At 40.0% G+C, this 119,655-nt stretch overlaps 2 protein-coding genes across 5 annotated transcripts in view; one reads left to right on the forward strand and one right to left on the reverse strand.

The window, feature by feature from the left end:
* Nucleotides 1-1,931: 1,931 nt before the first annotated feature.
* Nucleotides 1,932-65,837, forward strand: HAPLN1 (hyaluronan and proteoglycan link protein 1). Its single transcript, XM_049794534.1, has 5 exons — nt 1,932-2,006; nt 34,625-34,750; nt 47,414-47,785; nt 57,450-57,752; nt 65,508-65,837. Exons 2-5 carry the CDS (start codon nt 34,651-34,653, stop codon nt 65,795-65,797), a joined length of 1,065 nt encoding a protein of 354 aa, XP_049650491.1. The 5' UTR covers nt 1,932-2,006; nt 34,625-34,650; the 3' UTR covers nt 65,798-65,837.
* Nucleotides 65,838-110,636: 44,799 nt separating this feature from the next.
* Nucleotides 110,637-119,655, reverse strand: part of VCAN (versican) — a 108,714-nt gene continuing 99,695 nt past the window's right edge. For 3 of the 4 annotated variants that reach the window (XM_049794532.1, XM_049794533.1, XM_049794530.1), the window contains 3 exons: nt 113,665-113,809; nt 112,328-112,510; nt 110,637-111,852 (listed from right to left, as the gene is read on the reverse strand). In XM_049794532.1, the coding sequence (XP_049650489.1) occupies nt 111,722-111,852; nt 112,328-112,510; nt 113,665-113,809 (459 nt within the window). In that variant the 3' untranslated portion in view covers nt 110,637-111,721. Of the gene's footprint in view, nt 111,853-112,327; nt 112,511-112,800; nt 112,838-113,664; nt 113,810-119,655 lie in introns of those variants that run through there. The other variant, XM_049794531.1, reaches the window with a different exon arrangement.

Here is a 119,655-nt window from a genome sequence, read left to right on the forward strand (position 1 = left end):
AAGGGAGCGCGGGTACCGCCGTCCCCGGGTGCCGCCTCGGGCCGGGGGGGAGGGGGGGGCAGCGCTATCCGTGCACCCTTGGCACCCGAAATGCCTCGGTTGTGGCCACCAGTACCTAGTTATTTTACATCGGGGAAATGCGTCGCGCCTCTTTTGTCACTTTAGATAATAACCGCGAACCAATACCCTGGTATTTCTAGGCAGAGACCTGTTTATTTGTTTGGGTTGGGTTTGTGGGGTTGGGTTTGGTTGTTTTTTTCCTTTTTTCCTTCCAGTGAGACCTGCTGTGAAGTAGCCGATGAGACACAGCAGTGGCTGACCCCTGCTTGGTGACTGGTAAAACTGATGTCTTCAGATGTGCTTTTGCACCAGGACGTGTTAGGCTCTGGCATTTCCTGATCAAGTAGGATTGATGAGCTGCAGCCTCTTTTGATGATGCAGGCTGAGAGTTTGACACCCACAATGATAAAAGCTTCTCAGGGTCTGGGCTGAAAAATTATTTTGGAGAGTTGTAGTGGATGTGGCACAGTTACATTCTTCTGTTTAGCGTTGGAGAAAGGGGGAAGAAAAGGGGATAAAGTGAATCTGCAAGACCAAGTTGCCTGGGTTACCTGTGTTCTTTAATCTAGCAGAATTTAGAGATTGAGAATTCAGGCATACATTTCCTACTGCTGTTGAGAGATCAAGAACCGTATTTTTTTCAAGCGGAGGAAGAGCAACTACACCTGCTTTCAATTCAAATAATATTATTTGGGCCCCGATTTGCCAACCTGTAGTACCACATCAAGGCTTGGCCTTTTTTCTTTCTTTTTCCTGTCTTCTGTTGTTATTTGATTTGGGGGTTTGTTTTTGTTTGTTTGGCTGTTTTTTTTTAAATAACAGACACATTTAGAGATACAACAATGGCAGCACCTTTTGTCTGCAGTTGTAAGAGGGGAGGTTTAACATGTATGCTCTTCATTCCATGGGATTTAGGGGGTTAAAGCCACATATTGCACAGATTTTAGCAGGCTCCTTTGCCTGTGTGTCTGCTGATGTGAAATACACCATAATCCAGAGATTTTGGATGCTGGAGGATCACTTTGGCCCAAGGTGGTGTTTAGAAATTGCATAAAGACTTGGTGCCAACAGTTTCCTGAATTTAGGGTTTTGTGATGCTAGTGCCCTGAGCAAGGCATGTTCTGTATTTGGGGTGTAATAAGAGAAGCTGGGCTTGTTTCCTGGATTAATAATTCAATTGGAAGTTGGGGGTAAAACAAAAGCACCATGGGATCCTGTTAGGTCCAGCTGTTTCTACCCCACTACACCCCCCCCACCTTTCACGCATCACTTTCTCCCACTCTGAAGCCACAGTTCCCACCCTCAGAGTTAATGGTAAGGTGGGGGGTACATAAGGAGCGGGGGCTGGGAGCAAGCAGAGGCAAGTAATCACAAGTATCATGTTTCTCAGGGTGTCACACACCCTAAATTCCTAAATTCAATGATCCCTTCACGAGGAACACTACCAACTTTTTTTTTTTTTTTTTTTTTAATTTTTTTTTTTAGCCCTGTTTGGTTTTTAGCTCGGGACTTGTGTGCATTGCAAGAGGCTTTTTTAGGCGCGGATCTGGGAGGGCTGGACCTAAGGGGTGAGGACAGGGACCTAGAGGGGACAGGGCAGCGTGCTGGGACAGGGTGGGTGGGTGTGGGTGTGGGTGGGTTTATTTTTTCCTCTCATTCCTGGGGTCTGAATGGAGAGCACGTTGAGCTGTAATTAAGACATCTTGGAGGCGTACTTAACTCATGACGTGTTGCTTTTCTTTTCCTCTCGGTGAGAAAGTGGCTTTCTCTTCCCTGAATCAGGTCCTCTGCCACCCAGAGCCACAAAGAGACATTCGGGACATAGGCACACACACGCACACGCTGACTTAAGGTGAGCACCAAAAACTTCCTCCGCACTTCGCTGTCCTCTGTTTCAAACTGCTGGAGAGTTCTGAGACCATCTCAACTCAGGAGCTCTGCACAAGGTAAACAGAATAATCAAACTTTTGGGAAAGGTTTTTACTCCTTTATTTCTCTAAGTTGGATGGGGATCCAGTAAGCAATGTCTGTGGCATCAGCTCCAGGGCTGCACGGAAGGGATTTTCGAGCGATCTAGTTTGGCAGCTGAGGCGGGGGGCGAGTGCAAAAGACGGATTGAAACTGGCTAACTTCAATGTGTTTGACTTTAAGTGCTCTGTGTTACCAAAGGAGAGATCATATTGCAACTGCAGATTCCGTCTGAAAGACAAAAGTTGTATGCTTCTGCTCTGTGGCTTCCTCCTATCGGCTTGTATGTTTCACAGAGAATTGTCTTTCTGAAGGATTTCTCCATCCAGACAGATGCTTTTAGAAGTTTTTAGTATGTAGGAAAAGCAGGACAGTAGACTGAGGAAGAATTTCAAGGGCTGGAAGTAGATTTGCATAAAGTACTGACCATCCACTTAGAAGGAAAAGGATTTTGATAACGTGATAAATTACATACTGATGTCATATTTGGCTATTTATTATCAGAGAAAGCCTGAATAACATTTGGCACAGGTTTCTGTATTGTCTCCACTCACCAAAAAACTTAGGATGCCACAGCATTTTGAATGTGTAGCTGCACATTAGCTGGTCCATGCCTATGATAACTATCATTTTACTGGCTGTTTATTTGGTTCTTGGGGTCAACTAGATATAAATGTGTCATTCAGAATGTTTTTCATGGCAAAACTACTTGTGTGGTAGGTTTGGATATAAAGGGTTGGAAAGGATTTGCATGTTTGAATTAAGGAGGTTTATTGCTATTTGTATATCATTAGAAAGGGGATTCATTACCACTAGGATCTTTCAGGGCAGAAAATGTTGCCATCTATGTTGCTGTGTGATGTCAAGTAACTGATATAACACCTTCAGGAGACTCTGGGAACCTGGCAATGTGTACAAGAGAATCATGTAGCTTGTTAACAGCAATGAGTTTGTGTTAATGGCTAGCAAGACTGTTTTATTGCCTCAGTGTGGAAAGAAGCAATCTGGAAAGATTCCTCTTATTTTGTTAGAAAAATATTGTTAGGAATATGTATGATGTGGTGGCTGAAAACATAGATGTAGTGAGGCTATGTAACTATGGATACCCTCTCGATAAACACTGTTTTTATAGACAGGGCATTTTCAGCACGTGGAGAAATGTATCATAAACAGGAAAATTATTATCAGGTCTTGTGGAGAGGGAACCAGGAGTCAGTAGTCTCATGCCAAGGTGTGTCATGCAGAATGCCAAGTCCTTGTGCTACAGAGACAGTGCGTGCTTTCGTTTTTCACATCTAGTGGAGGCAGATCTTCAGCTCCTAAGCATAGCTAAGTGGAGTTGCTCTGACTGCATTATCTGAGACTCCAACCCCTATGTACTTACCTGTATTACATTTAGTGACAAGGGGAAAGGGAAGAAGTAAGAATGCAGGAAAGAACAGAGAGAAAGAAAAAAAGATTAATTTGTGGTACTTTTCAATATAATGCTTTGTTAAAGCAAAAATAGGAAAAACTATTTTATAGGGAGCAGCTTTTTCATGTCAAATTAAAAAAAAGTCAATGTAGTAATTAAGACACTGCTGGTCTGCACTGAAATTGTCCCAAAAGGCCCGTATTCCTAATAAGATTCCTGAATGTGTAAGCAGATTCCAATAAGAAAGAGAAAAAACACTGTGTCATTATGAAGAAAAGTATAATCCCCAGCAATGTCCTCTTCAGAGACGTGACTAACAGTGTAATTCACAGCGAAGCATCCTTTCATTATAAACATAGAGGGTTTGGTTTCCTTTCATTTTCAGTTAGCATGGTTAAAACAACTAGCAGCTACTAAAAAAACTCTGAAGTAGTACAAAGACTTGGGGCTCAGGGTGGGGGGGAGAGTTTGCAGGAAAGGGTGAAGGGTTTCTGTGGCATGCTGCAGTGCACCTTTGTTTTTACAGTTTGTAAAGGGATGAGAAGAGCATTTGCTACTGCAGGTCCCCAGCCTCTCTGATTTTATGCTGATACGTGACTAAAAGAAATATTTTTGTCCACTATTGGTCACAGTCTTGAGCCAAAAGAACTGTTATCAATACTTACTTAATCAAGTCACTTAACCTACTTGCCCCTCAGTAAAAATCTGGAAATAATATTGACCAACCTTTAAAAAGTGTGTTGAGATCTTCATGTGAAAAGTGAGTTTGCAACTGCTTATATTTAAATATATTCAAAGTTTCCCAATTCACTGCAAGGAACAAAGTGGGAGAACTGAAATTAGTATTTTCTGCTTTTCATTTGCCTTTTCATTGAAGCGGTAGTTAAACTATCCTTGGAAGTTGAAATACTTTGCATTTCTGTTTCTTTGTAAACCTGGCAGTGTATTTCACTACTTAAAATTCTCTGAAAATGAAAAGTTTTGGAAAAAAATTATTTTCATATGACAGGCTGCTTCTGTTGCTTGTGAGGAAGTATTAGACATTCTGTCTCCACTGTTAGTAACTGTAGCATACAGTACTGCACTTGAAAAGGTAGCTTGTAACTTGTGGGTAACAAAATGTTCTTTGGGGTAAAAAAAAAAGTCTGAATATACTTAGGATTTCAATCAATGGTGTTTAAGGAGGATTAGAGGAAACAGCTGGCTAAACAAATATTAGGTGTAGAGTGGATGCAGTGGTATAAATTAATAATGCAGTTCTTTATCTGCGGCATGAATGGGAGGTTTTGTGGAGATAAGACGACCGAAACATGGTCACTCTATGCCACCTAGTGGATATTGCAGAGTCTTTCAGAAGATTTTTCTTTTACTCAGAACATCTGCCACTAATCCAGGTGCAATTTAACTGTAAATGCTTAGGGTTTTTTGGTTTTACCATTAAAATCTATCAGCTAGCTTCTTTTTTTTTCTCATAGATTTTTAGGGGACGTTCTTTCTGCTTTTTAAATGCCTATTAGATCTGATAAAAATAAGTTTGTTTTTTATTTATTAATTTATTAACAGATATTTATTAATATCTATTTCTAAAGACTTGTTAAATCATTCTGTAACAAATAGCCAGAAATTAGCACTTAGTTTTACATACTGAGCTGTTACGGTAAGAGTGAAGAGAATTCTGTACAAATATTGTGGCAGGAGAAGCTATGTTCAGCAGTAAGAATTTCAAAGCTCCTTCCAAAACTCCTTTATCATGTAGGATGTGCTTTTGTTAAACCCTCTTCTGTTTTGTCCCTGAATATATTGTCAATGATAGTCATAGACAAAGAAAATGTCGAATTTTTTCTGATGTCTAATAAAAGGCCATAAACCCTCTCCATCTTCTTTTTCTGTGCATGTCATTTATCTCCACCTTCCTCAGACCTCACACACACTCATTGCTTGGATTGTCCCTTCTCTTTATGAGGGAAAGGAAAATCGCTTTTTGGACCACTGGATTGTTTATTCAGTAGTAGATGTTCAGGTGCTGTCAATTGTCATAGGTCTAAAGGATCCCATGAAACAACAAGGTTTTAAGCAGGCATACATCAGTCTGGATATACTTTGTGACTGTTTTTATGCTATGTGACCAGCTTACATGTTTCCACTTCCTATGCTTTTTAAAAATTCTTTACTTCTTTTCCCGATTCTCTCCCACATCCCACTGGATTTGGGGAGAAGTGAGTGAGCAGCTGCATGGTGCTTAGCTGCTGGCTGAGGTTAAACCACGACAACCATCATCACAGCTTCCACTGCAGTCATCTCCTAGGCACCTAAACCAAGTGGTGAATAATCTATGGTTCTGATCCTACGTTTTTCAAGTAAGTGCCACAATGGCTCCTGGAGCAAAGAAGTATTAAAATACTTGGCAAAGTCAAGCTCCCTGTGATTTACTTCCTCCTGATTTTCATCACTGTTTGAACAATAAATCAAATGGCAACATCACACTTAGCAGAACAAACAGTTTCCATGTCCTTGCCATTCACTTAGCTTTGAAAACACATTTTTTTGTTTCCTTTTAATTAATACAACAGAGTGGAAATCTTGAACATGATCAATGGCTCCAAAACCAAACATTTAAAATATGCAGTAAGAAGTCACAGACCAGTAATCTGCACCGACTACTTTGAAAACTTTTCTCAAGAGGTATATGAAATATTACCATAGGAGATTGTTAATATGATGCATAAGTTAATGGCTAAGTGAGAAGGAAATCTGCCTTTCTATTTTTGAGGCAAAGTTAAAGGTAAAATATCACAGCAGCAAATGGGCTAATTGATTTGATGTTGTGCTTCATAGGTAACTACCTTTCTTTTTAGCTCCACCTGACCTGGTACTGTGAATCACAAGAGCTGCTAATGGAATCAGACCAAACTGTATTAATGAGAGTCTTTGCAATGTCACAGAGTCTCTCCCGGGACAAAGATTTCCACTAGTGTCACTGGCAAGCAGAGTCACCACCATTTCCTAGAGCAGATATTACAGCAGAATCTACATCGTTAATTGTCTGGCATAATAGAAATAAAATCGTGAAACCAGAAGAATGTCCCTGGATATATGCCTCTTACTTCAAAAAATGTCATCTTGGCATTTGTCTAATAGCAGAAGACCATTATCTTGAGACGGCTTTCCATTAATAATATCTCCAAATTACTTTAAATACTTGCAGCCTACAAGGAACATATGGGCAATGGAGACCAGTTAGATTAGAAATGTGTTTGGCAGAAATCTAAGTATTAGAACACAAATGTTTCAAACTTCTCCAGGGGAAAAAGAAGGAAAAGTAACTTAGAGGTAGTTCAAATTTGGGTTTGATCAATTTTGGTCTGTACTTTTGCAAATGGATGTATTAAGTTCGGGGTTGCTTCAGGTTTTTATTATGTCATATCTCTTTAATTTACACTGCTTATGTCATGTTACCTGGTAACTCATCATCTGAAGTTTATCAATAAGTATTGGTTCATTACATCATGAGGTGTAATGACATCTTTTGTGATTAACACTTTTCTACATTCATAATTCCTTTCCTACAATAATGCCTATACACATAGAGAAGAGGCAGTCTGTGTACATCTGTGCATATGTGTATATAAATAAATAAATATATATATAACAAAAATATATGCTCACATACCCTATTAGAATGTGTAAATTTTTTTTTTTGGAGCCTGGCAATTGAAAATTGATTGTGTAAAATGGCACACTGCTGTTGATTTGTAGTTTTTAGGATACGGACTATTACCCTCCATTGTTTTAAAACTGGTGATTCATTCTTCTGCTTGTTAGTGGCTATCAGTGCTTGGCTTTTGCATTTTGAAAGATCATATACACAAAAGAGATGGTACAATACCACTGCACTGTGAGATTCTGATCCAGCAAAACAATATGTAAGAACTTTACTTACATTAGTAATTCAGTGAAATCAATAGAAACTCAGACAGGGCTCAGTGAATAAAACTATTAATCCTTTGCAGAATGGCATCCATAATATTGCACATGGCTGATCAAAAAGCAGTACATAAAGCTCCTGACCTGCAAATCTGTTTAGGTTTATAGACATAAGTACCTCAGTGATGTCAATAAAGTGTTAAGTAAAACTGTGCACATTTACAAAGAGTAGAGGAATCAAGACCTGCACCTATGGAATCTGTGTAGAAGTACAAGTTTAATGTAGGAAAAAAACTTTAATTGCTAAAATAACCTCAATACTCTCCAGTTGGAACTGAGTAACTACTCATCTATTTATTAATATTTGAGAAAATATGTGCTACACCCCAAAATATCTATGTGGTGGTTGTTCTTTTCCGTAAACATATTTTCAAGCAAAACACCTGCCCTGAGCCACATACAAAAATACTGCCTAGCAATGGGAAAAGCACATTGCAAATTTACCTGTTTTGTAATAGCTGTGAAAACATAGTGTTGGGTCCAACCAAGATGTTTATAAGAACCATATCAGAGAAGAATCATGTTAGATTAGGTGTGGTAGTTCTGTTACTGAGACTGCAGTGATACATGTGTGTTGCAAATGTTGCAGGCCATACCGGTGCTGCCACCTTCTGATACGTGCTGCTTATTGTCTAAGGTAGTTTGCTCCCATCTTCTAACACCCGGGATGCTGTACATGCAGTACTGAAGCTCTGCTTCTTTAATTTCATGCATAACCTGAAAGATTAATGAGCACGTTGTTATTTTCAGATAAACTATGTTTCCAGATTCCTAAATGTCTGAAGCAAAATGTCAAGTTTTGCTGCCTGTTTGTAACTTGTTTCTTTAATAGCTTTGATTATATAGATTTAAAATAGGTATACAAAGTGTAATTCAGCTTTTATTAGCAAGTCAAACAGGCAGGCAGATTTTTTTGTTTGTTTTGGGTTTTTGTTCAGAAGTTTCCGTATTTTTTCTTTGATTGGTTTATTAGAACACATTTTCACTGGTGTACTGAAATATACTATGATTGAACTTGATTAACTTAAAGGTCTTTTCCAATCTAAATGATTCTAAAAAATGTATTAATGCAGTGACTGTGTATTTGTCTGGTTGTACATGTGGTGGTGTGTCTGGTCACATAAATCATCATGTCGTGATGATGTACTTGTTTTGTACATGTACTTGTACATGTTTTTATGTACTTTGGGGACTTAATGGTTATCTCTGTTAGCCAAGAACCAATGAGAGACAATAAAGATGTTGATCTGAAACATTTTCTGGATTTTGCTCAGCTGAAACAGTAAACAAAGATCGTAATTCAGCTGTTATTATTGATAAAGATAACTACAGACTACAACCTTTTTACTCTTAAATATTGATTAAAAGGCTTGGTAAATCAGATTATAATCTGGCCACATTGTACTGCAGGTCTGTTCTCTCAAGTGTTGTTGTAAATGAGAAAAGACAGTAGGTTTCAGATAGTCAGATTTCACTAAAGGAGTAGGCTATCAACACATTTGAGTGCCAGGGTAAGAGGCACCATGTTCAGAGTCATTTACCCAGGGGCTGGTGCCTGATATGGCACACTGATCTGACTGTGCCCTGTGCTGGTTTGAAGTGACCTGGTCCCTTACACCCTGTGCGTAAGGGAGCACATAGTACAAGACAGATAGAATCACTTGGCTGCTGCAGGGGTTATATGTCTTTCAACACAGCTCCTTTGAGCCTGTAAACCATGAGCCAGAGAAAAAGCAGTTGCACTCCAGATGTGGGACATGCTGGTCTCAGTCTGACAATGTAAAATAAAAAAAAAGCTGAAAAGAGCAGGTAGAAGTAGAATGTCTGTACAGGAGCCAAAGGTGTTGTGCAATTAAATAAACAATGATATGTCCTGGGAAATCCATCAGGAAAAATATGCAACTTTTAACCAAGAATGTCTCAGAGTAGATCAAAAGAGTAATAAAACATTTGTTGATGTGTCTGAATGGTTCTCTTTAATACCAACATCTGGTCTTTTAGCCAATGAATGGATTGTTGCATCCAGTTTCCAGACATTTCATTCTGTTTTCCCCCATAAGCAGGCTAAGAGAAGCATGCAATTATTACATTTTTCCAAGGCAACCTCCATATCTGATTGCATCTGCATTTTAATGTGTGTTCCACTCTGATCAAATCAGAGAATAAGAAAAACTTTCAAATCTAGTAGGGCATTCCTCAGTAGGATAGGAGAATGGTAGTGGCATGTATAACATCTTCATAAGCAAGCTAGGAAGAGACTGTCTTGATAAAACTAGTGTGACATGTTTTCAAAACTGTTTAGGAAATCAATAGCTCACTGTGAAAATAGAAGCACATATCAAATGGGATTTTGCCAGGGCTAGTCAGCTTTGATACTCTTCAATATTTTCATTAGTAACTTGGATAATGGAATAGAAAATATGCTTAAGTTTTTAGAAAACACAGGATCGGGAGAGATTGAATTCTTTCCGAAGCTGTGCTTTGAAGTTAAAATGTTCTTGCCTAACTGGAGAAAAAACTGGAAAAAGTCTTTCCAACAAATAGAATCTGGTAAACTGAAGCAGAAACAAAACAATCTACAAAGATGAGTAAAGTTTAAGGTCTCATCTGAGCTTGCGCTGGTGCCAGGTACTCAATTTTGAGAGCTGTATAGACCAGTTAAAGAAAGTCATAAGGAAAATAATAAAAATGATAGTTTAGGAAGCATGAGTTGGAAGAACCAACTGAAAAACCTAATCTAGCCTAGCCTAGCCTACAGATGAATATACTGAAGGACAGGCATAGTAATAGTCTTTAAATTATAAAAAGGTGCTACAGAGATAAAGTAAATCATCTGTTCCCTATGTCTATAGCAGAGAAAAGGAGAAGTATTGGATACATATTGCAGGAAGAAAGACTGGAGAAAGAGATTTCTAAAAGATGAGAAAGCTCAGGCATAGGTTGCGTGGAAAGCCTGTGAAGTCCCATTGTTTCAGTTTTCAATACCACGTTAGACAAAATGCATAGTAGTATGAAGGTGGTGACTCCTTTTGGTTGTCTGTTGGACAACTTTCCTACAATTCTACTGAATTAGGTAGTTTTGTTTGGGAGAAAGACTTTCGAAAATTATGACTTGCTTTGGCATCTGAACAAGAAGAAGAGTATTTAACAGAAACTAAAGAGGTTAATGAGTTTTCACAGTTTGTGTCTCATGAAGGCAACTCTTTGTTCTTGAATGTAGTAATTCAAATACATGATCTTTGCAGACACAGTTGAGTCCAATCTGGCTTCAAATCTCATCTGGGTAAATGGAGCTTGAGAATTACTTATTTTTAATCATGTACTGCAAATCTGAGACAAAAGAAACATCCTCACCTATGCATATCACTGCACTGAGTGATTCATTTTAGGTGCCAAGTTGATAGAAACTTTAGATTTACTGTTTTTCAAGAAGTATCAAGCAGAAGAAAATAGCAGAGAATTATGAGATAATGTCACTTGAATAGAACATTGCCAAGGAATAATGGTCATCTATCAGAAAACTAAAGCTACCACATCTATGGAAAACACTCTTAAGTGTCAAGGGAAAGTACAAACATTTATTTCCAGACCAAGAGACATAGACCCTGTCAAGTCACACTGTGAGGGTGAGTTATTTTTGGTGCATCTGATGATTGATGCAGATTATATTGTTTTATCTGAGGAATGTTGTTTCAGGACTGCACCATTACTGTATTACTGCAATTTGTTTGTTTGGACTTCAGCCTCCTCCTGACATTATATTGGGGGTATGTGACTTTTTATTTCTAGCTGATTATGAGTTTCAGCAAATCTATATTTATTTCTGTGACTTGCAGCGTGCAAAATACTCATCTTGGAAAACAACCCTCCTTCTGCAGACAATGATATTCATTGATTCTTTTATTATTATTACTCCAGAAACTGCCGTGGAACTGCGATTTATAGGTTTTATCCTTTTATATATATATATTAGTACCAACTGTCCAGTTTATATTGAGTTTCTCACATAAAAGTTAAATAAAATCTTACAGATGTTGTATAATAATGGAGACCACGTGTCAGAGGGCAAGAGCTCACCCTAACAAATATATCTAAAAAGAAGGAGATGGGGGACTCCAATGTGGAAGCACACCATCTTTGAGTTCCTTTGACACCAAATAGCCAGTTTAGTATATTTCTTATATCAGGCTTGAATATGCCCTAAACTATGACACACAGTCATTAGAAATCCAGGACCTTCGTTCAATAGATTTTAACTTTCTGTCTTCTAAGTCCACAGAAATGCCACCTATAAGCAATGCCTTTTTTGGCAATGGAGTCACATTCCCATTGTGTCTACTTCACGGAAATTTATAGATAGTCTTTGTAGTCTGGAGGAAAACCAGAAGCAAGAATACACCTCTTCTTTAGCAATTAGAAGTTTGCAAGTTCAGTTCCTGCACAATGTGCAAATAAATATGAACAAAAGGACAAATTAAACAGTCTGCTGGTCAACAGCTGTAACTTTATCGCTGTGTTTTTAGGATGCATATTGTCATTTTAGGAAATCTTGCAGATCTGAACAAAATGTGAAAGGCAATTCTGGTTCTCTATAGGTACATAAGCTCTTCCCAGATTTTAGTAAGGACAATATAACACAAAGGAAACACATGTGGGCTTACCTCAAAGAGAATTTGGTTTGTATTTCTCTGTCATGGAAGCTTAAATATGGCAGATAGTCTAGAAAGCATAACAGTCTACTGTTGCAATTCTCATAACATTTTGTGAGTTTGTTTTATTAGGTCATTGGTTTCAAAGTCATAATATTAGATAAGAGTCTTGACTCACACTAAGAAAAGTCTTTTTGGCCTTTGTGCTTACAGTGGAAAGCTTGACTAGGTGAACTGCATAAGTAAATTTGAAAGTCCTAACCACATGATTTGGTCTAGCAATTCACTGTATCACTGGGTTCAGTGAGACTGAAGGGGGCATTCTCATCTCAGTGGTGCCCAATGACAGGAACAAGAGGCCAGGGGCCCACACAGAAATACCAGAAATTCTGTTTAAACATAAGAGAAAACTGTGAGGGTGGTTGAGCACTAGAACAGGTTGCCCTGAGATGGTGGCAGCATCTCCATTCCTGGAGACAGTCCAAACCCAACAGGGCACAGACCTGAGCTACTTGCTCTACCTGACCCTGCTGTGAGCAGGGGGTCTGGACTAGATGATCTCCAGAGGCCTCTTCCAACCTCAGCTAATCTCTGATTCTTTGTCTCCTACAGACAAATTCATAGTTGCTCATGTATGATCTAAACTCATGGTACTGAAGAGAAAAAGAGTCATTGATTTTAGCTAGAAAGGGCTATGGGTTTTTTCTTGGATGATTGCATATAGAAAAGCACAGGAATAAAGAAGGACAATATATTACAAAATTATGCCAAACTTCCACTCTAGCAGCATTTTCTGATGCCATTCAGGGAAAGAGGAAGAAGGGCAAAAGTAGTGGAAAAGAAAAAGTGAAAAATATCAAAATTCCAATATTGCTTTTCCTCAAACAAGAATAGAGAGGTGTGGGAGGAAGCTCACCCCTTCTGTGCATGGTAACTACTGCTGTCAAATGTTGAACTATCCTCTTAAAACCGTGTTTAGCTGAATCTATAGAAGGAAGCAAAGAAAGAAAGCGTACAGAAAACATGAGGCTTATTTACACTATGTTTCCCAATTGACTCTTCAATTTTCTGTCATGCAGCCTTTAATTGCTCTTGGCTTTGACCTTTAATGTAATTGTCTAGCACTAAACTGATCAGCATCTCTAGACTGACTCAGGAAGCTATGGGTATACTTCATGGTTGATTCAGTGCTAGAAAAGCCTTTTGAAGTGTTATCTTTCATCTCAAAATGACATCACATATATTCCATATAGCATATTGCTTGGACAGTGAGGAATAAGCCAACAGATTTGCCTATGACGCTGACCTTTTATTTCCTCCTTCTGAAATAAAATCACAGTAGAGGACAGCCAAAGGTCCATAGGCACAAAATAGACCATTAAGGATAAGTTAGTGCTTGCTGTATCCTTCTGATATAGTTTATCATTTCAGTGCTGCAGGAGTTCTAGTATGATTACAAGTCAGGCAACTTTATTGAAAAGATGAAGACCAGCACCTTACTGCTTATATTTCCTTGTCACTGAGACTGAGAATTTCTTGGTGCATAATGGAATGCCCACCAAGGACTTTTACAGGGAATCATTATTGCCATCTTAACTCCTTGCTGTTTGAAGGGAAGAACTGTGGTTGCTGTACTAACAGAGAGAATGTAACACAATATCAATTCAGGCATCTGAAAACTGTTATTAATTGTTATCTTTTAATTATGTATTACTTGCAATAGGGAAGAAAGTATTACTGACTAGTTAAGACATTTTACTGTAAAGATATTTTACTGTTGCTTGAGAAGCATAGGTTCAGTTCTCTGCTCAGACTTAGATCCCTGCATGACCTTGAATAAGTTGAGATCTCTTAGTCCTTCATTACTCCATCTATAAAATTGGGATGATAAAACTTCCCTTCCTCACAAGGATGGTATGAAGATACAGGTATTCATGTAGGCAACCTCATCAGTTTATCTAGTAGTGGTATAGAGCCACCTATAAAATGTGGCTATGCAACCAGTTCAGTTAAGCAAGGCATAACCTCCAGCTCAGTGCCATATATATTTCCTATTGTGACACTATCCCAGAAAGTGTATATCCATCTTCATGCAAGCCAATCTAATCCTGACCATCTCCAATGGCTTTGAGAGGGATCATAATGAAGGAAATTCAGAGGAACTGCATGGCGAGTACATCTATAGCATCAATCATTGCTCAGTTGATACCACATCATTGTTTTTATGCTAAACTCATGGTTCCAAAGGGGTTTATGAGCTTTCGTGTGACACTGAATCACGGCAAGCTAGCCACTGAGCCCAAAACAATTCCTCTAGAAGCTGGAATAGTTCTCAGTGCTCGTATTGCTTGGGGCTGTCAACCTTCTATAGTACTTCAGATAGTCATTATTCCAAATAAAGGAGAGATGCCTGCATGTTAAAGACAAGAAAGTAAGAAGATGAAAATGGGAGCATAGGTAAAGAAAAGCATTTAGATAGCCTGAGAGTACTGAGAATTTTATAGTTTAAAAAAAAGAGTCATCTTCTGCCCAGAAACTTTTCAATTTGATTCTAGAAAAAAATACAACAAACTACACAATGTGGAAATAACAATATAAAAAACTTACAAAAAATTCATATAGCTTGTCACATATTTATACACATTTTAGTGATCAAATTTAAAACTAGAAAAATGCATATAGTAATAGAAATTATATAGGGAAATTTGTGCACCTTTTTCAATGCAAGGGAACCCCATTCACCTTGTTTAAGATATCTTGTATGTGAATGCTATGCATTTACTTTAGGAAGATATAATTGTCTACATGAGTAGAAGGCAAATAAAAATCTGGTCAAAATTGAGCAATAAGGTTATTGTTCCATATGAAGAAGACAAAAAAGGCAATTCTGGCTCATGCTTTGTTGAAAATAGTCATGTAACTTTCCATAGTTTACCTTTCCAAATGTTAATACAGCAGCCTGAAAAATGTTAAATAATTACAGTAAAGATTGCATATGCTAATGTCTTCTGGCTCATTGACTCAGAGGACTATAATATTCCTTTTGATTTTCTGACTTCATGCTCCCTCTAAAGTATATATAGCTTCTGAAATCATTAATTTATAAATTTGTAGCATTAATGGGAATACATTTAGGTATTTCTTACTGCATATTCAAAGCAGGTAAAATTATTTTATATGCTGGCCAGCAACGTCATCTGTCATGTCAATATGTTTTATATTCCATCCTAGTTTAGACAGATTGCTGCTGTTGTAAAGGTTTTGTTCCTCCATGTGCTGAAGAAAGGATACAGTTATCAGAGTATGTGATCTTCTCTCTATCAAGGTATTGGAAGGTCACCAATTCAAGTTGGAGAAAGCTAAACTTGGGAAGCCAAGCTTCCCATTGCACTGGTAAGTCCTTGTCTAGTCATGCCACTTCTTAGGCAATAACAGGCTGCAAACCCCGCACAGAGCTCTAGCCTTGGGCAGGACTCTGCCATCAATATTCTCTCAAACAGTGTTCCCTTCACCAGACCTTTTTGGCAAACAGTGGCATCGATCTCACCAACTAACGTATGTCCAGGCCCTTGGGTTGGCTCTTAGCCAGCATGTCAATCCTTGCTCTGCTGATTTCCTGATTATATTTCTGTGGGTATGTGCTTGATAAAGATGTCACAAAGTTCACATTTTCGTTCCTGGCATCTTAGTCATGAAGGTTTACCACCACAAAGGAGACACTGAATTTTGTTGTTCCAAGGAGAACGGTTCAGACCTTTTCTTGGTCAAACATCTTTTGCCACAGGGAAAGGATGAGAGACAGGCAGAGCTGGAACAGAGAGCAGAGGGAGGGAGGTATGGAGACTTCTCCCCCAGCCACTGGATGGAAAGTGGCAATAGGGAGATCAACTGCTGTGCCTACGCAGATGCAGCTGCCCTTCTCGCTCCAGCAACATCTACTGTTCCACTCACCCTCCTAAGTGGAGGTAGCATCAGCCTTTCTCTTGGGTTCTGGCATAGGCGAACAACACAGTGAGACCATGTCTATTCCAATAGTCCTAGTAACCGCATGTTTGCACAGGCTGCCCTGAGCCACCACCTTTGATAGCATACATATCAACGAGGCTTGACTGTTGAACCACTGCATTAGAAATGCATCTCACACTGACTGTGTGAAATCTTCCTCTATTTTCCTCTTATTCAGCCCAGTCAGTGCAGCACATCTTGTGTGTATTTATTTCATGAGGAGCATTGGGCAAGGGCACCATGTTGCACACCATTAAGTGCACTCCCAAGATACTTTGATATTAAAAATGGTTTCTATACACCATGCTCGTGTTTTAAGCTTAGTATTTACTGCATAAAAAGATATCGGGGATTTTAGAGAATTTAGGGTATTCAGGATTCTAGCATGTGGGAGAGGACATTTATGACCTTGGAGTTCCAGGAAAGCCAACATGAACTTGGGCAAACTGTAGTAAAAGATGCTTTAAGAAGTGTGATGTCTAATCCTAGCCCCATTGTGAGTAGATATGATACACACCATAGCAATGTGGCAGAAGTGGCACGTGGAAGGACCAGAGGTTTAACTCCCTGTCTCTCACCAGTTTGCATGTGCCCATCCACCTGTTTGCAGTAGTTGACTTAGGCGAACTAGCTGATTATTTCTGCTAAAGCTATTACCCATGAAAGCATTAATTGTGTTGTATTTAAATAGTAATTTCTGACATTATACTTTTACTTCTTTGAAATAAGTAGGAGCTGTGGGCCCCTCTGAGAGATACTGTTCTAGGCAGAATACTACAGGTTCAGCTAGGAACCATGAAAATAATACGTAGTTCCTACAAATCACTTTTCATCCCTACATCTTAAATTGCATTACAAAGATGGCAACTACCATTAAGTCATTTGGTAAAAGTGGAGGTGAAGTTAATTTTTTTTATTTTTTTTTTTTTTTTACATGAAAACTTGTATTCTGGAACACATTTAGTAGTTTGAAGCAAAGAGAAATCTTATGGGTTTTGCTTGTTTGTATGCATCCATTATGCAGAGAATCCTAAATATGCCAATATATACAGATGGCGACAAACTCCATTTACAGTGGGTATGCAATGACTGCATCCTGTGCACTGCTCAGAAGTATTGTACAGAGTCACCATGAGACTCAAGTAACACAACAGCAAGAAAGACTTTGCCAGAAAACATTTTCAGATCAGGATATTGCCTCAGCTAGCTTGCACTGCTGAAAATATTTACTGAATTTGTAGCCTATCACTACAGTAAAAACTGTGGATGTCTCTTGTGAAATGTATAAACTTTGCCTCAGTGGCCAAGAACTATAGACAGTGTTGTTTATCGACTCCTCTTGCATGCTAAGAAACAAACAATATTTGTCTTTGACAGTACCCACTATGCTCTTTTGCCAGCCCCCAAAATTTAGATCACTTTTCCTTTTTTTTCTGATGGCCAGCAAAAGGGAAGCTGTGCCTACACAGTTATTACTGTCTTTTTCTTTATCCTTGGGAAACATCAAAACCCAGCAGTCTCAAATACCTTCATACAGTTTAGAAAGGCTTATCTTAGTGGTTTTTTATTTGGTTAGTCCATTTTTCATAGGTATTTCTCTTTTTTCCAGGTAATAGCATTATTCTAGGTGGTTTAGAACATCTAGAGGGTCTATATATAGATGTCCTAGGGAGAAGTAGGTAGTTAGATTTTATTCTCTTATTTTCTTACCATGTAAACACAAGAAAGGAGAATTTTTAAGCTGGAGGTGAACACGCAGGTGGAAGCATGGTGGGAAATGGTTAAGACTTTTCATGAAGAGAAAGAATCCTTCTGAGGAAAGGTAAAAAAAAATTACTTTGGATAAAATCACAATTGACTAACAAAGTAGAGGTGCCTGACAGCCACAGATGTTTGAAATGAGGACAGAGAGGCTGGATACTAAATTGAAGGTTACTGGACCATAGTCCTGGATTTTCTTTCTTCCTCGTATTTACTTCTTGTTATGCAGTGGCATAGCAAGGAACTGCACTGTATTGCTCACTGGGTAGCAAGTGTGAGGTCTTGCACTGCAAACACATCTTTTATTTCCTGTCTGAATAATAGTATGGAAAAAGTTTCTTACAAAATTTTATTAAAAGGTAAATAAGTAGTAAATAAATGGTGTAAGTGATGAAGAATTATAAAGAAAGAAATCAGCTAAAGTCCAAATATTGTTTCTGAATTCAGAGCACACAATGATAGTCTATGTTGTAGTCAAGGTGCTATTTATAGCTTGTACGTTCAGAGTTTACACTAGAAATGAGTTTATAGCGGAAAGTATGTCAGGTTATGAGTCTGCCAGTATCTTTTTTCAACAAAATCTAATTTGAGACATTTAAACAGAGGTGTTTGCAGTAGAGGACTAGCGTTAAAGGATTTTTTTCCTTTTCTTGTCACCAATTTGAAATCCTTCATAAAATATGTGTGCCAGTCCTTTTATAGTAAAAATGAAGGGAATTTCTCAGCTCTTAAATAGCATCTGGCTTTACAGGCTTTGATGTCCCAGTTGTGAAATAGAGGTCACCCACTAACTCACAAAGTAACTGTAAGGAACAGTGCACAACCACAGCACATTCTCAGTTCTTTCTCTGATTTTGGTTTTCTCCTTTTGCTCTCACTCTGCTCCCAAGAGATGCGATTTGTTGCAACCACCCTCTACTTTATGCAGAATGGTCTGTCAATTGGCGATTTGTGGGTATTAATGTTAGACTTGGCTCAGCATCCACTCCTGTTCCCCAACTTGTTTCAGCAGGGTACCTGCAGTCCCTCCTGAAGTCGTACTTTTGCCTTTACCGCCAAAGTCTAGACTACAGTCAGCTTTGCTTAGTATAGCATTTATGCATTTAGAGCTGCATTACAGCTGAGGAAGAGTGGTCTTCCTTTGGGTGATCCAACAAAAATCCCAATCAGATGCTCAGCCAAAGTGTGTTCCTTTACTCTCCCCCAGTTCCTCACCCACATTCTTGCTTTTGCTGCTGCGATTGCTCTCCCTTTCCCATAGAAGAGAAAGTATCACGTTTCTTTAATTGGTTCCTCACCCCCCCAACCGGCAGCACATCTTAGACACTGTGACTCCCTGAGAGTAAAATGCCTCTGGTATCTAATGGCAGGAATTGTTCCATCTTGACACCAACAAAGATCAAAGCTAAATGCTGCAAGATAGTCTAGAAGTGCAAGGAAAATGGTCCTTACTCTACATTTATGTAAAACAGATCCATGAGTATACTTCAAAAGATGTGTCATGTAAATTTCAGATGAAAATAGCAGGGTTCAAAGGCATTAATTTTATGTAGTGTAACCCTTTAGTGGCATGTTGGAGGTGTGAAATTGTTCTTCATTAAACACAGGCTTTATATGCATGGTTTTATGTCTATGTCTGATTTAATTAGAGCAATGACCTAATTTTTTAGAAATAAATTTCTACTGTCTACAGCATTTCCAGTGAGACTAGATTATTAGAAAGCTCATTTATTATATTTGTGCTTTTCAGATTATTTCATTTGGAGGCTCATGGAAGTACTTTTAAAATAGTATCCATTCCACAAATTGACCAAAACACAAAGGTATTTTATAAGATTATTGTCATGTGTCAGCCAATTAAACCATGTCTTTTAATCTTCTGCTAATTTCAGTGACATTTTCTTTACTACTTTTTGCTATAGTACTAGCTATGGCCCCTAAAATGACAAACTCTTCTCCCCTTGGATGTGCAGTCCCTGTGAGAATGTTAAAATAGCTGTTGTACATGAATAACCCATTTCAGAAACAGATTAACCATTACACAAGTATGAAGGAGGGGTGAGTGTGGAGGTTGCATGTGGGACCTGCTCAAGTCCATCCTGTGAGTTTCCAGTCCTAGAGAACATCAAGTTAATACGAGAATAAGTATTCACTTTCTGCCTGGAATCCACAATAACTGTGTAAGTAGTCATTCTTTTTTTCAGAGCAGATAATTACATGTCGTGATGCTTCAAGATTAAAAAAGAGAGACAAGTTATTTTATTGCAGATTTTGTGTTTGTTAATTTCTCTCCTTGTCTCAAGTAGACGTCTCTGGAAAGAGAATGACAAAATTCCTGCATGCTGGTTTGTCTTACCAGCTTTTATTGGTACAATCACATCAGCCAAAAGCATATCTTGCTTACTCAGAGTATGTTCAACAGCCAAAGTTTGAATGGTCATCCATAGATATGTAAATATGTATGTGTGTGTGTATGTGTGTATATATATATATATATATATAGGTAGCATTGTGTATGTACAATGGGGGACCTAAATGGGTTTCACCTTTTTTCCCATTATGGCTTGGGCAGAGCATCTGCCCTCTAGTTCACAGTAGCAGCAGATACCCACCCCATCATGGCCAAAAGAGGAGCAAGTTGCTGGGCTGGTTCAAGCATGCAAACCGTAGGCTTTCTGCAAGGCAGCCATGAGCACAGGAGAGCAGGACTCGGCGACGGTAGTTGCTCCACAGGTCACTCGTCCGCTGTGCCATGTACCATTGATGCAGTTGCACAAGTGTAAGAAACGGGTTCTTTCTATGATAGAGTTCACTTTGCAGACCAACTGCTTTCAATTATGCTCTTGGAGGCTTTTTTTCCTCTTAACAGCTATGCCTACATTAGGACTGACCTGTCAGCATGGCTCTACCTATCTGGCTAAATCAACAAACCTTCTCTAGTGTAGATTAAACTTAATTAGGGATTAGCACATCTCCCAGTCTCTTGCTTGGCAGCCCTCAGGCTGGGAGGTGGAGCTCTGCTAGGGTTAGTTTATGGAGGCCTTCAAGGGGATAGGTTTGGGTGTTTGGGACTTTTTTTTAACCCCTGCTATTTGACCCTTTAAAAAAGCTGCCCTGGCAAAACAGCCTAGAGAATGGCATTTAGACTGCGAACCCTGACATTTGGATATAACTGAATCTGTGCATTTAGCCTCTGAGAAAGAAATGAAACTGTGCTGACCCTTCAAGATTGAAACTACTGGGTAAGTGAGAGATCCTAGAACAGTGTCCCATACCCTGTGTGCTCTGTAGTTTATGTAGCTTAGGAAATTTCTACAAGTGACTGAGAGGAAAGCTGGTTTAAGTAGAAGCCAGTATCTCAGTTTATTTGATAATGTATGGTCCTAGTTGAAAATCACAACCCTAACTTCTAAAAGCAATAAGGAAATGGTAAACCTTGCTGATGCTTGGCACATATCTGTCATGGTCTGACAAATACTTAAGGTAGGTGATGTTACATGTTGCATGTGGTGTGGAGAAAAATGATGATTATTCCGTGGTACAGACTGCAGAGCATCTGAGAAGAAATGAGCAGAAATACCAATTTACCAGGGCAATCCTTAGTAGATCCTCTTGTTTTTTCCTCTTCCCTGTGGGGCAATGCAGGCTGGGGGCAACAGCCCCTGCCATTAGCATACCAAAGGGAAAACCAATCCTTTTTCCACTAGCAGCACTTTAGGGCAGGGAGTCTCCACTGAGACAATTTTGGAGAGGAATAATGCATTGTTGCCATTGCTTTTCAGTTCTTCACCCCAGGCCACAGTTTCAACACCCCTATTTGCATTGAGTGGAGGTTACTATGGAAATTTTCCTGTTGTCCTTACAAGCAGTTTGTCACTCTAGTCTCTGGGACAGGTACTTGGTGTGAAAGTATCAGTGAAGCTTTGGTAACCTAAAAAGAGCACCAGAAGGGCTATATTGTGTCAAGGCAAAAGTCAACCTTGCCCAGTGTCCAATGACCACATGCAGTAATTGCTTAGGGAAAGAATATATATTCCAAAAAAAAAAAAAAGGCAGGAATAGTGCAGACTTTCTCTGGCTTGTGTTTCCCACATATTTGTAAAAGATCCCTATCTGTAGCATATGACTGTTCCTAGGATTCCCACCATTCTTCACAGTGTGACAAACCCTGCCTAATAAGCACAGCTTCACTTCAGATGTGAGGATGTGTATTGGGTAACCCTGGTTGGAGGGTGTTCAAATGCTTGACAAGTGCTAGTCAAGAACTGGGAATCATGTCTAAATTGAAACAGCCTGCATAATCCTGAGGACATTAAAGCACAAACAAAAGTGTTGTATTTATTCTGGATGACTGTAAAAGTGCTGATCCCTGTAATTAACTTGGTTGAGTGGCACTTGCAAAATGTATGTGAATCCTACCTGTTTGCCTTTTATTTAAACTGGATGTTGTACTTATGTATCTTTGAAGGCCCGTTCATTTTCAGCCTACCAGTGTTGCAGGTATCCTTATTATTAACTAAGCAAGGATATGGCCTTGTTAACTGAGTTTTCCAATTCAGAGATTGTCAAGAAAACCTGTTGTTGAGTCTATGTCTTTTTTTCTGAAATCTGCACAGGTTTACTTTACCTGAAGGACTGACCAAATGCCAGCAGATATTTCTGGCATCCAAAATAAATGTCAAAACAGATCAATTAACAATTATATTGATTTTTTTAAAAAATGTCTGCTGTTTTGTGTCGTATCTCAACAAATTAAAACCCATCCCTAGGATTTTGTTTTCACAATCTCTATCTTTATGTGAACCAAACTAAACTCTGTGATGTCTGTGGCTTTCCACCTATTCTTTTTCTTAATATATGCTTATATGTTGCTTAATTTTGTAATGCAGAATGTAGGTGTTTCCTGGATATAGATTCTTCAGTCACATCTTCCTAAATCTGAATATATCTATCTAAAATATGATGTACTTTTGTTCTTGTACTAGGTGCACTAAACTGTATGCTCTGCAAGCTGTTTTGCTTACACAACCTTAGAGAGTTTTATTTACCATGATATGTTCTGCATTATGATTTTATCAAACAGTTGCAAATTATTCAGCTAATCTTAATCCCATATTTTACATGTTCTGAAATTTATGAAACCATTGTACTATTTCCTTATGAGGATGTTAAACCAGGATAGTATGTTTGGGGAGCTCCTCTATTCTTTTTCATGTTACATCTTTGATTTACAAGTGTATGTTGAAATTCTTTTTATTTTCTCAACTTAATACCCTGAGTCATTCTTCTTAGTGGTCCAGAGTGGAAATGGAACTGCCATTTTTCTATATTTTCATGTCATCCTAAATCTCAAAATCATCACAACTAAAAGTCGTTGTGGTAAGGTTGCATTGCCCTACTACACCTCTGGAACATAAAAGCTGTCTTCTTCATGTTTTGTACACAACCGCTGCAGCAGGCAAAGCCAAACCTTCCATATGACTAAGCATTGCAGAAATCAGGCCATTAAGCAGAGCCACATGTGCCTCCATTTCATTTGCAGATATTTAATGATCTGTATCAGGGACAACAACATTGTTACATAAAGCATAGAGTCTACTTAGGAAATTAGAGAAGTCAGATACCGAGTCAGAATATTAAAAGCTGCTTTGAGATATCTCTTATAAGAAGTCCCAATGATGACAAAGGTGCTTTGCTGCCAGTGCTGAGTATTACTGAGAGCATGTTTGGAGCTGTATGTGGAGCAATAGGAAGCCCCGTCTGAGTGTATTGGATCGTATCATTAATAGCAGTAGCCAGGAGAGTTTGGACCTGTCCTAAAAGAAAAGAAAAAATTTCTGCTTGAAATAAGTATTGATTAGCCTACCTAAATTGAGGCCTTTGCCAAAAATTAGGTATACAAAAACAAATAAAAGGGATGCTCTGTGCCATAACCTGGTCCTCTTCTATCCACATTCCCCTTCATCCCAGGCATTTTTTCACAGAGCAAGCAAGTTCTGATTTAAAACTAGCTCTGTTTCTTTAGTCCCTGCTAAAATGTCTTGAGGAAGACTGTGATGTTTTTCTACAACTTAAAATAATTTAATTCCCAGTTTAAATTTACTTATGGCCCTACTTGTTCTGTTCCTAAATTTTAACTGAAATGCTATTTTTCTTCTCTGGCATTTACTCTGTGATATATTTATAGAGAGCAATTATATCCTTGCTCAGCTGTGTTTTGCCACACTAACCAAAACAAGTTCTTTCAGTCTCCTTTTATAAAACAGATCTTCGTTTCCTCTGATTGCCCCAATAAACCCTTCCCTGCATGTGTCCCATTTTAAGTCACTCTACCTCCTAATCCCATAGGACCAGAGATGCAGGCAGTATGTCTGAAGGTGTTGCCAGCGGTATGGAGTTGGAATAGAGATTGCCAAGTGATGGTGATACAAAGTAGTCTGTCCACCTCTGCAGTGCTCCCTGGCAGCTCTGTTGCCAGAACTTCCCGTTTCTATTGCAGCAGTGATGGAGGCTGTCTGGCTAACCACCCACTTAATCCGGTGCCACATGCTGATTCCGCTCTGTACATACAATGCCTTTGACATTTTTTCATCCACAGATTAAATTGGTATGTAGCTACTTTCTGTGCCAGCTTATTAATTAAAATACATATAATAATACATAAAAGTACATACTATATACATACATACTATAATAATTCAGATAACAAATCTGGTCCTGAGATTGGTGCTTGAACTCATATGGTGACACCTTGCAGCAAAATTTGGGGTTTTAGCACAACTATAACATCATGTACCTTCTAAATTCTTTGCCTCCTTGTATTAGTCTCTTCCTTCTGTATCTTAAATAATAATTTCCCATGTTGAGTCATAGCCAATGTTTTGAGGCTTTCCTGGAAACCAAGTAGTGTAATGGAATCCCACTCTTACCTAGACACAGAACTAGTCCGGTGTGATCTACCTGTAGCAAAGCTTTTATCCATTCATCATGAAGAACTATTCCATCTTCCCAGATGTATTTCTTCAGGATTATCAGTTTTCAACTTTAGTTTTCAAATTATTATCTTTTCCTCTTGAATCTAATACATTCTTTTCCTATTTCTTTCTAGTGCTGCTGTTAACTTACTTAGTTCAAAGTGCAGAACTGAAGTCACTATTTGCCAATATCTGCAACTGGTAGATATATGGAGTCTGGACCTTTGAATAAAGACTAATTTTTGGCATCTTTCTCACATCTGAGTGACCAAGGATGTCTGTGCAAATCTCTGTTATTGCTGTAAACCAGCAAAGACTATTTTTTAATAAATAATTGAGTCATGTACTTCTTTGACTCAAAATAAAAAGTAGCTTTCAGACCCTAGTTTGAATATGTGGTATTCTCACTATTGTTGATTGTTTTGTAAACCAAAACAACCAAAAAAGTGTATGCATAATACTAAGGTGACAGTGTTTAGCAATAAAGTTTGAAAGTGTTGCCTCTATCTAGATAAGTTTGCTTACAAACATCCATGATCTTAAAAATTTCTATTATTTGTTTTCAATAGAATTTAACTAACAAGAAGTTAACTAAAAAATCATGACTCGTCTATTTCCAGTGCTTTCAGGCTTAAGATATTGCAATGAAAAGATATCTAAGAAAAGCACAGGGGAAACTTGGTACAAGTAGACATCTGCCTGCTTGTCTGCATGTATACATGTGGTCAATTATCACATTGTGCTTTGGCACATGAAGTGTGTATTGTTTGGAAGTGGCAAGAAGTCCCCTTCTGTTCTAGATACTGATATGTCTCATTGCAGCAATATGAGAGCTCCTTCTAACAGTAAATGTATTGACTTCCACAATACCCTCTGAGCAATAGAAATACTGTTATACTGTCACAGATAGTGAGTTAAGATAACAGAAACTAATCCTCACCACCACTTCCACACCCTCCAAGGTCCCACATGAAGGGTAGAGAGGGCAGAGTTGAACTCATGTCCCCCAGAGTCTGAACTCATGCCCTAACCTCTAGACCTTCCCTCTCTTTAGAATAACTGATCTCCGTAGAAAGTATGTTTTGCCACTGATTGCTGATTAATTAAATTAAAAAATTGTTGAAAGAATTGTGCTTTTACAAGTGATCCCCATATGGCTTTGATTGGGCTGCACCCACAGCTAATTCTTCATGACGAAATATCCAAAGAAAACTTATGTATCATTGCAGTAAGGAGTAGATGTTTGATGAAGACAGTGCTGTTGTAAAACTAAAGTATTTACCTTCTTAGAAGCAATGATTCAATGGGAACTTGCACTGGAAATGTGTAACAGCAATTTAAAAAATATGCAGAGCAGTATATCACTGTTATTATTTCTTTAGGAAACTGAGTAGCTTGTTAAAGTCATTCTCAATGACATTGAGAGTGCAGACAATGCAGTTCTCAGACCACAAAAAAGAGGGAAGACAGGAGTAAACAGTCATGGTTGGCTGGACAAGGAGTCCCATCTTATGCTTTGCAGCTGGATCCATGCCAAAAATGGTATACTGCTAGTAATTCCTTACAGCAGGCTGGCACCGGGCTCCTACTCAGTAAGTCTGGCAGCGCATCTGTTGTCTCACATAGTGGGATCCTTCAAGGATGTGAAAGCACTGTTAATGTTTTTAACTTTTATTTTTATTTTGCTGGTACAGTCAGCTTAGCTGGGGAAAAGGAATGAGAATTCCATTGAATTAAATGCAGGATGGTCAGAATAGAGATATTGCACCTCCCTTAGATAAAAGAGATAGTATCTGGCCTATTTGCATATCTCAAGTTATTATAATTACATGGACAAGTTTCCTAACTTTACCATTCCAATAGCTTTCACAGTACTTCCTAAGCAAAAAAGTGTAAGGCTAAGTTTTAAGTTGTGATTAGATCGTTTGGCTTGAGTGACTTATCAAAATGTTTGAATGAGTTTAGAAAGCCGCTGTCTACAATAACACAGAATTTCTACATGCAGTATCAGCATGCGATTTTTGTGGCTTCTCTTGAATTCATTCCTTTTTGCCATATTTCCAGAAAATAAACTTCCTTCTCTTCTTTGTCTTTATAGGGGGGGTGTGTTTGGGGTTTATTTTGTTTTTAATGTGCAATAACAGTTTTTTCACCAAGTGTACACTTGTACTTGGTGGAAACTGGAGAAGACTTCAGTCGTGTAAATGCATCTTCTAGGTCTGCTTCAAAACAGCAGATTTTAGGTGGCTAAGAACAAAGGAAGACTCTTGGGGGAGACATGGCATGGGTTGTAGGATGGATGAGCAACCATTCACCACAGAAAACTGTGAAATGAGACTAGTATTTAGAAAACCTGTTTCTTGTCATCCTGGGATCTGCACCTGTCAGACCTTAGAGGCCAGGCAGTAGTTAGTAGTGCTGCTGTGATGCTCAGTAACCTGAGCATTACCGATAGGAACTAATAGTCCTAGAGTCTCCCTACTCAAATGTCCCAATCTAATGCTAATTAAATAAATGTCAGAATGTCCACTCACTTGAACGGGCTTTGAGTAAAATTCTTTGCCTTATCACTGTACACAAAAACCTCCACAATTCTGTGCCACTGCTTAGAAATGGTCCGTGGACTGAACTAAACGTTCACTTTAAAGCACGAAATCTAGCACTGCAAGTTTACATACAGAAAGGCAGTTCAAATTCCCAAATACAGCAACTTTAATAATACTTAATAATATAATCACATTATTATTTACTATTATAAACAGGTCAAAAGAACAGTTTGTAAGAACCTGTCTAATAAGATATCATATGTGAGATCTTTTTAATGATCCAAAGAAGATAGGCATATATCTTTCATTCACCTTTGGCAGGGGAACAGAGCACTAGAAACTTAAGTCATTTATGCCTCTGTAAAAATCCAAGCATCCAAAAAAGAACTGGCAGAACTGCAAGCATCAACAGAGTGAAGGTTAGAGAAGCTGCAAAAACTCTGGCAGAACTTCCCAAAGTAAATGGCCTTGTAAAAGTTGTGCAGGTAACTGGGAAATATAGCTGCAACCAAGAAAGCATCTTGAAGAAGTGTAGGTAACAGGAGGGGACCTGGGAAGCAGTGAGGTCCTGATGAGAAGCTAGCTTTGTAAATATGACCAAGGGGCAAGAAAAATGAGGCAGAGAGATCAAGTTTTCTTACTGACCTCCAGTGACCTCCAGGCTTGCATGCTCAAGGCTAAAAGAGGCTTTTTGATGAAGAAGATGTCAGAACACAAGCACAACCTGACTGGAGAGCCAGCTCTTGAGCTGGATTGCAGAAATTCCTTGATGACCACTGATATGGGGAGATTGCAGTAAGTATTTTCTCTAAAGAAAGGGAATACAAACAAGTGGATCTGCTTTATAAAGAAAAAAGTGGAGTTACCTTACTATGGCATCACACTATGTGTTATCAAAGAACATCCCATTGCCATACTTCAAGCAAAATCATCCAGATTCCTGAACTAAAGGTATATCTGTATAGTCCATAATAAAGAACAAGAAAGAAAACTACACAAAACACTGAGTGACCAGTATTCCATCAATGATAGACCTTAACTGCAGCACATTTGCCTTATCCCTGTTTGCATTAAACATAGAGTACCAAATTTTCTAACTTCTAGTCAGAAAGCCAAACCGCATGACCTTGGCTATACTCCATGAATAATGTCAAAAGTATTGTTACCATTTTTACCCTGTGTATCTGGAATAAATTTCGTATCTAACACAAGGCAGATACTTCAAAGACTGTAAAGATATTGTCTTTCTCCCCGCAAGCAATTTATCAGCTTTCTTCCCAGGGAATTAATAGACTCCAGGGGATTCCAGATGTCTTTGAATGGTCATGCTGCTTTTCCACTGAACAGTTCTGCCTATGGTTAGGGAACTACTATGACAACCTGTTCTCCAGACATTGACCGTCTGGCACTTTAGATGGCCCCAAGACTCACACAGTCTCACAAATTTCCAAATTGCCTTAACTAATGAAGTGGCATGGGAGGAGGTCTTGGAAAGCTTGCTCTAAGTCATTCTAATAGAGCATGTAAACATTATAGTTCCTGTGCCATCAGTTGTTCTTTCTTTTTGCTATGGCATTGGCAAAATTTCCTTTGTGGGAACAATTTAGCTTGGGGACCAGTCTGCTGAATCTGTCTTGCCTTAATTCCATCAGCCTGGGGGGCTTGATCACTGAGAAGAACCTGTCTTCTCAGCAAAATAAGTGAAAAGCAGAATCAAGACTAGACAGTGTAAGGGCATTTCAGGGCAAGAAGTGTTTTTTCATTTGATTTTAATAACTGAGTTCTTAAGTCTGTAGCTGGAACTGAGTATTTTACTGTTGCCCTTGGAGAATGGAAGATCTTGAAGGAGACTGTAAATACTTATAAGAAGGTAGGTGCCCTTCAAGAGCAAGGTTGACTTTGCCGTTCCCTACTTTAGATGCCCACTTTCGGCATCAGGATATCTAAACTGAGCATGTCAGTGCTACCAGGATGAGTCAGAACACTCACTCTCCTTCTGCAGTCGGTAGAGATGAGTATTTTTTTCTTAAAGTGTTGCTTACCATGCTGAGTGGAAAGCTGTCTAGAGCTGGCCAAAAGAAATGCTAATTATGAGAGGGACTGAATCCCTGCTTGTAAGGAGCCCCTGAGTCAGATCTGCACTTCAGGCACCTTTGTCCATTGCTGTCACTCTGGTCCTGACTGATGAGTCCTTGACTAAACTAATTTGCCTCTGTACCTTGTTTGCAAAACAGCCACATCTTAGACCACTCAGCCAAAGAGGCCACACAAGGTTTCCTCCACGTCAGTGTGCAGGATTGAAGCCCACAATTCCCACTTCTCCGGAGAGGTAACACTGCAGATGGAGGAAGTTATTCAAAGACAAAAGTGAATAGACGAAAGGCATCCTAGGTCAACTAATCACACACCCACCTTCCACTGACCACATTGGTTAGGTTTAAACTGACTGTAACAATAGCTTGGGCTCCTAAGTGAAATGTAAACATTTTACATACAAAAACACTGAGTGTGTGAGTACTGCCTAGACTGATCTTCATCCTATTCTATTATCTACCAGCAGCATGTAGGGATGAGAGACTCTCAATTACTGCAGCTGACACCCTCTCTCTGAAAATACGTAAGTTTTGTTTCATTAATAGGTAATTCTCTAGCGCTTAGCACCAATTCCCAGATGGAACAGAGCTCCACAGAGAAGGGGCCTGTAAAGACTTATATTACACAGTAGTTTTGTGCATGGGTGTGAATAGTCCACAGATTTGGGGGGTATTTCAACCCTAAATTATTGGAACTGATTTAACGGATTCTGTTACCTGTTTTAGATATCAATTACTGCCTTTACTTGCTGGGTCTCACTGTATTAAATATAGGGAACTCCACAGAAAGACAGAACCTTTTATGGAAAAAGTCCCCTGTGCCTGCCCTAGTAGTTTGGTTTTCTCTCTGTCCCTGTGCACTGGTACCTCATTTTCTTCTTAGGTGTCTGCTTTTGGCCTTCTTTCCTCCTAAACCTTTTTTGCACCATGAAGTTACACACATGAGAAGATGGTATAGTATGTTGTTTCAATACCCTCTTCTCTGAGGGTCCTGTGGATACCTGGGTAGCTGTCAGAGAATCAGAGTCCTGCAAGATCCAAAAGCAGCAGAGGTGTTTCCACAAAAGCAGCCAGATTTTTGCATGTGTTAGGTAAAATCTAGTTTAAGCACTTATCTTACTAGGATGACAGTGTCAGCAGCTGGACTGTCGAGGTGGTGGTTGTAATACCATATGCTCTTGAGCCATTGTGATTTCAGGCTTCCGTAGGTCTTTCTTCTCAGGGAAACAAGCATTTGACATAGGACATCACCATGGCTTAATATAAGACAAAAATTAACTACAGTGAACAAAGGCATTCCCCAGGCTTTTAACTACTGCCAGACAGAATATTGAGCTAGGTGGACCTTTGTCCTCACACAGTGGATGTTCTCATGTTCTGTAGCAAGAAAATAGTTGCAGTAGTATATAAGAAATATGTTATTTTATTAAAAACAGAGATTGGTATGTAACATTATGTTTCAGTACTCTGTTCTTCATAGAAGTGCTTGTTACTTATGCAGTTGAATTACTTGAAGGCATTTTGTTAATTTTCAGAATATTATATTAAAATACAAACATTGGTGCTTTATAGCCTTTCAGATTTGCCAGTAGTAGATGAACTATGCCTGGGTAGGTATGACAAAATAGTGATTAATATCAGAATTTCAAATTGTATCTAATAATGAACAGTTCTTGAGAATTTAAAAACTGAATGTACAGTCACCTTGACCACTTCTCTGAGCCTTGAGGTCTCCCTGTAACAACCACTTTTCAGATTCTTTGTATCCCTGTCCAGGGAGATAGCAGATTCATAAACTGCGGTAATTGAAACCAGTGCAAATTTCTTGAGTATGACTGATCATTACCATTTCTTACCAAAAATTCACTTACTCCCAGCCAAGATTTTATTAATTTTAATATGAAAACATCCACACCTATCATTTCTCCCCTGAGGTCTTCCTAGGCTGCTGCAGAAATGGAGTCTGACTTCTGTTGCTTTGGATAGAGTTGAGGATGTGAATTCCTCTGCCTAATTGCTTTTTGGATAACCGACAAAACACCAGGGGTCAGATTCTTGGCCTGGTAACGTTGCTTCGCACAGCTCTGGCTCAATGCCACAGCTCCCATCACGGGGAATCCCAGGAGAAGAGTGATACAAGGTCGGGGTATTCCTGACTTCAGATACCCACATTTTCTCAGCTGCTGCTGTACATGGCAATAAAAGGGAGAAGCCTTAAAACTGCTCAGACTTAAATGGAGGGTTGAAATGGCCCCCAGTGGGACACTTCTGCCCAGCTAAAATTTTACTCTCACTTGATTGACCTCAAGTATGAAGCATCTGGTGACTTAAGCAAAGATTTGTGATGGATACAGTTTCTAAACCATTGACCGGGCATTTGCTCCCCTGGGAAACAGTCTTTAAGTTCTTGCTAGTTTTGTGCAGTCTGACAAACACACCTTAGCAGTGCAGATGAACATTACCAGAGTCAAAGAGCACAGATGTGCACACATATGCTATTTGTGTGTGTGCTCCTGCACAGACAACGAACACTTTACTATGCCCTTTCTGTTCATAGTAATTAGGGAAAACAAGAAACGCAGCCACTGTAAAATTTGCCTATTAACAAAGCTAAAGTACCACCATCTTGGGTATATATCCCTCCAAAAAACATGTCCATCTGTAACCGTAAGGTTGATTTTGTACCACATCTGTGGCATGTGACATATGAAATTGTTCAGTTGCATCCAGGAAATTGAGGAAAAGGAAGAGCAGATCTCCAAGTCATAGCTCACCTGCCTCTCATCCTGCTTGTGCGATGCTATCACATAAACTCTGTAGAGTAACATGATATTTGCCTGAAAGTACAGGCAAATATCTCTAAAAGGTATATCCTGCCCACTCAGTGCACCAGGCTTATCCTGAAACTAGTTGTTCTGGCCATCATCACCTGATGATGCTACGTGGAGGACTTTCCCCCATCCTACTAGGGAGACCTTGACAAAGAAGAGGGGCACATGTGGGGTTCTCCAGCCGTATAACCAGAAAGTAAATCTTTCTTATTCCACAGTAGAGGCCCAGTCCTTGTGCACATAGAGTTCGAGGGAGAAGGGGATGCTGTCCCAAAAAAGGGTAGTACTACCTGTCATCTCGTTATATGGCTGTTTCTTTTCCCTAGTGCCATGCAAAAGAACAGGTTTGTGACAAAAGGAAGAGGCAAAGTGTTAATGAGCAGATGAGTCACTCCAGAGCAGGTCTGTAGAACCCCTGCAGGCTTTACCCCCACCGACTGTGTCCAGGAGGTTTTGCATTGTGATCTGCAGATTAGATTAAGGTGGGAATACCCCCATAAACTTGCCTTCAGAATCAAAGCTTCCTTGTTAACCAGAGTATTTCTAAATCAATAACACTATCCCCCACCAATAAAAAAAAAAAAAAAAGGTTTGCCAATTGTTATTCAACAGCCAAAAAAACCCCCCAAATCCCAAACCTGAACCATTTTTCACTCTTTGAGGAAACACGCCGGGTGCCTGGTCTGGGATTTGTGAGAGAAAGAGCAGTGTGGTTTTACACAGGTGTGCCCTGCTCTCTCAAGCCGGTGGTCCCATCATGCAGGAGGAAGACCCGCCTGCACTTGCGTGACCCCTCCGGTCAGCCCAGGCTGGGGCTGATGTGCTCTAGGCGGAGCCACATCTGCCCTTGCTCTCCGGAATGGAGGTCATCAGCCTGCCAAGCTTTCCAGGAAAGAGGGAGTGGCCGGAGAGTCTTGAGTTACCGAGCGTGGACCACCTGGAAAACAGTGTGCAGCGAGCACTTGTCCTACCTCTAGACACTCCACAGTAAGGAGTAAGGGATGCTGAATTGGCTTTGAACTTCCACCCAAACTCACTTTGAAGAAATGGAAGGGCAGGCAAGTAAATGCATGTTCTGTTATGAAAAAATGGCAATAGCATTTCTGCATTTTAGTCTGTAATAGAGGTTGGTTCAGATTACAATATTTGGATCTAGGCTTGAAACACATAGGTGTCTAGGTCTATTTGGGGACAGTGACTGTTTGCAAAGCCCTTGACCCAGGTTCTGACCAACAGTACCCTGCAACTTTGATGTGTTTCTAGCTCTGATAAAGAAAAAGGGAAAAAAATAAATTGCTGTCTGCATTAGCGAGAAAGCATATTTATAATGCTGCCACTATTTGGTGACTGGGGAAAAAAATATAGTCTTTTGAAAGGCAAAGCTGGGAAATAGCTATCTTTTATTTCAAGAAATCAGGGTCGTAAAAGTTATAACTATAAAACACACAGCAGCCCGAACCCTGTACATAAAACCTCTTGTATTTTATGCCTCCTTTTCTATTTCAGGTCTTCATTTGCCTAATTACTACTCAGAGGCTGGCAGAGATTTTCCCTGCAGCGCTCAGCTCTGCTGACTGCAGAGACCCTACCTGGCACACTAAGTTAGTGCGTCAGCATTCTAGGTAGAAATGAATGAAAAATCAATCAGGGCAACTGCAGTGGTAGCATATACAACTCTAACCTACTTTGTGCATGGTTTTGAACATTTCATTGTGTATTTAGACATCTTTTAAAATGGTAAGTGGATCTGAAATAAAGTAGATCTTTCTAGTAAGCCTAAGAAATGTTTTGTCATCTTTACTGCCTAGCTCAAGCAAACTTACCACCCTGACTGCTAAGTTAACTTGCAGTCTTGATTGAAATGCCAAAACCTCTGAGAAGATTGTTTTAATCTCAAAAATCTATCACCAGTGGATTGCATCATGCAGTGGATGTAGATATAGTGATAGCTTTGATTCTTTTAACTGTATTTACAGACCAGATGTAGAGTAGGTCTAGAAAAGAAAAGTACACTAGAACCTTTTTTGAAACACAGGTATTGCTTACATACTCAAGGAGTTTGGTTTATGGGTATTTGTGTGTGTGCTTTTATTTTTTCATGTTGTAGTCTGCATATGCAGAGTTAAATATGGATTGCCAGTTTCATTTAATGTAAGTTCATGTTAAAAAGGTCTAGTCTTCATGCCTAAAAAATTAGTAGCTGTTGTAACTTTTTCAGCTGAGTGGGTTAAATGTGTTATAGATCCCTCATAAGATCATTGCTGTAACAAGTTGTGCAGTGCAACACTGTAAAGGTTTCCAAAAATTCACAAGCCTTTTTGTTTGTGATGCCCTTACAGTGAAGAAGATTCTTTTGACTATAAAGATGAAGAGTCTACTTTTTCTGGTGCTGATTTCTGTCTGCTGGGCTGAACCTCACCCTGACAACTCAAGTCTGGAGCATGAAAGAATTATTCACATTCAAGGTAAGGAAATACGTAAGAAAATGCCAGTATCTTCAGATTGCTGAAGGAAACAGAATAATGTGCTTAATGATCCTTAATTTTTTATTCTGCTGCACTGTTTTTTAAATACTATTATTACTGGTGATCAAACCTTTCCTTTTCTGGTTCTGTTGCATTATTATTACTCCTAAGGAAAGTAAAAAAAATGAAAGTTGCACTGTTTAATAACACTTAGTCACAACCTTGCAAAGATTAGTGAGTAAAGTAGAGCATGATTTAAGATAAAAGAAGCATGCATCCTAAAGTAATAAGCAACTGCAGTGGGTTGAAATACCTTTAGTTTATTGTAGAACATATTTGATTTTAAGAAGACTGTCATACATAGTTCTTAGCATTACAGAAATGTATTGCTGTTTATTATTTAAAAAGGCTCAGCACATCTGAGATAATAATTGGGCAATTTAAACCAGGAAAAAAAAAAAAAGGAGCTTACCCTGAAAGAAATGTGTCTTCCCTCATACCTTTAATTCGCACTAAGTATTATACTGGCCTTCTGCGTAATCCTGTTCGGTTCATGTTTGAATCCTAGAGCTTATAGCTGTAGCAGGATTTGAGTCTGCAGTACAATGCAGCTGTTTTTTCAGTCCCAGCTTCAGTCGTTGAGGGTCATCCTGTATAAGAAAAAACAGGGGATTTATGCAGTAAAGACAGGCAGAACGAACAGGATTTTCCTTCTTTCATTTATATGTTTCTTGAGGCTGGCTAGAATTAATCTTGCAAAATCAAGAAACACAGCATTATTGTTCTCTCTCTCTCTTTTTAAAGTTTGAATCCTTTCTCTCAACAGCTGGCAAATTGTGTTATTTGAGTGTTTGTGTAAATATGAATTATCAAGTTAGGGCAGGTTACTAAGAAAGCCTGAACATTTAGAAGTTCACAGGAAAGTCACAGAAGTTAAAGGTACCTTCACCTATTAAAGCTGGCACTTGGGTTGTCAAGGTCAAATAAGGAATAACAGATAGCTGGTTTCACTCTAAGGAAACTCACAGGATGAAGGTCAAATGAATGTGTTGTATCAAAATGAAGACATATCACTGTTGTGAGATGATGAACATGGGTTCCTGAGGGTAGATTTCAAATTTGACACCTATGTATAATAAACATACAGTTTGCCTTCTTTTTATAATGCAGTTTATTATCTCTGAACTTTATTTATCTTATCTTTTTGGAAGATTAAATTAGTGGAAATAATTAAACCAAATCAAAATTATTTTTCCTTAATCCATTATGTTAAACTTGCTTAGTCAGCAGTTTAGTGTCATTTGCAAGTCATACATGTTGCTTATTACTAGTCCTTCAGCATGTGTACAGTGCAGTCTGCAAGTGATAAATAGTTCAAAGCTGATAGAAGTTTCAGGATGGACCATTCTTCTTACCCATGAAAACTTGTCTGAACCTTGAGGTTTATTACTTCAAAGAAAGCTAGATAAAGCTTAAAATTGAGCTCTACCATGAGCTTTGTACCTCAACTGATTCAGGCTCTGAAATGCGCAGACCACAAACCAGAAAGAATAAAACTGCTTGGAACTGGGTATTTTTTTCTATTCATTTTCTTCATTCCTTTCTGCATTGTGGAATCCCATCAGGGTTGGGTTTCAGCTCTGCCCAGTGCTGCATAAACACATACAATGATCTACACCTGGAAGCGAGCTGGAAATCAGGGAAGCCTGTGGAACACATGTGTTATAGCTTCATACAAAAGGTATTTTATATTACATTAAGGACTGAAGCATCACTCTCCACAGCTGAAATCCAAGAGATGTGTAGCTAAACTCCTCCTGCATTGCATGCTTTGGAATGCCTTGGAATTATGAAAGGTGAGGATAGATGTTGTGTAGTCAAGTACACAGAGCTGAAAGGGATCTCCTGAGGCAATGAATTAAACTGCCTTCTATTCCCATTTCTTTACATCAGGTAATCTCTTGTATGTTTAGTTTCATTTTTAAAAAAGCTGGGTTTCAAATCTCATTACTGCAAGGTAGTTATTCTTCTGATATAGAAAACATTCTCCTAATTCTCCATGTTTATTCACAAACATTATATGGTCTTATCCTTCCCCTAGTGTTGTTCCTTAGCTTCAAGTAACAATTTTTCTTCTTTCACTTTAAAATATTAATAAGGTAACACCATATCCTCACAGCAATTATTTGAGTAAACTTTTTCAAATTCTTCTCTAAGTGAGAAGTTAGAATGTTAGTTGTTCATCTCTGCAGTGGTTCTTGTTTGAATTTGTACTTCTTGAGTGCACCCAGCCAGGATTTTATTGCGAGTAAGTTCTTAGGCTGGCATTAGTATTTTTGTTTTCCAGCTAACAATGCTTTTTTTTTTCAGACTTTGGATCAAATTTGTACTCTTCCCAGCCATGCTGCAGTGCTGATCGATAGTCTGTTGTGATAAACAATATTTAGCAGTCATTCTCCCTCAATATCACTTTCAATTAACAAGTACAAGGCTTATATCAATAATTCTTCATACTAGGCCTTAAGGATCTAGATTATGCATTCGGTATTAAAAGTTATCATACTTTTTCCATACTTCTTTCTTGAAACTTTCTAAATATCCATTCTCCTCCCTTCAGTGATGTTTAATGTGCCACGTGAAATTTTTATTAATTCAATAGTCATATTTACTTTATAACGTAAAATGAGTGGAAATGTTAAAGTCTCAGAAATTACACTAGAGGCAGCTCACTGGCCTTATTCTAGGCTAATCGTTTATGTTGTAGCCCAGCAAATTGCAGTTTCCTCTGTATCTATTTCTTAGACACTTAGCAAAGTTTCTACCAAAACCCATATTTTCTCCATCCTGTCTAATTTCATGTATGTCCCATATCACTTGCTTCCCTGAGCTCTGAGCAATTGATACACTACATTTCCTTGGCCTTATACATTTATTGATAGCAAATTACTCTCGCACCTTTTGGTAAGTATCTAATGCATTTTATCCTTCTTTCTAGTGACTTACTCTATTGCTGTTCTTCAACAATTTTTCTTCAAAAATTGTTCTAAGGTCCTGTTTGCTGTTGAGGTCAGACTAATCAACCTGTTAATAGTTAAATTACTTTCCTTACATATATTTGTTATTTTGCTGTTGTCCAGAAACACATGATACCATTCCTAAAGTAAGAGATGAGCTAATATCTCTGCCATCCGATTCGCCATACCAAGTGCCAGTAGTAACAACAGTACTTCAGGCTGTGAGGTTTTCTACCCTTTTATTTGATCAGGCTATATTTTTCTGAGTTCAGCTTTCATCTTTATGTTTTCATTTCATATCAATGCACTTGTGCTTTAAACAACATTATACTTTAGAGCATCAAAACCAACATTATTAAAAAGAGAGGATTTGGTAATATAGCACTTGGGTAATTTCTCTACTGTCTTCCACATTTATTTGTGTAGTGACTCACAATACAAAATGAACCCGTGCCTGTGTCCTGGTTTCAGCTGGGATAGGGTTAATTTTCTTCCTAGTAGCTGGTACAGTGTGTTTTGGATTTAGCGTGAGCATAATGTGGACAACACACTGATATTTTAGTTGTTGCTAAGGAGCGCTTGCCCTAAGTTAAGGATTTTTCAGTTTCCCGTGCTCTGTCAGCACGCAGGTGCACAAGGAGCTGGGAGGGAACACAGCCAGGACGGCTGACCCGAACTAGCCAAAGGGATATTCCATACCACGGAACGTCATCCTCAGTACATAATAAACTGGGGGCAGTTGGCTGGGAGGGGCGAATCGCTGGGAGGGCATCGGTCAGCGGGTGGTGGGCAATTGCCTTGTGCATCACTTGTCTTTTTCTTGGGTCCAATTTCTCTCTTTTTCTTATATTCCTTTTCATTACAATTATTATTATTGTTATTATATTTGTATTATTATTTTATTTTAGTTATTAAACTGTTCTTGTCTCAACCCAGAAGTTTTACTTTTTTTCTCTGATTCTCCTCCCCATCTCTCTGAGGGCGGGGAGGGGGAGTGAAAAAGCAGCTGCATGGTGCCTAGTTGCTGGATGGGCTTAAACCATGACAGACTGTTTAAAAGACATTTTCCACTGCTACAGTAAGATCTTTACAGTCCTTCCTGACATGCTTTTGATACACGCCCCATTTTGTCGTCACTATCATTTCTTATTCTTCACAACCTGCTAAAGCACTAATGTACAGTGCCACCTCATCACCTTTATCTTTCATTTGGCCTTCCTAAAAAGCAGCCACCTATTAATGCTGTATTATTGTCTGATGGCTATTTCAATGTGCTTCCGACTCCCTTAGCAACTCTGTGTCAGGAACCAGAAGATCTAGTTACCCCACTTTGATGCCGCTCCATTAGTATAAAGACTCCTGCCATGTCTCTCAGACTCAGCATTTGCTAACTAGAATGAACAGTATTTCATAAATTGTGTTGTCCTCTGATTATACTGACAGGTCATTGCTGTTATGAACACAGAGTTCTGTCTTTCAGATGTCCACTCTCTTGAAACTCTGGATTTCTTCAGCTTTACTAAACACTTGCCAACCTCTTTAGCATTGCAATAGACACAGATATGGTCTCTCTTAAATCTTTCAATTTTTCTTAGAAATGAGTTGCTGGCTTCATTAATATCTCTGTTCCTGCTGTCAGTGTCAGCTCTAGTTCCTGGTTCTTCCCTTGCTGGTTAATACAGTGAAACTGGACCTCAGCCAAATTTCTCATCTGCTAGACAGTTTTACCTCCCTGCCTTTACCAGTACTCCTTCCTGCTTCTTTCCTCTGGCCCATTTCCTTCGTTTATATCTTTTCTTCTTTGGTTCTATTCCAATATCTATGAAAAAAAATCATAAAATATCTAAAACTGCATTTTATCTCTTCTGTTACTTTATATCCTTTCCTGAAGCCTGTGGTGGCTTTCATGGGTTTGGTCAGGCTGCTCTATTATCCCAGACTGCTTGATGATATCACCTTCCTCTCTGGTAGTTTGTCTGCATACAAGTCATTCCAGTTTAACTTTGGCGGATAAAATCCAATGAGAGAACTATATTTAAATAAGATGTGTGGTCCCCCTCACTCCCCCACCCCGGTAAACTCCATGTGCATTAGGATACTGGTTTCACTCTTTAGGAAAAATCATATTTCTAAATGAAATCATCTGGTAAATGTGAAAATGGGACAAAAGTATACCCTAGCCACGTAAGTGTCCTCAACAAGAAAACAATGCTACTCTAAGCATATCAATGTAATTAAAGACTTGTAATTTTTCTCTGAAGTCAAGATCTGTGAAGGACTCTGTGACCCATGAGAGAGGAAGATGATTCTTTTCAGTGCTTAACTTTGTGTATCTCTGTGATCTATTCATGGTGCTAGTTGCTGACCAATTATTCAAGGAGGCAGAGTACCCTTCAGAGATAATAGATAATAGCATTCTTCTGTGTGTGGCTGTTCTGCAAAATAAATGAAGTTGACTAAGCCATTACAGTAATTGCTAAGTTAATTACTTAAGGGTAGCAGGAGCTTTTAACATATGCCTCCAGTTTGTTCAGGTTTTAGAAGTACAAGAAAGGCCAGCAAAGAGAACACAAATTTTGGTTTGTGAAAGATCAACCTTTAACTTTTTAGCTTTTCCTTGAATATAAGTGAATTTACATTATGCAGCATTTCTTTACCTTTCAGATACAAGAATGCACCCATTTGCCTGTCAAGATCTCTGCACCAATTTATACATACCAAGAAATATGTCAACATGGAATGAGCAGAAAACTTCCTAATATTGCCCTATTGGAAAAAAAAAAAAAAGAAAGTTAAATCAATTAATCAACAACAAAAACAGAAGAAATCTTTGCCCAATTTATTCTGCATGATAACAAGTTTTATTAGCAGTCCACTTCCTCTTTTTCAAAACAACCCAGAACCAACAGAGAGAAAGAAGCTTCATAGACTTGCTGGCCTAGCCAAAAACATGATAAGAGATTAGATGCACTACTGATTTGATCCCTAACAATGATTCTTGCCTTCCCACGTGTCATGCTTTTCCACTTTCCTTTTGACTTTCTTCCTTTGGTCCACCTTCCTGCATTTTTCCATTTTCAGTGATGTTACTTGTTATTTCTTTCCATTTTCTTGCATTTATCTTTTGTGCTTAAAATTTCTTACTAGTTTTGTTGCCATTCAGGACACTAGATTATGTCATGACCCATTTTGCAACCTTTTCTTATAATTGAGCTGCTTCTTTTACATCAACACAACTTGCTTTCCTCTTCAGAGCATGGCATGTTGCATCAGCATGTAATAGAAATGTCAGCAAAGAACAACCTCACCTCCTGTTGGCATGTTAGTTTCATTAAAGGCATTCAGGACTGCATATTCTGGAATAGATCTTAAATGATAGGTACCAGTATATTTGGGTTGTAAAAAATTATTACAGAAGAAAAGTATTCACATTAAGCATAAATTTAAATTGCTAATTTGCCTTTACTTGCTACATCAGTCTAATTCCATATATATATAGCATTTAAAGGTAAAGAAATGGAAAAGTTCCTCATTGGTTCTATGTGATGTTTTGGTTTTATCAAACAGTCTAAATGCCACCCATGAAGATTTCCTTCAGTGCAGAAGAGGTGCAGAGACATTGTCATGATTTCTGTTCTATTCTGCTCTGTGAGGCCTGATCGCCATGTAATTTCCTTATCTATACTGAAGTAAACACTTACTTAAAGTTTATTTAAGGCAAATCATGGCAATATTTTAGAAGAGCTGAAGTTTGTTATTTCCCTGTTGGTTTTAAGTGCTGTTAGATCTCCTAGAAACTTAAACTTGGTTAATATGGTCCCTTTAACCATTCTCCCCACCATGTTACTCAGGTGGAGTAGCTGGGATCAGCTGAAAAATGTTTTACCTCAGTCCTGTCATCTCTATGTTGGAGAGACAGATTTCTTCTTTGTCATTTATAAAATAGGTATTTTTAGCTGTACTGTTATTTCGAACCATGTACCTGAACTTTTTAACTGTGATTTATCTAGCATGTCTCTTACCAGTTGTATGTCAAAACTTAACAGTAATGTCTAGACAGTATTTTATCCTGTCAGTTTAGAGGTAGGAACACAGGAGTCTGATGCTTATATTTTCTTTCTTGTGACATAAACAAAATTGCATTAATGCTTGGGCCAAATAAGAACAGCTTTTCCTAGTCTTAGCAGCTGATATACAACAGTTTTCAGATTTTTTTCCAAAAGCAAACGTAAAAATGTAGTTAGTTAAAACATAGAAAAAAATGTAGTAGGAAAAATATGTGGAAAAAAGTCTGTGTGTAATTCTTCCTCATGTTTTCCCCTTCGGATTCTCTGAGTCATACTCATATATGTGTGTATATCAATAATACACTTCCCTACATATAATAGCAAGTGGGAATTATTGTTACCACAGAAATTCTTTTTGAGGTTTAAATAAGCATGGTAGGATAACATAACATGCCACTGCTATAGGAAGAGTAAGGGTATTTTAACAGAAAAGTTATGCTCAAGTCCCTGGTAACCCTACAGGAAAGCAAGAAACAACTCTGTGCTAATTTAAAGTAGGATGGCAATGCAGTGTTATTAACCTAATGGCTTGCTAACAATGTAGAACATTTAGGCAATACATGAGTTTATCTGACAAAACACATCTATGATGTGACCCCGACTTACAATTTTTTTCCCTCTAAAAATGCACATTTTTTGTCCTCCACTGTTTTTCTGTACATTGAAATGTGGGAATAATCAAGTTTCATAGACAGGTCAGCATAAGTTTCTGGGCAGTTCTGATGGATAAAGTGGATAAAGCTGTTTGCCAAGGGTCGTGGCATGACTCATCCTCTCTGCCACACACCATGTTCCTCACCTTCCAAACCTTGCTTGACATTACTCTTAAGTGCAGAAGCCCGTTAAGAGAGAGAAAAAAACCACAAACAAACAAAAAGAAAACTACACACACACAAAACTAAAAAGACAAACAAATCTGAATACGTGTCCAGCAGTAAAATTTGGAACTAAACCAATAAGCCATCAGGTGAGACTGAATTGAGAGCTCTAGCAGCATGAGAGCAAGTCCACTTACTGTCCTTGGAATGGGAATCCCACTAAAGTCAATGTTAGATGTGTACAAAATAATGACAACTAGAACAGCAGTGCTAATTGCATAGGATTCAGAGAAGGGAGAAAGAGATGTGGAGAATAAAACAGAGGCAGATAGCATGCTGCTGCCTGTGCCTTATTACTTAAGGTAGCAAGATACCCTTTCACCTGCAGTATATACCTGCTTGATTTGGCACTGCTAAGATACAGCAAGTGGACCCAAAAAGCAAGTTTCCAAGTGAGTTTTCATTTGTGGCAGGCAGTCTTTCCATCAGCTTGGAAAAGCAGCTCCCAGAGTTGTGTGTTATCCCACACAGCTGGATAGCTTCTGCAACTTGGACAAACTCATTTTTAGCTAACTTAGCTGGTTTTGCATTATGTTGCCTTTGTCATCCATTGAATTGCACCAAGAGGATTAACAAAAGGCCACAGCCTGTCAGGATCAATAGTAGGGAAGCAGGTGTGGAAAAAATACAGCAAATTAGTCACCAGTGGTGCCTGGTTCTGTGCTAACAGCTAAGCTGCTGCCTGTCTCAAAAGGCAAAATATGCCTGGAAGGATGAAAACCCCACCTAGAAAACCTTTCTCATCCCATCTCTGACCTTGGAGCTGAGACCAGAGCCAATAACCAGGCTGTTGCCGTCTCTGTTCCCAACAGAAAGAGCAGCTGGAGGTTGCCCAGCACACTCCTCACCATTTGTCCACCGTCTGAAGCTCTTGGTTGGCCATGCATGTGGTCTGTCTTGTCACCAGCAAGGATCCAAACTGTCCTGTTGCAGACAACTGTTTAGCGAGGGATTTTCTGGGGTTCACAGAGTGTATAGTTGTTTGGCCATTCACCTTACAAATTCTTTGATGGTACTTCTGAAGAAAGTAGTTCTGGGGGAAAAGAAGTATTGTCTTCTTCAAGTAACGTGCTGGACTCTGTGATAACGCTCTGGTGTCCCATCTTTTTCCTTCTTACACTCATCTTTTAGATACTTCTGCCATTTAGATACAAAGATAATTTTATTCAGAAGGAGCAGCTTTGTCAGAAACCCCATGAGGAAAGCAGCCAGGGAGCCAGTCTGATAAGCCTCAGTGTTTACCCTATCTTCCATGATCAGATCACTGTTTTGAAACAGATCGTTTCCCGTTGTATTAAGGAAGCCCAGGAAGCAGGATTCATTCCTCATTTAAGATTACTTTCACAGCAGTAAGCTAGAATGCTGCATCCAGAGTGCTAAACTTATTTTAAATGAAGGGATTCTGGTTTGCTCTGTGTTTAGGCATTTTTGGTTTGTTTGCTGGGGGGGGGGGGGGGGTGGGGGGGGGGTGTTAACTCTTTTGTCAACTCCAGAAAGACTAAGACCATTCATATTGCCATGCTACCCAAAATATGCAGTTAGGTGAATTTGGCCCTGCTTCTCTCCGGCTGCTGGGTAATAAAAGCCTCTTGGCCTCTTACCAAACCCCAGTCATCTCATTTTTAATCCAGAGTCCCTGCCTCCTGCATGTCTTCTGCATTTCTTCTAGACCAAAAAGAAATTATGCAGCATCCCCCAATCTGACATCTGCTTTTCCTCAAAAGCCAGATGTTCTTCCTTCTTCCTCCTAGGTCTGGGAGCAGCAGCAATGCAATTTTCTGCCCCACAGCCTTTCCAAAGAAAAGGGTGCATCATCTCTTTTTCTATAAAAAAGAACTGGATTTTAGGAAACTCGAGGGTGGGAGGCTTATTTCAAGTGTTGCATCTCCCTTGGAACCTCCAAGGACGTAGGAGATGTTCCAAGCTTAGAAAAGCCGTGCTTTTCTTTCCTTTCCCAGTTTACCATCCCCTCTGTTCTTTACACTTACTGAGATATAAACTCAGGCAATGGCTGCTGCAAGGGCCAGAGGAGGTGGGAAGCAGCCAGGGAGAGAGGTACACCACCGCATTAGGATGCTAATGCTGGAGTCAGAGGTGGCAGCGCTCCGGGCAAGTCTCCAGGCCTTGCTGGCACAAACTAGCTGTTGTTAGAAAGAGCGAGCATTAGCAGCCTGAGTCAGACTCTCCCTCCTGCCCCTGTCCTTTCTGCCAATATTTATTGACTTGACTGTTTCAGTATTAAAGACCCAACATAGTTGAGCTCTGATTCAGGTTTCTTGGTACTAACCACCCCAAAGCATAACATTTCTCCTCCCAAGGTGGACAGAAGTCTGTGGAACGTCTTTGTCCCTGAAGGAAACAGGGAAATTTGCAGAGCAACCATCCTGGCTGCCTTCACTTTCTTCTTTCTCCTCGTCTTGTGGAAACAGTGTTAGCAACACTTTCCATGGTGCCTTGCCTCAAATCACCTCTCTCCTTGGATGCTCTCCTCTGACAGGAGGAAGATGGGTTATCAGAGCAGCCCTGAGTCTCTGCTCACCTCTGGGAAGAAGTGAAAAAGAAAAGCAGTTGTATGGGACTGCTCTGCAGTAATGATTTTTCACTAGGTAGGAAGGTTTCTCGTCCTGGTGAAACAGCTTGCAGTGCTCAAGTTTGTTCATTCTTGAGGAAGCTGGTGCACTGGCTAGTCTGTGCTGTGCAGGTAATAGCAATGCTCCTGACACAGCACCTCCTGAGAAAGAACTACACATTTGAGATACCTGTTTTTTCTTAAGCAGATGCATGTTCACACTCAGCAAGCTTGTCTTTGCAATTACCACCCCCGAACGTGTTTGCATAATCATAAAATGCTGCATACCCTGGGTCTTTTGCTGCTTAGCGTAGCCAGTGTGGACAGAATAGTGAAGTCAAACTCGAAACTGCGGTTTAGGTGAACGTATCATTTAGCTGACAGACCTGTCAACAAGACTCAGAAGCCTAGGACTGTCTGGACACATTTATGAGCTACAGACCCTAACGTCTCCCTGCACCCGCCATGGCTGCAGACACACCACAGGTTTTCACAGTGCTGTGAGCAGGCAGCTGGCCAAGCAGGGTACTCTCTGGTGGGCTCCTCTCTGAAACCTCGTCGGTCAGCCCGTCTCCATCCCAGTCCTTCCCTCCTTCAGCCATCCATGCCTCTCTCTGGCTGATGACTTTTTTGCATGCATTTCTGCAGTTCTGACCTATCAATCCAGACTCATCACCGTGGGTGCCAGCAGAAAATTGCTGCCAGCCTTCACAGGGTCAGCCTCTCAGCAACATCTGCATTTGGGAACTTAGCCTTGGCTTTTGCTGATGTTAGAGAGAGGCAGACCAAGCCTTAGAGTCAGGCATCACATTTTGAGGCAGTTACATTGACCTGCTGAACACACACAGGGAATTACAAAGTCTTTCTTTGCAATCTGTTACACAGAGTGAGGTCAGTAATTCTTTCCCAGCGAGCAAAGCACAGGTGATTCATTGCTAGTTTCGGTCAGTGTCTCAGTGATACAGGACAGCAATATCTACAGAAGCGCTGAGCTTGCTAAATCAATTTTGCAAACTAAGCATGAGAGGACAGGCAAAAGGTACTGAAAGATGGAAATATTCTCGCTTTTGGATACATCTGCTGGCTGCCACCATGAAATCTGTGTTTTGCAGGCTTTTCCCAGGGCAGCACGTCCTATCAAAGAAGCCCCAGAGACTTAAGGTTGGAAGTGAGCACCTGCTCAAGCTGGCTGTCCTAAACATAATGATTTTATAGAGCAACATCAGCCTTTTTCTTTAGAGAGAAAAGAGAGCAGGGAGTCTGGAGTGAGGGTGTGGAGGAGAGGAGCCAGCCAGTTAAATAGGTGTTTGTGTAAGAAGTGAGGTCAAAATATCAAAGATAAAATAGCAATGAGTTTGAAGGAGATGAGGAAAACAGATGAGGAAAAACCAGACTGAGATGATGGGGAAATTGGGCAGGAGAGGACCAGATTTACATTTGAAGATAAATTGGACTTTCTTACTTTGGTGGAAGTATGTCAGAAAAGGAACTCAAACTCAAAAATTGGAATAAAGTACAAATAGAAAATGAGATATTTTAGAATTACACTGACATTTTTCATGTCAATATAAATAGTGCTATTTGATACAGTAATGGTTCTTCTGTTTTGTGAGTGTGACTCACGGCATCCCAGATCGTGAGGGGCATCGTATGCTGCCACCTGAATAAGCTGAGTCCATAAATAAAAATTGAATTTTGAAAAAAATTGCAGCACTGATAGGCAGCTTTCGAACAACCCGCAGGGAAATATGGGACATTTGTGTGGAGCCTTTTATGGATGATGCCATTCATCCACCTGCTATACAACTCTGTAAATATATTTATACAGCTCTATCTTCATGATTATGGAGTATACAGAATGGGTCTGCCTATATGGGGTGTAATGCTGCGAACCAGTTTGCCTTTCTGCCTGTCTGGCAGTGTACGCACACAGACATACTTGCAGCTAAGTAAATAATTATGTATAACTGGTTTATACACTCTACTACTGCGTAGGTACAAAATGCAGGGAAATGATCCTGCAGACTTAATGTATAGTATAGGTGATGGTTGTTATGGCATTGATCATATCCATTCTGTAAAAGATAGATTGCAGACTAATTCTTGTTTTTGTTTTTCTCTTTGAATCCTAGCAGAAAATGGACCCCGTCTACTTGTGGTAGCAGAGCAAGCTAAAATCTTCTCACACCGGGGTGGCAATGTCACACTGCCATGTAAATTTTACCATGAACACACATCAACAGCTGGCTCAGGAACCCACAAAATCCGGGTCAAGTGGACCAAACTCACCTCAGATTACCTCAAAGAAGTGGATGTCTTTGTTGCAATGGGACATCACAGAAAGAGCTATGGAAACTACCATGGCAGGGTGTTTCTGAGGGAAAGCAGCGAAAATGATGCCTCTCTTATAATCACAAATATAATACTGGAGGATTATGGGCGATATAAGTGTGAGGTGATTGAAGGATTAGAGGATGATACAGCAGTGGTAGCCCTGAATTTGGAAGGTAGGTAACACCTGATTTATACTCAAATTCAGATTTGTGCAGTGTTAAGGAATACCTGCTTTTTTTCTTCTAATACATCTGATACTGTATTATCAGTGATAACAGCAAGCTGAGAAGTGGGATTCATTGTGCTCTGGGGATCTCAGCCTGACAGCCCATGACAACAATCATAAATTAGAAGAACATTAAGACTTCTATAACTTATGCTAGCCTACAGCATATTCAGCTACCAGTGAGACCTGGTGTGAGGGGAGCCAAATAAGAATGACCAAACATAGTATGAAGAACTCCATATGTTTTTAATTTTCTCCTGTCACTTTACAGAAGTCATTGCATGTTTTTACATTAGACTTACTTAGGCAAAATTATATTAAATATTCCTCTAATATCCATTTTACAAAATTTCAGGACATTTTAGATAATCGAGCAAATACAAATCTTCTTACAAAGAGGAAAAATGTTAAAGTAGTTTTCCAAAGACAATGGTTTTGTTTTTTCCAGCCTTATAATTACATAAAATAGATCTCTCTACTGCCTGCCAAGACAACTCCTACATGTCGTCTGTAGTAATTTCTTTCAGCAATATTCTTGAAAACAACAGAGTACAAAGCATTAGAAAAATTAGTGAAATAGGTTTAAAGAGGACCAGAAATTCATCTTTCCTTTACTCTTATGAAATTCAGATAAATTTTATGAGATTCAATGCACGCAAACCAACACTTGGCCTTTTACCCCAAAGCACTGCACTGAACTAATTAGTAAACTAAAAATTGCATGAAGATGTCTCTCTTTTACCCTTATTCTTACCACCAAGTGTGTGCCAGAGAGAACTTTATAGAAGCCACGTTATCTGGGAAAAGTAGTTAGGAAGTGAAAAGGAAAAGGAAAGGAAAAGAAAAATAAAAAAGGAAAGAGAAGAGAGAAGAGAAGAGAAGAGAAGAGAAGAGAAGAGAAGAGAAGAGAAGAGAAGAGAAGAGAAGAGAAGAGAAGAGAAGAGAAGAGAAGAGAAGAGAAGAGAAGAGAAGAGAAGAGAAGAGAAGAGAAGAGAAATCACATCCCTGGCTCTCATACTTGTAAACAGGTGAAATAGATGACTTTCATTGAGAGTTAGTGTATATTATCACAGTTATACAGTTACCCTGCACAACAAGACTGGCTGAGTGTTTCTTGGAACCAAATAGAAGTCATGGGCTTGGCTTACTTCTTTACATCTATTTTTCCATTCCTGGTTGGAGGTTGCTGCAACCTTCCATTTCTGAGTGCAGAAAGGCCCTGCCCAGTTTCCATGCCAGCAGGATAGTCGATTTAGCTTGTTTCACCTCACATAAACCATCTTTGACAAGAATGTACACTGTTCTTTTCAAATTAAGGAGATAAACTGGACATACACATACACATGTCCAGTTTATGTTGTCTAAAACAGTTTTGAGTGTAGACAGAAATGAGTAGGAGGAAAAAAGCATTTTCCTTTATTCTACTCTGCTAGCCAAAGGCTCTCATGTGGTCAATCTCCTCTTCGCTCGGGTGGGAACTGCTGTGTTTGCTCCTTCCAGCTGCTGTTATTGAGACAAGCCACTAAAGGGCGAGCGGTTTCTGCCTGGCATGCTCAGCTTTACCTAACCAAAAGCAAAGTCCTCTGCCCAGGCTGCAGGTATGGGCCCTGGCATTGGAAGACACGTTAAGAGGTGGGCAGCCCCAGGGGACAAGAGCGATCCACTTCACAGGGTGGTTCCCAGACAATAAGGATGTAAATAAAAATGTGGTAAGTGCAGCTATTTACTACACTTGAGGAACAGCAAGCACCATGTAATCCAGGTCAGAAACACGCAACATCTCTTTGGCTGTGTTTAACCCCAGCACGCCTCTTCTCCTTTCGCACTGTTGTGCAGATGGTCCTGGAGCCCACCCCTGGGTTGTGACGATGCTCAGTGATTTGATATTATTCTTCTGACAGTCTCCTCGCATCCTAAGCACATACCTCCATCAGGCTTTGAGATGTTCCAGGTCAATAACTATATATCTTGTTCCCCATCAGATAGTGGGATTTCCCTGAGTTTTATGGCATTATGGTATTTTTGCCAATGAAAAAGGGTCAGAGCCAGTGTAAAATCTTTAACATGTTCATGACACCAGAGATCTGGACCAGATACTCATCTGGTGCCACTTAGCATCGTGCCTCTGAAGCAAAAGTTCATTAGCTTTCTGCTATTAAAAGCAAGGAGGTTCCAGTACAAATGCATCCTGCTGGTGCCAGGAGTGCTTGGGGAAGGGGAGATGCTGATGGCTGAAGCTTGGTACATGCTTGTGCACATGCAATTCCACATTTGAAAGGCAATATCTGATTGATACTAGAGTAAGAAAGCAATGAGATATCTTTTCTTTACTGCAGGCAGTAAGACAACCGAAAAAAGGACTGTTAGTCTAAACAGTGACTCCCCCTGAAGTATGCCAACTCCAGCCCATCCTGCACAACCACACCACTCCTTCCTGTTTTCCCCCACCTCCAAAATGAGGAAACTCGTAAGGACAGGAGGAATCATATTTCTCCAACCAAGATGTTCCAATCTGTCCTCAAAGGAAAGTTTATAGATATTTAACTAGTGTCTGGCTAACATAAGAAACAATGTCTTTTTAATTATTTCTGTCAGACATGGGACAGGTGTAAGACTGTTCATTTCTGATGTTCTAGAGTGATGTTTCCTAAACTGACAGGAAAATTTCATTTGCCAAACCTCATGGTAAAATGTAACCTTTCATGTGAGATAAGACTAGTGAATGTATCAGTGTCAGTCCTCCTTATGACAGCTAATTCTAGTGATTCTGGGTCTAAGTTACACTGAAGTTTCCTTCTAAAATAATAATTATTAAAACACACTTATATTTACAATGGACTTACGTAGTTGACGGAATGTATTCCTCTGTTGGCATGCCCCATGCTTATTTTTTTCTTCTCATCTGCAGCTTTATGTAGTGCTGGTTTTAATTGCTGTTTCATGTATTTGAGCAATGCAGAACAGATCAAGGAAAAAAAAATCAATCTTTGGACAAAAATAAAAATATATCAACCCATTCCAACATTCTACATCTGTTATAAATAATAAGGTTAATCTCACAGTGGGAAGGATTTGCATCAATAGCCTGATGTCCTGAGATAGTGGCCCTAAGGATGTTAATTGGCAGCAAGACAAAACCATTTATATCCAGGAATGCCCACTAGCAGTACAAAACAGCTGATCACTCCAATGTGAGCTCACTGTATAAACAGTATAGCTTTGGCTAGGTAAAAGCATGTTAATATATCAATATGAAAATAGTTGACCTCTACCTCAACGGACCTTTTTTCTTCTCCAAATGTGGTAGTGTTTTATTCTTATTAGACTTAAAGGCCTCCTGGGATTGTCATTAAATAAACTGTTCATAATAATTGGGTACTTTTAGCTTTGAAAAAATAGTGGATTTAGATTCAGTCTGTGTTTGTTACATACCTTACATGGTTTGGGTTTGTTTTCTTCACTGTTATTTAATGCAGAACCATACTATTTCCCCCCTGTACTAGACAGACAGTGCTGTCTCACAGCTACAGCTCAGGACTAGGATTCCTTGCAGTATTTCACAACCACCAGCTTTAAGAACGGTTCAATCATGTCACAATTATCATCCTGTTTGTATCCTTAAGTATAAGGACTAGTGTAAGGGCAGGAGGTTTGGGCTGGGCACGGTGGCTGCAAGAAATGTCAAGTACTGCAGAGAGCAGGACACTTTTTATGTTGGCCTTGTCACCAAACCCATTTTCTCACTGAACTGGCCTTCCTCCCCCCCTGCACATAAACTATGGATCATGAGTTTTACACTCTTTGTCAAATGTTCTGAGAGTCGAAAGCTGAACAAATTAACGGGTCTCCTGTGGCAGGTGGATATTGTTGACTGAGTCGTAAGCAAAGAAAGAACTCTCAGCTTACATTAAATTTTCTTTATATTGGTGTTTTACTGTTCTACACTAAATTTTCTTTATGTTAGTGCTTTACTATTTTCCTCTCTTATGAATACTAGGCACTGTAATGAATCTCACTATATCAGGTTTTTGTGCTTCGGCTTCCCAGGCAATGCAAAGGCTCCAGCACTGGCCCTCAGTTATACTGCTAAGGCACAGATTTTGTGTACTATTCCTTCGTGAGATTCATGGGCCAGGTGACAAAGAAAGTGGAACAATGCTAAAATGCCAAAGGCAGATGTTTTACTATATTAGAATTTTTTTTATTGTTTATGTCTTCAGGGAGAGGTGATAACTGAAGGCATTAGTTTTGCAATACAGGCTATAAAATAATTACTTTGTACGTTCAACAGTACCAGAAATATGCAGCTCTAGATAAAGCCGTTAAAAATCTCTGTGGAAAGCTGCTTCTAGATAGAAGCTAACTCTTTGGGTGGCTCCACATGAACCAAAAAACCCATCAGGTTTTATGATCTTTCTTAGAGGTATGTTAGCCTTTATGTCCAAGATAGAGTTAGAAAAAGAACAGGCATCTCTTTCAGAAACAGACTTCATAGTTCAAAACAGATCAAACAAATCCATAAGCTTCATATAAACAAATTCTCCCAAATTTTCACAACAATCATTTTCTAATCCAGTCATTTGCTCTTAAGCTGGATGTAAGCAATGGGGAATTCATGGCTGAAACTAATATGAAACCAACTCCATGCTCTCAACAGCAGGATAAATCAGATTTAGCCTAATATTGTATGTCATACTTGTTTCTTCTGTGTGTTGCAGTTATATTCATACACAAAAAGCTATTTTAAATATCCTTTGCATGATAATCTGTTGTACACTCTACTACAAAACTGATTTTATAGGACACATGATTTGTGGGTCCCTAGAAGACAACAAAAAGTCTTGTAAAAGGCAACAGGAGTTTGTCAAGAGTAAGTCATGACAGAACAATGTAATTCCTTCTGTGACAGGGTAACAGGTCTTTGCAGACACTGCTGTGTTTGCAAGTGCTGTGAGAAATGGTACTTGAAAGATGCAGGTGAAGTAAAAAGTTGAAAATACAGCAGCAAAAAATTATCTGGAAATGATGACCCAAAAGGAAAATGCTAAAAGAATTAGGACTAATTAGCCTAAGGAGAGCAAGGAAAGACAAAAGTCTCCAAATTTTGATAAAGGTTGTAGAGAAATAAGCAAATAATCTGCTCCCAGGCTAGGTGAGTCTAGTTCATATGCCTGTATTTGTCAGAAATAAGCAACCCCACTGACAGCTTGGTTATGGGATGCTGTGGCCTGGATGGACACCATCTCAAGCTTCAGTTTCATTTTTAGGGAGATTGATACCTGCTGACAGCTAGTGGTCCACCCATGGAGTCCGTGCTGAATGATCAGTTATCTGACAGTCCTGACAGGCAGAGAACTGGAGATAGAGTCTCAAGGAAAATGAGGGACTTACCACTTTTTACAGAGTTTTAGAAACCCAGCATGGAAAATTTTGCCGTCAAGTGTATGAACCTGCCAGCATAAAACTGTACCCTACAGTATAGTATATAGCAAACCCTACCGTTACCCTGTGTTTACACTGGCTACAAGAAAACTTACTTTTCTGCTTGGGCTAGAACTCAAGGAAGCCCATTTCTTTACTTTGGCTATAAAAATACCTTTTTTTCCATATGGGTCAACAGAAATTTGTGTTGTTTTGTTCTATGTGTAAATACCCTTAAAACTGCTAATTGTGTATGGTGCTGGCTTAATAGTCACCCATAAATTGTTACAGGAGTTGAGCTTTCTAGGGCTATTTCCTCACCTTGTTGTTTGAGGTAATCATTACAGCTCCTTGCACTGACAATATGTCCGTAGTGACTGAGTAATTGCAGAGCACTTGCACTGAATTTTAGGGATTACCTGCATATAAGACTCTGAAATACAAATAGCTTACAGAGGACACACAGATACAATCTCTTTTGCATTCCCTAAAAACGACAGTAACTGAAACAGAATTGTACATTTACAGAATTAAGTGTAAGGCTTTCATGGAAATGCAGGTGTGCATATGGGGAGGATATGTTATACATCCGGATCTTATTTGGTAGAAATCCTAATTTCCATTACAACAGTCATTTTTCTGGACAGTTATTGCGTTGTCATAGGTGAATACAGCAAGCTTCACCTGGCCCTCCTCTTTCACTACCAGATTTATTCTCCACTGAATTGATGTGTCTCAGGTTCTTTCTCCCTTGCTTGGAGGAAAGGAGGTCCCTCCCTGGAGGCAGGACCTATTCCAGAGAACGGCATGTTTGAGAGAGGAGCCACACTGTGAAGTCGATATGGTAAATTAATATTCTCCATTCAGGCTCCACAAGTGGCTCAGCTGCTTCCTTAGGGTAGGGAGCCGAATCACGAAGGTCAAGTTAAGGCTCCTCAGATCAGTCTTCCCACAAACTAACCAGATTTTAACCATCTGAGGCTGCAAGTTTTCCTCCATTTTTTAAGCTGAATTTGTTAACGTTTGGAAGTGGGTGTTTCGTCTAGTGGTGAAGCACAGGGTTGGAGTCAGGAGTTTAGATTCAGTCTGTAGTCTGGGAACAGTAACAAGCCTCAGGACAGCTTTTGTCCATTCAAGAACAGATGGGATGGATTATCTTTTGACGGGTTATAAGATCCAAGACTGAAGAAGATGCTTTGCAATTAACTAAAGTTCAGCAGTGCTAAATTGTAACAAAAGGAAGATGAATAGTAGGATCCAACTATAAATTTCAACTAGATTGGATAGGGAAATGAAGAAAAAAAAAATATTAACAAAGATGCAAGATAATGCAAAGTTTCAGTAAATACATACCCAGTCAATTTAGCTCTACAAAATCAGCAATGGCCACCCCCATCTGCAGGGTGAAATTGATGCTAATCAGTTGCAGGCTTGTACTGCAGATGAACTCAAACAAAAATCAGCTTCTATGCAGTCTACCCGAATATAGCCCAAAGCTAATATTACAGTTTTGTGCATGTTTATATTATTAAAACTTTATGTCTCAAACTGTCAAACTCAAATACATTTGTAAAAAATTTGCATACCTATTTAACCCCTTTTAAAAAGTGATTCTGGAAACCTTAAGGAATCAAATCTGCTTGAAAAGTTTCCATTTAATTGTTGCTCATTTTTTAGAAATATGTAAGTTTAGAACATGATTAAATAATACCCACCTCTGATGATTTTAGGGGTTTTTTTCACATGTATATGCAAATCAGAGACATGCACTGGACAAGGAGTCAGTTGTCTGGGGAAGTGTCATTCTGGAAAAATAATAAGTATTTGATTTCTAATAAAGTAATAAAGCTTGGACTCCTGACATTTGCTACATTTTTATCATAGCCAGTGATATTTCTATACATTAGCACTGAGGGGGAACAAATAATTTTTTTAAAAAGAGGTGTGGAGGAGGAAGGAAAAACAGAGATCCAGAAAAATATGAAACATCTACAGCTTCTTGTTTATGAAGTTACAGTTAACAGCACATGTTGTGTTACATTACATTCATGCTTTATAGTTCAGAACAGTTAATAACTGAAAAGCCCTTTAACAAAAGACTTACAAAAGGAGAGAACCTTAGCAGACTCTCTAGTTAATTGCTGAAGGAGAGCAAAATATTGTTTATTATTATCCTGCCAAGTTTACATTTGCATGCTTTATTTTCTTGGACCAAGTCACTTAGGTTTAGTAATAACAAAGATTTTGTTTAACAAAAATAACACTTCTTGGATGATAGATGGGTGAGGGAGAGAAGGGAAAGAAAAGAGATATTAAGGTACTGGTGGAATACACAGCGAAGTGTGTTTGAATGTTTTGAAAGAAGAATGGCTTCACTGCATGGTGACAGTCTTGCATGACCATAATGTAATTTCTCTATCCTATGCTACACTTCCCCGGAGAAAAGGAACTTGTTATAGGTGGGAGAATTCATCAGCAGGGAGAAAATAAAAAGAAAGAAGGGCTTTTATACCAGTGTAAAGTTTTTGGCTCATCTTGTATTATCTTGTCTTCAGTCCCTCTGCATCCTACAGCACTTAGTTCTACAAAGACGTTTGAGAATAAACATTCTGAGCTGGATCTTCTCCAATGCTGTTTTATTTCACCTATTACTAGACTGGGCTAAAGCCAACTGTAAAATTTAGATCTGGGTTAAGTTTCTAAACCCTGCCAAAGATTAGGGTGGTCTGGTCCAAACTTTTGTTCCAAGTCTCTCTTTTCTCTTTCATCAGAGCCACATGGGGAGGTTGTTCTTCAGCATTTTCTGAAACATCTTTCATGCTTCAAGATGTAATCTGTAACTACAGATCTTTTTCATAAAACAAGCGGAAAATGTACTGTGGAAGAATCTGTCAGATAAGGGCAATGACTTTGATAAAATGTTGCTGCTGAAATAATCCTGGAGGTGTCCCCACATCTTCCATCTCCACTTGGATGTCCTCTGTTTTGAGAAGGTCTCTCTGCCATCACCAGTGGTGACCAACACACAGGCCTTTGGGACGGCCTGTGACCAGTCCTCAGGGGTGGAAGGAAGCATTTGTCAGGTCCACGCTCTTAGTGCAGTGGCTCTCCAACATGTGTCCTTTGGTCAAGGCAGCAGCGCTTTTGGCAGCCGTAGGGGTAGCAAGGGAAGGAGGTGTCTCACATGTCTTCCTACCACAGCTGTCTTGCGTTGCTGCATGCTGTGTGCTACATGGCTCACCATCTGCAGTTGGGGAAACCTGTCTTCTACTCAAGGAACCGTGCTCCCTGATGCCCTCTGTGAGGAGCTCTCCTTCCCTGAGCTGTGACAAGCCACAAAAAAAAAATGCTGGAAACTAGCAGAAAGGTTTCCCTAAAACCACACACACCTTCGCTGATTTTATTTCCCTATAGATTTCCTACTTTAAGACCTCAGGATACTAAAATTATGCCTCCAACCAGTTTAGCCTTGAAATGTTATTAAGCCAGGCATGAAATACCTTCCTGTTCCTAGGATAATGTGAAATAGAAGCAAACAAACAAACAAAAAACCAGCTGTCTTGAACCTCTCAGGAAATCTTGGCAAGGGTCCATGCAAAGAACATAGCATTCTGTTATGTCAATCAAAACATTTCATTTTAATGTCTATGTGTAAAATGAGATAGTTCATATGTGCCTGTACTACAATTTCTTCTTTCTAAATGACTGCCAGAAAATCCCCAAATCCCATCCCACAAAAAATAGGGCTAGTTTGGGGTTTAATTTACTTTTTTTTTTAAATGAGAAATTGATCTTACAGCTGATAAACTGGAATTTTCTGTGGTGTATTTGCAAACTTTCAGCCAGTCCTGCTCCTCTTTGAGGACTCTGGGAGTGCACGAGGGTGAGATCACAGTGGGGACAGGAAAACTGCAGATGAGAGCAACGTGCAAATATGGCATGGTTCCTGTTGGGAAAGGGATGGGGTTACAGGGAGAGGAGCCAGCTAGGCAAGGCGGTAGCCCTATCCCCTTCTCAAACCTAGTGGCTGATGTGCTGGCAGTGCGTTTTTCCCCAGAAATAAAACAACTTAACAGTTTGACACACACCGAGGAGTTAATTTTATTTCTCTTTCTGGTGACTGTAGATGCTGTTCCCCTTTCTTCTGCTTTTTCAGTGTCCTGTAACTCACCCTCTTTCTACCCCTTCAGGTGTTGTATTCCCTTACTCGCCACGGCTGGGGCGTTACAACTTAAATTTCCATGAGGCTCAGCGAGCATGTCTGGACCAAGACTCTGTTATTGCCTCCTTTGACCAGCTCTACGATGCCTGGAGGTCAGGGCTGGACTGGTGTAACGCCGGCTGGCTCAGCGACGGCTCCGTGCAGTACCCTATCACCAAGCCCAGGGAGCCTTGCGGAGGGAAGAACACAGTGCCTGGGGTCAGGAATTATGGGTTCTGGGATAAAGATAAAAGCCGATATGACGTTTTCTGTTTCACTTCAAACTTCAATGGTAAGAGTCGTCTTCACCACTACTTTGTAAATGACTGTTTCTGTGCTTAGGAAAGAAACTCCAATGGCAGCAAGTGATATTTGGTTTGTCAAAGCTTATGTTAGGCTTGGAAAATGTTATTGTTGAATTTACAAGGACACATGTGCAGAGTAAAGTTGTCTTTGCCACATGTTCACGTAGATTGTTTTTACAACTCAGAACTTGCATTGGCAGGAGTTTCTAATATCTCTGCTTTCACCCTGTTAAAATTTATATGTACTTTTTCAGTGTTGGTGCATGCCCAGTTTATTTTAGTTAAAGTGACGAAGAAACCTGTGATTCATTAATTGAGCTTTCCTGTTGAATTCAATTATAATTATGATGGTTTACAACTTAAATGTATCACCAAAACAAAATTCTGATTACCACTCCATCTATGCTGTTGTGTCAAGCAGCTCCTGCTCATGTATGAGGTCTAATATGACTAATACTTCCTTATCAGCAAAGCTATTTCTGGCTTTCATGCCTAGTAACTTCGATACCTAATCTTAGTACACATACCAAAACCCTGTTCACTTTTGCTGTGAGCTTGGTCTGCTCTGAACCTTGTTTAGCATCTGCAAGCTTTTTGCTATTAGTAGGTGTTACTTTTGGTATGAAATTACTTGATCTTAGTTTGCTATCATTTCAGGTTTAATCTAGTGGCTGAAAAGTATTGCTGTGAATGAGAGGAATGCTGCAAGGAAACATGTACAAAAGGAGTCTATAGTCCTCTATAGCATCACACTTGTGGATAATTCCTACACAACTTTGCACATGTTTGGCTTGCAGCCCACCCAGACCGAGGAGCATGGCCTTTTTTGTTTATGCACAGATTGCTTATCCACAATGGAGCATTTTTGTCCTACAGCACACCAAAAATAAAAATAAGCCTTTCTCTCAGAAGATACGGTCTAGTGCTAAGTCTGCTCCACCATCTCAGAAAAAAAACCAAATCCTCCAAGCAACAATATTAAATTAGGTTGGATGCAGTCTGAAACAAAAGTTTAGCTGATTTTTATCATGCTGAATCATTCCATGAAATGCTGGCTCATTTTTTTCTTGCTTCATTTATACAAGACAAAATCCTATATGACCTCATCTTTTATATGCAGAATTAACCCTGTATTATAGAAATAGTGCCAAGGAATAAAATAAACAAGGAAAAAGAATGAAAATGTGATAGCTGCACTATTTATGATGCTTGCAGTGTAAACATTTGTGACTAATGTTCACTAAAGACCAGCCTTTTCCACACTAGCAGCTGGACAGTATCTTTTAAGAAAGAGAAAAATAATTTCTGGACAAAAAAAAAAAAAAAGTATTGACAGATAAATATTGTCTGTGCATTGATACAGCAAGAGAGAGAAAGAGGAATAAGGTAAGGTGAGGATAAGGTATACAGGTAGTAGAAAAATCAAAGACAAGACACTAAAATGCATCTCATTCTTGGTGCGTCTGTTAAACTGACCTGCAAGACAGAATACTACACAGCAATAGAATGATATATAGAGCTGAGCACCATCTCTTCTAGTTCCCTGCAACTCAGTGTCATCTAAGTCTCTCAAGGTATCAGCAGACTTCTGCTTCTTTCAGCATCCATTTCCTTAACCAGCAACTCCCCAGATGACATTATCCTCACACATCCCTGCTATATTCTCCACTATTCATGGGAGACCAACCCAAAATGCCAGCTTCCTATTTTCAGCTCAATGCTTCAGAGATCTTATGTATGCTTAACAGCACACGTTAGCTTTTTCACTGTAAAAGAAAAAGCTTATAATACCCCATTTTGCCACCAGGTCTCAATTGCCATAGATATTGGCTACGGGCAAAGAACTATTTCTGCAACACCCAATATTGATTCTCTCAGCTCAGGAACAGCCAAGGAAAATGAGAAGTGGTTAGGACACCGTGCATTTCCAGCAGTGGCAGTGACTGCTGGAGGCTCCTGATGGTATGAAACAGAGAAGCCTTCAGCTTTATGTAAGGGGGCTGGAAAAATGCCAAAGGCCCCAGGATCAGGAGAGTATAAGGCATGCTCAAAAAAAAAAATTTAAAATCTCAAGGAATGTCAGCTGTGGGAGCTGCTATGAAGAAAGAGGGTGAGTGAGGTTTAAATTTCTGCCAGTTGGGTTCTTTTTAGGGAAAGAAATCCCCCAAATACATTATGATCTCAGGGATCATTAAAAAAAAAAGGTGTGTGTGGGGAGCCTCAATTTTAAATAGTTCAGCAGTCAAAGCAAAAAGTCTTTTCTAAAATACATGCAAAGCTTGTTTTTTTACCTGAAGAAGAAAGGTGCAGAACAGCAAAATTACCTTCAGCGATTAAGGTGAAAAATGAAAATGTCATCATCAATGCAGTGAGTTCAAATCCAGGCTCAGTGTTTTCACTCTGGAACTGTTGGAACCCATCTGTGATAAACTGAATACACCAAAAAAAGTACGGATAAAAAAAGGGGGGGTTATACCATTAGTGAAAAATTCTGTATGCATTCCTGTTACTTGCACAGGAAAACTGTTTTAACAAAGTTTGTCTGCAATGCAATATAAAATTATCTTAGTACTTTATGAAATTACCCTCTACAGCATCTTTTCTTAGTCTAAGTGCAATACTTGAACATTTTGTTCCGCCTGTATAACTGCTTCATACTCAAATCTTTCTGTTGGTTCATAGAACTGTTCAGGCTTTGTGTCTGTGCAGGCAAAGTCAAAAAGCTGAAAATGTTTCATACACTTTGTATATAGTAGTACCAGCAACTTACCAGTTTATAAGAATACATAGTGATGTGTTTCATAAAACAATATGAAGAGTAAAATTAGCATAATGCTATCCGTTAAATCCATCAAAATATTGTAAAATAACATAATTTTTCTGCCTCCATAGAAATAACTATTGGATGGCAACATGTTTCCCAACTTGCTTTTACATCCCTCATGTTGATAAAGGCAAAAGGCAATTAATATACACAAGTGGGAAGTTTCTAACTTATATTTGGGAATTCCATTTTGGAATTTCCTGATGTCTGATGGCTCAGCTCAGCTCCCTCACCACCATTTCTCTGCCACTTTTCCTTCACAGTAGGAGCCACTTTAGTCCATGTTCTCTTTAGAAAAGCTAAAGGCTCCTGCCCCATGTTGTGGGACAACCTGCCATGATCGAGAGGTTTGCAAGGGCTGCAGTCTACCCTAGGTTCTCTCCCTGCCCTACCCCAAGGAATGGGGATGCTCCTCTTCCATACAATCCCTCTAGAAGGTCAATTTGGGTTTCTACACAGCAATTCAGAGGAATAAATGCAGATGAATCCTTTTGTTTTGGTCTTCCCCACAGAGCCCAAAAGGCATAGGGCAAAGAATATATAATGGTAGAGCTGAGTGGTTATTATTTGCTTAATTTCAAAGGGCTTCTGAAGGAGAACAGTGAGTTTCTTGAAGGAAAAACCATAGGAATCTTTTGCACTGAAAAGTGTAAAGTGGGCTAAACATAAACATATCTATCTGCTCCTCTACAATTAAGGATTTTCAAAGCAAAAAAGGATACGAGGAGAGCCTGTATCACACTTTCTGCTCATTAATGAGCATTTTGTTATAGACTTTGCACACAGAACCACAGTGCATAATTGATTTGTTATCAGCTCTAGCAGAATCAAGTAAAAATCTCATGTTAATGAAGTTAAAAATACAAATAATAAATTTTAGGGATCGTGTTAAAAGTGAAGCTGTGAACCACCTGTTTATTACGGTAATATATGTGATAAGATAACCACTTCCACCATTTGACCATTTCAGAATATTTTATCCCTGGGAACATGTAGCTATTGTTCCAAAAAGAGAAACAAACCCACCCAAAATAAAATTACATACCCTTCTTGGAAGGGATTGATTCAGAGTCACTGGAGTCACTGCTGATATCAGGGCAATTTAAAATCAGTTACCTCAGATGATCACCAGATATCAAAATACTTATCAGGACCTTATGATTAAAGGAATCGAAAGCATCTCGCTTTGCACAAATTTTTAACAAGTTTTTCAACTTTGAGGAACAATGGCCTCGCTCAACCATTTAGTATTGCTATAAGATATACTGAACTGAGTCTGCTGAACAGATGATAGGGTCTACATTTTGTGCAAGTTACAGATACACCGTGCTAGCTGCTGAGAACACCTTTTATGGCCATATGAAACCACAAATTAGAGCAGTTTTACAGAGTAAAACTACTTAACTGATTTCTGTAGCCATAAGCTTTTTGGCATAGGCATCCATCGCTGGCTGCAAAGGCAGTCCTGCACTCAGCATTTCTTGTGTGTGTCCTGCCACCCACCAAGACGAGTTTGCTGCTCAGCTGCCCCTCCACAGCACTGAAGGCATGAGACTAAGCAAGTGGCTGCCCCAGCAAACCAGTAAGCTGTTGAGAGTCATCTTGGGGCTGAGCCCAATTGCACAGATACTCAGTGGCTGGCTGCATGTGGAGGCATCCTCTCTCAGCACTCCACCAAGAACCCTCTTTCAAAGGCATTGCATTAACACTTTGTACAGCAAATAGTGAATGGGGTGGTACTGCTTTTCTGGGCCTCTGAAGGTGATAGCCCATCTCTCAATTTAGAGCTGAGCTTGGAAAAATCTCCAAGGGTGGTGTATGCCTCAAACTTGCATAGTCACAAGGGTGTAGGGTATTTAGGTAAAGTGCTCACGTTCTCCTCTTTAAGCTGTTCTGTTACTTGCAAAAGCTTAAAATAGCTATTATAGATGGGGTGTGATTAGAATCATAGAATGGTTTGGGTTGGAAGGAACCCTAAAGATCATCTAGTTCCAAACCCCCTGCCATGGGCAGGGACACCTTCCACTGGACCAGGTTCCTCAAAGCCCCATCCAGCCTGGCCTTGAACACTGCCAGGGATGGGGCATCCACAGCCTCTCTGGGCAACCAGTTCCAGTGCCTCACCACCCTCACAGTGAAGAACTTCTTCCTTACATCTCTTCTAAATCTCCCCTCTTGCAGTTTAAAGCCATTACCCCTTGTCCTATCACTACATGCCCTTGTAAAAAGTCCCTCTCTGGCTTCTTCAAGTACTGGAAGGCTGCCATAAGGTCTTCCTGGAGCCTTCTCTTCTCTTCTCTTCTCTTCTCTTCTCTTCTCTTCTCTTCTCTTCTCTTCTCTTCTCTTCTCTTCTCTTCTCTTCTCTTCTCTTCTCTTCTCTTCTCCAGGCTGAACCACCCCAGTTCTCTCAGCCTGTCTTCACAGGAGAGGTGCTCCAGCCCTCTGATCATCATTATGGCCCTCCTCTGGACCTGCTCCAACAGGTCCATGTCCTTCTTATGTTGGGGGTCTCAGAGCTGAACACAGTACTGCAGGTGGGGTCTCACCAGAGTGGGTTAGAGGTTTGCATAAACTCTCTGCCCCATGATTTGGATGAGAGCTGTCAAATCAAGCAAGTTCATCCTCTGTAGGAGTGACCCAACTATCAGATATTAATGAGAGAGAGACAGTTAATGCTTCCCTCTCCTTCCACATCAATTAATAAATACTAAGATTGAAGAGTTAGGAATCCTTCTAACCTATTAGCAGGGGAAACCCAGCAAATCTATACTGTTTATTAACAGAATTTTATTTAATCAGACGTTTTGGATACACTTTGCATCCCTGTGGGGTTTAGTACTAAAGTTCTCCCATTTAAGGAAGGGGCAGAGTATAGGCATTTTTATTATTGATGTCATATGTCAAAAGCCTGACCTTACTGCAAAGCCCTAGGAAATTACATTCCATTGACATATGGTTTGAAGAGCACCTAATAAGCTAGGTGAAGTTTACATACTATCAGTCCAAATCCCTGTTCCACTAAGTCTGAAATCCTGTTTGCTTTGGGGAAACCTCTTAATAACATAGTAGAAACAGGTTTCCACTTGATAAACATTCCTTTAGCAACACTTTGTAAATGCTCTCAACTTGCTGAAATGGAGTTAAGCAAGCATTTTACAAAGGGGTAGATTATCTACTCTCATGAGTTTTCTGTGGAAGTACTGTAGATATTGTCTCTGACAGTAATGAAATTTTTTAAAAGTTTCTTCACCACAGCTGCAATGTAAATGCCTTTTTTTAAAAAAAATGTTCTTGTCACGGTACACAATTTCCAACCTTCACACAAAGGTAATTCAATTGTATTTATATTGTCATCTGACTTGACATTTCTTCACTTAGAAAAAAAGCCATATGCTTTTTTCAGGGATGTGGAGCTGACGTAACTCTTCATCTTGCTCACTGTTTTTTCTTCACCAAGCAAGTAACCTGAAACTGAGCAGAATTCTGTTTGTGTGTCCACCTGGTTTTTTATAAGGAAGAAAAAGGATATTATTCTGGAGGACATTGTTTTTTAAGAAGTAAAGAGTGTGCTCTGGAATTATAAGATCCCCACATGAATAAATTCTTTTGTTTTTCATCTAACTTGCTTCTTACAGGACAGTCAGATTGAAAGCTTGTGAATTTATTTGGAAATTGTTATTCTTTCAGATTAACACTATTCCTTGCAATCCATTTCTACCTCACACTTAGTTAACTGTGAAGTCAGTGATGATAAATAACCCTAAGTATAATGAATTAAAGGCTAACAATTAATTTACATTGCCTTGATAAACAAAATTAATGTTAGTGGTATTGCTGCTTATGGATTAGTAGGGGAGACTTCCTTTTTGAGCTTTACTTGCTGGCATATGTTTTCATTACCTTGAGACAGAGGCACATTTTTCTTAGCAGCACTATCGGTTCAATGCTGTCGTATGGTGAGGATATACGCTTTGATGCCTAAAGAGAAACAGAGCTGCGGAACTGCTGCGCGTGGTTTTGACACTGCTAATGAAGTCTTAAGACAGGCATGGTTTTGATCTACCACAGGCTCAAACTCTGCTTCTGAGAAGCTGTGCAATATCTCGGCTTTCTTAAAAAAAAAAAAAAAAAAAAAAAAATTGTGCTTGTACTTAATCAGAAACAAGGTCACCGCCTTGTCGGATAGTAAACCTGCATGTGTTACCTCCAGCCACCCTCACCCAAATGGTATCAAAGGCCAGATCTTGCTATGCCATGCTTCTGAGAGGAAAACTTGTAAGGGTTTCAAGCTAATGCTGGGAGCATGATGTAGAAGTGAACTGCTGTGGATGTTTAACTGATTTCCTTCTCTGACAGTAAACTACAGCTGTATGAGATCTGCTTTGCCTGAAATCTACAGGGTTCCTCAGATGTTTCACTAGATTGTCATTGTCACCTTGTTGGTAAATGCATCTGGCACCATAAAGTTAGATGCAGAACAGGGGCCCTCCTCAGAATCCCAGGGTGTCTTCCATTACCCCTCTCCCCTGATCTTTTTCTTCCTGTTTTTCTGCTTCTGAGGATGAAAATGCATTGCAACAGTTCAGTTACCACTGAATACAAGTGGGGGTGGGGAGGCCATACTGTGCTAAGTTAACAGAAATAAATGTAGCACTACTGTTTTTTGTTCAAATAGTCTGTTTTCTCTACCTGGCTTTTTTTTTTTTTTTTTTTTACTCCTGATATTTATCAATTCACCATGCAAAAAATTGAGGTATTTTTAACAGCGCAACGTCCAAATTGCACAGTCCCAAATCAACCACTGGTTGATATCATTCTGCAGTGGAACATCTCCTTTTCTTCTCAAAAGCCTCCGTGATATTATTGCATCAGCTTAATCACATCGCTAATGACCCTTTTTCCTTCTTTCTCTTACTAGGTCGATTTTACTACCTAATTCACCCAACCAAGCTGACCTACGACGAAGCTGTTCAGGCGTGCTTGAAGGATGGAGCTCAGATCGCTAAAGTTGGCCAGATATTTGCCGCCTGGAAGCTCCTGGGGTACGACCGCTGCGACGCTGGCTGGCTGGCTGACGGCAGCGTGCGCTACCCAATCTCCAGGCCAAGGAAACGCTGCAGTCCTAACGAAGCAGCGGTTCGCTTTGTAGGCTTCCCTGATAAAAAGCACAAGCTGTATGGTGTCTACTGTTTCAGAGCGTACAACTGAAAATACCTAGAGCACAAAAGTTTTAAATTCATTAAGAACATGTGAAAGATTTCTTTTCGATATGAACTCATGCAAGTTACCAAAACTGTGATAAACCTTTTTTACTTACTGTAAAGAGTCATTTTCATAAACCCAACCCATTAACTTTTTTGTTGTTGTTGTTTTAGTATTTTTTGTAAAAGTATCATTCCATAGATATTTTAAATTAATATAATTTAATGGAAGCTCTAGGTAAGGAATTTTTAGAGCCAAATTCTTTAAGCTACATCATCCCAACAAAATATACTTTTCATGAATGGGGCATGCAATAGAGCTTGACGATTGCTAGGGCACAATTATGGAATGTAAGGCTACTCAAAGCAGAAGCTTTTAAAAGCACAGATTTTACATATTTGTAGCAGTTTGAGAAATACTGCAAATTGATTATATCAGGAATTTTGAAATAAGATAATCTTTTTGTTAAAGGGGATCAGTGAGGTTTTGCAAAAAAACCCTCACAAAAACGTAGGTTAGAAAATAACTGTTTTCACTGGTTTCACATGGGAACAACACAGAGTTTAATAAAAGCAGCTGAAACAGTCCAAAAAATAGGACTAGTTTTACAGTTTAAAATCTTGCCTTTCTGAAAAATAAGCTCATGGTCCCATGCATAGGAACAAGCACAATTAATTCTCCTGAACATTTCAATTGTGGGTTTTTTTGTGTATAAAACATTGATGAGGGAGTGAATAATTAACTAATAAGAAAGCCCTGTTTTCTTCTTAACTCCAATTAAAGATGCCTGAGAAGTGTTGTATTACCTTTGAGTAGCTTTACTGAGTTATTTTTAAACTCTTAAAGGCCGTTTGCTAAGCAGCATATAGCATCTACTCAGGGCAGTTGTATAAATGAACTGCTGGACAGAGAAATTGTAAACTTTAGCAGCTTGATTTTACATTAGCCTTTGAAATGTTATTGTCTTAATGAAAGAACATTACAATATTTAATATTTCTTACCTATTTACATATCACAAGAAACAAAAATTAGAAAAAAAAACATTAAAATTATGGAGTCTTAGAACAAGATTATTAAATAAAATCTGAAACCAGCTATTAAGGTTTAGAAGAGAAAAAAACACTTCCTTACATCTTATTTGTATCTAAGAAGTACATATGTTTTTTAAACTATCAGTGAAAAATAGTATCACTAGCCCTGAATTATTTAGCTAATCCTCCTTAGATTTAAGAGAAAATAACTATTGAAATACTTCTTTCCACTAAATCTGCAGTGGTCTAGGTGGAAGATGTTTACCTATATCTGCCAGTGTCAGAGAAAAACATGCACTGTGCATGGTGCCTAGGATTTTCAGAGCTGCCTAAAGCACTAGGTCCTCCCTAAATACCAATTTGAGGGAATTTGGATTTCTGATGCAAACTTATTTTGGATGCAGCAATTCTTGGTGCTCACCTTCAGATACCTTAATGCAACCAGTTTTTCAGAGAGTGGGTGCTCAAGGCTTTCTGAATATTTACTCCACTTATGGTATCTCAAGCTGGATATCCAAAAAACAAAGAGGCCTGATTAAAAATATCTTGGTCTTGAGTAATCTCTTAGGCAGTTCTGACATTCTCTACCCAGTATTGGTTCTACCAGTTAAAAATGGAGAACTCTTTTTCCTACTCTATGCTTGCTGACTATGAAGATTTCAGAGGACCAATATTTGTATTACGCAAAGTTTTATAGCTTCCCATTTTTTCCATATCTAAATGAGATATAGCGGTATTTATCCAACTAGGACACAACTGGTATACTTTCATGGTTTGGTGTAGTTATTTTCCCATGGACATGAGTAAATAAATCTCTTTCCTGGAGCGGTTGTGGTCCTGTTTTAAAACTCTGAACAAACCAGAAGCAATGTATGGTAGGATTCTAGTGGAAAGATACCATAGTGCAAGAGGTTATTTTGTTGGAGTTCGTTCCCGTCAGGCTCAGAGGCAAATTCCCGTCCTTCTGAGGATATTTGCATCCACTGTGGATATTTGCTCATACTATACGGATGAAGCAATCTCAGTGCCAACCACCCCCCACCCTGACACCCCCCCCCCCCCCCCCCTTTTTAATCCACTAGGAGTTGGATTTTCTTGAAATTCTATCACTTAGCTATAAATAGAGACTTATTACAGGTCAAGCCCCTAAATCCATGTAATCATTTCCCAACAGCCATTTTTTAAATCAGTGTCCATTTCACACATTTTCTCAGGCCATTCAGAACCTTTTCTGAACCCTTTGGAGAAAAAATGGAAATGGAAAAAGAAATGGAAAATATCCGTACAGGGTAAGGAATAGTGTATGCAATACTGGACCATGACCAAGAGGAATACATGTTATTCCCCCATCCAACCTTCAGAAACATGGGAAAAAAAGATGTTATTTCATAGTCTATTCTGAAGCTTGGACAGGGAGGTTGTGGGATGGGAAAAGCTATAGGGAATATCCCAGTTGTTATCCCAGCTAGAACCAGAGTTGCTGTAAAGAGGGAAGCCTTTTATGCAGCTGGCTCTATCCTCCCCAAAGATCTGCTAGATCTGGAGGAGGCTGCATGGTTTTTCTATTGCACAGAGGTGAAGAGACCCTCATGAATTTTTTTTTTTTTTTTTTTTTTTTTTTTTTTTACCTCTCCAGGGAAACCCTTCACAGGGTTTCACCCAGACACATCTTTTTTGCAGGACTGGGGATTATATTTTGCCTGCATAAAAAATGTACACATCCAACCCACTCGTGGGGCTGGCTAAAGTGCCCTCACTGCTAGACCAAAGGCACTGCGGGAAAGGCAAATCCAGCCTTTCACCAACTTTGCAACGCTCTGGAGATGGCTGGTCAGGTCCTAAATCACAGCAATCTCAGGCTTGCGCTAGCTTATGCCTTCTGTGTTCTTATCTCCGGGCTGCCGCTGTGACAGCCCAGGCGTAGCATCCCCCCAACCCACCCCTGCTTTGTGCATCACCCATACCCCGGGCCGGTGGCTGAGCAGGCTCTGCACCACCCAGGTGATCCCTCAGCTCCAGGGAAAGCCCCTGGGCTCCCAGCTCGGCAGCACGAAGAAGCCACAGGGCAACAAAGAATTAGGTCTCCAGAGAGACGCTGAGCTGGCATACGATCACAGATGGCCAAATGTATCACGCAGTTATGCCTGTAAGTTCGCATTGAAGATATCGCTTGCTAGGAATCATACGTTCATGTAACGGAGTCACAGTATGTGAATTTACATTTGTCGTGTTACTTATGAAGAGCCCAGTAGTCTAATTTGGGATCAGGCTAGATGTAGATCTGTGTATTGATATACAACATTATGTATTATTATAACAGACACAGTTAATTGGATAGTTTGATGAAGATATGTTTGTATGAAAAAATAATTAGTTCTAATGTAAGCAGGTATAAAAACCATTAAAAGTGTATAATTACCTGAGACGTGGGCACAAAAATAAACAAAAAGACACGAATTATATTTATTTTTACAGCTACTGACTCCATTTCCTTTTATAATGTCAAATGTCAAGATGTTTTCTTAATTTCAACTAAGCTAGCTAGGTGCTTCGATAAAAACTTTAAAAAGCAGCTTAAGAACTGGATAAAAGTCTGTGCTATTTTCTGTTCATGAGAGAATATTCTATCGTTAGAATCAATTAATGTTCTCTGTCACTATCTTGTATTTCACAATGTATCTGAATTTTAATGCCCATGAATTGACAACTATTAAATCATGTTGTTCTTTTCAATATGATGATTTCTCCTTATTGACTGGTCATTCCTCTACTTCTGTCCCAGAAAACACAAAAATGAAAGGAATAGTTTAAAGTATGAAAATACTTACTTTGCCATAGTAAACAAAGTGATTACAAGACTAAGGGGAAAAAAAAAAAAAAAAAAGACGACTACTCTGTGAATATGTTTTACAATTAAAATAAAGAAAACTGTATTCCAAAGCCTTTGTTTTACGCTTCTTTGAAGCATTTTGAAAGTAGAAATGCAAGTACCAATTTCTTCTTTGTGTTCTCTGCCACCTTCTAAAATAAAGTAAAGCATAAATAAGGAAGGCTTTTTTTTTTTTTTTTTTAATATGGTTGGTGTTACACTGCATATGCATCACTAGAAATTGGATGTAGAACAGTGTTTCATGTATGGGAAAATTTATGAAATTATTTCTGTAATCCTATGGCCTTAGAAATTAAAAACCAACAAAAATCAATCTTTTTATTGCTCGACAAGAAAGATTTCCAGCATCAAGCAAAGAATTAGTTATTCAAAGCACTGGGCCAGCAACATTTTCACTTTACATTAAAAAGAAATTAATACTGCCCTTGGTAGACGTCCCTTAATAATTAGGATTTTCATTAATAGTAGCAGCTTCCATTAAATGACATCTCACTATTCAAAACAGAGACACTGCCTTCATGTTTAGAAGTGACTGGATTTAAGACTTGATGGAAGTACCACAAAACCAGAATTGTCTAGATTTTCACCTAAAGACTTAGTAAATGAAGTGGTAGGCTGCCATTTTATTTAGCCATTGTCTCATTTAGTCACAAAGGATACCAGCAGCTTTCTGTTCAACAACAACAACAGCTAGTTGTTCTTCCTGAAGGTTTTAAGAAGCTGAATCTTACACATCTGTGAGCTATTTCTTCCCTTCTTCAGAAGCAGTTACAAAAAAGTTGAACAAATATGTTGCAGAGCAGTAAAATTTCAATGCAAGGTAACTTACTTACCATATAAAAAGAAACAAGATTCCTCTGAGTTTCGAAACAAAAATACAAACCTAACATATAATCTTCATTTTAAGAGAAAAGCAAGGTGAACTGATGAGAGTTAATTACTACTGAAAAATAATTAATAATTACTAGTGAAAAATAATTACTCCTCTTCCCAGGCCATGAATAAGGATGGTCCCTTTAAAACAGGGGTGACCTGAAAGATTTCTTTAAGAAGAAAAAGGAAAGACAACAGAAAGCAATACTTCAGCTCCTGAGTTTGCCTTTATTATATTTTGCTCAATAATTATTAAGCCACAAGCTTAAATATATAATTTTTAAAACCCCAACAAATTAATAGTAGACCATGAGTTTGGAAGGGATTTATTCTTTTTCTTCGTCAAGCCTCAAACTGGAAGTAGGAAATTCACATTACAAGTCCTTTGAGTCTAATATTTTCCCCTTTATGTCTGAGAATGTCTCAATTCGTAAAGCCACAACAGGGTAAAATGTAAAGTCCATCTATTTCTTCAATATTGTGCCAGAGGCAAGCAATTGTTTGACTAATAACAACAGCCCTAACATTGGACTCAGCTAATGAATTATGCACTAGCATATTTTCCAATGTATCCAGTGGGTATTTAATGGATTCTTTTTTTTTTTTTTTAAAGGCCAGCAAACAAAACCAAAATGGTATGCCTTGATACTAGTTGAATAAGAACAGTTTGGGTTTTATCCTTTACTAAAAAGATATATTGTAAGACATTTCAGCTCCTTACTTCCTACGCTGTTGTTTGCTGTATTTACACACATGATGCCCTTTGTGTTCTACATAAATTCATCTTGATTTCTTTAATAGCTAGAAGAAACTTAAGTTTCTGGTTTTGTTTTATGTAGAAAAAGAACAGATTTCAAAATTTTGACATCCCAGCTCAAACACAAGATAAACAAATTAGGAAGTCTTCATTTCAGCAGAACTGAGTTTTTAATCAGTGGCTGCTTCTTACAATGGCAAACTTCAAAATCCCAGCATAAAATGAATTTATATTTTGTCTTACCAAACATAAGCCATCAGTGACTATGCTTTTTCTTGACTTTCAAGGGTGTTTTTTTGGAAGTTTTAGTTCTTTGTTAGCACTCCTGATTTGGAGTTTTTTTATTTTCACCAGCAATTAAAATAAAATTAACAAGAAAACCACCACCCCCAAAAAAAAACACAGAAAAAAAACATGGAGGAAAAAGATGAAGGAAGAAGTCAACAAACTAAGAACAGTGGATTACAATAATATCCTAATAATGATTGTATCAGCTTTTTGTGGCAAGGTTTTGGTAGCGGGGGAGGGTTACAGGGGTGGCTTCTGTGAGAAGCTGCTGGAAGCTTCCCCTGTGTCCGACAGAGCCAATGCCAGCCGGCTCCAAGATGGACTTGCCGCTGGCCAAGGCCAAGCCCATCAGCAATGGTGGCAACGCCTCTGGGATAACATTTTTAAGAAGGAAAAAAAGTTGTGGGACAGACAGAAAACAACAGCTGGAGAGAGGAGTGAGAACATGTAAGAGAAACAAGCCTGCAGCCCCCCAGGTCAGTGCAGAAGGGGGGGAGGAGATGCTCCAGGCGCTGGAGCAGAGATTCCCCTGCAGCCCGTGGTGATGAAGACCCTGGTGAGGCAGGCTGTCCCCCTGCAGCCCAGGGAGCTCCACGGGGGAGCAGATCTCCACCTGCAGCCCGGGGAGGACCCCATGCTGGAGTAGGGGATGCCCGAAGGAGGCTGTGACCCTGTGGGAAGCCCACACTGGAGCAGGCTCCTGGCAGGACCTGTGGCCCCATAGAGAGAGGAGCCCACGCTGGAGCAAGTTTTCTGGTAGGACTTGTGACCCCGTAGGGGACCCACGCTGGAGCAGTCTGTGCCTGAATGACTGCACACCGTGGGAGGGACGCCACACTGGAGAAGTTCACGGAGGGCCGTGTCCCATGGGTGGGACCCCATGCTGGAACAGGGCAAGAGTGTGATCAGTCCTCCCCCTGAGGAGGATGAAGCAGCAGAAATAATGTGTGATGAACTGACCATAAACCCCAGCCCCAGCCCCCTGTGCCACTGTGGGTGGCGGGGGGGGGGGGGGGGGGGGGTGTTAGGTAGAGAATCCAGGAGTGAAGTTGTGCCCAGGAAGAAGGGAGGGGTGGAGGGAAGGTGTTCTGAGATTTGGGTTTATTTCTCATAACCTACTCTGGCTGATTTGTAATAAATTAATTTTCCCCAAGCTGAGTCTGTTTTGCCCGTGACGGTAACTGGTGAGTGATCTCTCCTGTCCTTATCTTGACCCACAATCCCTTTGTTATATTTTCTCTCCCCTGTCCAGCTGAGGAGGGGGAGTGATAGAGCAGCTTTGGTGGGCACCTGGTGTCCAGTCAGGGTCAACCCACCACTATGATACTCAAGTATGAAAAAAAAAAAAGGAACAGTAAGAACAGGTAATTTCACAGTTCCTGGTCTTGGAGAGTGACATTTCTTCCTTCTGTTAAAGGTTTGCCAGCAGACCCAGGTCCTTGCAGCTCCAGAGTAGCCCCATGCAGATTGCCTTCATGCCACTTTGTTCTCCATCCTGCACCTTGCTCCAGCCTCAGGAAGGAAGGCAGGGATGGGAATACACATCAGATAACACAACAGGGTGCTTGCATGGTGGGAAAGATGACAACACAAATGGCACAGCTGACAGGAGCTCTGAATTCATTCTGTTTATAGATTAGGAGAGCATCCCCTCTGTAATGCCCCAACAAGCCCATTTAGTAAGTCTTTGTGAGTGAACATCAGAGAGTGGGACACTCATTTGCACACCAGGGTGTCCCACATGTTCAGGCAATTTGTATCATGTTGACTTTCATATTTATGCTATTAATGGTCTCTGGTGGAAGAAATACTTAAACTGCTCACTTGACCCTGCTTAGCAATTCCTTGAACTTAAAATCTACTAGCTAAGTGTTTCTAAACTTGCTTATATAGTGAAAATAACAATGTTTCCTTTAGTTAGATGGCAGTTTGAATACTCTGCACACAGGCAAAGGTCACAGCTAGATATGGCTGCATGTACATTAAAAAATATCAGTGCAATTAATTGAAGTCAGCTATGTGGTTTTGAAGTGTATCTTCTGATCATCTCCACTTCTTGTCCTCTGGCTTGTTTTAGAGGGTAATTTTGGTGTGCATGAATTAGGTTCTCTTCGGAGGAAACTAAATTGGAAGCTCAAGCTGAGGTGGACATCAAATGCATCCCAGTCATAAGGGGAAATAAGGGTCTGAACCAATCCTCGATCCTTCAGACATTTTCAGCCCACATCTATAGCGTGGATTGTTGTGCCAGGGCCTGAACTAAATTCTAGCCTGATGAAAACAAAGCCCTATAACTCACGCTGTGCAGATGTAGGAATCTCAGCACTTAACTGTTCCAACCTACTGAACCACTCCTGTTGCATTGAATTACTTGCCAATGCAGGCACAGCACAGATGGACAACTTGGAGTGCTGTTTACAAGCATGTGGCCACAGGGGTAATGGCCCAACAGTATTTCATAACAGCATTAAGTCTCAGCCACCAGCATTGGATATAGCACGCTTGTAGTACGGATCTCCTCAAGCAACTTGTGGAGCCAGTAAGGCTGCCATCATACCAATAAGGCATATGGAGGGTTTTGCCTTTACACGTATCTTTATACCCACAAGTGCTTTGCATACAGAAATTAATATTTTCTTTTTAAATTTCATAAAAAGAACAAACTTTATATGCATTGTTGCGTTTGAGTGGTGTGCCCAGCTGGAGACACATGCTGGATCCAGTAGAAGGGATGGAGTGGAAGGAGTGTTTGCCCATGGTCAATGCTGAAGTATCATCAGATGCTACAAACTGGTGAGCCAGTTACTCCGGTGCAAGCAGTTTGGAGGGCAGTCACAAGATTGTCCTCCAAAGCCCACTCTCCCTTTTGCAAGCGCTCTTGTAGGGATGTATTGGGGTTGAAATATGGTGGCAGTGTTGGGGTCAGTCCTGGACACTGAGTGTACCTCAAAGGACATAGACATGAACGAAGGATGCATGCTGCTTTGCCTTACTTCTCCTAAGCTGGATATCAAACCAAAGAGCTCCAAAACACGTACTCAGAGCTAGGTAGTTTCAAAAATATGTTTTAAAAGTGTTTAAAACTGCCTGTCAAAATGACAATACAAAAATAAAATTTAAGAGTAGCTTTCAGGTTCATCAGACTGTGTTCTAACTTGACAGTACTAAACTGCAATCATACTGTTTTCACCAAGTCGTTATACCCTAATCAGCTCCAAAAGATCCAGGTAATCTGGTGTCTGTCCATCCATTATGGAAAACTAACAATAAATTTCTTTGTTTAGATATCAATGCAGCACAGCATTATTAGCATGCACTGAGTGTTGCTTGTCTGAAAAGCCAGTTAAAATAAGGTTTTATGATGCTACTGACTGCAATCAAATATAGCTGAGCTTTACTGCATCAGCTTGTCTCAAGGGAGTTTCTTGGGATATTTAGTTCTGGAAAATACAGTACTCAGCACAAAACTAACATTCGGGATATTTTTAACCCTTCTTTTCATTTCTCTGTGTCTTTGCTCTATAGTAACATGTTCACCTTTATTGCTCCAAGAGGTGACATCCTAATGCACAAGAATAGCCTCAGCTAGAAAACACAGAGCTATGAAAAGATTTTCAATTCCCACAGCTTTTCCGAACATCAAATTATCTCAAAGATAATTATCATAAAAGTAGTGCATCAACGATTGCACCAGGAAAGCCTGTCTTTCTGATTTTTAGAACATGCCCTTCAAGGCTGAATACCTCCAGAAAAATTGTATTTATGTTTAAAAATTTCTAAAGATAGCACTTGATCTTCTCTGGCAAAAGGAAAATAATTTGGACATAAACCCTAAAAAAAGAAACACCCTACAAAGGAAGAACACTGTTTCTTCTCAATCACAATTAACATTGCCTAAATTTGTGATAATTTTTCCAAAGCATTTTTCAACACTGAAGTTTCCCCACTGATCTACAATACAAATGAACTTGATCATTTTCAGCCAATTCTACGATATATTCCTTAAAAAGGCTTTTCTCAGGCATGTGTAAGCTGCAGCAGAAATGCAGTAATCAGTCATGCAAAGTTAACTGTACATGGAGTCCAATCAGTCTTTTTAGAGGGAATTTTTTATTTCTCACAAATTAGCAGATTTTTAAGTAACATATAATAGAACTAATTTCAGAAACATGTGGTATCAATATAACTAAATGCAAATTTGTATTTAGATTGTCTTCACTTCTAAAATGCTATTAGGCCTTTTTAATTAAAAAAATTAATTATCCCATATAATTTTAAACTAACAGCTGAGAAACTAGGGATGGAGAGTCACATGGGGATCAGGGCACTTCCACATGAGTTCTGCTGCCCCAGGCAGGCAAGTGCCCAGCATGGGAACAGACATACCACAACACACTCTAATCGGGAAGCTCAGTCCCCCAGACCAGACTTATAGTAACTGCATCACCTAAGCAAGGAACACGTTAGCTATCAAATGCTGAAGAGAAGGGGTCTCAGACAGCTCCATCACCAAAAAATAAGACAAAATATACAATATAAACCTATGTGTTTGCTTTGGATACAGACAGGTCAGTGGTTTTGCTTAGAATACAACTGAAGCAAGTGGAGTTGCAGCGAGCAGTAAGGATGCAGTATTTCTCTACCCTAAACTTCTTCAAAGCCTGATGACCACTAGAAACTAAATTACAAAAAACTTTGTCTGAGAGAGAGCCATCAAGCCACTCAGCCCACCCAACCTAATGGTATTTCCAGACCCGTGCAGCAGTAGATGTGCAACATCTGTGTGGGTTTTAACACAAACTGCTCCACTAGAGCTGCTTAAATTTAATCCTTTATGAGCACAGGCCTATCTCTCAGTGTTCTTTAATATAAAGGCATAGCCATAACTTAAGGCTTTGCAACAAATCCTGATACAGGATTATACAGGTTAATATATTACATCAATGCACTACATAAGTTCAGATGAAGTAGCCCACTAACACAGATCACTGTGGCATGAATCACATCACCTGGGGACATCTGCTCACCTCTTGTTGCTTGAACATGAAAACAAGTATTTTTGACCATTAACACAGCCAGTGGCCCACGGAAGAGTCAGTGCCTGCATTGCAAAATATATTGCAATATGCAAACTGAGCATACACGTCTCTGTCACCCCTTTCCACCAATTTATGCCATGTCAGTATGACATTGCCGCCCCCAACATCACCCTGCCTCTGAGAGAGCACACCAGGGCTCAGTTCACCATCAAACTGAGCATTGCAATGCTGAGCTTCGGTGTGTACCTTGGAGGCACGCTGGCCCCAGCTGAGACCCTTGGTGCTGAGTTTGGCTGTCCCTTACCCCACTCCCAGTGCCTAGAAGAGGAACCACTCAAGAATGTGCTTCTGAAGAGCCAGCCCCTTGAACAGGCAGCTGCCTAACCTGGGAGTTGTGGAGAGGGAGAAGTGAGACCTAATCCAAACTGCAGGAAAAAAAGTAAACCACATTTGCAAGCTGCTCAAAAATAAGTAAATAAAAACGTAAATTAAATAACTCAAGGCACTTGCCCAATCTGTCCTGCAACACAAGATTTCTGCTTTAAAATTCCTCTATCACCTAATTTGGTGCAAAGATGTAACTTTTTTTTTCTGGGTTTTTTTCCCCAAAAAAACGCCCTATCAGGAAAAAGGGAGCAAAGTTGGAAGAACGGTCACTCAACACTAAGGAGACAAGGGAAAGCAAGAGACCAAAGCGAAAATACAAAGGAGATTGCAGGGCTCAAACAGCTAGACTCGTCAAGCTTCACCCACTGCATGCAAGATACGTGCAGGACTTTCCTCATCTGCCGCTGCTGATGGGGCAACCCCTTTTCTTATGTGTGCGGCCACACACAGCACAGCCTCCCATGTGCACATGAGCTGAAAAGGCCTCTGCTCAAGTTATATTTCAGAAGAAACTGTGAAAACTTGTACCCCACAAAATAGTGATTTACATGCATATGATAACAGTCTCCCTTGTGACTGCACTGGAGGCAAAATTTATACATGTCAGTGGAAAGACAAGGCCATGACCAATTAGCAATTCCTATCTATTCTTGCATAGTTTTTAAACCTCATTTCCATTACAAATTAGGCAATCATCTCAGCCCAACTTTGAAGCAGAATTCCATCTAAGCCATGTCCTAAAACATAAAGACTTTTTTATAAAAGTCTTTGCCTAAACTGTATTTAGCAGACTAAAAATTATATCCAGGAAATGTGACTTAGATTTATGAATGAGAACTCTGAGATCAAGCATCTGAACAGCCCTGCTGAACATTTCCATCACGGCAGGAATTAAAAGTCCACATTAATAAATCTACCACATTTCCCAAATGGAAAGTAATGGCTTATTAATCCGAACTCTTTAATAAAAATTTGTTGCAATGATTTGTCATAAAGCTCTAACATTTGTTCTGCTGTTCAAATATTCCCTGCCTATTTGGTAAATGCCTATTTATAAGCATTAAACATGTAAACCAGTATTTCCTTGTTTCTTTTTCTGAAGCTGACCTAATTTACTGAGTGAAAAAAACCAAACTCAGCATTTCAGTAACACTAGGACAAGGACTCTGAGGTATCTCTGCCCCACCAAATTATCTTCCTGCACAAATTACTCAGACTTTTAGCCCTGATGCATAGGAGTAATAGCCACACAGCGTGGAGAAAGTCAGCAGATGAACCTGAGAGAAACTGCTTTTTATGGTTAGACATTGCTGTCCTGGCAATGGGACAGCAGCTAATTGCCCCGGGAGGTAGCCACAGCCCTTCCATCCCCTTGTCTGCAAATACTTGCTTGTGTGGCCAACAGGGATCTACAGCCAGTGCCCACCACCTCCTCCAGGTAAGGGTGCAAGCAGACTACATGCATTGTGCACACCCACGGCTTGTGTTCTCATGGGGGCTGGCACATCCAGCAAAGCCCAGTGGGGCACAGAAGGCTGACGTGTGATGTCCGAGCCTGCAGGGACCATGTTGCATGGCCCAGTTGTTCAGCAAGAGCCCCAGAGTAACACTGTTCTCCTCGATCACTGCTCTCAGAGACTCCTCCAGGTCCTGGATGGCTCATTGATTTTTGAGCCAGAAAATAAAGTATTCAAGGTTTAAGTCCTCTAAAAGTACTACTAATGAGCTATAATGAATCAAACATAACCTCCTTACAACTCTTGCAGTGTAACATCACATTTCAGTCTTTTTCCAGGAACCACAATGGGGGACGTTGTTTCGTTTCTCGGGATAATTGCAGTGCAGCTTCACAGGCTGCACAGAGCAGCTGAACAGAAACCTTGAAATAAAATAAAAGGTGTTGCCTCCTTTTGGGACAACATTTTGAACATCCGACTAAGTAGCTTACAGAGAGCACAGATAGGGAGAGATGCTTTAAGACTCACTAACAGCAGCTAATTGGCTCATTACACAAAGCAATTTAGACCTGACTGGTAGCAGATATGCTGAACTGTGGTTTCCTAATAGGAAGAGTAAACAAGATAACTTCAAAGTAGTACTTGCCTACAGATTAGCACAAGCAGAGAATTCAGAGAGAAACTGGTGTTGTCCAATCCTCCCCATTCATCCAAAACCAGCGCAATTCAGAGTAACATACCTGACTGCTAGAAACTAACACCTCTCATCTCATAAAGCTGTGGGTTTTGTCATACCTTTTCCTACAGCTCTGCTCTAATTATATAAGGCATTGTAATTCTTGGTATTATAATTCTTGGCAGAATACTTCTTGGCATTATATTGAGTATACAAAATAGTATTTAAATCCAATTTGCAGATGGCCTAGACATACAAAGTTTTTTGACCAGACTCTTCTGTGACATGGGTCCACCTTATGTGACCACCATCAAAATAGCAACTTCAGTTGTAATGGTGATGACAGGATAAGAAGAGATGCCTTCACGCCTTACTCCTCACCTTCTCAGATGCCTAACCAGGAGCAGAGGCCTGTTGGTAAGTCAGTGTGAGGACATCTCTAGTCTCCCCACATGTACCGCAAGCATTATGGGAATACAGAGGAATACAACAGTTTCCTTGCACAACGAAGACAAAATTTACTGTTTTAAAAGGATGTTTCTACTCATTTTCAGGTTAAAATGCATAAGCTTTGTGTCCTGTTTCAGCCCAGGACGAAATCATTTTAAGTAGGTAGCCAAGCATTCAGCAGCCATCCTTTATAAATGAAACTGGAAGGGTAGAACGGGCCACCTCCACTTCCTTGCAAAAAGCGGTCTTGTCTTGGCTTTTATTTGTGACAGGGTGAGTGGGGGCCACAGCAAGGAGGATGAAGGGGAGTCTCAAGGGTTACCTGCAGCTGGAGGGCTGCATCCAGCACACACGGACAAACCTGGGCCCGTGATGCTGGGCACGTACCTGAGCCGTGCCATCACATCGCAGCCCAAAGACGGGGAATGTTATCGGTGCTGGTCCAGAAGCATGAAGTGTAAGTAAGGTAAATTCAGGCCAGGGAGGCCAGCTGAGATGATTGTTTTTCAGTCTCAACTCTGTCTTTACAAGATATTGAAGCCTCTAACTGTGGCTCTTGGGAATGGGTCACTCTATAATTATGAGGCTTATCCTAATCCAGCAAGCGAAAAACCAGGGACAGGTCTAAATTCAGTTCTCAGCTGAGTACCGTTCCCCAAGTACTGAATTTAGACCTGTTCCTGGATTTTCCTTTTGCCGGATTACGAGGAGAGAGCACTGCCACAGCTGGTTCAGCTGTAACAAACCAAGCAAATCCAGACTTTTAATCTTCTTACAAAAGACTTTTATATTTTTGAAAAAAAGTGCTTGTCCTATGATCCTTTCTACATCCCCTTTGTGTCTGCAATGCTATGCTTTTTTTTTTCCTTAGATAGGGTATCCTTTCACTATTCTACTGCTTTCCAGTGAGGAGGTAGAAAGGGACAGCAGGCTTATTTAATGTGCCCTCCCAAGGCAGTAAAACATTTCCTTCTCTCCTTTTTCAGTGGTTCGTGAGTAACAGAGACAGTTTGTGAAGATGTAGTCTAAAACTTCAGGGTTTTCTGTAGGGCCGTTTGTTTGACTCAAAACCCACAATGTATGCCAAGCCCACGACATCATGTTCAGAGCCAGCAATTTAATGGAAATTGTTTTAAGTTTTTATTTCCTACCACAGGCTTTCTGAAGCACTCTCAGAATTTTCCTTTCAGGTTACGCTAAAGCTGTTCTGTATAAATATTTATGTAAGGGTGTGAAGGGGGAATCACCTTCCGCGCTCCACCCAACAAAAATGTTGGAAAAAATGATGCATTTTTGGTAGTCCATTTTAAACATGTGGACAAGGGCAGTCTTTGACTGTATTTTACTTACTTGCTGGCTGGCATGCACTGCAGTCTTTGCCAAAATAAAAAAATACAGAAAATATTATATTTTTTAGAAGCTAAAGGAGAAAATATTATCCTGACCCCTTTAATTTTTTTCTGTGTTTAAATGTAGGGCTGTCTGTAAAGTACGACTTCTGCTCAGGAAGCCAGATCTAGACATGAGTAAAACACTGCCACAATCAATTACAAGAAAAATGCCTTTGAATGATGTTTTCACACTAGAAAAATAAAATAGGCTAGTACTGTAATGTGCTACAGCAGGCCGAGATTCCTTATTGCCTGTTTCTCTCTGATTTCTCAGAAAAGCACAGGGAGAGAGACCTCATCGTTAGGGGCCAGAAAGCCGGGCGGGTGTCATTCCTGGAAGGGGTGGGGAAACCAGAGGCCAGTTCTGCGCACTTTTTACTTGAGGTCTGGGAGCTCGGGACCCTGACATTTCTGTCTCCATACTTAACCCCCTAACCTGTTTTTCCTTTTACTTTCTTTAAGTTTACACCATCACGTTGTAATGACTTCGCCTGGGGCTTACTTTGATACCCAACCAGATGAGCCAGCAAAAAGGCTCATGTCCCAGAATTCCTCGCTAGACAAACAAGAGTGCTTCCAAAGCAAGGTCACTATGGAGCTCAGCACTATGACACCCTCCAAAGTGGGCTCAGAATTGTTTTTGTCACTCTTCTGTTATTTATGGAAGGGGAATTTGGAAAGAAATGTACAACAACTGCGACTACCAGATGATACCACTGAGGTAAATGACTTCTGCCACCTCTCAGGGCAATTTTGAAGCCTTGTGTTTGCTGTTACCCTTTTTTACCCTGATCTTTGCATTGCACAGGATGGCTTTTGAATTACTGATGTTTCGAATCTGGTGCTGAAACCTAAATTTGCTGAGATGATACATTTTCTTGTCAGACTCCGACTTCCCATTGGACAGAGCCATGACATAATCCTGTGACCTTCCTGAAGGACAGCAGAGTCCCAGTTGCTGCTCTGATCTCTGTGTGCTACCAGACCTATCGTACGCTCTGCATATAGTCAGAGGGAGAGAAATATGCAGTGAGGCTAATGAAGAAAAGAATGAATGAAAACTGAGTCAGGTTGTGCCATTTAATTCCCACACTTCATTTATTGGCTTAATTTATTTTTGAACTCACACAGCTATAACTCTATGTCAGTTCATGCTCATAATGAGCTTAGATCAGTATTTAAGAACTTCACTTTGAACATATTTGGAACTCCCATTACATTAAGTTTATATTGAATTAGTGGCTGACTCCCAACATAAAAAGTAATTATAATGAAAACTTCGCAGTACAAAACCATAGTTTCAAGGCAAAATTTCAAAAAAGAGTCTGTTCATTCCTCCTTCACTCCCCAGAAGGATAAATATTATGCCAAACAAATCCCTAAGTGTTGTTTTAATCAGATTGAGACCGATCAGATTGATGGAATTTGTCATTTGTGGAAATTCTCCATCAGTTTAAATTAATTTCCCAGCCTTTAAATCAAGACCAGATGACTTCTTAACAAATAGCACTTAACAAATAATTGGGACAGAACTGGAAGTCACTAGAAGAATTTCACAGTTTCTTGGAGTCCAAATTCTACATGAAAGATAATGGAAATTGTCCCTTCTGAGTTCAAAAAAGCCCCATAGCCCTAATGGCATTTATGAAGGCAGTAGGCATTTCTCAGATGACATCTTTCAGAGCAGCATTGGGGCTTTCCAACCAAGTCAGGTATCCACAAGAACCAACGGAAAAATACAGTGGAAAACTGTCAGGATTGGGCCAGAAGAGCCTCGATGACAAGTAAGGTCTGCAACTGAGTAGATACAGGGAAAATTGGCCTAATAGGAACAGACAATATAACTCTATTACTGTCATAAAAGTGCCAAAATAAAAGCCTAATTCACCCAAGCTAATCCATGTTGCCATAGCTAGTATAAGCAATTTGGGAATCAGTATTTCTTTGCAATGGCTTTTTCTACTCGCAGCATATGTCCTGCTGTACAGAGAAAACTGAGCTTGCAGAGTCCAAAAGGAAAAAAAGAGACCAGGTTGGAGTGGGGGTGAAGGTTCATGTTTTATTTTTAAAAAAAAAGCAATTCCTATTTTCAGGAATAAATGGACAATTTAAACTCAAAATTTCACACTCCCCTCCTTCCCATTTTGGGAATTTGTCATAAGGGGGAAAAGGATTCCTGTAACTTCATTAAGAAAGTATATGTTTACTATGAACTCACCTGTTTGATGGCATCTCCAGGTTTTTTATCCTGATTCTTACAAGGTCTTGAAATGGCTCAGAAGAGAGCGTACACATTTCTATCTCTGCTGGCTGCAGATGATTTTTCTCATTACCGTACTGGAGAGCGCTCGTGCAGAAGTTTGTGCTCCAGACTGCATGAAGGTTAAGCAATCTCCAGGCCCATGCCAAAGAAAAGAGGAAGGAGGAAAGGGGATAGCAGAATGCATTTCACAGCATGGCGAGCATGGCTGATGTACCCTGGCAGCTACTTTTACAATGCCCATTTGTCACACACTTGTCCTTAAATCTGATTTAATCAGTTTTACCTGGAATTAGGAACAACATCAGAGACAAATATTTTTCTGCAGATATTCAAGGGCCTATTTCCTGCATAATATCCTTGTAAAGAAATATCTTTGTGAAGCAGCACAGCCTCATGCCTAGAAGGGCTGGTCCTGAAGAAAGGCAGGGCTCATCGGCTGTAATGGAGCAATGGTGCATCCTACTAATCAAGCAAATCCCACCACCTCTGTGAACCGAGCCATGCCCCCACAAAGTGCTGTATCTTTGGCTTTGCTGTATGGGACAGGCAGACTTTGGCATCACTTTTGACATGCATCTGCCTGGTTGGCTGCTCCTAATTCCAGGCAGAGTGCAGAAAACAAAAACAAAACCTAAACAATCCAGGATAACTTGTCAGCAGTTTGCAAAATAACATCCTCAAAGGCAAATTCAGCACAGTAAAGCAGAGTTTTCTTGCCCAGAGGCATACAGCCCACAAATTTTAGTTCCTTTAGAAGTGGATACAGGTGCTTCCAGGTTTCTGGTCTTGGTCGGTATTTGATTCTCTGCCATAGTTGGGGGATGCCCCTCCTGCCTCCTACCTCCCCTTGTGAGTGCCTGGACCCTCAAGCTCAGCTGCCTTAAAAACTCCAGGTCCAGTGCCCGCGCTGCCAGCTGAATCATCCCCTTTCTGGTCCCCCAAAGCCTCTCAGGCAGTACATGGTTGCATTTTAACCTAGTTATATTTCCAGTGTAGACTTGTGAAGGGTCCAAGTACATGCAGCAGGCTTGGGTTAAGAAAACAGCTTCCAAACCTGTGTTAGTTTGGATTTACCTTATACAGAACAGTGCGAGACCTCTAAATATTATTGTTCTGACACAGAGTGTAAGCACCCTTGAACACAAACCACAGCAAAACGTGTCATTGCCCTGGACAATCACATATGTCAGCTGTAAGCATTAAACACCAAGGTCTCAGCTGAACCTCAAATGATTCATTGCATTATGTATGTGACTCAGTTTTCGTTGGCACCTATGTTTGGTTGAATAATGTTTTGGCTCCGTAGATTATTTAATGAAAAAGGACAGTGGCAAGTCATCTCAGAGACTGATCGTAACAAAGAAAACGAGGGTGAAGGCAAAGAAATGCAGCATTTTTCACATCTTTTGGTTAAAACCCCACAGAGCTCTTAATTCTGAAATGCCAGCTGCTGAGATATGCCACCTTCAAAAATGCAGCAGCTTTCAGGAATTGGACACCAATCAAAGAAAGATAGCAAAGACCACCCACTGGTGAAGGAAAACTTAGAGCCTTGAAAATTCAGCAAATTCCTATCACTCGTACTGTCAAAACAAGTGCCTTCAGGTAGCTTATCTTGTATGAAGTGCACTGCACAATAAAATAAGGTAAAGATATAATTGTTCTCCTCTTGATCCGCACAGCCTCAAGAGTTTAAGAGATAGAGCAACCGCTGCCCTGGGAAGGGTGGAATCTTTTTTTAAATGTTATTGCTTCATGCTGTGTTAGCCACACTGCCCACAAAGACACTGTATAAATTTGCTTAAGAAAAAACTAAATTCAAGACCTTCGAAGTAGAATGTGGTATTTGTTTTAAACAAATCTAATTTCAGTCACGCTTTCAGGTTTCACACACTCTTTTTTTCATACTCGCAAGCACCAAAATGGATGTGTCCAACTAGTTTGGCCAGTGTTTCTGGTTTTTTGATAAGTCCTTTAAACTCTTTAGGAGTCACAAGTCATTACAGAGTCAGAGTCTCCAGTAAGGTTGCTGCCTTCCTTACAAATATCCTCAAGATTTAGTGGCGTGTGGCCAGAGACTTTCTAAAAGCCACACAGTCCCAAGATCCTTTGGCGTTTTATGGCCATGGATTTGAAGGGACTCTAGGTCCTGTCCTAGCCAGCCAGCTCACCTCTCCCGAGAGAAAGACACAGGGATTCACAAAGGCATTTCATGAAGTTCCCCAGCATCACAGCTTTTACTCAAAGGATATTTTCTTTGTCCTGCCTTATGCTGGGACCTGAAATACTGCTTTCAAAACTCAGGAAAAGGATTGAGTTGGAAAGTTGAGAGATGTCTCAAACACAGCGCATACTCCAGTACTGCCACTGCATCCACTTCCCTCCTGCCAAAAACATCAAGCGCCATTGCTCAGCTGTGTCACAGCAGTCAAAGATTTCCATGTTAGGTCGCTGCAATGTACTTCAATCAGCACTGAGATAATAGAAGAAATAATAAGGACCAATCTATAAAAAAACCACAAACCCCCCGAAACAAAACACACACAACTAATACTTCCTGCTGTAAAATTTCAAACACCATCAATTTCTCTGAAGCTTTGAACACTGTCAAGAAACTTGTCAGGAAGATGTCAAGCAATAAATTTCATTGGAAGCCATCCAATGAACACTTCACTTTGGATTGATTTTTTGTGACTGCCTGCCACTCAATCAGTAAGTCTTCTTTGCTCTTGCAATGAGGTCTCTCCTAAGGTGCAGAAAAGAGTTTAGTGTAGGCAGTTAGAATGCTTCATTTTTGTACAGGCTGGACTCAAGCATTTTATTTAGCACAAAACCTCTGTGTCATTTGATACAACTCATTTCTGTATCTTCTCTGTGTGTCTCATGTAAAATGGAAATAATTTTCTCCCACCTCATCTGAACTATTGTCAGGTACAGAGACACTACAGTTGTAGGACTCACACAGTACTCACAACAGATTAAGAATAAACCCAATTATCTGATCGCAGAGCAACACAGTAAGTTACCCCAAATGATGCCTACTAGAGGAGATAGCTGATATGTAATAAACCGTAGCCACTCTCCTCTGCTAACATGTGTAGGAATAGGATAGAAGGGTGATAGGCACAAAACATCCATCAGAAGACTTGGAAATTGATTTTTTTTTCCCTTGAGTGTGAAGGAGAAACTTCAGGAGGGTCCTCCGGGTCTCAGATTTCAGAGGGAGGATCAGGGGCCATTTGGAAATCAGCAGGAACTCATAAATCAGACGGGAGGGGACTTTGGGCCTGTAGAGGAGAGAAAAGAGAGATCACTAACCCCTTCATCTTAAATGTTGACTTAGCCTCATCGACTGGACATCTCAAGATAAACTGCCAGACGTCTTTTGAAGAGACAGCCCTGCTGCTTACTGTCTCTCGCCAAGAAATCAGCAAGTTCTGTCTGCATCTCGGCTGGAGTTCACAGCTGTGGTCACAGAAGTCATGAAAGTGTCTTATCCAAATTCTTGTCTCGCAGTTTAGCACTTTGTACGATGCTTGCAGGTCTCCTTTGCGGCCGAGCCTCCGTCACGCACCGCCGCAGCGACGCCTCCGCTGCAGCACAGCATTGCAGTGCAGTGGTGGGGATTACCTTTTATCGGCCGGTCTGCTCATTCATCCCTTTGACCTGCCGGTGCATTTCAAATTGTACTTCCTTTACTGTTAAACGAGGCTGGAAGTAGCCGTGGTCTGCAGCACTTCTGCTATCGTCACACCATGACACTGAAATCTGCCCTGCTCGCTGGGGTCTGGGGTAAGCAGGTGATAAAACAGCAGGCGAGCACGCACCTCTGCTACAACCGGGTGGCTCCTTTTGGCAAGGGGGGGGCTTGCTGGTTTAAATGGGGCTGCTCAAAGAGTAAGGCACCAGTAACTTGACATGATGGTAGCAGGATCTAGCTCTAGGTCCCAGGCCACTGAGGCAAAAGCCCTTGAGACCCCTGCCTCCAAGGATCAGCGCCCAAGTGAGAAGCTGCCCTGCAAAGAAATCTGTGGAGACTAAGAAGAAATATGCCCTTATTGAGATGTCCTGGGGGAGGTCAAATTTATGTCAAAAGGGTCACACTTTTTTCCTTCCAGGGCAGCTGGAGTTTTCCAGGGCAACCCCCAAGAGGTCTTGGAAATGAAAGTGCTGAAAGCCTCTGCAGACCTCTCCCAGTCGATGGTGAAAGCTGCTATTTTCAACACAGAGACCAAATGCCAGGTCTGTGGAGGCTCAGGACTCTGGCTGCAGAGAGGAGCACAGCCAGGATCTTCCCACCACCACCCCCTGCCTCCACTTTTTCATAAGAAACATTTAATACTCCTAATTACTTGGGTTTTCATTTGCATGTACATTATGCTTGTACATTAATTAGTACATTTTATTTAATGCCCAGTTTTGAATAAATATAAAGTAAATGCACTTATTTACTATTTGAACCCTACTGAAGTTTGCCTGTTTCACCCACTAACTCCATGACTAAAAAAGAAACTGAGCTTGTACTAATCAAATTAAAAAAAAAAAAAAAATTAGCTTCCCAACATTTCACAGTAAACAAGGTTTAGATAAACAAATTTCACTCTGGAGGAGATTTTAGCTAGCAAAAGTAACCTTTGTCTCTGGAAGACTGGTACATCTGGAATGTCCAGATGTGGGGTTTGATCCTTTGCACTATTCCAACCCTTCGCATTATTTGGTCAATGAAAAGTAGATGGAAACCTGACTTGGATTGCATTAAAGATATTTTTCTTGCAGAGGATGTGCAAACAACTATACATTTCCCATTCTTTGACACTATTTGACAAGTTTTGGGTGGAGATACTGAGGATGCTGCACTCTGGAAATGCAGTACAGACTTATGACTTTATTGCTCTTGCAAGTTAAAACAACAAAAAGCCAATTCTCACCGCAGCCCTGGTCTTAAGGGAAGAATACTTATTCAGCAAACCTCCCTCTGAACCCAGTTACCAGGCTGGCCCTAACCGTACACAGCAAGGCCTTACCATCTTGTGTCACTAGTATCGGACTATGCCAGCTCCCAAAAAGGATCCCTGTACCGTGCACTTGGAAAACTTCCATGGACCTTAAAGGGTGTTTGGGGGAAGAGATGGAGAACTGACCTAAAATAAGCATTGAAAACAATTGCTCAATGTTTTTTTTTGTGTATCTAATGCTACTTGCTACAGCTGCTTTAGTCCTTATAAATTATCTCTAATACAGCATAACTAGAAGTACATTTAGCTCTGTTGCTCCTCCCCATGTGTGAGATACTATGGTTCTCAGTTTAGAGCATGCTTAGGTCTTCAGGCAGGTCTCTAGGGGATCTCCACTGTTTAGTTTCCTGCTGAAAAACAACAAAAAGTACACTAAAACATCACCTTCCACAGAAATACTTTGAGTTATATATAAGCGCTGCTTTTTTGCAGAGTGACTCTGGAGACACAGGTTTTCAGGAGAAATAAGAACCCAGGCAAAAGTTGCAGAGGTCTGTATCACTCACAGAAGAAACTCTGCAAATACCATTGTGGATAATTTCTAATTATTCTAAATAATATTTCTAAAATTAGGATTTGTTTCCAACTCAGCCAGTTTACTGCCATACTAACAAAAATATCAGTATCAAGGTTTTAAGAAAAGTCTGAGGCAAGGCCAGGGGTGTGCAAAAAGAAGCCATGAAGAGAACAGGAAAGTAAAAATATGCCTTCCAAACAACGAAATGTCTTAGAAAAATTATGAATAATCCAAAGTCAAGAAAAAATTTGAAGCATAACTCTGGAGAAGAAGGAAGAGAAAATAATTGTTTCTAATATTGGGCAATTTTTTATTACTGATCAATAGTGGATTGCATCTGAGCTCAAATGGGGTTTCAGTCATGTGAGCAGACAGTTAACCAAAACAACAAGAACTTTTAGGATTTTTTAAAAATCCTAGATCTAAAGGAAAACAGAAAAGGAAAAAGAAAAAAAAGAAGAAAAAAAAAAAAAAAAAGACCAGATGCCTTTTATTTCTTCAACGTAAAATGGAAAAAACAAAGCACAACCATGCCATTATTCACATGGAAAGTTACATTTGCTGCGTGATAGTTACAGCCCGATCCTCAAGTGATCCCATATGAATGCAGCCCACTGGACAAAAACATAAACATGCAAAACAAGTCAGAGTACTGGCCAGCTGTCAACAACTTATGAAAAGACTGTTTCTCTCCTAACTCAGCAATGGTCCACCATACCGTGACTGTACTTGGTTTGAGGCCTGATTCTTGTTGCGAGCACAAGAGAAAATAACCCCATCTGGTTGGCATTCGCCTTCAGTACATGAGCCCAGGGCCACCGCATCGAGGTTTCATTGCCAATGGCTTTGCAGAAAGTTTCATACAATGAGGCAAGATGCTCACCCCTGGCTCCCGCAGGAGGAGCACTGTTGGCACTCGGTACTGCTTCTGGGGACCATCTCTTCTGGCTTGAGGACTAAAACCAATATCTAGATGAGGATTAAATGCTAAATCCTGCAGAGAGTCATCAGCAGTTAGATATAGACTGTTAACTCCATGGTCACATTAAAATAACCTTTGAACACTGGTTGTATAGGGGTTGTTTCATTGCTTTATGACTACATGAATCAACCCCATTTAAAATGTCACTGAATTAATTAAAAAAAAGATCATTTGCAGGTTACTCAAAATACCCCAAATCTTGACTGATCATGGAAGAAGGCAATCACTGAAGTATAGCTTTACAAAATTAGAGCTTCCAAAAAAGATCACTTAGTTATAAACCAAATGGAAATGTGCTTCTGCTTCCATTGATCCGTCCTGGACTCTAACACTGCCCTTTCACACTGACAGCCTTACTTCACTCCATACAGTGTCCAATTCCCAGACACTAGTATCATCAAACACTGGCTGTGAATTACTTATTTGATTAAAAGGCTAACATTACTTGGCAAATCAACATTTTGCAGAGCACTCAGGCAAAAGACATTACTGCCTGGCTCTTTTACGTGGCATCATAACTTACAAATAACCTTTGTAATGTTTGGTCACATAATCCTACACCTCAGGTACTACTGCCAGCAGCACAGCTCAGCACGTTGTACTTCCATACTAAGTTCTTGCACTTGTTACTTGCTGAGACACTGTATATCTATTTGAAATCACGTGCCCATATTAAACATTGTAAAATCGCCTTCTCTCTGATCTAGCAGTATTTGTGTAGGAGCAAATATTCTTCACAGCCCTATTTAATCTACATCTGACCTTTTCAGTTGTACCATAACAAATTTAAATTCTGGATACACTTCAGTTTGAACTCTTTTCTTCTTACAGCAAGTATCCACTCTATGTTAGATATGTATCACATGCACAACATTGACTTTCTGATGTCTCTGTGAAGAATATGCACCCTGTGAGGAAGAAAGAAACTGATTAACCCAGCAAGTCTCTTGAGGATATCAACTGTAGGATATGACTTGTAATAAATATTTTTGTTTAATGATATACACACACACAAATGCACTTTGTATATTTATATGCGTATACACATATAAATTTATCTACTATAGACAAGGAAATACCAGAGTCAGTCCAGCAACAGCCCACACAGATGACTAAAGGACTGGACCATCTGTCATATAAGCAGGGCTTGAATGAGCTGCGACCACTCAACATAGAGAAGAGGAAAGACAGGGGGACCTCATCCAGGAGAATAATTACCTGATGGGAGGGAGTAAAGAAAACAGAGACAGGCCCTTCTCAGTGATGCCCAGTAACAGGACAAGAAGCAAGGGGCACAAACCCCTCTGAACATAAGAAAACACCTTTTTATTGTGAGGGTGGTCAAATGCTGGAATGGGATCTCCAGAGAGGTTGTTGAGTCTCCGTACATGGACATACTCAAAACCCGTGGGCAGCCTGGTCTGGTTGACCCATCTTCGAGCAGAGAGGTTTGCACTGGGTCATCTCCAGAGGTGCCTTCCAACCTCAGCTGTTCTGTGATTCCAAGTAAATGAAGGTATGACGGTGTCACGCTTGCGATAAGGTATTGCACTAATGTTACATAAACTTTAGAGACACAAGTTCTAGTCAGTGGAAATATTTTGGTTTTGAAATTTCTTTTTGATGTTGACCACTTTTCTCAGCAGGGGTCAGAGATTTCAATTGCCCCACCAGTGCCTCACCCACCACGGACACAATCCATCAAATACTCCAGACAAAGACTCTGAGAGCATCTGGCACATTGGGATTATTGTCCTAGTTAGCCCATGGGAAAGGGACAGAAAAGTGGATCTCGCTTGCATTTTAGCACACCAACCTCAGCTACCAGCTCTGAATACCCTAGGATTCTGGTGATTAACACAAGTTTTCAGGTCTATCCAAACTGAGAAGCAGGTTCCTCCCATTCTGAGATCTCATTAATGATGTTATCTTATGTTATAAGCAAATGTAGTAGAAATCTTGTGAGATCAGACAGTTCAGCTGCATTTCTGAAATGCTGTGTTCCACTCTCTGCATGTAGTCTCTAGTCTCATTTATACATCAAACCAGAACTTGAAACAATATGCACAACCAGAGATTTGAATACTAACGCCTCTGTTTTTCTGTCTTTCATTCCATATGTCTGGTTTAGTAGTTAAACTATACTATTTGCAAGGCCACACCTATTTCTTCTCCCAGGCAACCAACTAATTGTAAAAAGTCATGATAATTTAAGTTTTTAACTATTCCAGTCACCATTTTCTACATCATTTATGACCACATGACATTATCTGACCCAGCAGGCTGCCTTTCCAGAAACGATACCACTGTTTAGCTGGGGTGGAGGTTCAGAAGTATTCTGAGGCCAAAACTGAAAACGTTTTAAAAACTTCATCGGCAGGACTCAGTGCCAGACGTAACATCAAAGTCCAGCTCCTGGGTGCTGACTTTAGTGTGCTGAAACCAGTTTTCAAAGAAGGGAAGGGCTGTGAAGCCAGGCCTGGTGGAAACTGACCTTCTGCTACCATGGGACATTCAAGCTTCGCCAGGTGCTACATACTCAATACTTCCAGAAGCGCATCCAGCTTTACCTTGATAATAACAAGTCACAGAAAATTCACAAGTTCCCATTTACTTCGGTGGTAATTTTACAGATGATGAAAAATGTGTTTGCTTTAATCTTCATCCTTCTCCAGTGTTGGTTGTTGGCCATTCCTTCTCACAGTGACACAGAGCTTGTCAATGTCCCTCTGCAGACATTTTCCCAGCCTTGAGCAATCATCACCACGTTTGTGCGCATACTTTTTTGCTAAACCAGTGAGTTAACGCTAGACCTCTGTTCAGCAGCAGGAGCAGGAGCAGGCACTCACTTTCCTACTTCTATCCTGTGCAGATCTATTTACAAATCCATGTAGCAGGAAAATCATAGTCTGCCTGTGCATCCCCCCTGAACTTCACAGACTTCAAGCATTATATTCACAACAAGCATGTCTGGTACCACTGCATCTCACATGGTGCATCTGCGCTAGCATATCACGTTGGCAGAGACCCCTAACAGAGACCAATGTAGAATATCTGGGGTGTTCTTTTCCCTTGCTGGGGTGATTCCACTGTTTCCACAAATACTATAAACTTGTATTTTTTGTGTTCTGATTCACAGACCTGGGGTGGGGAGGGTGGCAGGGAAAGATGTACATGGGCTGCTGCAGGGACTTGAAAAAGAAAACAATGAGGCTTTTGTTCACTGGAGGAAGCCAGCTGAAAGGTTTTAGAAGCCTGCAAATGGCAAAGACTTGGTGAGCCTACTCTATAGGGTATTTTTCCTTACACCTTCAAGTTAGCACACTTCTCCGAGCATATCTGTGTTGTTTGGATCAGATTCCTCCATCTCACAGGTAAATTCCTTTCTCAAAAAGGAAAATTTTAATCTCTCGAATTTAATCTCTTAAAACCTTAAGACACAATGGCAGCTATCAAGACAGTATCTGTTTCCCTCTGTTGATGATTAGAGTAATAAAGTACATGATTGCAAAATTTTGGGGTCCAGGTCCCAAGCATCAACTAAATATTTAAAGTGATTATTCAGTAATAAAAGCAGCCAAACTCTGAAAATTAACTTCGGGACAGCTCACACAACACCACTGGGCAATTGTAGTGATTTTTAATAGAAAGAAGAGACACACAGTTGCCCCTCTGCCCCAATGGGTTTCTAAAGATTAAGCAACAAAAGGATTTCAAATATGATTTGTAGAATTCTACATAAGTTTGGGAAAATTTAAGTCTCATACTTCAACTAACAAAGCTACTGATCTTTATGGCTAGGAAAAAGAAAAGTTATCAAGAGTGATGTACAAATCCAAACTTTTCACTATTCTTTTCAGTATCTAATGTGGCATGAGAACTGAGGATATTAATGAAAAGAGAAAATGCATGGTTAAAATTGAGTCAGACAGCTCTCTGTGTACGGAAAATTTATATGTGGTTTATCTGAAGCATCTATAGTGCAGCTTTGGGCTCATTTGAATTTTCTACACTGTCGGTAACTGCAGCAAGAGCTTGCATTTCTATAGCAGCTTCCACCAACAATCCCAAATGGCTGAAAACACAATTTTAAGTAATTTTCGCCTGCAAATGGCAGTCTACCCACTTCAAACAACCCTAAGCGGGCCTTGCTTAAAACAGAGGCGTGCTGAAATCTAGATGAGATCTGGAAACAGAGAACCCAGATCTTAGCTCTCAGTCCTCTGACAGGAATAAAAAAGATGATGTTCTCCTTTGGACAACGTATGAAATGCATGGGGTTTATTTGCTACGGTAGGAGACATTTGTATAGCTGCTGGTCTATTATGAGTTAACCCCTAGCTGCAGCTGAAAGAGGGAGAAAAAAAAAAAAACAAAACCAAAGAAAAACAGAAGGAAAAAAAATAAAAATAAAAATCTCTCTGACAGGCTGCTCCCCCAGCTGCCGCAGCAGCATGGGAGCGGAGGGCTGCCTGCAAAAACCCTCCTCCGCCTGACATCTAGCGTCGTCTTGACCGAAAGACAAGCCCCTGCGAGCCGCATCTTTGCAGAAGGGGTGCCGGACCCCCTGCCCAGCCTCACCCCCCACCCACCGCCACCCCACCCCCAGCAGCAGGCAGCTCCGCTCCCCCCCCAGCTCTGGCTTCCACCTCTCTTGCAAAGACAACCTCAGCACCCTCGCTTTGGCAAGTCTTTGCTCAGCCGGTCGCTTTTGGAGTTGAGCGGGCCACCTTTCTGCAGCAGAAGACCCCTCTGATGGGGCTAACCCCCTGGCAGTGACCATAGGATGGACAACGCCGTGCAGCCGCAGCCCGTGGGATCTGCCAGGGCCGCGACAATATACCTGTGCTATCGAAACCGGGGAGGAAACCTCTAACGCCGAACCCCGAAGTGACCATTTTGGCCCAAGCTGTGACAAACTCAATGGCCTGCCGGAACGTGTCCCCCAGGGAGGGCAGAGGGGACAGCTGGGGGAGCGGGCGCAGGAGGAGATGGCCCTGCTCTCTGCCATCGTCCTTATCTCTGAGGCGTCCTCCCGGTGCTGGAGGGAACTGTCCTGACACACGCTGTGAAGCAAAGAAGAGGAAAGAGCCTGGAGCTTGCAAAGGTCATCCAAGTTGTCCCAGCCACTTCCTCGTGCCGGGGCGGGGAGAAAGTGCATCATTACGATACCATTACTTGATAACAGGTATGAAATTGCTTCACCTGTTCTAGCAAGTCTATCACTAGTACAGGACCCAAGTTTATTTCGGCTGAAGAGTGAGTTAAATAGTGCTGCACGGGCATTCTCTGGATAGTACAGAAGATCAGTTCATAACCAAAAACCAGTTAAGGAAATAAACTTCACTGAGTGAGTTTTAGTGCTCTAATTTCCATGCAAATTGCAAGGAATGCTAGAGTTGTATTTTAGATCCTTAATTGGATATGACTGTAATGGCCACTGCTCTACAGAGTTATTGACATTTGCAATTTCAGTCCTTGTCAGTGGACAGGCCAAATAAATGAAGCACAGAAAAGACATTTTCAGAAGCTCCTAAAAGAATTATAAGAAAAAAAAATTGCAGAAAGAACAGTCCTTGTGTCCCTCAATCCTTTTGATACTATTGTTAACCTACCCTCAGCTTTTCACCTTCCTTGGTATCCTACCTTTATGAATTATTGTCGGGGAAAAAGCAAAATCTGCAAGAGTCTTTCTTGTTGACTGGCTGATAGGAAAAAGGAATATGCTTTTAAACATGTGGTTTGTAGTTTCCATTTGAAACAGTATTTCTGTTTTAAGATTAAATTTGCTAATTTAGCCAAGGTCACTAGGGATATAATGAAAGGCAAAGGTTATAGGAAGATACAGGGTTTTTCACTCCTCTAACTAATATAGTTTAGAAAAAGACATTTTTATAGAGAAGGGTAAAATGAAACCCTTACAATCCTCTGCTCCGAGTGGAAAGCTAAGAAAGAGCTCGTGGGAGTACAGTGCTTTCTTCCTGCCACCCCCACCCCCCCCCCCACCCCCCACCCCCCCCAGTGCAGACAGTATTTAGGTCATACTAGAGACATCTAACTTGAATTTACATATTGGTAAATTTTTGTAGTCCATTGATACTCAAAATCTATCATGTACTCCACCATGGCTACAGATTGCTGAAGAAAGCTGTTGTAAAATTCAAGGATATTCCTGCTCCATGCTAGCATGACCCTGGAGAAAGTGCGTGGTACATTTTCCTTGTAAGAAAGCAGAAAAGACCACCAATTCATAGGCCATATGAGGTCACTTTTTCTTATGAAGTGGAAACATCAGCAGATGGAGTACTTGAGACTGATTTGGCCTGGCACTGCCAGAAACCAAATCAGATTGTGAGAAAGACACCTCGTATTGCAAAGGACAGTAACTAATCACAAAGCTAATAACACTGTCCATACTCAGCTACTAATGAGAAATAAAACTGCTGATGAAGTAGCAGAGAATCAAGTGCCCAAGAAACTAATTTAGAAAGCCTTGGCTTATAAAGCACTGGTATTTTAACTCAAAACGCCCCATGACAATCAATTGGTGAGGCCATCGGTTTAGAGTCTTGAGGGAAGGAGGACAGAAGCTTTAGCACCGACAGCTTGTAAGCTCCTTCAGCCACAGACAATTAAGTCCAAAGTAGTTACTGAAGACATACATGGCAGCAAAGAAGAAATCCTAGACAAGAGCTTCAAGCGTTTCTCCCCACTGTGGTGAAGGGAGAAGGTTACATCCCAAGCAGCAATAGCTGTGGCCCTAAACCCCATCCACACTGGGGTTGTATACCATAATCACCTCTCAAAGTCAGTCCCCCAGAAACTAATCACGATGCTAACAACAGCACTTTGGAGCTGACATAAAAAATATGTTCTCACCTGACTGGCAAAGAAAAAAAAAGCAAGCAATAATCCCCACCAGGAGAGCAAACAGACATTGTGCAGAGGTTTTGCTGCTCTGCCTGGTCACGGTATCTGAAAAGTGAGTATAGAAAACTATATGTGTGGGGACCCAATAAATTAATTTAAACAAAAAAAGTTGTGGTTGATGTTACTGATTTTCTTCTGTCCTAGATATTGCTATTTGCATATTTTAGCAAAAGGGTGGCTATTTTTAGATTAGTTGGTATTTACCTTTGTTGATTACATATGATTAAAAAAAGATAACATAATAACCACAAAGTCAGTGGACCCTAAGGATTAATTGTTAAATTACAAAGACTATCATACATATTACCTAAAAAGGTACATCTCTGACTCACATCAGAAAGCTTTGACAAGCAAATGAACAGCAGCTTGCCACAAGCTTCTCAAAGCTTTATTTATTTTTATTTATTTACCTTAGCTTGATTGCTTCTTGAATGGTGAAATAAATAAACTAAAGGAATGTGCCATGCCTCAGCACATGTGAAGAAAGCATAATCTAAGTGCAGCCAATTTATTGGAAGAATAATGAAGCTCTCTTCTTCTTAGATTTCTCTATAAATATGCACATATAAATATTAAGGGATAATTTTGTCATGAGTCAATCAGCCAAGCCCCTTCCAACAAAGCACACCAGTGCTTTAATGTTTGGACTTGAGCATGGTCTCCTCTGCAGTCCTCCTAAACCCTTTGCTATTTTTGCCGGGTTTTTCATCTCTTGCCCCAGAAGCTGCAAGCCCTGCACCTGAGGTTTGTCTCTCTCATATAGCCACCTGCATTATATAAAATAACCAGCTCACCTGAGCTTTTCTCCCAGCTTCAAGGGCAACAGGTCAGCGCACCTATAAATCCCTCTCAGTTGACACAGTACAGAAACTTGTTTCTCCTCCTTTTCCTGTAACTCACTTGCAGAAATCCTTAACCACAGCTGCCTTTTTATGCCTGAAGGGCAAAGGCTTTGTGTGTGCTCTCAGTATACTTAAGTTTGACAAAAAGGTCTTTAAAAGATCCTCATGCTACTTCAGTAAAATGCAAAAGCAAGAAGAAAAAATAACCTGATGTTTCAGGATTGTTGTTTTATGAGGACAGACTGATTGCTGAGAGCTTTATTTGCTGCATAGCGTTTGTTGCTGTTAGTCTTCTCAGTGAAGAGAAGGCAAGTATTGCACACCCCTACTTCAAGGTTAAATCCAAAGATTGATCCTAATATGGTAAAAAAAATACCAGATTTCGCTTGAAGTAGCCAACACGCTAAGGGTGAAAAAAGCCAAGTAGCATTTTTGCAAAGAACACATGTTTTTAGACTCCTGTTAGTGTTTTCTGCTTTTATAAAGGATACGTGCTGCCACCATGAAGACTCAAATTATGGAGGGAAATAATATATTGCTTTCCCTTTCAGTTTCAAGCAACTTTAACATGGGCCATAATGAAAAATATATTAATAGGTACTGAAATTTCCCAAGTCAGTTCACCATAACATTAGCTATAAAATGTACATATTAGTTATCAGTGCAAACCTCTATACCTCAGAGGGGACTTTTGAATGTGACAGTGCCTGTCTATAACCTGAAGAGGTCTTTTATTCAGTTTCCTGTGCAGGCATAAGATTCAACTCTTATAATACCACAGGCCCTGCAATATTCAGGGGCTTTCTTGAAGTCCCCAATCATGCAACTATGCATACTTCATTAAAAAGTGAAAATGTTCAGCCTAGTAATTTCCAAGCAAAACCTAAAGAATATGAATCAATAGCATTCCAGCATTTCCAAAGTTAGAAATTAATTTTCTTGAGAAATCTTACAATGCCTGAAGACCTAAGGACTTTTCTGAGTGTTTGGTCTTAGCAAGACTTTCCTTTGCTAAAAATACTACGCTTGAAGAAGAAAAATGTAAAGTTGTCTTATCTCACAACTTTGTACTGGTAGATGGAGAAACTTTGGCACCATTATCATCATTTGTGTTAAAATAGGAGAAAAGAGTCTGGCATAAAAGAGGAAGGGACTGAACTACAACACCTTGCAATTCAAGGAGAAGAGGTAGATGCATGCACTGTAACTCTAAAAATCTCAATATGAATGTAAAAACACATACATCCCTATTGCTCAGCCTGATGGAAGATATTAATGATCACAACTCAAAACAGCTATGCTCTTGCAGGTATTACCAAAAAAAGAAATCAAAAAAGGGAGATTTCATTAGACTTTCAAGGGGAGCTTTTGCCTTTTTCCTCAGACTGAGGTAAAATTTTTTTGCAGACATAGCATGTGGGCAGCGTGTAACCTGTTGGTGCAATGGGTTGTGTGGTGGTAGAGACCAATCTTTTAGTGCTTTGGTGGAGGTCAGGTCAGGCAAGGTCAGAGAGCTTCAGGAGACAAGTCACTTGCATCTGACTAGGGGAAGAGCATCAACAGAGCAAGAAAAGGGGTTTAGAAAACATGACAAGGTTAAAGCACAAGGCTGAGGATATCATCCTAACCCCGGCGTCCAATGAACACATCAGCGACGCACGACGCAACGCCAAGGCCCAGGAGAAGGATATTGTCATAAAGGTAGAAAATTAAAGTCTGCACTGTAAAGTCTGCACAAGGATGGCTTGGGAGATCCAAGCATTGGAGATTCAGAGAGGATTTGCAGATGTGGAGGAGATGCAGGATCTCTCTCCCTTTCCCAAAGCCCTCTGTAAGGTGGGGTCCAGGACCTGGGGAGGTTCCTTGTGTTACAGATTAAAGGGTTGATTAGCAGCATGAGAGGAGAATTGGGGAAAGACTGACCCACAGCAACCAGGGGAGGAAGGCATTTTGAGATGCACCTGGTGCCCGTGGCGGCTGAAAGACGAGGATGGGTACTAGGAGCATCCAAGACCACTTCTACAGAACCGAAGTAAGGCAAGTGCCAAAGTGAACAGATAGAGACTCATGTAGACAAAAGGGAGATCACTGTGGTCAGCTTATAACGTACCGAACTATAGCCAAGTGCAAATGGCAGGCAGTGGCCTCTAGATTTAGGGGATGCATTGTCCGCCCACGCAAACACAGATGCCAGCATCCCACAGCCACCCTGGAGGCAGTCTAGGAAGGCAGGCGTTTATTGACAGTAACATCACGTTTTAGATCCTTCTGTACTATTTGAGACCACTTGGCTAACCTTCCACTTCTGGAGTGCACTTGTAGCTTCCACAAAATACAAGCCCTGAAAACTGAAATTGGACTGTGCTCACAGTAAACAGAGTCTTCTCATTACACATGTTCTGTCTGAATATTTGATATTGCAGATGATAGGTAGTCATATTTTACAGCTCTCTTCTTTAACCCAGCCATTTTGAACTTGCTCCTGAACACACAATGAAGCAAAACATAAACATTTAATCATTTGTTTATCCAGATATCTTTGGCTTTACGTTCGTAAACATTGCCTCTGGGCATAATGTTAATCCTATTTCACAATAAGATTCTTATTACATTAATAAATATTGGAGCAAAGCCTCAAATCCCAGGTGTACTGAACCATTTAGAATTGAAAATCAGTTTGCACAAGCCCAAATCTACTTGAAGAAAAAGTATGAGAAGGTGCTCAAATCTCTTCATGCTTATGCATTCCTTCATGATCCTTGGACACAGGTATTTCCATACAGCATCTTGAAGCAGGATGCTGCTATAAAAAATATAGCTTGTTGGCATTGCTCGTACGTTGTAGATGTGATTAGCAATTAGTACACTAATTATTTAAGCTATTGTATTTTTTCCTTCCTGACCCTGGTCCATGTCAGAAGAGATTATATAAATCTGATGATGATATAAAACTGACATTGTAGCTACCCAAAGCAATCCTTTAAATAGCTGATTAGAAATATTAATTTTCACTGACCAAAAATGTACCCTGTAGATTTGCAAAGCATCTTAAGACTTGACCCATCTTTGATTAGTTCCCAGCAAAAAAAGTCTCTGAGCCACTAGGGAATCCATCAGCAACAAGAACATTTTTTAAGGTGATGAATTCTCCCTAATAGTATCAAATACCTCCTCTGTTCAGGCTGTTTTTCTCCTTCTGAGATTTTGGGAAAAAATACACGATTCTCTTTCCCTTTTCTTTTTTCCTGGCTTTTCAGGTCTTTTCTCCCCACTTCTGAACTTTAAATAAGCAACTTTACTTTTAAATAAATAATACAAGGAAGAAAATAAAGTTCTTTCACCTCTTTCACCTGACTGATTGTATCTCAGGAATTAGGTAGCTATATGTCTGCTGCAGGAAGGGAGAAAGATACAGTCCTTTAAAATGCAAAGATTTCCATTCTGTTATTGTCATCCTGCCTGCTATTTCATCCAGAGATGTTTTGCCCTGGGGCATACCTATATGGGTTTAATTTTTGTGCATGTGTGAAGTTGAAGAAGTCATAAACTTTAATAAAATCCGTGTAGTCCAATACTTCTTGTAGCTTATCTCATTCTTGGATGTGGAGAGGCTGATCTTGGAAGCAGACTTACTAACATCCACCAAAACTTATCCCCAGACAATGATTTTTTTTCATTATATTTCTCTAGTCTCTTGCTCTTCTTCCTTATCCAGTCATGCAATACAAATATATATATATATATTTGTAATATTTGCACTAAAATTGATGCTTTCCCCCATTGTAAAGGGAAGGCTGAATGAAATGCCTCCTTCTGCTTGCATTTTGATGTACCATGTTAGTTTGCACCATCTGTCGTTACTTAATTTACACGGTGGGGGCAAACATTTTTCCCCGTAACCTCCTGACAGCAACTGAGAGATCCCAGATGGCATTTTCAGCACTGGGTGCAACTATCCCTGCTCATTTCAGAGCGAGAGATCCCAAGCAAATACAGCTTCTCACTTCAGGCAGGGGTGGTTCTGGAGCAGGTTGGTACTCATGGAAGGGCGCAAGCTGCCTCTCTGCCTGGCAGAGCTGGCTTGCCCCTGCCACCCCCCATGAAGGGTAATAAACCTCCTGCCACCTCTACTCGCCCACACCACAAAAAGTCAAAACTAGGTTAGGGGGAAAGGGGATGTAGAGGTCTGCATTAAACCTTGGTTAAGTTGTGCTCCAAGGCTAATAAGCGTAGGAATAGCTTCCAATGGTGACCCCAAAACTTTCACTAACTGAAAGTACCCACCCAGCAAGCTGTGCAGGTAGGTGAGACTCGAATTGTACTTGCCATAAAAGGGCTAAGAGTCATTATGAAACTGGATATTTCAGATCCAAATTCAAGTGGGTATCGGTGCTTTGATTTGGGAAGATCCCTTTTTCCCCTCAGCCATACAATTAAATCCCAGTTTACTCGTACACGTTCTGGCCCAAGTTTCAAATGGGTTTATTTACCTCGACAAATCCAAAGTACAATAAATCACAGCAAAGGATTCCTCCTTTGCCCTGCTTTCTATGATGCTTCCAGCAATGATTTTGCATCAGTCCTTCAGCACATCTCTGTGTCTTTATGTTATCCATGAACTTCACATCATGGATGATTTTGAGTATCTGAGAACAAATACTGGACAACTCTGCTAATGACCTGATACTTGCAAAACTACCTTCACACTTCTTCCTGGGAATCTTTGCTGAGTTCTCCTGCACTCAGCTTGCACAGAAACACACAAATGGTTGGGTGAATGCATGAAATACTGGGAAATAGCTGCTCAGTGTTTTAGTTAACAATTACCTACACCTTGTGTCACATAAGCGGTCATGGCACGACTTCCATCTGAAGAGTCTGTGGCTGGAGTAAGGCAATACAATTGATGAAAGGTGAACTTGATTTCTCCAATTTTGAGAATGTAGCATTTCATTTACTCTTTATTAAACCTGTTCTTAAAACATGTGAGAGAACAATTGCACAAAAAAATCACATTTTAATAAAGTAAGATTAAGACTACTAAATATTTTGTACTTTGTCCCTACTCCAGGAGAGATACCTCTTCTTATGATACACAATCCATAATTTCAAAAAAAAATCTGTCAGAATTTATTAATTTCTGGGAGCTGGAGAGCTTTAATTAATGAAGCACACTTCTTGGGCGAGATGGAGGAATAGCTGTTGATGTATGTCAAAATTTTTATTTTTTTTTAAACACTTGACCATGGAGGGTCAGGCTGCGATATTACCGTTGTCATATCTGTAGACACACAGGTCTCAAAAACATCTATTATAGAAAGTAAGGGCATAGGAGCAGTTAAATGCTAAGACTATTGGTTATGTAGGTAGTGATACAGCAGAGATGAGAAAGGAAAAAAATTTGTACTACACAGAGTCTACTTGTTGCCCTTTTGTGCTCTTTGCTTACCATCCGTGGAGCACAAGTTAAAAATTTACAGCCAAAAAGGGCTATTTATGTGATGTGAAATCAGCTAGAGGTATTTACACTCTGGCTATCACACAGAATATATATAGGCCAAGATCCAAAAAGGTGTCTCTGCCATGAGGAGGTCACAGAAGACATCAAGAGGCAGTCCTAGATTTCCAGGTACAGACAACACTGGACTCTTGTAAGAAGGTAAGATAAACAAAGGAAAATAAAACAATGTGTTAACTTTGGTACATTGTTATCATAGAGGTTGAGAGAATTATTTTGAATTTGCAATATTATTTCTTTGCACAGGAAGAGGAAGATCTGTGAACTTCACAGAAGTGAAGCTTAGCAGCAGCAGAGGATGGTTTGGAGGAGATAGATACAACCTTGAGGGAAAGTGGCTACGTCAAGCCACAAATGCAGCAAAGTAGCTGACTTTGCTATATATAGGGACAGTAGTTTTGATCTGCATGCACTTTTGAAAAGCGATGATTTAACAGAAAGAAGACATGCTCCCCAAGAAATGAACTGAAACTGTCTTAGTAGCCTGATGGTTTGTTGGACCATGTATATTAGCATTTGCCGCAAATTTAACAATGGTTATAATTGCATTACCTTGGCCATTTTAGAATTGGGTTAGCCTAATAGGAACGTCCCAGCTCCTTCATATAGCCAAAACCACAAGTCACATCACATCAAGGAAGGTTCAAGGTCTGATGCCTGCCAGCACAAGGTGACAGATCTCATGGGCTCCTCAGCCGTTTCTCCATGGGATGGGGCTCATCCATGCAGAGGGTTTGCTCCCGCACTGGCTTGGTCACACCAGCCTCATTTATCCTGCTTTCTCGCTCTCATGGCATGCATCTGCCCTCCTGCTGCTCCAGGGACCTGGAGCACATCTCAGCTGTTCCACAACTGCAAACACAGCAGCCCCAGAGACATCCTCAGCAGCCTGGAGGAATCCCCGTGGCCTTTGTAAGATCAAAGCTGTTCTTGGAGTCAGCTGGGGCAGGGCAAGAGAAAAAGGGTTGGATTTCTGTAATTTTATTCATCTCTCCTTTGGCAAATATTTTCTTCCTCTAAGATTAGCCCTGATGCTGTTAATGGTACCTTGGACTCACTATATTGAGTCAATTAAAATACACATATCTGATTTTTTACCCCTGAAAAATGAAGATTTACTGTATACAACTATAAAACCATGTCCTCAAAGGTAAAGGTAAACTCACTTCTCTATGTAATTACATGTTAGCTAGTATCCAGTATACCAGAGAGCTCAAAAGACTTTCGTAGACTAAACCCCAAATTTTTCCTTAACTTTCACATTTAGAATCATTTCTTCAGGAAGAATCTTCCACTCAAGAGAGACTGTAAATGATGCTGGATTCCTAAGCTCTTATATTTAGAAGTCATTTCTCTATAGCAGTATGTTAATGTCACTTCAAGCAACTTGAAAAATCTCTGTGTCTACATTGCCTGTCATTTTAAACTCAAATGTTTGGCTTTACAACTACAAACAGCTGTTCCTATCAATTTTCAAGGACTGAAGAGTGACTGTAAGTGTATCCCACTTGTGCAAACACAGGCTAAAAGGACTGTCTTAAATAAAGTCCTGAAGGATTGAAGTAGCTTTTTAAAAAAACACCTGTAACCATGAAGTGCAAACAAAAACTACTACCAGACAAAGAGCGCACACATTTAGGCCAGTTTATCAAACACTACAGTAGAATAGATTTTATATTATATGTAGCTATTATACTGATGTGCACTTACTGGGGATATCACTGTCTGGTTGCTGTAAATTCATTGGTATAAATTCAAATTCCTCCCTAACACAAAGTTAACATGGATTGATTTTCCATTTTCAAATCAATAAGCATGTACTTTTCCTCCCATCATTCTTCCTGCATTTTTATCTCTGACATCACAATTCCCTTTCATAAGAATATTATTTTCTGATTATTTTCATCCTTCTTACTCTGCCTTTGAAAATGTCAGTCAGGAAAGCACACCCACAGGGAGGGAGCCAGGCTGCTGGCATGGGAAGGACACAGGGGAGAAGGGATCAAAACATCACTTTTTCCAATCAAGTCTTTTTCCTTAAAACATCTTCCACTGGTCCCTGTCAGTGACGGCACAGTGCAGGCAGACAGACCTTTGCTCCAACACACTGCAGATCCTCTTACAGTGATACCTAACAGACATGATTTCTGCAAGACTCAAGAGGGGTGTAATTGATTTGTTACCATGATCAATGACTCTCTGCTGGGTTTAGGATTCTCCTTATAGCCTGAAAGCATGAGAAAATCAGCGTGACCTACTGGGAGGAAAACATATTTATTTTCTCCAAAAGCAAAGGGGAATAGGTGACGTTTCAGCCCTGTACAATCAGCCGTTTTCAGGCTGCAAATACCACACCGGCCAGAGCACGGTTCGAAATACACCAAAGTCCGTGGGTTTCGTTAGCAGAGCACCCGATCCCATTGAAATGCCCTTTAGGGAGACATGGGGTGTTAGCTCCAGCCTGGCACTTGCACCTCTCACTGCCTCAGGCTGCAGGTAATGCAGGTACGGCATCACCTGTACAGCCACATGAAGCTGGGGGCTGCCTCCTCTCTCTACATGGAGGTCGAGATGGAAAGTGTACTGGGAGCAGTTACTGGCCTTGTTACCCTGCCATATACTGTCCTGGGTCAGGATTTGAGCATATCTGGAAGCTGGCATGATTTAAGATGAGCAAGCTGCAGTGGAAGAACAGGTACGGCTTTCATGATCAAAGGGATCCTTCATTCAGCAAGCAAACAGCACCATCAGCAGCATCTGCTGCTTTTTCCCCCTTTCCTAAGCTTATTAAAAATACATATATATATTGACAAAGTTGTGGTACATGGGTGACCCCAAGGTTTGTTTTAATCAGCCTGGGACCAGAGACCAGCCTGGGATCCCACTGCCTTTGGAATCAAAACTTCCATCACCTGCTTTTTTTATTTTTTCTAAACTGTGAAGGAACAGGGCCCTTAGTAAACATGGATTCATTGCCCGAGTCTGCTGCAGATCCTTGTATATAACCTCTGACAAACCTCTGCGTTACTTTTTTCCCTACCACGTAGGAATATTATGTGTAATTATTACTCCAAACGCTGTAGTGTAAGAAACACAGGACTAAAATTCCTGCCAGTCTCCTGCTACAGAAGAAAACCACATCATTTGTTCCCTTTCCTGAACTGATTACCTCCTGTCTTAAAGTAATAAGGACTTTTTCTGTCATGGCACTTCTCACCAGTACACAATGCAACTTCTAGGGCTTAAGACCAGAAGCCATGTAATTGCTCCTTAAGACTGCTGCATCTGTGCAGGACCACCACAAGTGTTTGCCTTCTTTTTAGTTTCTCCGTTGTTCTGACCATCCCAGAAGCAGGCTGCTGGACCATTTCCAGCTTGAATTCATTTCTCCTGACTATCGGCAGCTGGAAAACTGGAGGCATTTTGGTAGTATCATGAATCTATTCCCACCCTTGCAATAAATTCCTCACTAATACACCTCAAGGTCCCATTTCACTTTTTTATCTGCTTCTACACAGTAACTTAGCCTCTAGTAACAGCTGATGGCTTCCCCACTTGAAAATATTTGCTGTGAAAACCAAAATTTGCCATCAAATGGCAGTTTACAGGCTCTTAAGTTTCCTTTCATGTCTACTGCTGGAGTGTTCAAATGATACACCTTTTTTTCTGGATGGTATTTTTGTCCTTACAATGACTATACTTCCTGGCTTCACCATGCTAACAACTTTGCATGGCCTGTAAGCTTTTGTCTGTGCTTTGTCCAGACATAATTTGTATCCCTTTCATTGTCTGACAGGAAGAACAGTGTGTTTGTAGAGTCCTATGCACATCACTGCTTACAATCAATAATAAAAGTTGTATGTTTTATGTTTTCTCTGAAGAAGAATGCATTTGCCATTGTGCATTAACACAGTTGCACTTAACCCAAAGATTTTTCCAGTCATTTCTGGTATGCAACACCTTGAACATTTCCTGGTGAAGGAGCAATTTTCTATGTGGAGAGCTGAAGCCTACAGACAGCTTGAGTCACCTTCTACCTCTGGGGGACAGGACGCCATGTTGCAAGCCTTTTAACTGAGCAAAGAACATGACCACCCTTTTTCCCTACCATCTGGACTGAGAAATACCTCTGGTTCACACCAGGAGTGATTCATACTCCTCTGCCTACAAATGCCATTAAAGTTCACGGTTCTGTCTAGAAGCCCTAGGAGGCATCTTTGCAGCTGCTGCTCCTTCAGCAGCCCTACTCAGGCTGAGGAGGAACCTTCTGGGTGGTGGGGTTTTTTTTGAGACACAACAGCAGCAAGACTTCTTAGCAGACAAAAACATAGCTCTTCCAAACGCAAAAATTCAGCATCTACAAATGTGGAAAAAAGAAAAAACCAAACCCCAAGCTTCATAGCGAAGTGCAGAGCTTCGCTGGGGATTTAACTATATCCACAGGTCAGGCTCTTAGCAGGATCCAGGTTTTCAGAAGTTACATAATAGCACTGACATTGGTCGCTGCTCCTCCTCCTCTTGCTTCACTTCCTCCTCAATCACCCCAGGCCACTGTGCAGCTGAGCTTTTTACAGCTCAAACTTGCACCAGCTGTTGCAGTTTCGGTCTCCACGGCAAGGGAACGTCCCTGATTGTGTGTGCTGGCTTCTGCGTGTGATCAGAGATAAGATGCTTCTTACAGAAATCAAGACTTTTTTCTTAAAAAAGTATTCCAGACATAGACCTTAACCATACCCATAGGCCGTAGGTTGAAGCTCAGACAACGTTCCTCCAACCACGGCCCTGGCAAAGCAATTTCTGGCTGCAAAGCCCTCTTTGCAGGCTACCCTTCCCATCGGCAGCCCCTTGCCAGCCCATTTGTATCTTGCTGGCCCACCTGATGCACTTCCAGGGACTTGGTTTTTCTCCCACATGGTTCATCCATCCCAGTATCTGATGAGTCGCTACTCGCAGCGACATCTTAGGCAAGAGTTCCCATAGAGACCAACGTCCCGCAACGAGATCTGCCATCAGGGATGTCTTTTCCTCCCCGACTTCAAGAAGTTGTGCATCTTTCAGGGTGTAGCTGGAATACAGGAATGTTTCTGCTAACCAGCACCTTCTCTTGCTATTTGAGAAGCTCTACTGAAAAGGTGGCCTCGCTTATTTCTATCTTGTGTGGTGTTACCCTCTGCAGGAGGTGAATCCCATGCTCCAAGGTTCATGCTAGAAAGTCAACTACTCTCAGTATCTGAAGGGACAGGAAGAAGTTCAGAATAATAACAGCTACTCTACAGAGATTTTTATGGGCACACAAAATGCAATTAATTGCTCTCACATAGCATTTTGAGCTCTGTGCACAAAGCCGTAGCCTGAGCCTTGGTTGAACCAGATACTCCATGCGCTGGTGGCAACCCAAGATGTTCAGTGCACATCTGAACTCCTTTAAGCTAATTATTTTAATCATCAGTGCCCCATCCTCTCCTAACCTTTCCACCTCCTAGTCTACAGCTGTTTCTGTATCCTTTTAAATGGCAGACAGTGTGTTAGCAGAGACAAAATGTTTAATACTCATGCAAAAGGGGAAGATTACTACAGGAATACCACGCTGAAACTTGTCTTGCCTGAACTTGTAAAACACAATTTGAAGCGGACTCTTCTATTTCTGCAGCAGATACATGGTAACTTTGAAAAATAAGTTAAAAAGAATTCTGGTTTAACTTGAAAGGCAAGAAAGCAGAGCTAAGAAACAGTCACTCAGAAAATCTGTGTTTAAATCTCTAGTTTTGTCTTCTATCCCTCTACTCCAATCCCAACATGCTTCCACACACTGGAGTTCAGAGATGTTCCACATAAAGGCATCACGGCACTCATAGTAATGCCTTGCCTTCACAGCAGACCTAACTTTGTGATATGAGTGGGTGCATTTTGCAGGGGGTTGGTATTGGAACGTTTGGGGTTTAGATCAGTAATAGAAAAAGTTTTCAGAGCTGAATAAAGTTCCATTCTCTGTCTAAATAAACAAGCATGGGTAACAGGTTTTTTTGGTTTTTTTGTTGTTTTTTTTTAATAAGGAATGTTGTCAGTCCTATTTTATTATGCGTAATAGAAGGAGGTGAAAAAAAATCAATATAAGCACTGTATCTAACCTATTTAAAACTACAATCACAATGTTATCTGAATGCCTTACAACATTGTTTAAATCCAACAAGTAGACAAGAAAACAACAAATCTATGCAGGGTTTTTTATACATATGGTGAGAAAGTTCGCAAAGTGTTAAAATATATTTTCTGTTCTGTATGTTTCTGGTACAAGGAAGTGATGTGTAGAATACTGTATATTTATGAACAGAGCCTTGACTTATACAAGCAATAATCAACTTCAAAACATACAATGTATATCTTAAAATATCCCCTAGAGCTGCTCATATAAAGTCAAATCCAGCACCTACTAAAGTTCAGCCAGCTGACTCTCTTTGACTCCAGTGGGCACTTGACTAAGCCCATGATAATTGTGAAGTACCTGACAGTCTAATTGTATTCATATGAAAAAAATCACATTGCATAGATTTAAACAGGAAGACATGCAATAACAAGACAAGTCACAGTATAGCAAAACCTTGTTTCTTTGGTGAAACAGAAGCAGATATAAAAGTTACAAAGATTTTAGACTTTCATTCACAAAAAAACAGACATTCACATTATACACTATACAAGATAATAATATAAATAGAGAAAAGTATTATGTGCATTGTTTGGGGGCGAGGGGTGGGGAATGAACCGGCCAACACAGTGACGCACTGCCACATTGAACGCATAAAGATTGGGTACACTTGATGGAGCAGTCACTGCAATTTTTTAAGAGATGCTGTCTGGAGCTGTAATTACTGTTCCCAATGAGCTATGGCAAGGTCACTCCATGGGCAGCTCTGCCTAGTACAAACTCTTACGTGTTGGCTGGGTTTCAATTCTTTTCCTTTCCCTTTCAACTTTTTTGCATCATATCCCCACACTAACACAAAGGCATAAACCTCCCATCTGTGTTTGTATTTGTAATGTTATTTTAAAAGGTATATCATAGGGAACTTACTGTTCTTTATTTTCACCTTTTCTTTTGTTTTGTTTTTTTGTTTTTTGTCCTGTGCCCAAAGGTGTGAAAGGCGCTTTGCAGAAATAACAGTCCTTTCTGTGGAGAGGTCGTTTCAAATGTTACCTTCTACATTTACTGTACACATCCAGGTCAGTCATCGAGCTGACCAGGGTAAGAAATCATAATAGAAAACTCCTACGTACACACTGCACCAACTACAACCTATAATCTCTTTGTGCACACACTTCTTTCTAGAAAGCCAAGATTCTGATTCTTCTGTAAGTCACACGGTTCTCACCCATCTAACCACAAACAAATGATCCTGTATAGCAGGAATTTTGTTCTCCAGGGAAATAGCAGTTGAACTGAAAGATGGTTCCAAAAGTGGAGCTCAGGGGCTAATACTGCACTGGCGAGCTCTTTTAATCTTCTTTGCATGGGTAAAATAACATCCAATAAATTAAATCAGTATGGCTTACTTCATTTATTTATGTACGCTTCACAGCTGCAGCATTCATACACAAACATTCATTACTTTATAAAAAGATTAAAAAATGGTTATATATACAAAATTATTTACTTTTTTGATTTTTGTTTGTTTTTTACAAAAAAAAAATCCCCCAAACACCAGGTCTATCTCCATTTTAGAATGCAGAGACCTGTAATATAGACCTTGTGGTTAATGTCGTGAAAGTAATTTTTTTTCCTTTTTTTTCCTTTTTTTTTTCTTTTCAAAAAAGTGGCCCTGGTTGATAAAGTTAATGTATTAGCACTTGGATTTTTACAGGCCCTCCTTGTCATACACAACTCCTCCATACAGTCCTTTCTCATGAATGGCGAAGCTGGAATGGAGAGCAGAAAAAAAGTTCCACATTGCAGTCCCTAGTTCATGCTTCATGCCACTTTTATGTGCTCTGTCTAAACTTTGCATCACATGGACACAAACTGTACCTTGGACAGAAATTGGCACAGTTGCCATTAAAAAAAAAAAAAAAAAGTCATGTCACTTGTGTGTTTATCTTCACCTGATAAGAGCAAATTTCAGTCAGTGAAGTTATTTCAACCATTTCCAGCCTAGGTAAACAACATAGAAACAATGTCATAAATGACTGAAGACCTCTGAGGCCATTCTAACCCATAAATATGCCTGAAATTAGTGTGACTTTTCATTTTATATACAGGATTTTAAAAACAACACACAATTAAACAACATTAAAATCATCTTATTTACATTTTCATTGGTGCTAAAATCGAGCTGTTTAAATATTGCAGAAGGCTGGTATATATCATAAAATGGTCCACACCGATGGCATATAGAAAACTAATAATCTTTATAGGCTGGAAATGGTTACCTTTTATCCCCATAAGCACTTCTCCTTTTTTTTTTTTTTTTTTAAATTTTCTGATAAACACCATAATTTTGCAAAATGCATTGTGAATACCGCAGTCCATAGTTTCAAAACAATTTGATAATACTCCCATAAGTGATAGAAAAGGCACAGAAAGTAATGACTTTGGCGGAAATGGTGGAAATCCCCATTCACCATTTAGCTCTCAGCGCCTTGAGTCCTGCCATGTCCTGATCCAGCGATGGTAGTGTTTTGATGAATTTAATGATGTTCCCTTTCCTGATGAAGAATGTTTATAGTAGTATTTCTTAGAGTAAGTCCTTTGGTATGTGGATGCTGCAATGAGAAGGACGAAAAAGGGGAAATTAATTTAAAATTATTTAACTATGACTGGGCTGGCTACACTTCACATTACAGTTCCATTTATTCTTGATTAATTAGAGGGTTAACAAATGAATAATTGGTACTATGACCACGTTACAGACAGGAGAAGCATCTCTTACACACACTTAGACCACAGTTACAGAAAGAATTGTTAGTATTATTAGGAACCTGTTGATTTCAGGGGCTTTGTAAGAGCATTGTTTTTCACTTCAAAAGAATCTTAGTGGCTTCTGTAAAAACAGAAGAGGAACATTTTCAATAGTTTTGGAGGCCTGGTGTTTTTTCCTACAGCTTGAGTGAGCAGTACTACTGTCATACTCTGTCATACCAGATTTGCACTTCTCTTAAACTACATGTTCATTACTTATTAATCTTAAATTAGTCTATTGCTTCTGATCCAGCACTGGTTTGGTTTCAAAGAACTCACGATTCATGCAAGTAATTTTAGGCATATCCCATCTTCCATTCCCTTGACACCGGATGGTTGGAATATGACGCTGGATGAAACCATCTTTGCAGTGATATCTAATAAGGGAGTTGATCTCATAACGAGGTTTCATCTTCCCAAAGGTCTTTGCATTTTCCACAACAGGAGGCTGACCACAAGCAACTGAAAGGAAGAGAGAACATAACCCAAAACATCAGGTTGTAAATGCACTTCTGAATATGGTACTGACCTCTAAACCCTCGCTAAGGGAAGATGTCAAGGGACTTCTGTTAGACTCCCAAGAGACATATCCAAATAAGGACGGGGAGATCAATCTTTTATGTAGTTCTCCAGTCTTGTAGACCAAATACAGTAATGATGAAAATTGGAAAACAGCAGACAGTACGGCTAGTATTGCCTTTGGGGTTTAAATTTCTGATGTAAATTTGAGCCAAAAAGGTTGGCATACTCACATAAAGAAGTGATTTTTTCACTGGAAAGCTGCAAAACCTGAAAATCAGTGAAGTTATTACAAGCATTTAAGAAAAAAGTCTCATTTTCAATACTTCTCATGTCTTCCTCAACAATAGACTATTTAAAAGCACTTAAAACTGATGGATCCTTCAATGCCCAGAGAACATATTAACAAAAAGTTGTAAATGGTAATCAGGAAACAATGGAGCACACACAAGATTTTGGCGGCTGCTTTACTTTCCCAGTCTGAAGAGACAGAGGCAATTCCTAAAGTATTTCTGTACAGCTCCTGGTAACAGTCAGGTTTCTAAGTATCAGCTTTAACAGTGTAGAAACTAAATGTGCTTTTCAGATTCCAGCGGTGCCATTAAACTAGTCGGTTTTGGAAAAGAAGAAGACAAAGTTCAACATTACTTGATGGGTGAAGAGTCAGCTCAACTGAAAACTAAAAGCTAACCACATACCAATGGTCATCTGCCTGCCCTGACTGCCTACCAGAATTCTGCTGCCCACATACTTCACAGTGATGCCATCGCAGGAAAGAAGAGTTGGCGATATTTTCATGGTATGCAAGTAAAGCAGGCCTGCCAGGTGCATGAATACCTGCTTTGCTGAGATCTGTACCTAAGAAGAAATTTGCCTGGTTTTAACCAAGAGTTTCAACTGTGTGCACTTTTGTTCCTGACTCAAGAACAGGTTAGCTAGAGATGTAATACGTGGATACAGATGAAGGATGACTTTGTGAGGCTAACTCAATTGAGGGCTCACTGTATTGGTCACCAGAAATCAGCTAGAAGTTGTCATTTTAACTTTATAAAACTGGAATTTAGAGACTTATGCTATTGTTACCGGAAAGTTTGTACCTGTTCCTTTCTTGCAGGTATAGGTAAGGTGATAATTGCATGGTACATCATTCCACTGCCCATTCTCATGCCATATTATAACAACACAGTCTTCTCCAGCAGAAAAGAAGCTGTCTGGCTGATTTGGTCGCCAGTTCTCATATTGCTGCAGAAAAGAGGAGCAAAACCATTATTCCCAGTGCTGGAATATATTTACATTCCATTTTACAGAAGAACAGACAATATTAACTTCGGTGAAGAGCAATCTCAATTGTTTGATTCTGGCTATTAAGCACAAACTAAACAAAGCTATATTTATAATATCCTCCCACTCTATTAACAGATTATATTAATGGGGACAAAAAAAATCTGATCTAACTTCTCACTTACTGTAAACTGATCTCAGATGAACAAAACAAAGTGACACATTTCAGCACAAGCAAAATCTGATCCTAATTGTGTTGAAACACACTCTTTCCTACATAGACAGACATGAAGTGGAATGCTAGGAAATGTAGTAAACAGCCTGTAACCCTTGTTAGTCCATGTCTACTAAATGGCAAATTACAGGCTACCTTCTCAGACTCAAATTATTTATTCTCTGACCTCATTTAATGAAGTCATTCAATGGGATGACGTGCAGAATTAGGTGTAAAATAAGTGAAGGTGTCAAAACGTGCCCCCAGAGCATTGCAGATTGATATTTCCATTAAAAAGGCCTAGGTGGCAGTCTGAGCATATACAGCAGCCTTTCAGCTTTGGAAATGATGATCCAAATTCTGCCCTCTGTAGAAAAACTAACTCCAGATATCTGTGAATATATATGAATAAAACCAGGAACTGGTACACCTGTTTTACAAGTAGAAACCTGATTGTTGGTATGTGACACACACAGAAAAAAGAACATTCAAATAGCTGAAAAATATCTCTAGCATAAAAAAATAGTTTCTTAGCCCTGCACCTGGGACATACATCTGGCATATCGATTTGGGCAGGCTCTGTCCTTTGGGATCCAAGCTGGCTCCATGTAGGTCTGCAGTTATTTAGCTCTACATCTCTGCAGCTTTCAGCTCTACATCTACCTAAGATATGTCCCTACCAGGAGCTGCAGATGCTGGCTGCTGGCAGGCTCACACAGCTCCATGCATGGGCTAAACCTGCATTTATTCCACTGTAGAATGGACTCTTTCAAGCATGGCTAAGCTCATCATTGCACAATGTCATTTTGGGATGAAAATTAGGGAGGATTCAGTCTGTTTCTCAATCAACAAGCAAGTAAAATAGAAACAAAGGGAGTGTCACACCGATTGAAAACCTGTGCAGTAGTCCTTGGTAGGGGACATATAGCCTACTGTCCTTGCAATCAGCAGAGGTGGGGTAATCTTTATCCCACTTCTTGTTTCAACTTGGTCCAAAATGAAGCACAGTAAATTGAGATTTGCATAATGTTATGTAAAGAAAAGCAAGAGAAGGTTAGGGAAACTATTCTTAGCGATTTTCTTTGGGATTTCTGTTGTGTCACTCCAAGAAGAATTTAATGAAGGATAAAAATAGATATCTGAAAGAACTGGAATTCACATAAATGCCAGACATTAAACAGGCAGCTAGCCCCTTGTATGGTCAAAATGACACAGTTTCTACAGTGCTTATATTTTCCTCAGTGCTTACATCTTTCTGTCTAGAGTGGGCCCATATAAATGTCATGAAAGTTTAGCTTTCTATTTTCTTAACTTTATGAAATAACCGCTATTCACTGCCTGGGTGAACACATTTTAGAAATAAAGTTAACATATCCCACACAAGTAGTATTTACCTTGCAATGAATCAAACTATGAAAAAACTGAGTTAAATACTTAACCTTTTCCAACCACGTGTCATCTTAACCATCACAGGTTTTAATTATCCAAGCAATTTAACAATCATGGTCTAAATAAATTCGTTCTGCACTGAATTTATTACCTCTAATAAAACATCCCCCTTTTTATGTGGAACTAACTTAATTCCATCTCTACCTTTCAGTGTTTAATAGTCCTAAACTACAATACACACTAACTCATTTACTCAAGTCCAGAATTCAGCATTTCACATTAGCTTATAAATCAGAGTATGAGTTTTGCAAGCACAGTAGCCAAATACCATACATATGAGTCAAAAGGGATCTGTGGTGGGGGGGGCTTCCTGCAACACCTAGTGCAAAAAAGAAAAGCAAGTTCTGTGTGTATCTCATGAGCCAGCGAGAAGGAAAATGAGGAGGAAGGAATATGCCTTATGCATGGTGTGTATTAATGTAATTAGGGTGCTCCAAGATCCCTTTTCCAAAAAGGGTATTTTGGAATGGCCACTGAGCCAAAGGTCTAACACCTTTCTATAGCAGAGCTGGTTAAGGATGCAGGAATCTGATTGGAAAAGGTCATGCTACCACAACATAGAAAGCTACTGCCCGCTAAACCAGAGATAGCTGAGTGACTGCACACACAGAAGGCTTAGGCTTGCTGATAGTACTGCCCCAGATACCTGCTCCATCTCCTCTACGTAGGGGGCTGTGATGCACCTTCCGGAGCACCACAAAGTATAAGGCATTGCAGGAAAATTGGTGTAGGCTTCACTCATGCTGCAGGGAAATCTGTCTGAGTGTTGCGGAGATGGGGTAAGCAGCAAGAAGTGATCACCTCTCACCTTCACCTCTGAATGTCTTACTACCCAACCCAGCTGAAAATTAAGATGTGCTAATGTAAGTCATGAGTGTATGCATGGTTGGTTACACTGCTCAGACAATGGGAAGCAATTTCTTAAGGTGAAGCAATCCAATAACCTTCAAGAATATGTCCAGACATACAGACACATAGAAAAATTAAACAGCCAGGTTAGTGATAGAAAATTTTGATCAATACACCCTGACAGCAAAAGAAAGACTTAAACAAGCCTTGCAGCTGTTTCTTGTGGAAATTATACTACAGACATGTTTGCTTCCATAGGGATCAGAGTGTGGGAATGAAGGATATTTAATGGCTATTGGGGGCGTGTGAGCTGAAGGTGCTCAGCAGCTTGCCAGCTCCCACCCAAAGCACATAGACTCCATATGCTCTTACTTGCCTTGCCATAATGACTCCAGAATATTTGTTTGCTTTGCTGGCAGGGCTACAGTGTAATGGTGAAGGCCAATCTAGGCCCTGTGGTTTATTCAAGAATGTCTGATATCCTCCAGCGTGACTTGCTGTTACCTCACATTTGATATCGTCATTGCACAGATTTATTTTGGCTGAGTAACTCTGATTTTGCTTGGGTTTAGTGCCAGAATTGCTTAGCAGAGGAAGTTCCAGACTGCTGAATTGCTTTCTTAGGTCTCCACCCAGCTCTTCTGTAGTTTTTCAATGCCTTATTTAGCCACTGATAATGGGATAACGATACAAAAAGATTCTCACAGTTTGAGTGGAATAAGTTGCTAGACAAATAAACTAATATTTTGTTTTCCTCTTACAGATACATTTTTGCATGACCATGAGCATGATTCTGTTTTTCAGTTACACTAGTCTAAATCAGGAGTGACTACACTATCTCCAGTAAACCTATATCAGCAAAAAATCAATGGGAAAGAACCAAATTGCATAAGTCACATATTGATTTGTACTGTTTGTTTTCAAAGGTATCCCTTACAATCTCTCATACCAAGTGTGCTAAGACTTCCCTACCCTTGCAATAAGTGGAGTAAGCATCTAAGATTCTCAGGTCATAATTATTCTGTTGAGAAACACTGCTCAAAATACCCTGAGTACAATTCCCTTTTCGAAGTGGCTATGTCATTTAAGATCCTTATATTTCAATGCATAATGTCTTTTAGAAAAGTATATTGTACAAAAAAAAAATAATTAACTTCAGTCCTTGGCAATATGTATCATTTAGGTTTGCTTAGTTTTTAAGATCATGTCCAAAAAAGATCAGGCATATTCACAGATGAGCCAAAACCTGCTGGCATCGTTCCAGCCACCCTGCTGCTAGGTTATATCTTCATGTAAACTGTCATTGTCTCAGCAGAGCAATGAAACTGCACTAAGGAGCACTGTGTTTGAATTAATAAAGCTCAGGACATCCTTTTGCCAGCAACCAAGCTTCAGTCAACACCTTTAGCAATATTCTTAGCTGTATCATGCATAAGATACGACTTATGTTTCTGTAAACCTAAATAGATTCAAATGCTAAGTTAATACATGAAAGAAAAGCTGCTATGACCCTTTTAGTCCTCCCTCAGCAGAAATACTTAACACTGCATGATCACACAGAGGGACATAAAAACCATCACTACCCTGTTTTTAAAGCAACATTACTATAACACATGTGAAGTTTTCCCGTGGATTAAGATGTAAAGCACTGCCTGACTGTACATTTTAGGACATATAATCTTAATTATGTACATGACTCAAAATGTATTTCAAAGGAGGTTTGGCCAGCTACACTTTTCTCCTCCAGCTATTAAGCATGCTTTGCTGAGATGGCTGTGGAGAGGGAAGTTCAAAGCAATGCAGGGGAGTGAAGCCTGGAAACACACACCTCAGGCTTGGGCAGACACCACTGCACCTGCCACTCTGCAAATCTCAGCATCCATAATGGCAAGACACTTGGGTGTTTTTTTATCAAAAAACTGTGGTTTCTGTGTAATCAGGCAACTGCAGGACCTAGCATTGGGGACAGGATTTTTGTCCCTGTACATTCATTTGGTCCTTTGGGAGCCACACCACTTGTCTGTCTTGCCATCATTTCAGGCTGAAAACTGGAACTCTTGTTATGCTCTTTATGCCTTTAATTATACTGTAATAATTAATTAATCTTTCTTGTACAGTGTTTTGTTGAAACCAAAGTCTGTGCTGGCACATTAGATTTAGTTGTTCTAGCTTTCTCTGGTAAAGATCTCTGAAAATTTTCCTGAAGAAAGAGGGTGAATAGTCCATGGGTTAACTGAGCTGCAGCTGAGATGGGATTCAGTTCTTCAGGCTTCCTACATGGCATTAGACAATGCACTTGACTGGCTGATTCCCAGTCTGTAAAACAGTGACAATATATTCTCTTCCCTCACAGGAGGAGCTTGGATGTGATGGTTACAAGAGCCCATGAAGACATGTTAAGTTCCACATTTTGGGGGAGGATTTCCTTATATGGCATTGAATTAATGCACAGCCATAATCTGCCAGTTGGGTGACATGCTGACTTTTCACATAAATTAAATCTAAGAAAGCCAGGATTATAGCAAGAACTGTAAAGCAGCTAACTTTATTAGCAACTCACTATTTTTTCTCATTCATATGGCTGCTAATTAAACTGAATGAGCATAGCCTTCCCATCATGAACAAGATCCTACCTTGTGGGAGATTTGTTATTTAAATTTTCAGATAACCAGCCTTATTTGAGAGACTCATTTCCTTATTAGTGAGTAAACCACTCAGTTCTTTCAGATGTTTGCACTGCCAAGCTGAATCCATGTGTAAGCAGTATCTCAGCTTTGTGACAATCATCTGGAAATTTCAGTCATTCCTTATCTTCAAAAGGCATACCAAGTGGCTGAGATCAATCGCTTGGATTTTGTATTCCAAAATAGTCAATGAGCACTGTGTTTAATGAAGCACAACAAAATGAACTACTGATGCAAACAAAACTTTACTGCTTGACCTCCTTAATGTGTAAAGGCAAATAATCTTCTGTACACAACTAAAGCTAGGAGATAATTTACTTGAAATACATCTGTTTAGATTTACAGGGTTAATGCTTTTCCTTCTGGGAAAAGGAAGAATGTTTTCAGCATGTTTGAATAAGTTTAAAGCACAAATCTGTCTTGGCACTTTTGGGGACCTGTAATTTCCAGTGTGATTTTTATTTTCATTGATTCTAGTTGCTTCCCTGTCTGATTGCTTCCTAATACAAGACTAATGAGGCAAATAAAAAAACCACAAGGACAGATGTAGGGACTGGCTGACTGGATACTTCATCATAAAGTGGAGCAACTCTTCCTGCCTGATATTTATC

This window comes from Accipiter gentilis, chromosome Z (genome assembly GCF_929443795.1).
Source record: "Accipiter gentilis chromosome Z, bAccGen1.1, whole genome shotgun sequence".
In the NCBI taxonomy this organism is placed as follows: Eukaryota; Metazoa; Chordata; class Aves; order Accipitriformes; family Accipitridae; genus Astur; species Astur gentilis.

Excerpts from the sequence above, each read along its gene's own strand:
- HAPLN1 (XM_049794534.1), top strand. The coding sequence starts at position 34,651 with ATGAAGAGTCTACTTTTTCTGGTGCTGATTTCTGTCTGCTGGGCTGAA. Across the intron at positions 34,751-47,413 it reads AAGAATTATTCACATTCAAG|AAAATGGACCCCGTCTACTT; the intron begins GTAAGGAAATAC and ends GAATCCTAGCAG. Across the intron at positions 57,753-65,507 it reads TTTCACTTCAAACTTCAATG|GTCGATTTTACTACCTAATT; the intron begins GTAAGAGTCGTC and ends TTCTCTTACTAG.